This window comes from Camelus bactrianus, chromosome 23 (assembly GCF_048773025.1).
Source record: "Camelus bactrianus isolate YW-2024 breed Bactrian camel chromosome 23, ASM4877302v1, whole genome shotgun sequence".
Classification (NCBI taxonomy): Eukaryota; Metazoa; Chordata; class Mammalia; order Artiodactyla; family Camelidae; genus Camelus; species Camelus bactrianus.
The window spans coordinates 41069143-41213321 of NC_133561.1; the positions used below are offsets into that span (position 1 = coordinate 41069143).

At 39.0% G+C, this 144179-nt stretch overlaps 1 protein-coding gene and 2 long non-coding RNA genes across 3 annotated transcripts; all 3 read right to left on the minus strand.

The window, feature by feature from the left end:
- Nucleotides 1-4587: 4587 nt before the first annotated feature.
- Nucleotides 4588-16201, minus strand: LOC141574877 (uncharacterized). The gene is made up of 3 exons (XR_012502006.1): nt 15102-16201; nt 9831-10397; nt 4588-5133 (listed from the first exon to the last, which is right to left on the minus strand). It is a non-coding gene; the product is annotated as an uncharacterized LOC141574877 (long non-coding RNA).
- Nucleotides 16202-30725: 14524 nt separating this feature from the next.
- LOC141574796 (uncharacterized) lies at nt 30726-54708 on the minus strand. Its single transcript, XR_012501943.1, has 4 exons — nt 53990-54708; nt 36175-36743; nt 32846-32918; nt 30726-31477 (listed from the first exon to the last, which is right to left on the minus strand). It is a non-coding gene; the product is annotated as an uncharacterized LOC141574796 (long non-coding RNA).
- A 12372-nt stretch (nt 54709-67080) lies between these two features.
- On the minus strand, nt 67081-92605 carry LOC141574829 (uncharacterized). Its single transcript, XM_074352101.1, has 12 exons — nt 92578-92605; nt 87533-89124; nt 85958-86033; nt 85557-85672; nt 85370-85451; nt 84009-84074; nt 83142-83205; nt 81732-81799; nt 79645-79776; nt 78195-78302; nt 75767-75829; nt 67081-73549 (listed from the first exon to the last, which is right to left on the minus strand). The coding sequence occupies exons 1-3, from the start codon at nt 92603-92605 to the stop codon at nt 86025-86027; spliced, it is 1629 nt and encodes a 542-aa protein (XP_074208202.1). The 3' UTR covers nt 67081-73549; nt 75767-75829; nt 78195-78302; nt 79645-79776; nt 81732-81799; nt 83142-83205; nt 84009-84074; nt 85370-85451; nt 85557-85672; nt 85958-86024.
- Between the last annotated feature and the right edge of the window lie 51574 nt (nt 92606-144179).

Below are 144179 nucleotides of genomic sequence, written 5' to 3' on the forward strand. Positions count from 1 at the left end.
CGTTTGTGCCCAGCTATCAATCACATGCTCTTCCCTCCACTCCACTCAGGCATCCATTTCAAAGGATCAGAACCTGAGCTGCAATGAATCCAGTAGGTGGAGAGCAAGCCCCTACTAGAATCAGAGTTCCTCCTCCTTCACACTTGGTGAACAAATTGAACACCATAAATGTCAAATAATCTCGACTGAAATAGTTAGGAATTTAATACTTAGCTCACACAAAGAAATGATGACCTTCCCCTAGATTCAGGAAAAGCTGGGGTTATGTAAACTTTGGGCTGAACATGTTGTGGGAAGTGAGGGGAATCTTTGAATGAACTTGAAAATGTATTAGGCCTCAGTTTCTCAAGACAGTACAGGAAAATATTCGAACTCAGATAGTGAACTGAACTGTAAAATTCGCCAAAAACATTAAAGACACAGGTTATGTGGACAGTCATTCACTTCCGTCAAGCCCCGGGATCACTATTTCTTGGAGGTGCAGACTTGGTTGTATTAAATTGCATTACCCATCATGATCTGATGATTAAGCCTTCTCAGCACTGATAGAAGAGCACCTGGTTCTCAATAGACTAGCATAGCTGCAGCAGGATTCTCATAGTTAAATGCCTCTAGGTGCTTTTGGGATCAAGCCTAAATGTGTATATTCTGCTTAGATTTTCTCGTATATTCCTAGAGAGGAATGATACCCCTTGAAATGCCAACATTGCCTATTATGTGTCATTGGGAATAAAGGGCACCAGGTGCACAAGGGAAACCCAGGATGGGGGTTATTTCATGGTTCCAATAGGTATTTCATTGTTCCTTTAGTTGTTGGAGGCTTCAAGAGAAAAGAGATGGCATGTCCCCTTCAAACTTTTGGACTGCTATTTTACATTGAGTCTGTCTGTTTTTTCCTTAGAGCTGACAAAATCTTACAGAAATTGTCAAGTCTGGCTTCTAGGTTGATTTGGTAATTTTCAAATACTAACTTCACTTTCATATAAATCCTAAAACATGTAAATCTATACTGTTAACTTTCTTAAAGACTGCAACTGCCTTGTCAACTTATGGTCAATCCTGGAGTCTTTAGAAAAACCTTCCGATGATGGCTGTAAAAAACGGAGCGAAAGAAATATCCAATTTCTGTGAATTATTTGTGAAAAGTGTTGATTTGTCGATGCCCAGTAGGAGGAGGAGCAGTGCAAACGGCTCTCACTAGCTACCATACACAAAATATTCTAAACAACCACTCACCCAGCCCTTGGCAAGGATAATTTCCTAAGAGTGGTCTGTTACTTCCAAAGACAGGATGAGGCCTAAGATAAACTGGAAGCAGGAAAAGGCAAAGTAGAAAATGTAACCAGTGCAGGATCTGACTTCTGGTAATGCAGCATTAAAGGTGAAACTCTGTTTTACTTGGAAGCACACTCTCAAGCCAGCAGCAGGCATGGGATTGAAGGTGATGCACTGAGTATTAGCAGAGTGCACAGCAGATTCTTTGCTGACAGAACTCAAAGAAATCAGCTCAAAATATCCCCACAATTGAATCTGAGACCAAGATACGAGCTGCCAAATCTGAGCTAGCAGAGTTAGCGGAAAAAGAGTGGTAGGACGGCGGATGATGGCTCTCGCACAACTCAGGGATCTAGAGTGCCTTGTGGGTTTTGGTGGGTACTTTCAAGAGAGCAAAGAGAGCTGTGAACTCAGTGAGAGAGCAAACGCACTGGCTCTTGAAGTTGAGTTTATCGATATGTAATAAGGCCACATCAACTTCATCTTCAGGTCTAGGGTCCAATTTGACATTTTGCCAATACAGCACGTGTGGGGCTCAATCAGATGTATCATGCATCTGAACTGAGTGTTCCTGTGTGCATTGGGTTTGAAATAATTATTAAAAGATTTAGGATCTGCTACATTCATAACCTGGATTGGGATTACAATCTGGTTTGAGGCAGAGGATGGGGAACAGCTCAGTGGTTGCATTCGTGATCCCATAACTCAAGAATGAGAGAACTAGGAACAGTGGTCAAAGTCCACAGCATGAGAGGATGAAGCATTCCTTACAGCATTATCACCAAAATGCAGATGCTACATTTTGGACGGCACTGACCGGGTACTGCACCGAGGACACATAGGTCGGCCAGCGGGATCACCCCAGCAGGCCCTGAATTATGACATCCATACATATGTTTCCACTGGTGTTTCTGTAGACAGAGAAGCTCTGGGAAGGACTGGTAACATTAGGACATTCCCATGGCAGTAGAAAGTACAAGCGCACTCTCTTTTGGCTGTTTAGGAGACAATTCAAAATGACATACAGAAGAATGCAGAGCTGAAACCCTATAGAAGCTTCATTTCCACTAGAGGAAGTGCCCTGTGCCCTGACAGAATTGTGAGATTAGTGTAATAAAAGTGAGGTTCTACTAACTGAAACATTATGGTGTGTTCATCACATCAAAGACAACACCAGGATTTAGAAATATACAAGACAACACACACAGGAACAGATCATGGCTACAAGGTCTAGGGAAAATTGACCTCAAAGAAATACCTTGGAATTCTGTACACAAAAAAGACTAAAGTATGCACTTAACCAAGCCCTATTAGTCTATATTAGATACATGATAGTACATGACCTGTAGAGTAAAGAAGTATAGTAAAAGAAACAGGAAGTACCATTTCCAGTTCCAAAGAGATTGAAGGCCCAAAAAATAAGCTTTCAAACAACTAGATGGCAAAACGATACCAGAGCAAGCTCTGAAAGTGGAGGTGAGGAAATCACTGATGAACCATAGTGCCTCAGAATCACAAAAGGCAGAATACCAGAAAAGGGGAAGGGAAACTCTAAAGAAGAACACAATAGTATCAGAAAACTCAATGGATGAGATAAAAACTTGGCTAAAGTGAATCCTAAGCTGACTACTTAATGAAGATGGACTCATGAATAGCTGAGAAGACAGGGGAACAGAAATCCCTCCATCAGAAGAAGACACAGAAAAGCAAGTGCAAACCAACGCTAACAACAATGTTGAATCCTGGGTTAAGAAAAAGCAGGTATGTATAGGACTCATAGGATTCCCAAATGGAAAAGCAAGTGATAAAATAGTATATTCTGAAAAGAAATTTGTAGAAAAATCAGAATGAAACTTGCTTAAAGACAAGAAAGTATCATCTATATGAATTCAGGAAGTACACAGCGTCCAAAAATGTCTAATACCAATAGACCAACAAGAAGCAGTAGAATTCAAATAAACAAATTTCATGATCATCCCAGTGATGTAAAATGCACCTCGAGGAAAGCAACTTAGTCACAAAAGTACCTCCAGAGGGGGTTCATCTGATATCTCGGCAGAAATTTTGCAGCACGGGGAGGAGTGCCAGGACATAGACCATATCCTGAATGAGAAAAAGCTGCAATCTAGAGTAGCCTATGCCAAATGACCGCCGTTTATAGCAAAGGCAGAGCTAGGGAAATTCACTGACCGGCAAACCTTAAAAGAATTCAGCAGTTTGAGGCTGATCCTAAAACAAAAATTGAGAATCCTTCCCTGAGTAGAAAAGTAGCAAGATGAAATGGAAATAACAAAACCATTACTTGAAATGCAAGAAGAGCCTGAGTTGCAAAGAAGTAAGAAGAATAAGGCAAGGAGGACATCAAAATCCTAAAGATGGGAGAGGGTAGCAGGAAATCATAGGTGATTTTAAGCACTATGTTAAGTGAATAAGCTTACATGACTGTCTGTCTGAAGCAAAGGGAGAGATGAATGGCCTAATGTGTTTGCAAAATAAACAATCAGACAAACAAACAAACACCAAAAGGTTACAGTTGGCTGACATATACCAAACCAACATGATTATTCAATACAAAATACTCAAAGTGATGTCGTTTCATTCAGCACGCATTGAAATATTATCGCTGTTAGCATGTACTCAACAAACTTGTATTCAGAAATCAGACGCGTGCATTAATATTCATAGATACTGATCCAGAAGTGCATATCGTGAGCCAACCCAAATGACGGTTTTGAATAAGAGTGGGTCATAGAACGGGATATAGACTTACAAGGCATCCAACAGGATGAACGAATGCCTAATTCTACCCTACGTAGAGAAGAAATGGCATAAGCCTATAACAAAGACAAGTAGCTCTGCAAAACTGAACTAAGTGCAAAAGAGACAGACTGGAAAGTGCACATTGGGATTGGTTTCATTTCTAGGAATTTCAGCCCCCATGAAACAAATGGATACATGTTCTGAGACTGTGGGTATTTCAGCAGAAAGCAACACACGGATATGTAATCTGGGTGAATGGATATTACACAAACATGAGATTCCTTGAGTGGGTGTCTGTGTAATGTGAACTGTTAGAAAGTTTAAATAGGTGTGAATCCATAAACTGAACATGGACACACTTCCCTCTGTTTGTACTGTGTATACAGATTTGAACAAAAGGAAACAGGGAAGAGAAAAGGAAATGAGACCCTTGTGGATAGAATCACAATTCCCTTAGGAAACTCTCGTCTATTGCAGCATCACACCCAACACTGACTTGATGCATCAACCAATGGGGATGGCAGTTACCGGTAGGTTTCCTTTGTGGAATGTTGGTGTGTATCACGAGGCTTGTTGAGGCTGGTGGATCCAAAGTATCTGGGCAGAATTCTGTGGGTGGATCAGTTTGATGGTGGGTGTGTTGCCCTATGTGGGATTGGCTTAGGTCTTTTGTTCGGGAATCTGAGTAAGTTCGAGATATTGCTGCTGCCCAAAGACCTGAGTTCACGGGTCAGTTTCCAGAATCTGAAAGGGCAGACAGTGGAAGATCTGCCTGTCAACAGCTTACTGGTGTGGCTCTGTAGAATATTCAGACATATCCATTCTTGTTGACGTGGACTTTATGGGAGACACGAAGAGAAGCTGGCAGAAACACTGGCTGAATGGATTGAGGAGATGTGCGGACACATTGATGAAAGTTGTTCTGCTACAGTGGAGAATATCGGCATGGAGACATCTCTAGAGAATACCAGGCTCGAAAGACTTTCATGAGACCTACTGAACCTCGCTGATACTGGCACAAACATACGGAGTGTCAACGTGCCCTTGAGAAAGTTACTCGATTCTCTGCTCCAAGAACGGGTCCAAAATTTCTGACGTCTAAAAGAGAAGAGATGGCAGAGATGATAAAAGCGCTCATGGTCTTGGAAGGGGTCGTGAGAATCCACACATCCCAAGGGGCATTTATGAATCATTCAGACCGAAATGCACCAAGCCCAGGTAAGCCTATTCCCACGTTTGTGCCTAGCTATCAATCACATTCTCTTCCCTCCACTCCACTCAGGCATCCATTTCAAAGGATCAGAAACTGAGCTGCAATGAATCCAGTAGGAGTAGAGCAAGCCCCTTCTTGATTCAGAGTTCCTCCTCCTTCACACACGGTGAACAACTGTGAAATCCTTAATGTTCAAATACTCTCGACTGAAATAGATAGGAATTGAATACTTAGCTCACAGAAAGAAATGATGACCTTCCCCTAGATTAAGGAAATGCTGGTGTTATGTATTATTTGGGCTGAAAGGAGTGTGGGAAGTGAGGGGAATCTTTGAATGAACTTGAATATGTATTAGGCCTCAGTTTTCAAAACACTACAGGAAAATATTAGAAGTCAGATAGTGAACTGAAATGTAAAATTTGAAAACACATTATAGACACAGTTTATGTGGACAGTCATTCAGTTCCGTTAAGCCGCAGGTGCATTATATCTTGGAGGTGCAGACTTGGTTGTGTTAAATTGCTTTACCCAACATGATCGGCTGATTAAGCCTTCTCAGCACTGATAGAAAAGCACTTGGTTTTCTATAGCCTAGCATATCTGCAGCAGGTTTCTCATAGTTAAGTGCCTCTAATTGCTCTTTGAATCAAGCCTAAATGTGTATATTCTGTTTAGATTTTCTTGCATATTCCTAGAGATGAATGTTATACCTTTAAATGACAACAGTGCCTAGTATGTGTCATTGGGATTAAAGGGCACCTGGTGCACAATGGAAACAAATTTGCGGGTTATTTCATGGCTCCAATAGGTATTTCATTGTTCCTTTTGTTGTTGGAGGCTTCAAGAGAAAAGAGTTGGCATGTCCCCTTCAAACATTTGGACTGTTATTTTACATTGAGACTGTCTGTTTTTTCCTTAGAGCTGACAAAATCTTACAAAAATTGTCAAGTCTGGCTTCTAGGTTGTTTTGGTTATTTTCAAAAACTAACTTCACTTTCATATAAATCCGAAAACACGTAAATCGATACTGTTAACTTTCTTAAAGACTGCAACTGACTTGTCAATATAAGGTCAAAGCTGGACTCTTCGGGAAAACCCTCAGACGATGGCTATAAAAAAACGGAGCTAAAGAAATATCCAATTTCTTTGAATTATTTGTGAAAAGTGTTGATTTGTCGATGCCCAGTAGGAGGAGGAGCAGTGCAAACGGCTCCCACTAGCTACCATACACAAAATATTGTAAACAACCACTCACCCAGCCCTTGGCAAGGATAATTTCCTAAGAGTGGTCTGTTAGTTCCAAAGACAGGATGAGGCCTAAGATAAACTGGAAGCAGGAAAAGGCAAAGTAGAAAATGTAAGCAGTGCAGGATCTGACCTCTGGTAATGCAGCATTAAAGGTGAAACTCTGTTTTACTTGGAAGCACACTCTCAAGCGGGCAGCAGGCATGGGATTGAAGGTGATGTGCTGAGTATTAGCAGAGTGCACAGCAGATTCTTGGTTGACAGAACTCAAAGAAATCAGCTCAAAATATCCCCACAATTGAATCTGAGACCAAGATACGAGCTGCCAAATCTGAGCTAGCAGAGTTAGCGGAAAAAGAGTGGTAGGACGGCGGATGATGGCTCTCGCACAACTCAGGGATCTAGAGTGCCTTGTGGGTTTTGGTGGGTACTTTCAAGAGAGCAAAGAGAGCTGTGAACTCAGTGAGACAGCAAACGCACTGGCTCTTGAAGTTGAGTTTATCTATATGTCCTAAGCCACATCAACTTCATCTGCAGGTCCAGGGTCCAATTTGACATTTTGCCAATACAGCACGTGTGGGGCTCAATCAGAGGTATCATGCATCTGGACTGAGTGTTCCTGTGTGTGTTGGGATTGAAATAAGTATTAAAAGATTTAGGATCTGCTACATTCATAACCTGGATTCGAAATACACTCTGGTTTGAGGCAGAGGATGGGGAACAGCCCTGTGGTTGCTTTCGTGATCCCATAACTCAAGAATGAGTGAACTAGGAAGAGTGGTCAAAGTCCACAGCATGAGAAGATGAAGCATTTCTTACAGCATTATCACCCAAATGCAGATGGTATATTTTGGATGCACTGACAGGGTACTGCACCGAGGACACATAGGTCGGCCTGCGGGATCACCCCAGCAGGCCCTGAAGTATGACATCCATACATATGCTTCCACTGGTGTTTCTGTAGACACCGAAACTCTGGGAAGAACTGGTAACATTGGGACATTCCCATGGCAGTAGAAAGTACAAGCTCACAATCTGTTGGCTGATTTGGAGACACTTCAAAATGACACACAGAAGAATTCAGAGATGAAAACCAATAGAAGATTCATTTCCACTCGAGGAAGTGCCCTGCGCCCTGTCAGAATTTTGAGATTAGTGTAATAAAAATGAGTTTCTACTAACTGAAACCGTATGGTGTGTTCATCACAAAAAAGACAACACCAGGATTTAGAGATATACCAGACAACACACACAGGAACAGGGCATGGCATCAAGGTCTTGGGAAAATTGTCCTCACAGAAATACCTTGGAATTGTGTACACCAAAAATACTAAAGTTTGCATTTAACCTAGCCCTATTAGTCTATATTAGATACATGATAGTACCTGAACTGTAGAGTAAAAGAAGTATAGTAAAAGAAACAGGAAGTACCATTTCCAGTTCCAAAGAGATTGAAGGCCCAAAAAATAAGCTTTCAAACAACTAGACGGCAAAACGATTCCAGAGAAAGCTCTGAAAATGGAGGTGAGGAAAACACTGATGAACCACAGTGCCTCAGAATCACAAAAGGCAGAATACCAGAAAAGGGGAAGAGAAACTCTAAAGAAGAACCCAATGTTATCAGAAAACTCAATGGATGAGATAAAAACTTGGCTAAAGTCGATCCTAAGCAGACTACTTAATGCAGATGGACTCGTGAATGGCTGAGAAGGCAGGGAAACAGAAATCCCTCCATCAGAAGAAGACACAGAAAAGCAAGTGCAAACCAACGCTAACATCACTGTTGAATCCTGGGTTAAGACAAAGCAGGTAAGTATAAGATTCATAGGAATCCCTAATGGAAAAGCAAGTGATAAAATAGTATATTCTGAAAAGGAATTTGTAGAAAAATCAGAATGAAACTTGCTGAAAGCCAAGAAACTATCATCTATACGAATTCAAGAAGTACACAGCGTCCAAAAGAGGTGGAATACCAATAGACCAACAAGAAGCAGTAGAATTCAAATAAACAAATTTCATGATCATCCCAGTGATGTAACATGCACCTCGAGGAAAGCAACTTAGTCACAAAAGTACCTCCAGAGTGGGTTCAGCTGATATCTCGGCAGAAAATTTGCAGCACGGGGAGGAGTGCCAGGACATAGACCATATCCTGAATGAGAAAAAGCTGCAATCTAGGGTAGCCTATGCCAAATGACCGCCATTTATAACAACGGCAGAGCTAGGGAAATTCACTGACCGTCAAACATTAAAAGAATTCAGCAGTTTCAGACTGATCCTAAAACAAAAATTGAGAATCCTACCCTGAGTAGAAAAGTAGCAAGATGAAATGGAAATAACAAAATCATTATTGCAAATGCAAGAAGAGCCTGAGATGCAAAGAAGTAAGAAGAAGAAGGCAAGGAGGACATCAAAATCCTAAAGATGGGAGAGGGTAGCAGGAAATCATAGGTGATTTTAAGCACTATCTTAAGTGAATCAGCTTACATGACTGTCTGAAGCAAAAGGAGGGATGCATGGCCTAATGTGTTTGCAAAATAAACAATCAGACAAACAAACAAACACCAAAAGGTTACAGTTGGCTGACATATACCAAATAACCATGATTATTCAAGACAAAATACTCAAAGTGATGTCAAGTTTCATTCAGCACGCATCGACCTATTATCGCTGTTAGCATGTACTCAACACACTTGTATTCAGAAAACAGACGTGTGCATTAATATTCATAGATACTTATCCAGAAGTGCACATCGTGAGCCAACCCAAATGACGGTTTTGAATAAGAGTGGGTCATAGAACGGGATATAGACTTACAAGTCTTCAAACAGGAAGAACGAATGCCTTATCATACCCTACGTAGAGAAGAAATGGCATAAGCCTATAACAAAGACAAGTAGCTCTGCAAAACTGAACTAAGTGCAAAAGAGACAGACTGGAAATTGCACGTTGGGATTGGTTTAATTTCTAGGAATTTCAGCCCCCATGAAAAAAATGGATACATTTTATGAGAGTGTGGGTGTTTCAGCAGAAAGCAACAGAAGTATTATGTAATCTGGGTGAATGAATATTACACAAACATGAGTTTCCTTGAATGGGTGTCTGTGTAATGTGAACTGTTAGAAAATTTAAATTGGTGTGAATCCATAAACTGATCATGGACACACTTCCCTCCGTTTGTACTGTGTATACAGATTTGAACAAAAGGAAACAGGGAAGAGAAAAGGAAAATGGGACCCTTGTGGATAGAATCACATTTCCCTTAGGAAACTCTCGTCTAATGCAGCATCACCCCCAACACTGACTTGGTGCATCTACCACTGTGGATGGCAGTTACCGGTTGGATTCCAGGTGGAATGTTGGTGTGTATCACGAGGCTTGTTGTGGCTGGTGGATCCAAGGTAACTGGGCAGAATTCTGTGGGTGGATCTGTTTGATGGTGGGTCTGCTGCCCTATGTGGAGATTGGCTTAGGTCTTTTGTTCGGGAAGCTGAGTAAGTTCGAGATATTGCTGCTGCCCAAAGACCTGAGTTCACGGGTCAGTTTCCAGAATCTGAAAGGGCAGACAGTGGAAGATCTGCCTGTCATCAGCTTACTGGTGAGGCTCCGAAGTATCTTCAGACTTGCCCATTCCTGTTGACGTCGACTTTATGGGAGACACGAAGAGAAGCTGGCAGAAACACTGGCTGCATGGATTGAGATGTGCGGATACATTGATGAATGTTGTTCTGCCACAGTGGAGAATATCGGCATGGAGACAGCTCTAGAGCATACAAGGCTCGAAAGACTTTCATGAGACCTACTGATCCTCGCTGATACTGGCAGAAACATACGGAGAGTCAACGTGCCCTTGAGAAAGTTACTCGATTCTCTGCTCCAAGAACGGGTCCAAGATTCCTGACGTCTAAAAGAGAAGAGATGGCAGAGATGATAAAGCGCTCATATTCTTGGAAGAGGTCGTGATAATCCACATATCCAAAGAGGCATTTATGAATCATTCAGACCGAAATGCACCAAGCCCAGGTAAGCCTATTCCCACGTTTGTGCCTAGCTATCAATCACATGCTCTTCCCTCCACTCCACTCAGGAATCCATTTCAAAGGATCAGAACCTGAGCTGCAATGAATCCAGGAGGAGGGGAGCAAGCCCCTGCTAGATTCATAGTTCCTCCTCATTCACAAGCGGTGAACAACTGTGAACTCCTTAAAGTTCAAATACTATCAACTGAAATAGATATGAATTGAATACTTAGCTCACACAAAGAAATGATGACCTTCCCCTAGATTAATGAAATGCTGGTGTTATGTATTCTTTGGGCTGAAAGGAGTGTGGGAAGTGAGGGGAATCTTTGAATGAACTTGAATATGTATTAGGCCTCAGTTTTTCATGACACTGCAGGATAATATTAGAAGTCAGATAGTGAACTGTACTGTAAAAGTCGAAAACACATTATAGACACAGGTTATGTGGACAGTCATTCACTTCCGTCAAGCCCCGGGTGCACTATATCTTGGAGGTGCAGACTTGGTTGTGTTAAATTGCTTTACCCAACATGATCGGCTGATTAAGCCTTCTCAGCACTGATAGAAAAGCACCTGGTTTTCTATAGCCTAGCATATCTGCAGCAGGTTTCTCATAGTTAAATGCCTCTAATTGCTTTTTGAATCAAGCCTAAATGTGTATATTCTGTTTAAATTTTCTTGTATATTCCTAGAGAGGAATGTTATACCTTTAAATGACAACAGTGCCTAGTATGTGTCATTGGGAGTAAAGGGCACCTGGTGCACAAGGGAAACAAAGTTGTGGGTTATTTCATGTTTCCAATAGGTATTTCATTGTTCCTTTTGTTGTTGGAGGCTTCAAGAGAAAAGTGTTGGCATGTCCCCTTCAAACATTTGGACTGCTATTTTACATTGAGACTCTCTGTTTTTTCCTTAGAGCTGACAAAATGTTACCAAATTTTCAAGTCTGGCTTCTAGGTTCATTTGGTTATTTTCAAAAACTAACTTCACTTTCATATAAATCCCAAAACACGTAAATCGATACTATTAACCTTCTTAAAGACTGCAACTGTCTTATCAATATAATGTCAATGCTGTAGTCTTAGGACAAACCATCAGACCACGGCTGTAAAGAAAAAGGAGCGAAACTAAAATCCAATTTCTGTGAATTATTTGTGAAATGTGTTGATTTGTCGATGCCCAGTAGGAAGAGAACAAGTGCAAACTGCTCTCACTAGACACCATACACAAAATATTGTAAACACACACTCACCCAGCCCTTGGCACAGGACACTTGACTAAGAGTGGTCTGTTACTTCCAAAGACAGAATGAGGCCTCAGAAAAACTGTAAGCAGAAAAAGGCAAAGTAGAGAATGGAAACCAGTGCAGGATCTGACCTCTGGTAAAGGAGCATCAAAGGTGAAACTCTGTTTTCCGTGGAAGCACACTCTCAAGCGGGCAGCAGGCATGGGATTGAAGGTGATGTGCTGAGTGTTAGAAGAGTGCACAGCAGAAGCTTGGCTGACAGAACTCAAAGAAATCAGTTAAAAATATCCCCACAATTGAATCTGAGACCAAGATCCAAGCTGCCAAATATGAGCTAGCAGAAGCAGCGGAAAAAGAGGGATAGGGCTACGGATGATGGCTCTCGCAGAACTCAGGGATCTCGAATGCATTGTGGGTTTTGGTGGGTTCTTTCAAGAGAGCAAAGGAAACTGTGAACTCAGTGAGACAGGAACAGCACTGGCACGTGAGGTTGAGTTTATGATATGTCCTATGGCCACATCCACTGCATATGCAGGACCAGGTTCCAATTTGACATTTTGCCAATAGAGCACAAGTGGGGCTCAATCAGAGGTATCATAAATCTGGACTGAGGGTTCCAAGGGGCGTTGGGTTGGAAATCAGTATTAAAAGATTTAGGATCTGCTACATTCATAACCTGGATTGGGATTACACTCTGGTTTGAGGCAGAGGATGAGGAACAGGTCTGTGGTTGCCTTCCTGAACCCATTACTCAAGAATGAGAGAAATAGGAAGAGTGGTCAATGTCCACAGCATGAGAAGATGAAGCATTTCTTACAGCATTATCACCCAAATGCCGATGCTACATTTTGGACGGCACTGACAGGGTACTGCACCGAGGACACATAGGTCGGCCTGAGGGATCATCCCAGCAGTCCCTGAAGTACGACATCCATACATATGCTTCCACTGGTGTTTCTGTAGACAGAGAAGCTCTGGGAAGTACTGGTAACATTGGGACATTCCCATGGCAGTAGAAAGTAAAAGCGCACTCTAATTTGGCTGTTTTGGTGACACTTCAAAATGAAATACAGAAGAATGCAGAGCTGAAAACATATGGAAGCTTCATTTCCACTAGAGGAAGTGCCCTGCGCCTTTTCAGAATTGTGAGATTAGTGTAATAAAAAAGAGGATCTACTAACTGAAACAGTACGGTGTGTTCATCACAACAAAGGCAACACCAGGATTTAGAGATATAACAGACAACACACACAGGAACAGGGCATGTCTTCAAGGACTAGGGAAAATTGTCCTCATAGAAATACCATGTAATTACGTACACCAAATTGTCTAAAGTTTGCATTTAACCAAGCCCTATAATTCTATATATGATACATGATATTACCTGACCTGTGGAATAAAAGAAGTATAGTAAAAGTAACAGGAAGTACCATTTTCAGTTCCAAAGAGATTGAAGGCACAAAAAATAAGCTTTCAAACAACTAGATGGCAAAACGGTACCAGAGTAAGCTCTGAAAATAGAGGTGAGGAAAACAGTGATGAACCACAGTGCCTCAGAATCACATAAGGGAGAATACCAGAAAAGGGGAAGAGAAACTCTAAAGAAGAACCCAATAGTATCAGAAAACTCAATGGATGAGATAAAAACTGGGCTAAAGTCAATCCTAAGCAGACTATATAATGCAAAGGGACTCGTGAATGACTGTGAAAACAGGGGAACATAAATCCCTCCATCACAAGAAGACGACACAGAAAAGCAAGAGCAAACCAACGCTAACATCACTGTTGAATCCTGGGTTAAGAAAAAGCAGGTAAGAGTAGGACTAATAGGATTCCGAAATGGAAAAGCAAGAGATAAAATAATAAATTCTGAAAAGGAATTTGTAGAAAAATCAGAATGAAACATGCTGAAAGCCAAGAAAGTATCATCTATACGAATTCAGGAAGTACACAGCGTCCAAAATTCTTGGAATACCAATAGACCAACAAGCAGCTGTAGAATTCAAATAAAAAAATTCATGATCTTCCCAGTGATGTAAAATGCACGTTGAGGAAAGAAATTTAGTCACAACATTACCTCCAGAGGTGTTTCAGCAGATATCTTGGCAGATATTTTGCAGCACGGGGAGGTGTGCCAGGACATAGATCATATCCTGAATGAGAAAATGTTGCAATCTAGGGTAGCCTATGCCAAATGACCTCTGTTTATAACAACGGTAGAACTAGGGAATTTCACTGACCGGCAAACCTTAAAAGACTTCAGCAGTTTGTAACTAATCCTAAAACAAAAATTGAGAATACTACCCTGAGTAGTAAAGTAGCAAGATGAAATGGAAATAACAAAACAATTATTGCAAATGCAAGAAGAGCCTGAGTTGCAAAGAAGTAAGAAGAAGAAGGCAAGGAGGACATCAAAATCTTAAAAATGGTCGAGGGTAGCTGGAAATCATAGATGATTTTAAGCACTATCTTAAGTGAATCCGCTTACATGACTATCTGTCTGAAGCAAAAGGAGAGATGCATGGCCTAATGTGTTTGCAAAACATACAAACAATCAGACAAACAAACACCAAAAGGTTACAGTTGGCTGACATATTCCAAACAACCATGAATATTCAAAACAATATACTCAAAGTCTTTTCAAGGATCATTCAGCACGCTTCGACCCATTATCAAGGCTAGCATGTACTCAACACACTTGAATTCAGAAAACAGACGCGTGCATTACTATTCATAGATACTGATCCAGAAGTGCATATCGTGAGCCAAACCAAATGATGGTTTTGAATAAGTTTTTGTCATAGAACGGTATACAGTCTTAGAAGGCTTCCAAAAGAATGAATGAATGCCTTATACTACCCTACGTGGAGAAGAAATGGCATAAGCCTGTAACAAAGAAAAGTAGCTCTGCAAAACTGTACTAAGTGCAAAAGAGACAGACAGGAAAGTGCACGTTGGGATTAGTTTCATTTCTAGGAATTTCAGACCCCATGAAACAAATGGATCCATTTTCTGAGAGTGTGGGTGTTTCAGCAGAAAGCAACAGAAGGATATGTAATCTGGGTGAATGAATATTACACAAACATGAGTTTCCTTGAGTGGGTCTCTTTGTACTTTGAACTGTTAGAAAGTTAAATAGGTGTGAATCCATAAACTTAACATGGACACTATTCCCTCCGTTTGTACTGTGTATACAGAACTTAACAAAAGGAAAGAGGTAAGAGAAAATGACCTTGGGACCCTTGTGGTTAAAATCACATTTCCCTTAAATAACTCTCGTCTAATGCAGCATCACCACCAAAAAGGTCCTGATGCATCAACCAGAGGGGATGGCAGTTACCGGTTGGATTCCAGGTGGAATGTTGGTGTGTACCACGAGGCTTGTTGCGGCTGGTGGATCCAAGGTAACTGGGCAGAATTCTGTGGGTGGATCAGTTTGATGGTGGGTCTGCTGCCCTATGTGGAGATTGGATTACGTCTTTGATTGGAACCTAAGTTCGAGATAATGCTGCTGCCCAAAGTCCTGAGTTCACGTGTCAGTTTCCAGAATCTGAAAGGGCATATAGTGGAAGATCTGCCTGTCATCAGCTTACTGGTGAGGCTCCGAAGTATTTTCAGACTTGCCCAGTCCTGTTGACGTCGACTTTATGGGAGACACGAAGAGAAGCTGGCAGAAAAAATGGCTGCATGGATTGAGGAGATGTGCGAACACATTGATGAAAGTTGTTCTGCTACAGTGGAGAATATCGGCATGGAGAAATCTCTAGATCATACCAGGCTCAAAAGACTTTCATGAGACCTACTGAACCTCGCTGATACTGGCAGAAACATACGGAGTGTCAACGTGCCCTTGAGAAAGTTACTCGATTCTCTGCTCCAAGAAAGGGTCCAAGATTCCTGACGTCTAAAAGAGAAGAGATGGCAGAGATGATAAAGCGCTCATGTTCTTGGAAGAGTTCGTGAGAATCCACAAATCCCAAGGGGCATTTACGAATCATTCAGACCGAAATGCATCAAGCCCAGGTAAGCTTATTCCCAGGTTTGTGCATAGATATCAATCACATGCACTTCCCTCCACTCCACTCAGTCATCCATTTAAAAGGATCAGAACCTGAGCTGCAATGAATCCAGTAGGAGGAGAACAAGACCCTTCTAAAAACAGAGTTCCTCCTCCTTTACAATCGGTGAACATCAGTGAAATGCTTAAAGGTCAATTAGTCTCGACTAAAATAGATAGGAATTGAATACTTAGCTCACACAATGAAGTGATGACCTTCCCCTAGATTCAGGAAATGCTGGGGTTATGTATTCTTTGGGCTGAAAGGAGTGTGGTAAGTGAGGGGGAATCTTTAAATGAACTTGAATATGTATTAGGCCTCAGTTTTTCAAGAGAGTACTTGAAAATATTAGAAGTCAGATAGTGAACTGAACAGTAAAATTCGCCAAACATATTAAAGACACAGGTTATGTGGACATTCATTCACGTCTGTCAAGCCCCGGGAGCACTATATCTTGGAGGTGCAGACTTGGTTGTGTTAAATTGCTTTACCCAACATAATCGGATGATTAAGACTTCTCAGCAATGATAGAAGAGCACCTGGTTCTCAATAGACTAGCATATCTGCAGCAGGTTTCTCATAGATAAATGCCTCTAGGTGCTTTTGGAATCAAGCCTAAATTTATATATTCTGTTTAGATTTTCTTGTATATTCCTAGAGAGTAATGATACCCCTTGAAATGCCAACATTGCCTAGTATGTGTCATTGGGAGTAAAGTGAACCACGTGCACAAGGGAAACACAGGTTCTGGGTTAATTCATGGTTCCAATAGTTATTTGATTGTTCCTTATTTTTGTTGGAGGCTTCAAGAGAAAAGAGTTGCCATGTCCCCTTCAAATTTTTGGACTGCAATTTTACATTGAGACTGTCTGTTTTTTCCTTAGAGCTGACAAAATCTGGCAGAAATTGTCAAGTCTGGCTTCTAGGTTGATTTGGTTATTTTCAAAAACTAACTTCACTTTCATATAAATCCCAAAACACGTAAATCGATATCGTTAACTTTCTTAAAGTCTGCAACTGCCTTATAAACCTAAGGTCAAAGATGGAGTCTTTGGACAAACCATACGACGAAGGCTGTAAAAAAACGGAGTGAAACTAATATCCAATTTCTGTGAATTATTTGTGAAAAGTGTTGATTTGTCGATGCCCAGTAGGAAGAGAACCAGTGCAATATGCTCTCACTAGCTACCATACACAAAATAATGTAAACACACTCTCACCCAGTACTTGGCACAGGACACTTGACTAAGAGTGGTCTGTTACTTCCAAAGACAGGATGAGGCCTCAGAATAATCGGAAGCAAGAAAAGGCAAAGTAGAGAATGGAAACCAATGCAGGATCTGACCTCTGCTAATGGAGCATCAAAGGTGAAACTCTGTTTTCCGTGGAATTACACTCTCAAGTGGGCAGCAGGTACGGGATTGAAGGTGATGTGCTGAGTGTTAGAAGAGTGCACAGCAGAAGCTTGGCTGACAGAACTCAAAGAAATCAGCTCAAAATATCCCCACAATTGGATCTGATACCAAGATCCGAGCTGTCATATCTGAGCTAGCAGAAGCAGCGGAAAAAGAGGGATAGGGCTACGGATGATGGCTCTCGCAGAACTCAGGGATCTCGAATGCATTGTGGGTTTTGGTGGGTTCTTTCAAGAGAGCAAAGGAAACTGTGAACTCAGTGAGACAGGAAAAGCACTGGCACGTGCGGTTAAGTTTATCGATATGTCCTATGGCCACATTCACTGCATCTGCAGGACCAGTTTCCAATTAACATTCGGCCAGTAGAGCACGTGTTGGGCTCAATCAGAGCATCATGCATCTGGACTGAGGGTTCCAGATGGTGTTGTGTTTGAAATCATATTACAAGATTTAGGATCTGCTACATTCATAACCTGGATTGGGATTACAGTCTGAATTGAGGCAGAGGATGCGGAACAGCTCTGTGGTTGCCTTCGTGAACCCATTACTCAAGAATGAGGGAACTAGGAAGAGTGGTCAAAGTCCACAGCATGAGAAGATGAAGCATTTCTTACAGCATTATCACCCAAAAGCAGATGCTATATTTTGGACGGCACTGACAGGGTACTGCACCGAGGACACATAGGTCCGTCTACGGGATCATCCCAGCAGGCCCAGAAGTATGAAATCCATACATATGCTTCCAGTGGTGTTTCTGTAGACAGAGAATTTCTGGGAAGAACTGGTAAAATTGGGACATTCCCTTGGCAGTATAAACTACAAGCGCACTCTATGTTGGCTGTTTCGGAGACACTTCAATATGACATACAGAAGAATGCAGAGCTGAAAACATATAGAAGCTTCATTTCCACTAGAGGAAGTGCCCTGCGCCCTTTAAGAATTGTGAGATTAGTGTAATAAAAATGAGGTTCTACTAACTGAAAGAGTATGGTGTGTTCATCACAACAAGGGCATCACCAGGATTTAGAGATATACCAGACAACACACACAGGAACAGGGCATGGCATCAAGGTCTAGGGAAAATTGTCCTCACAGAAATACCATGGAATTGCGTACACCAAAAAGTCTAAAGTTTGCAATTATCCAAGCCCTTTAAGTCTATATTACATACATGATAGTACCTGAAATGTACAGTTAAAGAAGTATAGTAAAAGAAACAGGAAGTACCATTTTCAGTTCCAAAGAGATTGAAGGCCCAAAAAATAAGCTTTCAAACAACTAGACGGCAAAACGATACCAGAGCAAGCTCTGAAAATGGAGGTGAGGAAAACACTGATGAACCACTGTGCCTCAAAATCACAAAAGGCAGAATAACAGAAAAGGGGAAGAGAAATTTTAAAGAAGAAACCAATAGTATCAGAAAACTCAATATATTTGATAAAAACTGGGCTAAAGTCAATCCTAAGCAGACTACATAATGCAGAGTGACTCGTGAATGACTGTGAGTTTAGGGGAACAGAAATCCCTCGATCAGAAGAAGACACAGAAAAGCAAGTGCAAACCAAAGCTAACATCACTCTTGAATCCTGGGTTAAGAAAAAGAAGGTAGGAATAGGAAACATAGGATTCCCAAATGGAAAAGCAAGAGATAAAATAATAAATTCTGAAAAGGAATTTGTAGAAAATCAGAATGAATCTTGCTGAAAGCCAAGAAAGTATCATCTATACGAATTCAGGATGTACACAGCGTCCAAAAGAGGTCGAATACCAATAGACCAACAAGCAGCTGTAGAATTCAAATAAACAAATTTCATGATCATCCCAGTGATGAAAAATGCACCTCGAGGAAAGCAACTTAGTCACAACAGAACCTCCAGAGGGGTTTCAGCTGATATCTCGGCAGAAATTTTGAAGCACGGGGAGGAGTGCCAGGACATAGACCATATCTTGAATGAGAAAAAGCTGCAATCTAGGGTAGCCTATGCCAAATGACCGCCGTTTATAACAACGGCCGAGCTAGGGAATTTCACTGACAAGCAAACCTGAAAAGAATTCAACAGTTTGAGACTGATTCTTAAACAAAAATTGAGAATCCTACCCTGAGTAGAAAAGTAGCAAGATGAAATGGAAATAACAAAATCATTATTGCAAATGCAAGAAGAGCCTGAGTTGCAAAGAAGTAAGAAGAAGAAGGCAAGGAGGACATCAAAATCCTAAAGATGGGAGAGGGTAGAAAGAAATCATAGGTGATGTTAAGCACTGTCTTAAGTGAATCAGCTTACATGACTGTCTCTCTTAAGCAAAAGGAGAGATGCATGGCATAATGTGTTTGCAAAACAGACAATCAGACATACAAACAATCACCATAATGATACAGTTTGCTGACATATACAAAACAAACATGATTATTCAAGACAAAATACTCAAAGTGATGTCAAGGATCATTCAGCACGCATCGACCTAATATCGCTGTTAGTATGTACTCAACACACTTGTATTCAGAAAACAGACGCGTGCATTACTATTCATAGATACTGATCCAGAAGTGCATATCGTGACCCAACCCAAATGACGGTTTTGAATAAGAGTGGGTCATAGAATGGGATATAGACTTACAAGTCTTCCAACAGTACGAACGAATGCCTTATCATACCCTACGTAGAGAAGAAATGGCATAGCCTATAACAAAGACAAGTAGCTCTGCAAAACTGTACTAAGTGCAAAAGAGACAGACAGGAAAGTGTACGTTGGGATTGGTTTCATTTCTAGGAATTTCAGCCCCCATGAATCAAATGGATCCATGTTCTGAGAGTGTGGGTGTTTCAGCAGAAAGCAACAGACGGATATGTAATCTGGGTGAATGGATATTACACGAACATGAGTTTCCTTGAGTGGGTCTCTGTGTACTGTGAACTGTTAGAAAGTTTAAAGAGGTGTGAATCCATAAACTGATCATGGACACTCTTCCCTCTGTTTGTACTGTGTACACAGATCTGAACAAAAGGAAAGAGGGAAGAGAAAATGAACATGGGATCCTTCTGGATAGAATCACATTTCCCTTAGGAAACTCTCGTCTAATGCAGCATCACCCCCAACACATTCTTGATGCATCAACCACTGGGGATGGCAGTTACCGGTTGGATTCCAGGTGGAATGTTGGTGTGTACCACGAGGCTTGTTGCGGCTGGTGGATCCAAGGTAACTGGGCAGAATTCTGTGGGTGGATCAGTTTGAATGTGGGTTTGCTGCCCTATGTGGAGATTGGCTTAGGTCTTTTGTTCGAGAAGCTGAGTAAGTTCGAGTTACTGCTGCTGCCCAAAGACCTGAGATCACGGGTCAGTTTCCAGAATCTGAAAGGGCAGAGAGTGGAAGATCTGCCTGTTATCAGCTTACTGGTGAGACTCCGAGGTATTTTCAGACTTGCCCAGTCCTGTTGACGTCGACTTTATGGGAGACACGAAGATAAGCGGGCAGAAAATCTGGTTGCATGGATTGAGGAGATGTGCGAACACATTGATGAGAGTCATTCTGCTACAGTGGAGAATATCGGCATGGGGATATCCCTAGAGGATACCAGGCTCAAAAGACATTCATGAGACCTACTGATCCTCGCTGATACTGACAGAAACATACAGAGAGTCAACATGCCCTTGAGAAAGTTACTCGATTCTCTGCTCCAAGAACGGGTCCAAGATTCCTGACGTCTAAAAGAGAAGAGATGGCAGAGATGATAAAAGCGCTCATGTTCTTGGAAGATGTCGTGAGAATCCACACATCCCAAGGGGCATTTATGAATCATTCAGACCGAAATGGACCAAGCCCAGGTAAGCCTATTCCCAGGTTTGTGCCTAGCTATCAATCACATGCTCTTCCCTCCACTCCACTCAGGAATCCATTTCAAAGGATCAGAACCTGAGCTACAATGAATCCAGTAGGAGGAGAGCAAGCCCCTACTAGAATCAGAGTTCCTCCTACTTCACACTCGGTGAACAACAGTGAACTCCTTAAAGGTCAAATACTCTTGACTAAAATGGATAAGAATTGAATACTTAGCTCACACAATGAAATGATGACCTTCCCCTAGATTCAGGAAATGCTGGGCTTATGTATTCTTTTGGCTGAAAGGAGTGTGGTAAGTGAGGGCAATTTTGAATGAAATTGAATATGTATTAGGCCTCAGATTTTCAAGACACTACAGGAAAATATTAGAAGTCAGATAGTGAACTGAACTGTACAAGTCACCAAACACATTAAAGACACAGGTTATGTGGACAGTCATTCACTTCCTTCAAGCCCGGGGTGCACTATACCTAGGAGGTGCAGACTTGGTTGTGTTAAATTGCTTTAACCAACATGATCGAATGATTAAGCATTCTCAGCACTGATAGAAGTGCACCTGGTTCTCAATAGCCTAGCATAGCTGCAGCAGTTTTCTCATAGTTAAAAGCTTCTAGGTGTTTTTGGAATCAAGCCTAAATGTATAAATTCTGTTTAGATTTTCTTGTATATTCCTAGAGAGGAATGTTACCCCTTGAAATGCCAACAATGTGTAGTATGTGTCATTGGGAGTAAAGGGCACCAGATGCACAAGGGAAACACAGGTTGGGGGTTATATCATGGTTCAATTAGGTATTTCATTGTTCCTTTTGTTGTTGGAGGCTTCAAGAGAAAAGAGTTGGCATGTCCCCTTCAAACATTTGGACTGCAATTTTAAATTGAGACTGTCTGTTTTTTCCTTAGAGCTGACAAAATCTACAGAAATTGTCAAGGCTGGCTTCTAGGTTGATTTGGTAATTTTCAAAAACTAACTTCACTTTCATATAAATCCCAAAACACGTAAATCGATACTTTTAACATTCTTAAAGACTGCAACTGCCTTATCAACATAATGTCAAAGCTGGATTCTTCGGACAAACCCTCCGACCATGGCTGTAAAGAAATCGGAGCGAAACTAATATCAAATTTCTGTGAATTATTTGTGAAAAGTGTTGATTTGTCGATGCCCAGTAGGAAGAGAACAAGTGCAAACTGCTCTCACTAGCTACCATACACAAAATATTGTAAACACACACTCACCCAGCCCTTGGCACAGGACACTTGCCTAAGAGTGGTCTGTTACTTCCAAAGACAGGTTGAGGCCTCAGAAAAACCGGAAGCAGGAAAAGGTAAAGTAGAGAATGGAAACCAGTGCAGGATCTGACCTCTGGTAATGGAGCATCAAAGGTGAAACTCTGTTTTCCTTGGAAGCACACTCTCAAGCGGGTAGCAGGCACAGGATTGAAGGTGATGCGCTGAGTGTTAGAAGAGTGCACAGCAGATGCTTGGCTGACAGAACTCAAGGAAATCAGCTCAAAATATCCCCACAATTGAATCTGAGACCAAGATCCGAGCTGCCAAATCTGAGCTAGCAGAGGCAGCGGAAAATGAGGGATAAAGCTACAGATGATGGATCTCGCACAACACAGGGATATAGAGTGCGTTGTGGGTTCTGGTGTGTACTTTCAAGAGAGCAAAGAGAAATGTGACCTCAGTGAGACAGCAACCGCATTGGCGCGTGAGGTTGAGTTTATCGATATGTCCAATGGCCATCTCCACTGCATGTGAAGGACCAGGGTTCAATTTGACATTTTGCCAATAGAGCATGTGTTGGGCTCAATCAAAGTTATCATGCATCTGGACTGAGGGTTCCAGGGGGTGTTGTGAATGAAATCAGTTTTAAAAGATTTAGGATCTGCTACATTCAATACCTGGATTGGGATTAAATTCTGGTTTGAGGCAGAGGATGCGGAACAGCTCTGTGGTTGCCTTCGTGAACCCATTACTCAAGAATGAGAGAAATAGGAAGAGTGGTCAAAGTTCACAGCATGAGAAGATGAAGCATTTCTTACAGCATTATCACCCAAATACAGATGCTACATTTTGGACAGCACTGACAGAGTACTGCACCGAGGACACATAAGTCAGTTTGCGGGATCATCCCAGCAGGCCCTGAAGTATGACATCCATACATATGCTTCCACTGGTGTTTCTGTAGACAGAGAAGCTCTCTGAAGAACTGGTAACATTGGGACATTCCCATGGCAGTAGAAAGTACAAGCGCACTCTATGTTGGCTGTTTTGGAGACACTTAAAAATGACATACAGAAGAATGCAGAGCTGAAAACCTATAGAAGCTTCATTTCCACTAGAGGAAGTGCCCTGTGCCCTTTCAGAATTGTGAGATTAGTGTAATAAAAATAAGGTTCTACTAACTGAAACAGTATGGTGTGTTCATCACAACAAAGGCAACACCAGGATTTAGAGATATACCAGACAACACACACAGGAACAGGGCATGGCATCAAGGTTTAGGGAAAATTGTCCTCACAGAAATACCATGGAATTGCGTACACCAAAGTGTCCAAAGTTTGCAATTAACCAAGCCCTATAAGTCTATATTAGGTACATGATAGTACCTGACCTGTAGAATAAAAGAAGCATAGTAAAAGAAACAGGAAGAACCATTTTCAGTTCCAAAGAGATTGAAGGCCCAAAAAGTAAGCTTTCAAACAACTAGATGGCAAAACGATACCAGAGCAAGCTCTGAAAATGGAGGTGAGGAAAACACTGATGAACCACCATGCCTCAGAATCACAAAAGGCAGAATACCAGAAAAGGGGAAGAGAAACTCTAAGGAAGAAAACAACAGTATCAGAAAACTCAATGGATGAGATAAAAAACTGGGCTAAAGTCAATCCTAAGCAGACTACATAATGCAGAGGGACTCGTGAATGATTGTGAAGACAGGGGAACTGAAATACCTCCATCAGAAGAAGACACAGAAAAGCAAGTGCAAACCAATGCTAACATCAATGTTGAATCCTGGGTTAAGAAAAAGCAGATAAGAATAGTACTCATAGGATTTCCAAATGGAAAAGCAAGAGATAAAATAATAAATTCTGAAAAGGAATTTGTAGAAAAATCAGAATGAAACTTGGTGAAAGCCAAGAAAGTATCATCTATATGAATTCAACAAGTATACAGCGTCCAAAAGAGGTGGAATACCAACAGAACAACAAGCAGCTGTAGAATTCAAATAAACAAATTTCAAGATCATCCCAGTGATGTAAAATGCACCACGAGGAAAGCAACTTAGTCACAACAGAACCTCCAGAGGGGTTTCAACTGATATCTCGGCAGAAATTTTGAGCACGGGGAGGAGTGCCAGGACATAGACCATATCCTGAATGAGAAAAAGCTGCAATCTAGGGTAGCCTATGCCAAATGACCGCCGTTTATAACAACGGCCGAGCTAGGGAATTTCACTGACCGGCAAACCTTAAAAGAATTCAGCAGTTTGTGACTGATCCTAAAACAAAAATTGAGAATCCTACCCTGAGTAGAAAAGTAGCAAGATGAAATGGAAATAACGAAACCATTATTTCAAATGCAAGTAGAGCCTGAGTTGCAAAGAAGTAAGAAGAAGAAGGCAAGGAGGACATCAAAATCCTAAAGATGGGAGAGGGTAGCAGGAAATCATAGGTGATTTTAAGCACTATCTTAAGTGAATCAGCTTACATGACTGTCTGTCTGAAGCAAAAGGAGAGATGCATGGCCTAATGTGTTTGCAAAACAAACAATCAGAGAAACAAACAAACACAAAAAGGTTACACTTGGCTGACATATACCAGACAAACATGATTATTCAAGACAAAGTACTCAAAGTGATGTCAAGGATCATTCAGCACGCATCGAACTATTATCGCTGTTAGCATGTACTCAACACACTTGTATTCAGAAAACAGACGCGTGCATTACTATTCATAGATACTGATCCAGAAGTGCATATTGTGAGCCAACCCAAATGACGGTTTTGAATAAGAGTGGGTCATAGAACGGGATATAGTCTTACAAGGCCTCCAACAGGATGAACGAATGCCTAATTCTACCCTAAGTAGAGAAAAAATGGCATAAGCCTATAACAAAGACAAGTAGCTCTGCAAAACTGTACTAAGAACAAAAGAGACAGACAGGAAAGTGCACGTTGGGATTGGTTTCATTTCTAGGAATTTCAGCCCCCATGAAACAAATGGATCCATGTTCTGAGAGTGTGAGTGTTTCAGCAGATAGCAACAGACGGATATGTAAACTGGGTGAATGGATATTACACAAACATGAGTTTCCTTGATTTGGTCTCTTTGTAATGTGAACTGTTAGAAAGTTTAAAGAGGTGTGAATCCATAAACTGATCATGGACACTCTTCCCTCTGTTTGTACTGTGTATACATATCTGAACAAAAGGAAAGAGGGAAGAGAAAAGGACCATGAGATCTTTCTGGATAGAATAACATTTCCCTTAGGAAACTCTCGTCTAATGCAGCATCACCCCCAACACAGTCTTCATGCATCAACCACTGGGGATGGCAGTTACTGGTTGGATTCCAGGTGGAATGTTGGTGTGTACCACGAGGCTTGTTGCGGCTGATGGATCCAAGGTAACTGGGCAGAATTCTGTGGGTGGATCAGTTTGATTGTGGGTCTGCTGCCCTATGTGGATATTGGCTTAGGTCTTTTGTTCGAGAAGCTGAGTAAGTTCGAGTTACTGCTGCTGCCCAAATACCTGAGATCACGGGTCAGTTTCCAGAATCTGAAAGGGCAGACAGTGGAAGATCTGCCTGTCATCAGCTTACTGGAGAGACTCCAAGGTATTTTCAGACTTGCCCAGTCCTGTTGACGTCGACTTTATGGGAGACACGAAGAGAAGCTGGCAGAAAAACTGGCTGCATGGATTGAGGAGATGTGCGAACACATTGATGAGAGTCGTTCTGCTACAGTGGAGAATATCGGCATGGAGACATCTCTATAGTATACCAGGCTCGAAAGACATTCATGAGACCTACTGATCCTCGCTGATACTGACAGAAACATACAGAGAGTCAACGTGCCCTTGAGAAAGTTACTCGATTCTCTGCTCCAAGAACGGGTCCAAGATTCCTGACGTCTAAAAGAGAAGAGATGGCAGAGATGATAAAAGCGCTCATGTTCTTGGAAGATGTCGTGAGAATCCACACATCCCAAGGGGCATTTATGAATCATTCAGACCGAAATGGACCAAGCCCAGGTAAGCCTATTCCCAGGTTTGTGCCTAGCTATCAATCACATGCTCTTCCCTCCATTCCACTCAGGAATCCATTTCAAAGGATCAGAACCTGAGCTGCAATGAATCCAGTTGGAGGAGAGCAAGCCCCTACTAGAATCAGAGTTCCTCCTACTTCACACTCGGTGAACAACAGTGAACTCCTTAAAGGTCAAATACTCTTGACTAAAATGGATAAGAATTGAATACTTAGCTCACACAATGAAATGATGACCTTCCCCTAGATTCAGGAAATGCTGGGCTTATGTATTCTTTTGGCCGAAAGGAGTGTGGGAAGTGAGGGGAACCTTTGAATGAAATTGAATATGTATAAGGCCTCAGATTTTCAGGACACTACAGGAAAATATTAGAAGTCAGATAGTGAACTGAAATGTACAAGTCACCAAACACATTAAAGACACAGGTTATGTGGACAGTCATTCACTTCCTTCAAGCCCCGGGTGCACTATACAAAGGAGGTGGAAACTTGGTTGTGTTAAATTGCTTTAACCAACATGATCGGATGATTAAGCATTCTCAGCACTGATAGAAGTGCACCTGGTTCTCAATAGCCTAGCATAGCTGCAGCAGGTTTCTCATAGTTAAATGCCTCTAGGTGTTTTTGGATTCAAGCCTAAATCTATAAATTCTGTTTAGATTTTCTTGTATATTCCTAGAGAGGAATGTTACCCCTTGAAATGCCAAAATTGTGTAGTATGTGTCATTGGGAGTAAAGGGCACCAGATGCACAAGGGAAACACAGGTTGGGGGTTATATCATGGTTCCAATAGTTATTTCATTGTTCCTTTTGTTGTTGGAGGCTTCAAGAGAAAAGAGTTGGCATGTCCCCTTGAAACATTTGGACAGCTATTTTACATTGAGACTGTCTTTTTTTTCCTTAGAGCTGACAAAATCTTACAAAAATTGTCAATTTTGGCTTCTAGGTTGATTTGGTAATTTTCAAAAACTAACTTCACTTTCATATAAATCCGAAAACACGTAAATCGATACTATTAACTTTCTTAAAGACTGCAACTGCCTTATCAACATAATGTCAAAGCTGGATTCTTCGGACAAACCCTCCGACCATGGCTGTAAAGAAATCGGAGCGAAACTAATATCCAATTTCTGTGAATTATTTGTGAAAAGTGTTGATTTGTCGATGGCAGTAGGAAGAGAACAAGTACAAACTGCTCTCAGTAGCTACCATACACAAAATATTGTAAACACACACTCACCCAGCCCTTGGCACAGGACACTTGCCTAAGAGTGGTCTGTTACTTCCAAAGACAGGTTGAGGCCTCAGAAAAACCGGAAGCAGGAAAAGGTAAAGTAGAGAATGGAAACCAGTGCAGGATCGGACCTCTGGTAATGGAGCATCAAAGGTGAAACTCTGTTTTCCTTGGAAGCACACTCTCAAGCGGGCAGCAGGCATGGGATTGAAGGTGATGCGCTGAGTGTTAGAAGAGTGCACAGCAGATGCTTGGCTGACAGAACTCAAAGAAATCAGCTCAAAATATCCCCACAATTGAATCTGAGACCAAGATCCGAGCTGCCATATCTGAGCTAGCAGAGGCAGCGGAAAAAGAGGGATAGGGCTACGGATGATGAATCTCGCACAACTCAGGGTTCTAGAGGGCGTTGTGGGTTTTGGTGGGTACTTTCAAGAGAGCAAAGAGAACTGTGACCTCAGTGAGACAGCAACCGCACTGGCGCGTGTGGTTGAGTTTATCGATATGTCCAATGGCCACATCCACTGCATGTGCAGGACCAGGGTCCAATTTGATATTTTGCCAATAGAGCATGTGTTGGGCTCAATCAAAGGTATCATGCATCTGGACTTAGGGTTCCAGGCGCCGTTGGGTTTCAAAACAGTATTAAAAGATTTAGGATCTGCTACATTCAAAACCTGGATTGGGATTAAATTCTGGTTTGAGGCAGAGGATGCGGAACAGCTCTGTGGTTGCCTTCGTGAACACATTACTCAAGAATGAGAGAACTAGGAAGAGTGGTCAAAGTCCACAGCATGAGAACATGAAGCATTACTTACAGCATTATCACCCAAATGCAGATGCTATATTTTGGACGGCACTGACAGGGTACTGCACCGAGGGCACATAGGTCAGTCTGCAGGATCATCCCAGCAGGCACTGAATAATGACATCCATACATATGCTTCCACTGGTGTTTCTGTAGACAGAGAAGCTCTGGGAAGAAATGGTAACATTGGGACATTCCCATGGCAGTAGAAAGTACAAGCGCACTCTATGTTGGCTGTTTTGGAGACACTTCAAAATGACATACAGAAGAATGCAGAGCTGAAAACGTATAGAAGCTTCATTTCCACTAGAGGAATTGCCCTGCGCCCTTTCAGAATTGTGAGATTAGTGTAATAAAAATGAGGTTCTACTAACTGAAACAGTATGGTGTGTTCATCACAACAAGGCAACACCAGGATTTAGAGATATACCAGACAACACACACAGGAACAGGGCATGGCATCAAGGTCTAGGGAAAATTGTCCTCACAGAAATACCATGGAATTGCGTACACCAAAGAGTCTAAAATTTGCACTTAAACAAGGCCTATAAGTCTATATTATATACATGATATTACCTGACCTGTAGAATAAAAGAAGCATAGTAAAAGAAACAGGAAGAACCATTTTCAGTTCCAAAGAGATTAAAGGCCCAAAAAATAGGCTTTCAAACAACTAAACGGCAAAACGATACCAGAGCAAGCTCTGAAAATGGAGGTGAGGAAAACACTGATGAACCACCATGCCTCACAATCACAAAAGGCAGAATACCAGAAAAGGGGAAGAGAAACTCTAAAGAAGAACCCAATAATATCAGAAAACTCAATGGATGAGATAAAAACTGCGCTAAAGTCAATCCTAAGCAGACTACATAATGCAGAGGGACTTGTGAATGACTGAAGATAGCTGAACTGAAATACCTCCATCAGAAGAAGACACAGAAAAGCAAGTGCAAACCAACGCTAACATCAATGTTGAATCCTGGGTTAAGACAAAGCAGGTAAGTATAGGACTCATAGGATTCCCAAATGGAAAAGCAAGAGATAAAATAATAAATTCTGAAAAGGAATTTGTAGAAAAATCAGAATGAAACTTGCTGAAAGCCAAGAAAGTATCATCTATACGAATTCAGGAAGTACACAGCGTCCAAAAGAGGTGGAATACCTATAGACCAACAAGCAGCTGTAGAATTCAAATAAACAAATTTCATGATCATCCCAGTGATGTAAAATGCACCTCGAGGAAAGCAACTTAGTCACAACAGTACCTCCAGAGGGGTTTCAGCTGATAGCTATTCAGACATTTTGCAGCACGGGGAGGAGTGCCAGGACATAGACCATATCCTGAATGAGAAAAAGCTGCAATCTAGGGTAGCGTATGCCAAATGACCACCTTTTATAACAACGGCAGAGCTAGGGAATTTCACTGACCTGCAAACCTTAAAAGAATTCAGCAGTTTGAGAGTGATCCTAAAACAAAAATTGAGAATCCTACCCTGAGTAGAAAAGTAGCAAGATGAATTAGAAATAACAAAACCATTATTGCAAATGCAAGAAGAGCCTGAGTTGCAAAGAATTAAGAAGAAGAAGGCAAGGAGGACATCAAAATCCTAAAGATGGGAGAAAGTACCAGGAAATCATAGTTGATTTTATGCACTATCTTAAGTGACTCAACTTACATGACTTTCTGAAGCAAATGGAGGGTTGCATGGCCTAATGTGTTATCAAAACTATCAGACAAACCAACAAACACCAAATGGTTACAGTTGGCTTACATATACCAAACAACAATGATTATTCAAGACAAAATACTCAAAGTGATGTCAAGGATCATTCAGCACCCATCGACCTATTATCGCTGTTAGCATGTACACAACACACTTGAATTCCAAAAACAGACTCGTGCATTACTATTCATAGATACTTATCCAGAAGTTCATATCGTGAGCCAACCCAAATGACGGTTTTGAATATGATTGGTTCATAGAACGTGATATAGACTTACAAGTCTTCCAACAGGATGAACGAATGTCATATTCTACCCTACGTAGAGAAGAAATGGCATAAGCCTATAACAAAGACAAGTAGCTCTGCAAAACTGTACTAAGAACAAAAGAGACAGACTTGAAAGGGCACATTGGGATTGGTTTCACTTCGAGGAATTTCAGCCCCCATGAAACAAATGGATCCATGTTCTAAGAGTGTGGATGTTTCAGCAGAAAGCAACAGACGGATATGTATTCTGGGTGAATGGATATTACACAAACATGACTTTACTTTAGTGGGTCTCCGTGTACTGTGAACTGTTAGAAAATATGAAGACGTTTGAAAACATAAACTAAAAATGGACACACTTCCCTCCGTTTGTACTGTGTATACAGTGTGGACAAAAGGAAAGCGGGAAGAAAAAAGGACGATTGGACGCCAGTGGATTGAATCACATTTCCGTTAGGAACCTCTAGTCTAATTCAGCCCCTCCCCAACACTGAAAAAATGCAGCAACCATTGGGGATGGCAGTTACCAGATGCAATTCCAGATGGAATGTTGCTGTGTACCGCGAGGCTTGTTGTGGCTGGTGGATCCACGGTAACTGGGCAGAATTCTGCGGGTGGATCAGTGTGATGGAGGGTCTGCCGCCCTCTGTGGAGCTTGGCTTTGGTGTTTTGCTCGGGAAGCTGTGCAACTTTGAGTTCCTGCTGCTGCCCAAAGACCTGAGTTCACGGGTCAGTTTCCAGAATCTGAAAAGGCAGACAGTGGAATATCTGCCTGTCATCAGCTTACTGGTGAGGCTGAGTTACTTCCAGACTTGCCAAGTCCTGTTGAAGTTGACTTTATGGGAGACACGAAGAGAACCTGGCAGAAAAGCTGGCTGGACGGATTGAGCTGAGATGCGAACATATTGATGAGAGTTGTTCTGCTACAATGGAGAATACCGGCATGGAGGCTTCTCTAGAGAATTCCAGACTCGAAATTCTTTCATGAGACCTACTGAACCTCGGTGATACTGGTAGAAATATACGGAGTGTCAACGTGCTCTTGAGAAAGTTACTCAAATCCCTGCTTCAAGAACGGGTCCAAGATTCCTGATGTCTATAAGAAAAGAGATGGTGGAGATGATAAAAGCGCTCATGTTCTTAGAAGAGGTCATGAGAATCCACAGGTCCCAAGGGGCATTTACAAACCATTCAGACCAAAATGCACCAAGCCCAGGTAAGCCTTTTCCCAGGTTTGGGCATAGCTATCAGGCACTTGCACTTCCCACCCCTCCACTCAGTCATCCATTTTAAAGAATCAGATCCTGAGCTGCAATGAAGCCAGTAGGAGGAGAGCAAGCCCCTCCTAGAATCAGAGTTCCTCCAACTTCACACTCTGTGAAGAATGGTGAATTACTTAAAGGTCAAATACTCTCGACTAAAATAGATAGGAATTTAATACTCAGCTCACACAAAGAAATGATGATCTTCCCGTAGATTCAGCAAATACTGTGGTTAAGTCTTTTTCGGGTGAAGGAAGTGTGGTATGTGAGGGGAATCTTTGACTGAACTTGAATATGTATTAGGCATCAGTATTTCAAGACAGTATAGTCAAATATTATAAGTCAGATATTGAACTGAACTGTAAAAGTCTTGAAAGACATTAAAGACACAGGTTATGTGGGGCGTCTTTCCCTTCAGACAAGCTCTGGGTACAAGATATCATGGGGGTGCACACTTGGTTGTGTGAAATTGATTTACCCAATATGATCGGATGATTAAGCGTTCTCATCAATGATAGAAGAACACATGGTTCTCAATTGCCTAGCATAGTTGCAGCAGGGTTCTCATAGCTAAAATGCCTCTAGGTGCTTTGGAATCAAGCCTAAATGTATAATTTTGTTTGGTTTTTCTTGTATTTTCCTAAAGAGGAATGTTACCCCTTGAAATGCCAACATTGGTCAGTATGTGTCATTGGGAGTAAAGGGAACCACATGCACAAGGGAAACCCAGGTTCTCGGTTATTTCGTGGTTCCAATAGGTACTTCATGATTCCTGTTGGTATTGTTTTCAACAGTAAAGAGTTGACATATCCCCATCAACATATTGGATAGCGATTTTATTTTATAACTGTCTATATTTTTCTTATAGTTGACATAATGTTACAAAATTGATAGGTCTGGCATCTAGGTGGATTTAGTATGTCTCAAAATCTACCTTCATTTTCTTATAAATCCCAAAACATGTAAATCAATTCTATTAACCTTCTTAAAAATTGCAACTGAGTTATCAAAACAATGTGAAAATTGGAGGCTAAGAACAAACCCTCCCAGCATGGCTGCATATTAAACAGAGATAAACAAACATCACAATTCTGTGAATTATATCTGTAAAGTGTTGATTTATCGATGCCCAGTTGGCAGAGAACCAGTGCAACCTGCACTTACTCCCACCCATGTACACAGCAATGTAAACATCCACTCACCCAGCCCTTGGCACAGGACACTTTCCAAAGTGTGGTCTGTTACGTCCAAAGACAGGATGAGGCCTTAGAAAACCTGGAAGCAGGAGAAGGCAAAGTAGAGAATGGAAATCTGTGCAGGATCTGACCCCTGCTGATGGAGCAGCAAAGGTTAAACTCTGTTTTACTTGGACGCACACTCTCAAGCGGACAGCACAGATGGGATTGTAGGTAATGCACTGAGTGTTAGAAGAGTGCACAGCAGATGCTTGGATGACGTAACTCATAGAAATCAGCACAAAATATTCTCACAATTGATTCTGAGACAAAGATCCGATCTGCCAAATTTGAGCCAGCAGAGGCAGCAGAAAATGAGTTATAGAGCTACAGATAATGGCACACGCTGAGTCTCAGGGATCTGGAGTGCATTGTGGGTTGTGGTGGGTTCTATCAAGAGAGCAAACCGACCTGTTACCCCATTAAGAAAGCAACCACATTGGCGTGTGAGGTTGAGTTTTTCAATATGTGCCATGGCCACATCCACTGCATCTTGCAGGCCCAGGATCAATTTGGCATTTTGCCAATAGAGCACATGTGGGGCTCAATCAGAGATGTCGTGCATCTGGTCTGAGGGATTCAGTGGCCCTTGGGTTTGAAATCAGTATTAAAAGCTTTAGGATCTGCTACAGTCATAACCTGGACAGGGATTACAGATTGGTTTGAGGAAGAGAATTCGGTACAGCTCTGTGGTTGCATTCGTGCACCCATGACCCAAGGATGAGTGATCAAGGAATAGTGGTCAAAGTCCACAACGTGAGAAGTTGAAGCATTTCCTTCAGCATTATCTCCCAAATGCAGATGCTACATTTTGGATGGCACTGACATGGTACTGCATAGAGGACACAAAGATTGGTCTGCGGGATCATTCCAGCAGGCCCTGATGTATGACATCCATACATATGCTTCCACTGGTGTTTCTTTAGACAGAGGAGCTCTGGGAAGAACTGGTAACGTTGGGACATTCCCATGGCAATAGAAAGCACAAGCGCACTCTCAATTTGCTGTTTTGGAAAGACTCCAATATGACATACAGCAGAATGCCGAGCTGAAAAACTTTAAGCTTCATTTCCAGAACAGGAAGTGTACTCTGCACTTTCAGAATTGTGAGGTAAGTGCAATAAAACGAAGTTTTACTAATTGAAATTATATTGTGTGTTCATCACAACAAAGGCAACACCAGCAATTAGAGATATACCAGACAACACACACAGGAACAGGACATGGCATCAATGCCTAGGGAAAATTGTCCTCACAGAAATATCATGGAACTTTGTACACCCAATGGTCTAAAATTTTCACTTAACAAAGCCCTATAAATCTATATTAGATATCTGATATTACTTGACCAGTAGAGATAAAGAAGTAGAGTAAAAGAAACAGGAAGTACCATTTTCAGTTCCAAAGAGTTTGAAGGCCCAAAAAATAAGCTTTCAAACATCTAGACTGCAAAACGCTACCAGAGCATGTATTGAAAACGGAGGTGAGGAAAACATGAAGTACAACAGTGTCTCAGAATCACAAAAGGCAGTTATCCAGGAAAGGGGAAGAGAAACTCTAAAAACGAGCCAAATAATACCAGAAAAATCAAGGATGAGATAATATCAGTGCTAAAGTCAGTCCAAAGCAGACTTGATAATGCAGACGGACTCGTGAAAGACTGTGAAGACAGGGGAACAGAAATCCCTCGATCAGAAGAAGACATAGAAAAAGAAGTGCAACCCAATGCAAACTTTGCTGTTGAAGCCTGGGTTAAGACAAAGCATGAAAGAGTAAGATTCGTAAGAGTCCCAGATGGAAAAGCAAGATTAACAAAAAAGTCTGAAAAGATATTTGTAGAAAAATCAGACTGTAATTTGCTGAAAGACAAGAAAGAATGAGGTATACGAAATCAGAAAGTACACATACCAAAGGAGTTGGAAACCCAATACACCTACATTCAGCAGTATTATTCAAATCAACAAAGTTCATGATCTACCGAGTGATTTTAAATGCATCTAGAGGAAAACAACTTAGTCACAACACTACCTCCAGAGGGGTTTCAGCTTATATTTCGAAAGGAATATTGCAGGATAGAAGGAGTGACAGGACATAGACCAAATCTTGAATAAGAAAAAGCTGCAATCTATGGTAGCCTATGCTACAAGACTGCCATTCCTATTAAAGGCAGAGCTAGATAATTTCACAGACCGGCAAAACTTAGAAGAATTCAGCAGTTAGGAACTTAGCCTTAAAGGAAGATTGAGAATTCCACCCTGAATCGAAAAGTAGCAAGTAGAAATGTAAATAAGAAAACCATTATTGGAAATGCAAGAAGAGCAAAGAGTTGCAAAGAATAAACAAGAAGGCAATGAGGAAATCAAAATCCTGAAGATGGAAGTGGGGAGCAGGAAATCATAGGTGATTTTCTGCACTATACTAAGTAAATCAGCTTACATAACTCTCTGAAGCAAACGGAGAGATTCATGGCGTAATGTGTTTGCAAAACAAAGAACAAGCAAACAGTCAAACAAATAAACACAAAAAGTGTACGGTTGGCTGACATCTATCCAAAGGAAACATGATAATTCAAAATAAATTACTCAAAGTGATGTCAAGGATCATTCAGCCTGCATTGACCCAGTATCGAGGCTTGCATGTAATCAACACACATGTATTCAGAACACAGACGTGTGCATTAATATTCATAAATATTGATTCCAAAGAGCATATCGTGACCTAACCCAAATGCCGATTTTGAATAAGATGGAGTCATAGTCCGTGATATAGGATTACAAGTCTTCCAACAGGATCAATGAATGGCATATTCAACCCTACGTAGAGAATAAATGGCATACACCTATAACAAAGACAAGTAGCTCTGCAAAACTGTACTAAGAGCAAAAGAGACAGACAGGAAAGTGCACACTGGGATTGGTTTCACTTCTAGGAATTTCAGCCCCCATGAAACAAATGGATCCATGTTCTGAGAGAGTGTGTATTTCAGCAGAAATGCAACAGACGGATATGCATTGTGGGTGAATGGATATTACACAAACAAAAGATTCTTATAGTGGGTCTTTGTGTAATGTTAAATGTTAGAAAGTTTAAAGACGTGTGAAACCATAAACTTAACATGGACAGAATTCCCTCCGTTTGTACTGTGTATACAGTTCTGTACAAAAGGATAGAGGGAAGAAAAAACTGATCATGGGACGCTAATGGAGAGAATCACATTTACCTTTGGAACCTCTCGTCTGATGCAGCCCCTCCCCCAAAACTGACAAGATGCAGCAACCATTGGGGATGGCAGTTACCGGTTGGATTCCAGGTGGAATCTTGGTGTGTTCCGCCAGGATTGTTGTGGCTGGTGGATCCAAGGTAACTGGGCAGAATTCTGTGGGTGGATCAGTGTCATGGAGGCGGTACCGCCCTCTATGGAGCTTGGCTTAAGTCTCTTTTTCTGGAATCTGTTTAAGTTCGAGATACTCGTGCTGCGCAATGGCCTGAGTTCACGGGTCAGTTTCCAGAATCTGAAAGGGCAGATAGTGGAAGATCTGCCTGTCATCATCTTACAGGTGAGGCTCCGAGGTTCTTTCAGACTTGCCCTGTCCTTTAGAATTTGACTTTATAGGAGACATGAAGGAAGTTGGCAGAAAAGCTGGCTGCACGAATTGAGGTGAGATGCGAACACATTGATGAGAGTTGTTCTGCTACAATGGAGAATACTGGCATGGAGACTTCTGTTGAGAATACCAGGCTCAAAAGACATTCATGAGACATATTGAACCTCGCTGATACTGGCAGAAACATATGGAGTGTCAACGTGCACATTAGGAAGGTAATCAATTCTCTGCTCCAAGAACGGGTCCAAGATTACTGACGTCTAAAAGAGAAGAGATGGCAGAGATGATAAAAGCGCTCATGTTCTTGGAAGAGGTCGTGAGAATCCACATGTCCCAAGGGGCATTTATAAACCACTCAGACGACCAAGCACGAAGCACAGGTAAGCCTTTTCCCAGGGTTGGCCCTTGGTACCAAGCACTTGCTCTTCCCTCCCCTCCCCTCATGTATCCATTTCAAAGAATCAGCACTTGAGTTGCAATGAAGCCAGTAGGAGCTGAGCAAGCCCCTCCTTGTATCAGAGTTCCTCCTCCTTCACATTCTGTGCACAACAGTGAACTCCTCCATTGTCAACTACTCTCGACTAAAATAGATTGGTATTGAATTCTTCGCTCACACTTTGAAATGATGATCTTCCCCTAGATTCAGCAAATGCTGGGCTTATGTCTACTTTGGTGTGAAGGGAGTTTTGTAAGTGAGTGAATTTTTTGCCTGAATTTGGATATTTATTTATCCTCATTTTGTCAAAATAGTATTTGTAACTATTATAATTCAGTTATTGAAATGAAGTGTAATTGTTGGGATAGATATGTAGTGACACTTCTTTTGTGGACCGTCTTTTCCCTTTTGTCAAGTCCCAGGAGCAGGATATAATGTGATTGCTGTATTTTTTGGGTTAAATTGCTTTTCTCAACATAATTAGTCAATTAAACATTCTCATCTTTGATAGAAGAGCACATGATTCTCAATAGCCTAGCAAAGCTGCGGCAGTGTTCTCATATCTATAATATCTCTAAGTGCTATTGAAACCAAGCCTATGTAAAAATACATTGTTTGGGTTTCTTTGTGGTTTCCTAAATAATAATTTTTCCCCTTGAATCGCCAACATTGACCAGTATGTGGCATTATTAGGAAAGGGCACCACATGCACAATGGAAACCTAGGGTTGTGGTTGTTAATGGTTCTAAGAATAATTTCATTGTTTCTGTTAGTGCTGGAGGCACCAAGAGAAAACTGTTGACCTGCCTCCTTCTTGACTTTTGGCTGCTAATTTATAGTTTCTGTGCATTTTTCTTATTTGGATATTTCAAGCTGGTACCTAAATTTGGCAACTCTGTCTTATAGTTAGATTTAGTATGTTTCTAAAACTGTATTTATTTTGATACATTTCCCATGTATGTAATTTAATTCTGTTTATTATTTGAAAGTCTGCAATGAGGTATGAACACATTGTCAGACCTGGAGTTTTCGGACACATCCTCCCACAATTGATATACAGAAAATTAGCTAAACAAGAATCAAGTGTCTGTGAGTTATGACTAAATTGTGTTAATTTATCCATGCCAAACTGGCAGAGTACCAGTGCAAACTTTGCTCACTCTCTCCCATGTATACAGCAAGATAAACATACACTCTCCCAGCCCTTGGCCCAGGAACCCTGCAGAATAATGCCCAAACATCTCTTACTTCAAAAGTCAGAAAGAATTCTCACATAACCTGGAAAGAGTAGAAGGCAAATTAGAGAATGGAAATCAGTGCAGGACCTGACCTTTGGTGAGGGAGCAGTAAAGGGGAAACTGTGTTTTACTGGAATGCACACTCTAAAGTGGACAGGTCATTTGAGATGGAAGACAATGTGCTGAGGGTTAAAAGAGTGCATAGTGGACGTTTGGTTGACATATCTGAAAGCAATAATCACAAAATTTCTCTGCAATTCATTCCCAGACCAATACTCCACCTGTTAATTTTGAGCTAGCAGTGCCTGTGGAATCTGTGTGTTAGGGCTGTGGCTGATGTCACAAATTTATTCCCAGGGGTTTGGAGATTGTTTTGGGCTGTGGTTGGTACTATCTAGAGAACAGATCTGCCTGGGTCCTCCCTTAATATTAAATCTGCTGGCATATGTGTTGTGGATTAGCTTAGTAACCCAGGGCCTTAATCACAGTCTTTCCACATCCACGGTATAATTGCTCATTTTCTCCATAAAGGAGAAATGGTTCTCATTCAGAGCCATCTTCATCTAGTTTCTAGAATCCAGGGCAATTTATTGTTGAAATCAGATTCTATAGCCCAAGGATCTGCAACTTTCATAGGCAGGATTGAAATTTCTTATTGTCCAAAGCAGAGGTTTTTCAAATGCCCCATGCTTGCCTTTGAGTTCCAATGCCTTATTGCAAGAGTTCTTGGAGCAGAGATCTGCTGAACAATATGTGAATTTGAAGCCTTTCCATCAGACTTGACTACCACATGCTAATGCAACAATAGTTGTGGTGCTGACCCAGTACTACACTAAGGACCCAACTGTGGCACTGCACGCTTCAACAGGTTCTAATGTGTGACATCATTAGATTTGTTTCCACTTTTGTTTTTGTTTGCAGAGAACCTGAGGGAACCCATTATAAAATTTTGACTTTTCCGTGGCAATAGTAAGGATGAATGCACTTTCATGAGAGTGTATTGGAACCATTCCCTATCCACATATCCAGCTGGCAGCCCAGAAACCATTTGGAAGCCTGTATTCCAGCAAAAATTACTAGTCCCAGCACTGTCAGAGCTATGATAAGCATTTAAGCAAAATGACACTCTGCTAACTTTACTAGAATAGGTTGTATTCACCACAACAAAAACCACACTAGCAATCATAGATATAACAGGCAACAGACACAGAAGGAATGCATGGCATCATTACATACCAAAAACAATCCTCACAGCATTAATACTAAATGTGCACAGAAATGATTTCACTTACAAAAGCTGTTCAAGTCTATAATAGATAACTGATAATCCTTAACCCATAGCGATAGAGAGATATAATAAAATTAAAAGAACCATTCCAAATTTTCAAAAGACAGGAGTCTCCTGAAAGAACATCCAATGTATTAGACCACCAAAATTTACTAGAACATGACTTGAAAAGGGAGGACATAAAAACACTGAAGGAAATCTTGAGTCTATGAATACAAATGCAGGCTAGTATAAATGGAAAGAGAAACACTTTAGATGAGCCAAATATAATCAGAAAACTCAATGGTGAGAATAGCTAAGCTAAAGACAGTCCAAATCGGACTAGATAATGCAGAGGAACAAATAAGTGACTTCGAAAGCAGGATAACTGCAATCAGTCAGTCAGAACACGACATAGAAAAGCAATTGAAAACCAATGCAAGCAATGCAACTGAAACCTGGGATAAGAGAAAACATACCAGTCTATGACTCATAGGGATCCCACATGGAAAAGAAGAAAGACAAATGGTTTGAAAAGATATTTGAAGAAATCAGACTGAAATTTTCTTAAACCAAAGATAGAACCAGCTATCTTAACACAGGAAGCACAGAGGGTCCAAACATAATGAACCCCAGTAGGCCTACAACAATATATATTCTAACTAAAATGGCCAAAGTTGATAATAAAGAAATGATTCTAAATGCACCAAAATAGAAACAAGTGCATTGCAAGAGAATTTTCTAATGTCTTCAGCTGATTTCTTAATAGATAGATTGGTAATTTTTTCTTCCCTCTTTCATTTTGTGTTGATCCCTATTCCAAGAACTGATGAAAGGCAGATTCCTTCAGTCTAAACAAGGTGAGTTGGCAGAGATTCTATAAGTGTTCAAGTTCTTGGAAGAGGTCATCATAATCAACACATCTCAAGGGGCTTTTTCAGACAATACAAGAGACCATGCACCAAGCCCTGTTTATAGTTTTACCAGGAGTGGGCCAATGTATTAAGACTTGCTGTTCCTTCACACTAAACCAGCCATGCAGGTATACCTTCAGTCTGCTACTGCAGTTGAATTGGAGCCAGGTCCAATTTTACCAACACTGTAGGGAGAACCTGAGCCTGCTACTGCAGGAGACACAGCACTGTGTCCCATTTCACCAATCTTTCAAGGAGGCCCTGAGCCTACTCCTGCAGGAGACTCAGAGCAAAATCACATTCCACCAGCTGTGTAGGAAGACCCCAAAGCCTTCACTTGCAATGGATCCAGGAATGTGTCCAATTCAACTAGCCTTGTAGGGAGACCTTGAGCCTATTCCTGCAGGAGAACCAGATCTCTGTCATATTCCACCATCCCTCCAGGAAGATGCAGGGCCTCCTCCTGCAGGAGACTCAGGAATGGGTCTAATTTCACCAGTTCTGCAGGGAGACACTGAGCCAATTCCTGCAGGAGACCCAGGACTGGGTCCCATTCCATCAACCCTGCACTAAGACCTTGAAGTGGGTCCAATTCCACTAGCCTTGCTGGGTGACCCACAAGCCTGATCCTGCAGGAAAATTAGAGATATGTCATATTCCAGAAGCCCTGCAGGAAGACTGAAAACCTGCTCCTGCAGGAGACCCAGGAATAGGTCCAAATCCACCAGCCTTGCTGGGAGAGCACAAACCTGATCCTGCAGGTGATACAGAGCGAGGTACAATTCCAAAAGCCCTGCAGGGATATCCTGAGGCCACTTCAGCAGGAAACACATGACTGGGCCACATTCCAATATCCCAGAAGGGAGACTGTAAGCCTGCTACTCCAGGAAACCCAGGACTTCGTCCCATTCCACCAAACCTGCAGTCAAACACTGAGACTGCATCTGCAGAAAACAGAGTGGGTCACATAACACCAGCCCTGTAGTGAGACTACAAACCTGCTCCTGGGGGAGACCAAGCCCTTCACAGAGAACATGAGCCAGCTCCCGCAGAAGAACAAGAGTTGTGTGACATTCTACCAGCTCTGCAGGTAATCCCTAGGCTTGCTCCTGCAGGAGACAGACATCCCAGTCCAATTCCATCAGCCTTTCCAGGGAGAACCCCGCTTCCTCTTCTAGGAGAGCCAGAACTAGATCTCATTCCACCAACCCTGCACGGAAACACTGAGCTTGCTCCTGCAGGATACCCACAGCCAAGTCATATTCCACAAACCCTGCAGGGAGACACTGAGTCTGCAATTGCAAGAGACCGAGGACTGGGACGAATTCCACCAGCTCAGCATGGAATCCCTCACCTGCTCCCATAGGAGACTAAGAGCCATCAGTTCTGGTGGGGTCCCTAAGCCTGCATCTGCAAAAAATACTACAGAGTGGAGTCACATTCCACCAGCCCTGCAAAGAGAACAGAACCTGCTGCTGCAGGAGACACAGGACTAGGTCCCATTCCACCAACCTTGCAGGGATACCCTGAGCCTTGGACCAAGGAATGGGACAAATTCTGCTAACCTTCCAGGGAGACCATGAGCCTCTCCTGCAAGAGAACCAGAGATGGGTCATATTACAGTATTCTTCCAGGAAGACCCAAGGCCTGTTCCTGCAGGAAATGCAAGAACAGGCCCAATTCCTCCAGCCTGAAGGTAGTGTCCAAATCTGTTCTGGCAGGTGACCCAGAGATGGGTCCCATTCCACCAGCCCTGCAGGGAGACTCTGAACCTACTTCTACAGGAGACCCAGGAATGGGTCCCATTAAACCAACCCTGAAGGGAGACACAGAACCTACACTTGCAGGAACCACAGAGCCAGGTCACATTCCATCAGCCCTGTAGTGACCCCTGAGCTGGGTCCAATTACACTATCCTTGCAAGGAGACTCTGTGCCTACTCCTGAAGCAGAACCAGTGATGGGGTCATGTTCCAACAGCCCTGCAGGAAGACCTGGAGCCTGCTTCTGCAGAAGACCCAGGACAGGGTCTGATTCCACCATCCCAGCAGGGAGAAATCTAGCCTGCTCCTGCAAGTGACCAAGGTCTGAGTCATATTCCACTAGCCCTGTAGGAAGAACATAAGACTGCTGTTACAGGAAACTCAGAGCCATGTGCCATTCCAGCAACACTGCAAGGAGAGTCTGAGCCTGCCCCTGAAGGAAACAGAAACCCAGTCACATTCCACAAGCCCTGCAGGGATACCTGAGCCTGCACATGCAGGAGACCCAGGCCTGGGGCCAATTCTACCAGCCCTGTGGAAAGACCCTGAATCAGCTCTGGCAGGAGACTAAGAGCCATGTCACATTCCACCAGCCCTACAGGTAATTTATCAGCCTGCTCCTGCAGAAGACCCAGAGCCAGGTCACATTCCATGAGCAATGCAGGGAGACTTAGAACCTACACCTTCAAAAGACCCAAGAATTGGACCAATTCCAATGGCACTGCAGGGAGACCATGAGCCGTGTCCAATTCCACTAGCCCTGCAGGAAGGCCCCGAGCCTACTCCTGCAGGAGAACCTGAGATTGGTCATATTGCAACAGCTCTAAAATGACACAGAGCCTGCTCCTCCAGGAGACCGAGGACTATGTCCCATCCACCAGCCTTGCAGGGAAACCCTGAGACTGTTCCTTCAGGAGAACCACAACTGGCTCACATTTCACCAGCAATGCAGGGAGACTTAGAGCCTGCAACTTCAAGACACCCAAGAATTGGACCAATTCCAACAGGACTGCAGGGAGACCATTAGCCAGGTCCAATTCCACTAGCCCTGCATAGAGACCCCAAGCATGCTCCTGTAGGAGACCCAGCACTGGGTCTCATTCCACAAGGCTTGCAGGGAGAAACTCTGCCTGTTTCTGCAGGAGACCAACAGCTGAGTCACATTTCACCAGCCCTGAAAGAAGACCCCAATCCTGCACCTGCAAGGGACCTAGGACTGGAACAAAATTGACTAGCCCTGTAGAGGGACCCTGAGCCTGCTTCTGCCAGAGAATCAGAGATGGGTCATATGCCATCAACCCAGCAGGGACAGTCTGAGCCTGCTCCTGCAGGTGATACACAGTAGGGTGAAATTGCAAAACCTTGCAGGGACACCATGAATCTGCTGCTGCAGGAGAAAAAGGATGGGGTCTCATTCCACAAGCCTTACAAGGAGACCCTGAGCCTGGTCTTGCATGAGATCCTGAGCTGGATCCTGCATGAGACACAGGACTGGGTCCCATTCTACCAACCCTGCAGGGGAACCCGAACCTGCACCTGCAAAAAACACAGAACCGTGTCACATCCCACCAGCTCTGCAGGGAGACTTTAAGACTAGCCCTACAGGAGACCTAGAGACAGGTTACTTTACCAGTCCTGCAGGGAGACCCTGAGCCTGATCTTGTAGCTCCTCCTGCACCTACACACACACTTCTATGAGACCCAGAGCCAATTCAGGCATCACCACCCCTATGGGCTGAGATGCCTCTGCAAACACCAACACTGTCATCTAATTCTCAGAATCAACCCACTCGCAGACCCAAACTTTACTTCCCTTCTCCTGGCATCATTTTTGTTTGTTTTTTCTGTAATTTCCTTGTTTTCTTTCATGTCATTTAGAGTATCTTTTTTTTATGTTTTAAGTTTACAATAATAAAATTTAGATGTTTTTCCATTTTAAATTGTGCAATTCAGGAGCATTAAGTGCATTCACAATGCTGTGTAACCATCATCACTGTCTAGTTTCAGACTGTTTCTTTCCTCATAATAAAACCCTGTATCCAAAGCACATATTCTCTTTTCTCCCTCCCCCAGCCCCTGACAAGCCCTAATCCTATTTCTTTCTGTGTGTCTTTCCCTACCCTGGATGTTCCCTATCAATGAAATCATACAAAAGATGGCTGTTTGTGTCTGCTCTCATATTTTAACAAGGGAATGTTTTTTTTTTTTTTTTTTACTTGAAGTAGCATTTTGGTTATCTGAAAGGGAAACCCAGGTGGATTAAACATGAGATGTACAAAATGAAAAATTTAGTAACTATGTGCATAATCTCGAGATAGGCACTGCTATTCTATGTGTGAAACCAGAGCCAGAAGGGAGATGCTTAGCTCTTCCTGTGGCAAAACATAACCTACAAAATAAAAAATACTAATATTCAAAAGCCATGAAAGACAAACCACAACCTGGAAAAATCATTTTTCATAACCTAATGTCAGAGAAAGGTTTCACATCCCTGTGGTCCAAAAACTTCTTGAAACACTGTGTTCTAAACAGAAACAGAACAAACACATGCAATTCCAACAAGAGGCAATGCAGGTGGCCAGTGTATATTAGAGGTGCTTGACCTCTCAAGTGAGGATGCACACAGATGTACACACTTTGGAGACAGCATTGGTCACCATCACACTGGCAGGACTTTAGCCTGGTGACAACCAGCTCTAGTGACAACATGAGGAGGCAGAGGCCACAGTAGATCCCCTGGAGGGAAGAGTGAGCAGACACTCCTCTCTGGGAGAACAGTATGCAGGATGAATTACAGTTCCACAAGTTCACCCCTTTCCGAGTAGTGCTGATGCTTAGTGTTGATCATACTAAAATTCTTGCACAATTTTTCAAAGATGTCTTTTCAAGGATGTTCATCACAGTTCTCGTTTAACTAGTAGGAGATTGGAAGCAACACTAATGTTCATGGAGAGGGGGTGGGATTCATCAGTTCTGGTTCACATGGAGGAATGATTGTTGTGCAGCTGGAAAAATGACTGCTGGTCTTTACCTGATGTCAAGGAAGCCCTCAGTTTGGATGCTTGTTAATCCATCATCTACATCCCAGATTCCATCTATGACCACATATGTGTCAAATCATCATAGATGTAAATGAATCTTGTGGTGTGTGAGAGACAGAGGCAGAGAGAATAAGAGAGATAGAGACTGAGAGATGTTCATCAAGCCATTCATGATGGTCACTTCTGGGGGTGGGATTTGCAAATCTCTGCACTTTTCCTTTAGGCAACATTTCAAGTGTTCATAATGTATCTATATTGCTTTACTAATTCTAAGGTATTTAAAGCATATGTTACTTGAGATTCATTCATATTGCATCCACAGCATAAAGTTTATTATTTTTATTTTAAAGTATTTGTTACAAGTACAATCAGCATTTATGAGAGTAAAATGATAAATTCTAAAGAATTAAGAATCAGATAAAGAACAAAACTTTTTGGTGACTCAGACACAGGCCAGCTAGTTGGCAGCAAATGGCAGGGTGGGACATGTTTTTCCAGAAGGTTGTGTATGTTCTGAATCAGCATCCAATAGAGGCAAGGAAAAATTACAAGACATGTACGCTGGAAACTACAATAGCTTGTTGAGAGTAATTAAGAAAGACCTAGCCCTATTTTAAAATTTGAAGGAGCCAAAATGACAGAGTAGACAGACTCACAGCTTGACCTCTCCCACAAATACACAAAGAATTACATCTACAAAAACATTGAATTGCACAGAAGCCACCTGAACTCTGGCAGACTGTCTCTCATTTTGAAATACAGGAAGATTCTCACAAAATATGGTAAGGAATAAAAAGAAAAAAGAAAAATTCAGTGCAGGACTGATCCTGCAGGGAAAGAGTAGCATAGGAAGAAAGGCACCCTCACACTGGGACACAACCTCTCTAGCTGGGAGATCAACTAGGAAAGAAGCAGAGCTTCCAAGGTTTGGAGGAGACAGTGGCAACTGCATGGCAGGCAGAACTGGGGAACTGACATAGAGGGTCCCTGTGATGACCAGCACTAGACATGAGCTAGCAGGGATGAGCCAGGACTGGCTACTGGAGTCAGTGAAGAGCCCAGGCAGAGGGCTGGGTCACACTGCAGAGAGGCAGCATCAGGAAACTAGAGGGCAGTGTGAGCTCTGGCTGTGTGTGTGTGTGTGTGTGTGGAACAGAACAGACTGAAACCCTCATAAAAAAGCACCAATTTTGGTATAATGGGAGAGGAATGACGCATGGCTGTGCCAAAGTCACATTCTCCACTTGGCTCCATTGTTGGTGTGTTCTCATGAGAAGAGAAATGGGGCTTGGTCATAGCCAACACTGCTGCACAAAGGCAGAGCTGAATGTTGAATCCATATCCTGTGCCATTGCAACTTCACAGGCGGGACTGAGATTTGTTTACAGCTTCAGGCAGAGAGGGTAGATTTGCTCTCTCTGGTCACTTTGTGGATCCACACCTCTGGGACTTACAGACAGTGAGTGGAGTTCTGACTCAAGAAGGGTGGCCAGTGAGGGTATTTACAACACGGTGGTGTATGGTTCCATATGTGGATGCGGGATTGGGGTTTGAGCTGAACCTGTAGTGGACCACAAATTCATGTGTGTGAATACACACTTGCTAAGGCAGGTCCAAGGGACTGACACTGCTGGATCTGCACTGATGTTTCCTGGGGCTCAGAACCTGAGGGGCAACAGAGTAGGTGGCTGACATTCCCATAGCTAAGGCAGGGATAAAGTCAACATCAACAAATAGTACTTTGTAAGTCTGCATAACAGGTGACAGACAAAACCACAGAGGGAACTCCCCAGTGGACATCTGCCTATTTTTCTTCACAACTGAAGTGCTCCCACACTGCCTACTACACACCACAGCTCAGAAACGGGTCTAGAAGAAATACATAGAGCCAGAGAAATATAAGTAAATAAAGAAGCTGAGGAACCACTTTCAATTAAAAGAACAAGAGAAATCCCCTGAAAGAACAATCAGTAAAATAGACTGATAGTCTACTAGACTTCAAAAAGGGAATGAACAACACACTGAAAGAACTAAAAGAGACTATCAATAAAGACAGAAAACTTTGAAAAGAAAATTTAAACTATAAAGAAGAGCTAGTTAAAAATAGAAAATTCAACTACAGGCAATCAAAAGCAGACTAGATAACGCAGAGGAATGAATAAATGACTTAGGAGACAAGATAAAAGAAATAACCCAATACAGCAGACATAAAAGCCAATAAATACCAATTAAAGCAAGATAATATACAGTGTGCCAGCCTATGCATAATAGTGGGTCCCAGAAGGAGAAGAAAGAGAAAAGGGGATTGAAAAAATAGTTAAAGAAATCATGACTGAAAACTTTCCAAACCTTAAGAAGGAAAGAATTATCCAAGTACAGGAGGCACAGAGGGTCTCAAACAAGAAGAAACCAAACAGACCTACACCAAGACATATCATAATTAAAATGGTTAAAATTAAAGATAAAGAAAATATTCTAAAGGCAGTGAGAGAAAAACAAAATGTTAGTTACAAGGGAGCCCCATAAGCATTCAGCAGATTTCTCTACATAAAAACTTCTGGCCAGAAGGGAGTGGCAAGATATATTCAAAGTCCTGAATGAGAAAAGGCTACAAACTAGGATATTCTATTTAGAAAGACTCTCCTTTAGAACAGAAAGAGAGAGAAAGAATTTCATAGACAAGCAAAACTAAAAGAATTCAGCAGTACTAAATCTATGCTAAAAAAAAAAAATTGAAAGTTCTAATCTAAATAAAATATAAACAGGAAACTATAGAAATTAGGAAACCATAATTGGAAATGCAATAAATACAGTGAATTGCAAGGGAAAACATGAAGATATAAATAAGTCAGCAAGTCAATAAAGAAAGCAAGAAAGAAAGAGAGAAAGAGAGAATAGCAAAATCATAAAAGGTGAAAGAGGAGAGCAAGAGAATATAGATTTTGTTCCCTTTCTTTTTTTTTTTTTTTCTTCTTTCTTTTTGTCTTCTTTCTTTTTAGGATGCACTTGGGCCTACATGACTATCAACTAAAACCAAACAGATGAAGTAAGGGGTTACCATACTTGAAAGACAAGATAACCACAAATCAGAAGTATATAAAGAGTCATAAAACCCAAAAAGAAACCAAACTTATAGAAAAGATATTTATCAAATGACAAAAATAAAAAAAAAATAAAAGAAAGAAACAAATAAGAAATACCAAATCAACTGGAAAACAAATTTCAAAATGGCAATAAAACCACATCTATAAAATAACTACTATAAATGTCAATGGACTAAGTGTTCCAATCAAAAGAAAAAGTGAAGGAGGAGGAAAGATGGTTGAGTAAAAAAGATGCTCAGAGCTCACCCTCTCCCACAAATTCACCAAGAGTGACATCCACAGACACACCCACCACCCAGAACACCTGCTGAACTTTGACAGAATATTGCCTTCTTCAAAAGATAAAATTTTCCACAAATCTGTTAGGAGAAAAGAAGAAAAAGGAAAATAGTTCAGGACCATTCCAATGAGGAGGGAGCTGCAAAGGAGTAATAGCATTAATACACTGGGTCTACCCAACTCCAATGGCGAGTTCAGCAAGATGGAGAGGGAACATCTGCAGCTCGGATCTGTACAGAATAGCCTTTGACAGAACTAAGTTAATTGGGCACAAAGAGTCCCAATGATCCCCAGCCCTAGACGTGAACCAGCAGAGGTGGGATGGGACAGGCTGTCTGAGTCGAGCAGAGGATTCGGGCTGACTGTACAGAGGAAACCTTGGGGGACTGCAATGTTCTGTGTGCCATGGCTGGGAGAGTATACAGATTAGAACAGCCTGGGTCCCCCATAAAATCCAAAAAAAAAAAAAAAAAGCACAGCAACACTGCTGGTCTGCCCTGGGGGGAAGGGGATCCGTAGCCTTTGTGTCCACAGACCCACAGTGCCATTATTGGAGACTTCTTGGGAGAAGAGAGTCAAGGCTCAGCCATAGCCACCATATTTTCTGGTTCAAGGTTCCCAGGTGAAGGAGGGGTCAAAACCCGAATCCCTACCTAGGGGCTCCACAACCTCATAGGTGGCACTGAGATTTGTTTACAGTCCCAAGCAGAGGGGACCATTACACACCGATGCCTCTCTGAATTGGCTCTTCTAAGACAAATGGACAAGAAGCAGTGTTCTGGAACAGAGCAGGGGTGAGGGCTAGTGCAGCTGTTTTCTCTGAGTCCACCTATGAAGCATGGACCTAATGCGGCAGGGGAGCTACCTGCCAACTACCTTGCACAAGTGTGGTACTGGGACCAGGCATCTGGTGGGGGTGCAGACCACACACTTACTGATGCTGGGACACAGACCAGGAGCACGACTGGAGGGCCTCTGGAACCAGCAAGTGGAGTTTTCACAGCAGGATATGGGCAGGAGTGTGACAACCACAGGAAAAAAGGAGCTCCTGCTCAATATCCAGGGCAGACTCAGGCCACCAGAACACTAGCCACACCACCAACAAAGGGGATAACAGGCAAAAGGCATGGAAGGAAGACTTGGCAACCACCCATAATTAAAAACAACCTTATGACAAAATTATTGAGTGCATATTCTTGGAGAAAGGCCAAGTTAGTGGAGTAGAAGGATACTTGTATCTTATCCTCTCCAATAAATACACCAAGACTGACATTCACAGACACACCCACCCACTCAGAACATCTGCTGAACTTTGATAAAACATTGCCATCTTCAAAAGACAAAATGTGCCACCAATCTGGTAGGAGAAACGGAAAAAAGAAGGACGAAAATGCAAAATGGCTTGGGTTTGGTCCTTTGAAGAGGGAGCAGCAAAGGAGGGATAGTGCTGGTTGACTGGGTCTCCCCCTTCCCAACGGAGAGGTCAGCAGGATGGACAGGGAACCTCTGAGGCTCAGAAGTGTACAGAACCGCCTTGACTGACAGAATTAAGTTACATGGGCACAAAGTGTGTCAACAACCCCCAAACCTAGAAGTGAATCAGGGATGGGAAGGGACAGGCTGCTGGATCCAGGCAGACTCTGGTTGAATGTACAGTGGTAACCCTGGGGGACTACAGTGTGCTGTGGACAACTGCTTGGATTGTATACAGAGCAGAACAGCCTGGGACCCCGATAAAATAAGAAAAAAATAAAGCAAAGCAACATTGCTGGCTTGCCTGGGGGAAGGGGAGTTTTGCCTTTGTCTCTGCTGACCCACGGCAACATAACTGGTGATTTCTCAGAAGAAGAGAGATGAGGCTCAGCCACAGCCATCATACCCACCCAGGCAGAGGCAGGGTTGAAACCTGAATATGTACCTCGCAGTTCTGCAGCCTCATAGGTGGGACTCAGACTTGCTTACATCCCCAGACATATAGGAAGGTTCTGTCCTGGTGCCTCTACGAACTCGCACCTCTAAGACAAATGAACAAGGAGCAGAGTTCTGGCAAAGAGCAGGGACTAGGGCTGGTGTGGCCATTTGCCTCAAGCCCACCTACAGAGTGTGGAACAGATGTGGAGTGGGGAATAGCACTGAACAGGGGAGCAACCAACCCAACTACTGTGCAGGACTGCTGCACCTGGACACGGCATTGGGAAGGGGCACACCCTGCCCACCTACCATGCAGGAGAGCAGCACCAAGATGCAGCATTGGGAGGAGATGTGACATGTCTACCTACAGGCACTGGGAGCAGCACAGACCAAGGGTGTGACCAGAGGGTCTCTGGAACCAATGAGCTGAGTTCATGAAACAAGGCAGGGGCAGGAGCTGTGACAACCACAAAACAAATAGGAGTCCCAATTCAATAGCCAGGGTAGGCTCTGGTTAACAGGTTAACGGCCACATCCGTAACCAAAGGGATAACAGACAAAAGGCACAGAAGTAAGACTTGGCAACCACACTTATTTAAGAAAGACATCTTGATAAAATTATTAAGGGCACACAATCTCCACGGGAACATCCTCTCTTCTTTTTCTGTTCCATTTTCTTTTACTTTTTAAATGTTACTTCTTAAATAATTTTTATATTTCTATTTTTAATCCCTTTTAAAAGTTTCTTTTAAAATACTAATATTATTATCTTTCAATTTGTCCAATTTCATTTTTATCTTTGTTTTGTTCTTCTGTTATAATTATACTCTGTTCTCAAATATTTTTCTTCCTTTAATGTTTTAAAAATTCATCGCAACTCAATTGTTAACTTGTTTCAATATGTTCTTCTGTTATTGATTATACTGCTTTTAAAACTAATTTCTTTGTGCTTAGTTTTATTTCTGCATTTACTTTATATAAATAAATAAACTCCTAAAGGACGACAGTAGATAACTGATACTCCATAAGCCAAAGTGCCAGAGAGATATAAGCAAGATGAAGCAGAGCCACCTCTCTCAATTAAAAGAACAAGATAAATCCCCTGAAAGAACAATCAATGAAATAGACATTGATAGTCTACTAGTTGATTTCAAGAAAGGAGTGATCAAAGTACTGAAGAAACTAAAAGAGATTGTCTATAGAGACAGAGAATATGTCAGAAAACGAAATTGAAACTCTAAAGAGGAGCCAGTGAAAATTGGAAAACTTATTTGCTGAGATGAGAGTTGAGCTAAAGGCTGTAAAATGTAGGCTAGATAATTGAGAGGAATGAATATGTGACTTAGAAGACAGGACAACAGAACAGCTGAGAGAAAACAAATAAAAACCAATGAAAGCAATATAAGGGACCTATGGAATAACATAAAGCATGCCAACCTACTCATAATGGGGGTCCCAGAAGGAGAAGAAAGAACAAAGGGGATTGAAAAGGTATTTGAAGAAATCATGACTGAAAACTTCCCAAACCTAAAGAAGGAATCAGATATCCAAGTACAGGAAGCACAGAGCGTCCCAAACAAGGAGGTCCCAAACAGACCCACACCAAGACATATTACAATTAGGATGACCAGGGTTGAGAATAGGAAATGATTCTAAAGGCAGCAAGAGAAAAACAAAGAATGAGATACAAGGGAACCCCCATAAGATTTTCAGCTGATTTCTCTACACAAACAGTACAGGCCAGAAGGGAGGGGCAAGGAATATTCAAAGTCCTCAATGAAAAAATGATGCAGCCTACGATACTTTATCCAGCAAGGCTATCCTTTAGAATAGAAGGAGAGATAAAGAACTTCACAGACAAGCAAAAACTAAAAGAATTTAGCAACACTAAACCTATGCTAAAGGAAATATTGAAAGACTTACTCTAAACAGAAAAGAAGCAGGATGCTACAAAAAGGAGAAAACCATGATTGGAAAGGTGATTCCTAAAATGAATTACAATAGAATAAACATGAAATCATAAAAGAGGACATCTAAATCATTAAGGGTGGGGGAGGCGAACAAGAAAATGTACAGGTTTCTCTCTCTCTCTCTCTCTCTCGTTCTTGGTAGGATGAGTTTGAGCTTATATTACTATCTGTTTAAAACAAACAGATATAGTAATGGGTTAATATATGTACAAAGTAGGGTAACCACAAGCCAAAAAGTTACAATAGAGTCACAAAACTAAGAAGACACCAAGATAATAAAAAGGAAAATTATCAAACCACAAAAAGAAAATGAAAGGAACAAAGAGGAAATACAAAATCAACTGCAAAACAAAGTTCAAAATATAATAAACACATATCTATCAATAATTATTATAAATGTCAATGGACTAAATGCTTTAATCAAAGGATATAGAGTGCAGAGTGGATAATAAAGCAAGTATCTACAATACAATGTATACAAGAGACCCACGTTAGGGAGAAGGACACACATAGATTGAAAGTGAGAGGATTGAAAAAGATATTCCACAAAAATGGAAATGACAAGAAAGCAGGAATATCAACAGTGATTTCAAATAAAATAGACTTTAAAACAAAGATTATAAAGAAAGATTAAGAAGGATATTTTATAATGATTAAAGGAGTCATAGATGAAGATATTACACTCATTAACATATATGAACCCAACATAGGAGCACCTAAATACATAACAGATAAAAAGGGAAAATTTGATCGGAATACAGTCATGGTAGAAGACTTTAACTATCCATTAACATCACTGGACAGATCTCCCATACATAAATTTAATAAGACAACATAGAAATTAAATGATAAAATAGAACAATTTGTCTTAGTTAATATTTTCAGAACATTATATTTCCCTAAAATAGAATATACATTCTTCCCAAGCGCACGTACCACATTTTCTAGGATAGATCATATACTTTGGCACAAAAGAAGCATTAACAATTTGAAGAAGATAGAAAATATTTGAAGCAACTTTTTCTGAACACAATACCATAAAAGTAGAAATTAACTACAGAAAAATAAAGGAGAAATAAATGACAGCATGGAGGTTAAACAACATACTGCTTTAAAAAAAAAATGGGTGGATGATGAAATCAAAGAAGAAATAAAAAAACACAGTGAGACAAATGATGATGAAAACACAACCACACAGAACCTATGGGATCCAGAAAAGGCAGTGCTTAGAGGGAAGTTTATAGCGAGAGTATCAGGTCTACCTCAAAAAAGAGGAAAAACTGCAATAAACAATCAAACTTACCACCTAAAAGAATTAGAAAAAGAAGAGCAAAAAATAACAAAAGTAAGCAGAAGGAAGGAAATAATAAAGATCAGGGAGGAAATAAATAAAATAGAGATATTAGAAACATTTGAAAAAATCAAGCCAAGAGATGGTTTCTTGAAAGAGTAAACACAATTGACAAATTTATGCTCTATACTGGAAATTGACACAACAATGCAAACTGACTATAACTCAATAAAATAAAAATTAAAAAATAAATATATTAACAAAAGAAAAAAGAAAAGGTAGTTTCTACTCACCAGACTTGTGGAGGGGACTGCACCCCATGCGGGGTCACACACCATGGGAAAGCCTGGGGTCAGGATTGGAGGAGCAGGGTGCTGTGGACAGGATCTGTCACAGGGTTTCTGCAGGAGGGGAGGGTGAGGCATGTGAGCAGGCTGAGGACTGGCCATTTGAGTAAGTTCATGGGCTCTAGGGTGGAGGGGCTCCCCCAAGTGTCTGGACTTGACTCTGGGTGAGTTGGGCAGGTGGACAGTGGCTCAGTGTGAGTCCAAGTCCAGTGGAGGAGGTAGTGCGTTAGATCTAGAAGGACTCCTTCTGGGGTGGGAGGGCCCACAAGGGAGGCAGGAGGCCAAGTCCAGGTGACTGAGAACAGGGTGTGTCCTGCATAGGCCTGCAGGGCAGACGAAAGCATCCAGTCTACAGAAGGTGGAAACACGGTCCATACAAGGGCTCAGCTCAGATGTCAGCCCCTCAGAGGAGCCTTCCCTGCCTGCACAGTCTACAGGGACAGCCTCCTCCACGCACATCTCCCCAGCAGACAACTTCTCCATTTCCTGCATAGCATTCAGGACCCGGGCCCCTGCTCCACGCCCAGCCATGGTTTCGCTGCCCTGAGGAAAAGCCCTCACAGGAGCCATCAAGCCCTGCAAGACCTGGGCCCCACCTCTCTGTCTCTTCTGCCACCACTGTCTCCACCTCGCCCTCTTCTCCTCCACTCCTGCACTCCTGACTTCCCCCAGCCCTGTGTGCTCTACAGAACACGTGTCCCTCCTAACATGCTGTGTGTGCTCACTGTGTCTCATCCACTGCATGCCTTCCACCCAGGTCAGTATCCAGTGCACAGTAGGGCTCAGTAAGTAGAGAATGAATGACTCTTACCATCACTGCTGGGAAGACTTTTGTCTGTGGCCTACAGTGATCACACACCCGTCACACATTCGCTGACGTCCTACTGTGTGTTGGGCGGGTTCCAGACACCGGGCACAGCAGGTAGTGAAGCAGGCAGGTCTCCATTCTCATGCAGCAGACAGCCTGGTGGGGGACACAGAGAAAATTAAGTAAAATATGCACAGTGTCCGGAGGTGATATGTTCCATGGAGAAAAATAAGGTCAGGGAGGAAAATTGAGCAGATTCCTGGAGGTGTTTAAGAAGCAGGCAGAGAGAGATCCTGGCTGAAAAGCAGCCAGCGCAAAGGCCCTGAGGCCACAGTGGGATGCACGTGGAGGGTCTTAGTTATCCGTGTGAGTTCTTAGTCCTGCCGTGAGTATGTATGTTGCTTTTATTTGTAAACAATTGATTTCACCTTTATAGCAAATTAACCTGCATCATCAATCGGCATAATTTAGCCAATTCTGTTTCAGGTGTTGTGGGCACAATGGCGGGCTAGTTACTTGGGTTGGTAAAGAATTACCAGCATCTGAGAAGGGTTTAGGAAAGTTTAATAGGGACACTGCTATAGGCAACATCAGGCCACACAGGCAAGAGGTGCCTACACGAGGGCCAAGGTTGAGTTTGTGGGGTCTGTTATTGGGGGGGTGCTGTGCACACAAGGAGGAGGGGGATGCATGATCAATTCTTGCACAGGTACCTGGTTGGTTGTGAGATCTGACAGGGGCTTCTCTGAACAACAGTCTTTACCACTTTAATAAGGGCAGGATGTGAGGCCTCTCTTCCTAGGGCAATGAGTTTTCATAGGGTAAACACACAGCAAGAGAAGATGTTTTATAGCTTGTGGAAATGCAGGTGTGCAAAGGGTCCTGCAGTGGGGAGTGGGAGGTAAGGTGTCACTGGGCTCTAGGCACACAGAGAGCCCAGGTGTGAGGGTGTATGACTCTAAAGAGTGCCAGCTGGTTTCACACCAGGGACTTTATGTGGAAACAGGAGACTCTAGGTTGTCAGCACATGTCTACTCAGTGAGCTCCCTAAGTCTAGCTCTGTCAGGCACCATGTGAAATGAACATGAAGGTCCCCACCCTGAGGACCCCAATGAATTAACATCTTGACATCCTCAAGCCCCTTACCCTGCACCACCGCCCCACCTCATCTGGGTCTCAGTCTCTGACACTGACATCAGTGGCACCTTGGTTCCCTATATCCAGCTCCTCTGGACGTCTCTGTGATGAGCTGTTCCATGTCAGCGAGCCCCAAACTGAGCTCTGCCTTTACCCCATGAATGCTTCCTCCCTGTGAAGCCCCTTGTGAAGGAGCCACCACTAGCAGGATCCTTCAGCCCTGAGTCTCTGACTTCCCCACCCCTCCGATTTCCCCCAGCCCATGATCCCCTCTGGAGGTCCCTATTATCCTCTCCCTCCCACTTCAGTCTTGGGCTGCACACCAAATCCCTCTTCACAATCTCCCACAAGACAGGTCCAGGTCCACTTGGGGACACTGAGGTGACACAGGTGGGTGTTGCTGGGAATGAAGAGCAGGATACTGTAGCAGAGGAGAGGCAAGGGCTCCCAATCCACCAGAACACAGGCTAAAGTGGGGGCAAGACACCCATAAAGGGTGAGGCAGGCATCACACTGCAGCCCCGCCCTCTGCTCCCCCAGGGTGCCCTGTGTTTCCTGCTTTGGCCTGGGGGACTTCCCCCCTCACTCTCTGTTAGAGGGGTGCCCATTCATTCATTCACACCCTCATTCACCATGTACATGGGTACTGCTCAGTGCCAGGTCTCAGCTGGATGACAGCTCATCCTTGGGGACACAGCTCAGATCTCACCTCCTCCATGAAGCACTTCTGGATTCCCACCCCTCCTGAAGTTCCTCTGCCTCAGTTGGGACCACTAGGGCTGAGACCACACTCTGATTACCTCCCAAGTCTGTGATCTCTGTGAAAGCCCTGGGCTCAATGTGGAAAGAGACTCAGAAAAATGGGGCCAAAAGGGGCTAAGAAAAATGTTACTAGTTCTCTATTACAGAGAAGGGCACTGAGCAGAGAGAGGGCAGTGTCCAACCAAAGCTACAGAGGAGGGTCTCAGTGAGCCCTCCCTTGGCCCTGTTACTAGTTCTCTGTTACAGATGAGGACACTGAGCCACAGAGAGGGAGCAGAGCCCTGCTATAGCCTTGGCCTCACGGCCTGTGTCCTTTATGACTAGCTCAATGCTGCCAGCAGGGGTGTGGGCCTGGAATGGAGGTTGAAAGCAGCCTGACCCCCAGGACCCCTTCATACACAAAGTCAGTCTCAGGAAACACCCCTCAAAACCTACTCTACACCCCTGGGATTGGGACCTGATTGCTGTTCCTGGAAGCTGGCTGGGCTTCCCTGTGAATTGGCCCAGGAGATGCTTGGGACAGACACAGGGCTCCTGAGGCTCCCTGTCCCCAGATGAGCAGCTCTGGTCCCCTTGACTGTCCCTGGCAGAGGCCAGATGACACGAGGTGTTGGTCAGGTAGCCAGCTGTGGAGATGAGGAAATGGGAGCAACATGCAGGTATATGCAGAGGTTCAGGTATTCACTCAACAATCATTGATTCAGGCCTTGCAGTGTGGCTGGCCTGGGCCCAGGCCTGGGTGTCCAGTAGTGAATACAGTCAACCCCTTGAGCCTTCTGGGAAAGCAGTGCTCAGAGAAACAGGCCCTCAGAGCCCCCATCCTGTTTCCCATGAACAATCACACTGAGATGAGGCTGCATCCATGGGTCCCAGTGGAGGGTGAAGGGAGGAAGGAAACCCAGAGTGGGCACTGACCATGAGCCTGGACACTGGAACCAGATGGCCTGGGCTCTGTAATCTGGGGTGGTCATCTCCCCTGTTCTCTCTGTGCCTCAGTTACTTCTGCAGAAATGGGTGATAACGCCTGTCCCTGCCCCACAGGTTTTCATGAGGAGTCAGTGATCTCTTATGCGTGTAGGACAGTGCCTGGCTATGGGTCAGGATCCTGCTCACCTCACAATAGTCTGTCCCACTTTAAAGATGAGAAAGCCAAGGCTAAGGGGGTTATGAGACCAGCCTGGGCTAGCCCCCTTCTCATGCTCTGCTGTCCAGGTCTCCTGCTTTTACATCATCCCTCTGCCCCCATATCCACCCAGCAAAGTAAGTGCTGAGAATCTGAGCAAATCAGAGTATGAATGGAGGCACACCCTCTCCCCAACTTGAGCTCTTGGGGCGGTGGGCAGGATGGGGATATCGGGCTCCCCCAGACTGTCTAGGAGGCCCAGCATGTCCGTCACCTCATTTCCACTCAACACGGAGGTGTGTGTCCAAGGGCCAGAGGGCGATGGACTAACCCATGGTGGGTGGATGCTAGGTAGGTGTGGGAGGCACAGAGTGGCCCCTGGAAGACAGTGTCCAGGCAGCCAAGGTGTGGGGAATGAGGGTGCCCAGAAGGGGCAGAGGACAGAGTCCAGCCTGGACACCACCCCATGCTGGACCCTGATCTGGGGTGAGAATTGGGACAAGCCAGGGCCCCGCTAGGGCTCCTTATCCAGCAAAGAGGTGAGGAAAAGTTAAGGAGACAATGGAGGCTGACCCCACCGTGCTCCCTGTGTGAGGGCGCTGCTTCCAGGATCCTGGAGGTTCCTTAGACCCTTGTGAAGTGGCTGCTGTTTCCAGCCCCATGTGGGCAGAAGAACTGAGGCAGGGAGGACAGAGTAACTCAGTACAAAGATAGGATTCATCCAAGAGTGTGTGCTGGGCCTCTCGCTGAGAGCAGCCTCTGGGCATCATGGACTTAGGAAGTGTCTTGTCCTCCCTCTTAAGGCTCCTGGCATGTTAGGCAGGAAAGGTCCCAGTGCCCATACCTGGGCCTCTCTGGGTGATGCTGACATGTGGGATCATGATGGTCCTGGGAAAGGAGAGAGAATGTAGGCTGGGCGTCAGGTCTGCATCAGACCCTAATGATGCCCCTAATGTTGTGTGACCTGGAAACTCCCTGACCTCTCTGTGCTTGGCTTTCCAGCTCTGACTCAGAGGACTGCTGTGCTTGGCACACAGTAGGACCTCAATCAGAGGAAAAAGCCAGCCCTTCCCCAGGAACCTCTCCTCTTACATGCCCAAAGCTAAGCCCATGTGCCACACATCACCAGAGCTAATACTTGACAAACAGGGCAAGTGAAATCCAGCAACACCTCCCTCCTGCCTGAGGCCCTTCCCTCCTCAGTGAGTGGCTCAGAGCAGGTCTCTGCATCCCAGAAGCCTGAACTGAGCCTTGTGACCTGGAGGAGTCCCTGTTCCACACAACTTTTTTTCCAGGTGCTTCCAACAAGACACAAGAGCACCTGGTCAGTCTCTTAGCTGCAAGGTCCTCCCTTTGCAAATTCCCCCATCACATCCAGGCTAGAAGATGTGAGTTCCAGGGCACATGACCATCCAAATGATGACTACAGGGAAACATCCCTGCCCACACTGCACTCTTCAGAGCCCACCTTCTAAAAGAAGGGGTAGTGACCCACGGTTGTGCACAGTTTTATCAGAACACAGCCCTCACCCACCCACCATTGGAAACATGTGAGAAGCAGAGATTCCCAAGTGCCTGGACCCCTGTCATCCAGAAAGCAGAGGTTAGGGTAACAGACAGAAGGGGAGAAAGTACTTTCATACTATGTATCTGATAAGGGGTTAACACCCAAAACATATAAATAACTCTTACAATTCAACAGCAAAAAAACAAGCAATCTGATTTAAAAAGTGGGCAGAGGAACTGAATAGACATTTTTCCAAAGAAGGCACACAGATGTCTAACAGGTACATGAAAAGGTGCTCAACATCACTCACCATCAGGGAAATGCAAATCAAAACCACAATGAGATATCCCCTCACACCTGTCAGGGTGGGTGTCATCAAAATACAAGAGATAACAAGTGATGGTGGTGGTGTGAAGAAAAGGGAAACTTCTGCAATGTTGGTGGGAATGTAAATTGGTGCCATCACTCTGGAAAAGAGTAAGAAGACTCCCCCAAAATTTAAAATTAGAACTTCCATATGATCCAGCAAGTCCACTGCTGGGAATATATCCAAAGGAAATGAAATCACTATGTCAATGAGACAACTGCACCCTCACTTTCACTGTATCATTATTTACAATAACCAAGATATGTAAACAACCTAAGTGTCCATCAACAGATGAATGGATACAGAAAACATGATGCATATATATGTATATATAATGGAATCTTATTCAGACATTAAAAAAATGAAATCCTGCCATTTGTGACAACTTGGATGGACCTTCAGGGTATTATGCTAAGTGAAATAAATAAGACAGAGAAAGACAAATACCTATGATCTCATTTATATGTGGAATCTATAAAATAAACCGAAACCCATAGAAACAGAGATCAGGTTGGTGGTTGCCAGAGGTGAGTCAGGGGGTGATTGAAATACGGGAAGATAATCAAAATGTACAAACTTCCAGTTAGAAGATAAAAAAGTCCTGGGGACATAATGTACTGCAAGGTGACTGTAGTTAACAACACTGCACTGTGCATTTGACAGTTGTTAAGAGAGTACCTCTTAAAATTTCTGATCACAAGGAAAATAGTGTGTGACTATGGGTGATGACAGACGTCAAGTAAACTTAATGCAGTGATCATTTCACAATATGCACATGTAACAAGCCATTATGCTGCACACCTAAAGCCAACAAAGTTATGTGACAATTGTATCTCAGGAATACTTATCCCAGGAAGCGGGGGTGCGAGCCTGGATTACCTACTGCAGGAGCTGCCTTTGTCCTCCAACAGCAGAGGGTGGTAGTTGTGACAGGGACTGTAGGTCCCTCAAAGCCTAGAATGTTTACTGTCTGGACCTTCACAGGGAGAGTGTGCAGACCCTGCCCTGGAAGACGGTGGTCATGGCAGCAACAACGGCCTGCCTGTGTTCAGGCTCAGCCCAGACAGCTCCTGTGCTCTGCTGTCACCGCATTTACTTCCCTCCACACCCTCAGAGGGAGAGGCTTCAATGTTCCGATTTTACACATGAGAAAACTGAGGCTCATTTGCTTTGAATTATTGACCGAGTGGTGGGGGAAGCTTTGAACTCCAGTGTTCTGATTTCAAAGCCACATCTCAGTCCTGATTTTTAGAAGGTGGAGGTCCAGGCACTGGCGACCCTCCACCTTCCCCACTTGAAGTCTTACTCCAGGGCTGCCATCCCCGAGGCGTCTGGGTGAACACATTTAATCCGCTTACTCTGCACCAGCTGAGCCCTTGCCTGCCAGTCTGTTGTCGCTGCCTGACACCAGCTGAGTTTTACAAGTGAACCATCACCCCCTGCCAGCCCACCTGCCCTGCCATGTGGGGCAGACCCCTCCTAGCCTGGTCATTCTAAACCCTTAGCTCACACATTTGCACAACTGCATCGAAAGGGCCCTACTCCCTGTGTGGAGGTATCGACAAGGGGAAGGGAGGGGAGTTTCGGGTGGCCCCTTACTCTGAAAGTGACACATGACAGGGACATGTTCATGTCCATAATGGCACTCAATTTGAAGCTAAGAACATGGTCACAGCGAGGGGTAAAAGCTGAGAGGCTACAAGGCTGCTGAGAAAGGGGCTTGACTATTGAATTGTAAATGTGTAATTTAATTTAAAAATTAGCCTCCTGGGTGATAAGAATTTGCCCCTAAGGCCAGAATTGGCCACCTGACCCCTGGGAACCCCTCAATTCCAGGATGTAATCATCTGAGCATGGAGGGGGCTTAAATTGGGGTGCTGTCCTCTCAGTCATGGTGCACCTGCCCACATGTGCACCCATGAACTGCAGTTCTCACACATCAAGGCACCTCTCATGCCCTGCCAAGGAGGTCCAGGTCATAAAGAAGGGATGACAGACTGTGAGGTCACACGTGTGCCCCTGCAGGGGTGAATGTTGTATAGGGCAGAGCCCCCCCACTCTCACCTCCAGGAGGGGTGCTGGAGGGAGCAGGACTCCTGAGCCCCTAGGCTTAGCAAGCATCCTGGCTGAGGGTGGGGAGGCTGTCCACTCTGAAGTCATAGGTCAGATGGTAGATTGGGGTCCCACCCCCACAGCTCACCAGTGAGACCGTCTAGTCTGTTTTCTCTGTAAACTGGAACCCAGTCACCCTCACCCTCAGAAGTGGGGGCAGCCTGTGTAAATTACAACACAAAGCCCTGGGCTGTTTCAGGTGCCTGGGGGTGTCCAGGCCCCTAGGCCGGGCAGGTGGGAGAGGAGATGTATGGGTTAGCAGGTGTGAGAACAGGGCTGAGACTTGGCTGAGTGCATGCACTCTAATATCCAGGAACTGCGAGCTACCACTAGCAAATCTGTTCACTGAGGCCATGTGTACTCTCCCTTGTCATTTACAATCCCCTGTTTGAACAGAGGCCTCTGGAGTCTATTAGCCACATTGTTGCCTGTCAACACACTGTTGCAGTTCCAGGGTCTCCATTTAGCCAGCTTGAAGGAATAGTCAAACTTTTTCTTAAAACCAGTGACAGAAAACCAAAGTGGCTTAAAGAAGCAAACAGGGCAGGAGAGAATGACTTACCTAACTGAGACATCCACAGGGAGATAGCTTCAGGCAGGGCTGTACCTGGTGCTCAGTGACATCAGCAGAAGTCATCCTTCCCCACCTCTGGGCTCTGCCACTGGTGTCATCTTCACATGGCTCTGCCTTTACGAGAGCAAGATAGTCACCAACTGCCAGAGGCTGACATCACCACCCCTCAAATCCCAACTGAAATAGAACTTCTCTGCTCCGAGGATTCCAGCAACTAGGCCTGACCTCCGTGGAGCCTGATTGGGCTGGTGCCCAGCCCTGAGCCAATCACAGTGGCCAGGGAGGATGGAAAATGCTGATTGGCCAGATCAAGGCCATGTGACCATCCTCTCCAGGAAACCTGTGAGCTGTTCACCTGTTTTCAGGTTGGGAGAGTGTGATGTCTCCTAGAGGATCCTGCTACTAGCACAAACTGCAGGTGGCACAATGAGCTGAAATGAGCCTGTCTGCTTGGTGACAAGTGACAGGTCACTTAGTGGTTCCCTGCTCCAGGGAGGGAGGCATGTCCAAACAATATTGGGGCTTCAGAGCCAGAATGTAGTAGAAAAGCCTCCCAGTATCACAAAAGGTGGGAAAGTGAGCAGTGACACTGGAAAGGCACTCCTCTCTGTGGCCCTTGGCTTTCTCCTTGTTACAGTGGAGAGTGCAGTGTTGCCCCTGACAGCCCACTTCCCTGCTGGGAGGCCTTTGCAACAGGTGGAGAGTGCTTGGAAAAGCCCACTTATTCTGAGGAACTGTTATTGCTCCTGGTGGCATTATTATTTTCATGTCACTTGTGAGGTGGGCCCTGAGGGGTCCCTGATCTGGGGGCACAGACACCCACAGAAACTTGACCCAGTATTGCTGTTCATTCAACAATGACTTACCGAGAACCTACTGTGTGTCAGATTCCCAGGGTAGAGCAGTGGTGTTGACAGCACAAGCCCCTGCCTCACCTCATCACTGCATCCCAGGTGGGGTCACCAGAATGGGAGTTCAGGAAGCAAGGATGTGGCCGAAGCCTTGTGGGAACCCCTGGGTTTTTCTCTGTGCTGAGGGCACTAGCAGCACACCGATTGTGGGACTCAGTACCCGCAGGACCCAGCATTGATGGGTAAAGGAGAGGGGCATTTCTACAAGCCCATTCTCACTAACCCCAGGCTCCAGAGGGCAGCTACACTCTGCTCAACCCAAGGGGGTATCTTCCACCATCCTGATCACCCTCTGGTATTACTCCCCGCTCAGATGTACTTTTTCCTGTGGCAGCTACACTCAGAATATGTGTTTGTTTCTCTCCCATGTGGTTAAGTGGACTTCAGACACATGATAGTGATGGAGTGGCTAAGCCTCTGGGCAGATTGCTGGGTGACCCGCGGAAATTGCTGCACATGGTGAGCTCCCTTCTGCCAACCAATGGGCCAGGCCCCACCACTTTTCTGTCTGTTCTACCTCACTTAATCTGCACAGACACTCTGTGCAGGACATCCTGTTATTCCCCATCTCTGCTGACCTTGGGTGGACAAAGCTTGGGTTTGAGAAAGTTGCCCAGGTCACATTGTTGACAAGTGAGGAGCTGGGGATTTGCACCCTGGTCCCAGGAGTCTGGATCATGGAAAGGCCTGGGTGGGGCAGCTTATTGCCAAGGGAAGTCCTGCCCAAGCCTCTCCCATGAGAGCCCACACAACAGCACATCTAGCAGAGTCAGCATTTCCTGGACCAGATGGACAGAACCTCAAAACTTCTTTGCAGATTGTTTCCATGTTCTTTTGCAAACACAGAAAGGCCACAGGCCAGGGAAGGATAAGGCCAAGAGTGTTTTCATTGGGGAGAGTGAAGGACAAGTGTGAAGACACACAGTACTCCCAGCAGCCCTCTCGGCAGAGCCTGCCACTGGGTGAGCAGCTACCATGACTACCTACCATAATCCTTTGAGGTTCATGCCTGTACAAGCCTGCCTGTGAGAAGAGCAAAGTGAAGCTCAGAGAGGTGTGGGGACACTCCAAAGACAAACAGATAAGGTGGGATCATCACCACCATGCTGTGCTGGGACAGGCAGTCACCTGTCACACTGCTCATGCATGGCCTGCTGGGAGTAGTGAAGGCCTGATAGGAGCACAGGAACACTGTGGTGAAGGTGATGTTTCTACCTGGGACAGCTGGTACCGGGAACTCTAGCTGATTCTTCATTGTGCCTGCTTTGAGTATCAGCATGTTGCAGCCTCATTTAGGGGAAGGGCTGCCTCCTTTCCTCACCAGTGCACAAGGAAGAGCATGTACACACTGGCATCACCATAGACCACCGGCAGGATCAAGATCTGGAGCTCAGAGCAGAAACTGCCAACACCAGGAACTGGTGCAAGAGGAGGACCTGAGTGCCCCCTGAAACATTTCTAGTTTTAAAAACATAATTAGGGGGAAGTGATAAACAGTTGATCCCTTCAAAATATTCGGTTATCCAAGGAACAACAGCACCTCAGCATTGTAAGAGGATTAACTCAGTCATCAATAACCATCACTATAGGTATGAGAAAACAGTGTTAGGAGTTACAAAAGGGTCTCAAGGTCATGCAGGTCACAACTGAGAACCGTCCAAAGCATGTGCTGCATGATAGTCTCTCTAAGCTACCTGAGGCTTGGTCTGCTCCTGACACAGGGCAGATGGTCTGAGAAAACCACACTCCTCAGGGGACCCCAGGGAGTTGACAGAGTTGAGTTTGGGTTCCTGATCATCTTCTAAGTTTGGAATTTTGAGATTCTTCTGCACCTGTCCTTCCTCCAGAACAGAATCTGATTCAGGCGGGATTCCAAGGACTGAGGCATGTGTCAGGCAAGAGAGCAGGCATGGCTGGATGAGAGCATCGCCAGTGCCATCAACAAAGAGCCCAGGGCACTGAGATTTCCAGTGATTTAGCATCCTGGCTGGGAGGGGTCATGTGTTCTACAGTGAGTTCTGAGTATCCTGCACCGCCCTCGAGGACCTGCAGGGGGCGCGCGAAGCCAGCGTGTCTTAGGTGGCGGTGCGCATGCGCAGTTCGCGAAAGCAGCCAGCGTCTTCCCTGGGGGCGGAGCTTGTTTTCCTCAGGACTGAGCGGGCGGCGCCATGGAAACTCAGGGACAGCGCTGCCTGCGTGTCCGCGGGAGGAGGATGCTCCCCGCCCGCTGTCTGAAGTTACGCCGGTTTCTCACGGCCTGAGCCCGCTTCCTGCCGGGGTGTGTGTGGACCTGACCGAGCTGGGGCCCCGGCCGGCTGTGCCGGAGGGGACGGGTGCGCTGGCGGGCCCGCTTCGACTATTCTCCTTGCCCGCAGGTAGCGGGTGAGTGTCCGCGTCCATCCGGGCCGCTGGAGTGTCCGTGCCCCTGGTCCTCACCGCCCGGGTCCCCGCTCCTCCGTGTGATCGGGGGTGTGTACACTAAGGGTCAGGAGCGGGGATGCAGGTGTGAGTGTCCCCGCTCCCCCGTGTGATCGGGGGTGTGTACACCGCGGATTAGGAGCGGGGACACAGGTGTAATGGGAAAGGGGCTGAGAAAGTACTGAAAGAGTTAAAGAGAAGTGTGTAAATCACATTATGTTAATTTTTATATTTTAAGTGTGTCAAAGTCAGAGTTTATCGTGCTTTTATTTTCTTGTCTTTAAAGGCATGCAATCATTTATTTTATACTTAAAATATGCTTCTCATCTTATCTCGTTTTCAAGTCAAAATACTGCCATGGTTGACATTTTCTCATAATATAGTGACAATCTTCAACATGTGTGAATATAAACTCATTGAAAAAATCTTGCAGCATTCCATGGTGAGTAGTCTTGTTAAAAATAATATCCGGGCCATTACTAAATTATTACAAAAATATAAATTTTTTTGAATCACTTTTAGAAGTTCCACACACACTGGTATTTTTAAAACACCAACCACTGCATAGTGCTTAAGACCATTTAAGATGAAATATATTCAAACCTAAAACTTTAGAATACTCAAAAGGCAGAATAATGGCTGCTTTTTCATTGCAAATACATTTTTTCTTCATAAGTGCAAAATACGAAAGTATTCAGCTAAATTTTGTATATCTTTATTCAAAAAGTGAAATTAGAATATAATCTCCTTATTTTTTATATTAAGGCTATTTCCCATAAAAATTGGTATTTTTATCTGTAGGATCTTAATTGTCCATTCATTTGTTTTTTCTTTTGGTTTCTTTAACAGAGAGTGCATTCTTGTGTCTTTTTAGAGTTTTTAATTGTGCTAACTTATTCCCAGAGACATTCTGACACTGATAGTAAATAAGGGGAGAGCCCTTATAGTAACTGTGCATCTTTACATGTAGTAAGGATTTTTTTTTTTTTTTGGATAACATTTTTTTACAATTTCCACTTGGTTCACAATATTATCCCATTATGACAACTCAATGAAAAATTATAATCTGTTTACACCAAGACAGCACAGTGTGCTTGCTGATATGATTTTACATTAGATTATAATATAATTATTTTATTTGATTTACATATATACTAATACACATTTTATATATGTACACACATATATGAATATCTACTAAATGCCATTAATTTGCATGGGGTGGTAGCTGATAACATGTGATCTTTCTGACCATTGGCTATTCTTATGTGTGTCTAACGTACTTCTTAGAACAGATACTAGAACATCACACCTCTCATTATACAGTATTTTAAAGGTTATATTTTATTTTACTTATTTTTAAACATTTTTTATTGAGTAATAGTCATTTTACAATGTTATGACAAATTCCAGTGTAGAGCACAATTTTTCAGTTATACATGAACGTACATATATTCATTGTCACTTTTTTTTTTGCTGTGAGTTACCACAAGATCTTGCATATATTTAAGATTCCACACATGAGTGATCTCATATGGTATTCCTCTTTCTCTTTCTGTTCTGCTCCACCTAGAATAACATTCTCCAGGAGCATCCATGTCTCTGCAAATGGCGTTATGTTGTCAGTTTTTGTGGCTGAATAGTATCCCATCATATAAATATCCCACATCTTTATCCAGTCATCTGTTGATGGACATTTTAGGCTGTTTCCATGTCTTAGCTGTTGTAAACAGTGTAGAGAAATCAGCTGAAAACCTTATGGGGGTTCCCTTGTAACTCACTCTGTTTTCCTCTTGCTTCCTTTAGGATCATTTCTTTATCCTTAACTCTGGCTATCTTGATTAGGATGTGCCTTGGTGAGGGTCTGTTTGGGTTCTTCCTGTTTGGGACCCTCTGAGCCTCCTGTGCTTGGATATGATTCCTTCTTTAGGTTTGGGAAGTTTTCAGTCATGAGTCCTTCCCATACCTTTTCAATCCCCTTTGTTCTTTTTCCCCTTCTGGAACTCCTATTATGCATAGATTGGCACACTTTATATTACCCCATAGGTCCCATATATTGTTTTCATTGTTTTTTATTTGTTTTTCTCTCAGCTGTTCTGATTGGGTGCTTCCTGTTGTCCTGTCTTCTAGATCACATATTTGTTCTTCTGTATTTTCTAGTCTGCTTTGCACAGCCTTTAGGTCAGCTCTCATCTCAGCCAATGAGTTTACTAATTCTACTTGGTTCTTCTCTATAGTTTCTATTTCATTTTTGACATATTTTATATCCCTAAACCCTATTTCTTTTAGTTCCTTCAGTACTTTGATCACTCTTTTCTTGAAATCTTGATCTAGTAGGCCATCAATGTCTATTTCCTTGATCATGCTTTCAGGGGATTTCTCTTGATCTTTTAATTGGGAGTGGTTTCTCTGCTTCTTCACATTGCTCATATCTCTCTGGCACCGTGGCTTAAGGAGTATCAGTTACCTACTTAACCTGGAGATGGTGTGCCCTTAATGATTTGATCGAGAGGTCTTTGTGTCTTCGCCCTGCTTCGCGAACTCAGCTTGCTGTTTCATAGGCCTTCTGTTGGCGCCCTCATCTGTGCTGCTCTCAGTGGCTGCTGGCTAGCAGATTGTGCCCCCTCCTAACACTAGGTCAGGAGCTGAGCTCTTACCCAGTGGGCGGGCAGGTCACTCCCCCTCCTGATTCCACAGTCAGATGCTGTGCTCAGTGGGAGGCAGGTGGGCAGATCACACCCCATCCCAGCACAGTGGTCAGGTGCTGTGCCCTCTCCTGGTGCTGGTCACTCCGCTGCTCTGTGCAGCTGCCTGCTCTGCCTCGGGTAGGCGGTCTGTAGGTGGGCTCGGGGAAGACCGCGGAACAGCCCCGCCTACGCTCTGTGCCAAATCTGAGCTCCTTGTTTCTCTTGGCAGCACAAGTTCTCTGAGGTGTCAGGGTAGAAAGATCCTCCCTGCCTCAGGCTATAAACAAGTCTCAGTCCTGCCTAGGAGGTTGTGGAGCCCCCATGTGCAGATTCAGGCCTCAGCCCCGCCCCCGCCCGGGCACTATGCACAGGAGATGGTAGCTGTGGCTGAGCCCTGCCTCTCTTCTTGCGAGATGTGCCAGTAATGGCACAGGTCTGAGGAGACAAAGGCTAAAGCACCCCTCCCCCCAGGGCACATTCCTGTTTACAGTTTTGTTTACCTTCTGAGTTAAAATTTACCTGACAATGAGATGTATAAATTAGGCTTTTGAGGTTCATCCTTGTATCAGTAGTTGATTCTTTTTTATTGTTGAATAGTATTCCATTATTTGAATATACTATCATTTGTTTTATCCATCCTCCTACTAATAAATATTTAGGCTTTGGATATCTTTTTTTGCAAGCAAACATTTTTTTAAAAAATGCAAATATAATATACATGCTTAAATGTGAACACATCTTAAGTATGCAGCTCACTGATTTTTCACAAAGTAAACACATCTATGTAACCTTCATCCAGTCAAGAAACAGAACATTGCTGTTCCACTTTGGGTTTCTTCCCAGATACTACGGCACCCCTTTGATGGACTCACCATCCTAAATTCTGCCACCATGGATTGGCTTTTTTGCTTTTGAAATTTTTGGTCCCATACTTTCCACTCAAAATTATGTAAGATTCATCCACTAGTGTTTTCTGTAAACTAGTATATTTATTTTTATTGCTTTAAAGTATACAACTTGTATGCATGTGCCACCACTTATGGTCATGTATTGTTGAAAAGTGTTTGGGTCATTTTCTATTTGGGGGTATAACAAATAGTGATTATGAGAATTTTCTGGATGTCCTTTGGTGCTCAGATGTAGAAGTTTCTGAAGGGTACACACATGGCTTACCCTTGGTAATAGGGTGTGTGTGTGTGTGTACACATATACACACACACATATACATATATAACTTTCATTCAAAAAGCCTATTTCCAAAGTATTTGTAAGAATTTATATTCCCACTGTCCATGTGTAAGAGTCCTCATTGCTTGTTGCCCTCACCAATGCTTCGTATCACTTAACAACTAACTATACTAGTGGATGTCTAATGGTGTTCCAAGTGTGGGTTTAGTACGTATTTCCATTATTACTAAAGAGGTCAGCCCCTTTTCATAGCTTATGTGGATTTTTTTTTGTGTGTGAGAAGCACCTGTTCAATTTTTTTGCACATTTTAATATTAAGGTTCTGCCTTTTTCTCCACTGGTTTTTGTTCTTTATATGCCCTAGATACAAGTCTTTTGTTGGATATAGGTATAGCAAATATATTTTCCCACCGTGTGGCTTAGCTTTTCACTTTCTTAATGGTATCTCTTGATAAAAATAATTCTTAATTTTACTGAAGTCCAACTTAAAACTCATCTTTTATGTTTAGTGCTGTGTCCTGTTTAAGAACTCTTTGCCACTTCAAAGTCATTAAAATATCTCCTACACTATTTTCTAGATGCTTTATTTTGGTGGGGGATTAGGTTATTTTAATGGAGGTACTGGGAGTTGAACCCAAGACCTTATGCATGCTAAGCACACATTCCACCTGAGCTTTACCCTCCCCCAGATGCTTTGCTTTATGTTTCAAATTTATTAGATTTATAATCTATCTAAAATTACTGTTCATGTATGGTACAGGGTTTAATTCAATACTGTTCCATTGGTCTATATGTCTAACTTTAGGTAGTTATCACATAGACTTAATATTGTTTTATAATAAGTCCTTTAACATTGTTCTTTAATATCATCTTGGCTATTGGCCCTTCACGCTTCTCTATGTATTTAGAATCAGTTTGTCAATTTCTACAAAAAAACAGTAACAACAATTAACTTTTGGGGATTTTGATGTGCACATATAAATCTTTGAATCAGTTGAAGGGGAACTGACATCTTTAAAATGTTGAGCCCTCCAATCCATAAATTTGGATTATCTCCCCTATACTTATTTTTATCACTGCTGTAACAAATTATCACAAATTTTGCAGCTTAAAGCAACACAAACTTATTGTTTTATGGTTCTGTAGGTCGTCAGGAACAGGTATCACTTGGCTAAAAATCAAGATGTCAGCAGCACTATGCCCTTCTGTAGGTCAAAGGAAGAATGAATTTCCTTGTCTTTTTCAGCTTCTAGAGTTCACTCACACTTCTTTACCCATGGCCCTTCCTCTATCTTCAAAGCTAACAGCTTTACAGCTTTCTAATCCCTCTTCCAAAGTCATATCTTTCTGACCACAGCTGGGAAAGATTTTCAATTTTTAAGGACTCCTGTTGTTAGACTAGGCCCATGTAGATAATCCAGGCTAATCTCCCTGTCTCAGAGTCCTTAACCTGATACATCTGCAAAATCCCCTTTGCCATGTAAAATAACATATTCACAGATTTCAGGATTAGAGCATGGATATAGGTAGGGGTCAGTGTGGTGCACTATTCTGTTTATCAAACTGTTTAACATTTGACACTTTATGACTAACGTACAAGACAGAAGACCCTGATCATGTTTAGAATGCTTCCTCTGCAAAATATTGGGCACTGAGTTTATTTGAAAGGACTGAAAATAATATTACCACAGGAATGGTTTCCTAATTCTACTGACATTTACTTACTTTATACTTAAATACCCAAAATGGTCAGCCAGGAGTGGGATCTTGGCAAATAAAATAAAAGTATAATTCAAGCTATTATCACTGAATTTACTAGCTAATTCTATTTTAGAAACAGACAGAAAATAAAACAATTTAGAGTAAGTCTGCTTACTTATATATTAAGTGAACATAAAGTTTTAAAAGCATGTCTGAATATGGGATAAAGTGAGCATCATAAAATGTAATGTTAATATTTAGTACCTGCAAATCAAACTCCCAATTTATAAACAAGTTCATACTGTATAGCACAGGGAACTATATCCAATACTGTTTTGTAGTAACTTATGGTGAAAAAGAGTATGAAAATGAATATATGTATGTTCATGTATGAATGAAGCATTGTGCTGTACACCAGAAATTGACACAACAGTGTAAACTGACTACATATATATATATATATTTGAAAGGACTATATATACCAAGAAAAAAATTAGATTGATAACCAACAAAAAATCTGTCAGTAATATAATGCTAGAGACACTGAGATACAAAAGAAAATCTCAGGCATACATCTGTTTATAGAGTCATAGAAAAAATAGTGCCTATGCAAGTCCCTAATAAGCATGAGAAAATAGGAAAGGCAATATAAAAGTTCAAAATGCTTTGCTATGTAAGAGCTGCAAGATGAATCAGACATAAACTTAAGTGGTCAAAATGTTTATATAATTAATGATAACTTAAAATAATTGAGGACATCATTTTAAATGAGATTAAAATAGCTGCACCATTTTCATATTACTAAGCAAGTCATTTCTGTTTACAATAGGTTTATATTATTTTTATATGTATTTATGTTTTATAAAGACATCAACTTAGATCCTGGCTGATAACTGACAGTAGAGCAACTGATTGACTTAAATGGGTATCATAGGCTTATCAGATTTCATATGCTTTAAATATAGATTAGTTATTAGCTGTCAGGAAGAGTTCAATTTTCATTTATTCTAACATAGCTGTGTCACAGGCAGGTTACTCTGTATTTACAATGGAGGATCTTGATAGATATAAAGATATCAAGTCTTATTGATCTTCATAGGGGTGCTTTTATAAGAAAAGGAGAATAAAATAAGAAAAATCTAAAATACTACTTTTTTTATAGTGTTCTAACAGTTTTATCTTTATTTTTATTTTTTTACTGAGTTATAGTCCGTTTACAATGTTGTGTCAATTTCCGGTGTACAGCACAATTTTTCAGTCCTTTATGAATATACGTATATTTGTTTTCATATTTTTTCACCATGAGCTACTACAAAATCTTGAATATATTTCCCTGTGCTATACAGTATAAACTTGTTTCTATTCTATATATACTGTCAGTATTTACAAATCTTGAACTTCCAGTCTGTCCCTACTCACACCCTGTAAAATACTATTAAATCAACATATATTTATGAAGAACTATGAAAAATGGGAAGCTATAAGTTGTTTCTTTAAATTGGAGCAAAGAGAACTACTTTAACTGGGAAAATAGTTAAAATCTGGCAAGTTTTATGATTTCATGTTCACCCCTGACAGCTTTTCTTTCCTCCTTTCTCCTTCAATCTTTTTTGGGCCTTCTAAAGAATTAAATTAAAAAATAGAAAAAAAAGAAAGAAAGAAAGAAAAAAAAGAAAATTAAGAAACAGCTTTGCATCTAAAATAACCTCCTAACTGGAAAGATTGTATACTTTGTGAAAAATTTACAGCTGCCAATTTATGATCTATGTCTCTGTCCACACTGTGTTACTTGTTAGGAAGGGTCTTAAAAAAAAAAAAAGTAAAGAAAAATAGCAAATTATAATGGCTTTTACATTTTAAATTCTTTTCTATGTGTTTATAATCTGCTCTATCATGAGTTATTAAGATAAACATTATCAGCTATACTCTACTTTCCTATCATGCACATTGTGACTCTGAGAAGCACTCACGCTCTAACTTACCATCTGCAGGTGGTGTACAGGTTAATGCAGTTCTTTTGACAATATATGGTTTTGTAGTCTAGTTGTCTAACTACTACATAATGGAAAAGATGTAGAACTACTGGTACCACTGCCCTCGGTCTCTGTCATTTACCTTAAACATACCTGGAAAAGTAGATTCAAAAACTCATTGGCAAGAACATTTTTCACACTCCAGATCTGATATTCTTCTAGAGTTAAGATGGCCATTCTGAAAGAGAAACAATATTTAAGAACATCTTAAATCTTCATTTTCTTATATTATTTGAATAAAATGTTTTATTAAACTTGCAATGGTCATTTGCCTGAAAGAAAACTAATGATTTAGTGTAGATGCTATGTGTTCATCTAAAAGTAGGCCAGCAAAAATAAGTTCAAAAATAACCAAACTCTGAAGTAATGAGTCATAACGTGGGCAATTTATCACCAAAAATCTTCCTCCAGTAAGACCTGGGAAATAACTCACAGTATCTTCTGGTTCAAGGTGAAGTTTACTAACAGAACCCACAAAAGGTTCTGGGTAGAGAAAAAGGATTATTTACTAACTTTGAAAGCATTTTTCCAAACTCTCTGGATTATGCCCTTTGACCCTATCAATTTTCTAAGATCTTCTTTAAAACATCTGGCATTATTAGACTTCTTAAGAGATTTAAAAGAACTACATATATATAATAAATGAGTATCTATATTAACATTTCCTCAAAATAAAATTTAACATTACTTTCACAAGTTGAGTAAAGCAGTATTTTTTTTTCGTGTCAAAGTGTACCAAAAATTACATTTATATACAGTAGACAATATTTCTTGGGAGGCAAAAATATAACCAAATGCCTCTTACTTCATCTTTTGAACAATCACCTTAACAGTCCTAGATGAATAATAATGTTCTTAGCTTTTATTACTTAATTATATTTTTATTATTTAATGATTTATTATTTAATGATACTTAATATTATTTATTAATGATATTCATATATTCATTCAATATATAATACCATTTATTATAAGAAAAGATTTTAAAGCACTGTGATGGTACTTATTGGCTTTCATGATGCAACTTCCATTAAAGTATATTAATACCAATGTAATGGTACAAAATAATGGGTAATATTGTCACAGTCTAGTCACCAGTGAATATGGGAAATAGGTTTGGTTGAAAGGTCCAAATTCTATTCTAAATTTTTACCATTTCATTATTATGGTTACACGGAGATGGAGCAGCTAAATGATCTTTTTTTTTAATGTTCAAAAGTACAGTCATAAGAAGAAACTCGGTCTTGCACAAAAATAGACAGCAATGATAACCTCCATACTTATCAAACACCCAGAAAAAAGGCGATGGAAATTGTATCTCTACATAAGGTATTTCCTAAAAGAAACTTTCCTATGTTTCTGTTTTCATATATACCAAATAGAAATGGCTACCTTAGTTTTGGGCAGAAAAGTAAATGAAGATGGTTATCTGAATTGCCAAAGATCAAGCCCTGAAAAATTCATTTCTATTATTTATTTCTATTGAGTGTCAGTTAATAAGACTATGATGATTTCTTCTGGATTTGTGATTAAAAAAAATGTTACTTATTTTTCTAAGCCTGTATAAGACCACTATGGTCTACATCCTACCATCTGCTACTTGGTACATGTCAACATTTGAATAGAAAGGGTCAAATTAGCTCATATGTGTCTCACATATATGGATTATCTTCAGTTTCACAGGGATACATAGACATTAAGGCAAACCTATTATAATATCTTTAATAAATGTTGTGAAACTAAAAAAATTCAAGGCTTTATTCTTTGTAAAGTACATGCTCGTTTCTGCTATTATACAATTATTCTGGCTGCTATTAAAGAACTTAGGACAGACCCTCACCAATATTATTGAAAAAAAAATTTTTTTTAAACAATATACACCACCCAGATTGAGATAAAAAATAATTTCCATCATCCCAGATATCCTATGGTCCTTCCCAGTTAAATCACCCATCTCCAAAATCACTATTGTAACACTTATTAACATTAGTTCTGTCTCTGTTCTAGAACTTCATATAAATTGAATTGTACAATGTGTTCTTTTATTCTGTGGCTTCTTTTGCTCAATATAAGTTTTGTCTTACCATAATGTATTAAAATGGGAGAAGTAAAGATTATAAACTACAGATGGCAAGAGCTGTCTCTACTTAATTTTTATAAAATGCCTAGCTTATAAAATATAATTTTTTTATGTAAATAACACTTAATGGAGTTGTTTAAAGGTGGAATGGGCTTTCCTTAGGGACAACTTGGAGGTATTGTAACGACAGGTCCAAATAAGCATTTAGCAGGGATGATGTAGAAGAGATTCAAGTATGTATACGTAAGGTATGTATAGCAATTCAGAATATAATGTATTTTTAGAAAAGAATAAATTAGTCTCTGCTAGACTCACCTTTGTGGTATCATGCGCATTCTATGTGTCTTCTACAATGTTGGATACACCCACGTGTAATTCCTTTAAAACCAGAAACCCAAATCAGTAGTTAGGAAGGAGAAGGTATCATTTTTATTAGCCAGTAGCTGAAGTATAAAGTATTTTCGGTCAAGGTTTTTCTTTCTTTTTTTTTTTTTTATTACAGAAATAGATTGCTTGTTTACCTTAAAAATTTATGACAATTTTCCAGTGGTTTCATTTTTTTTTACATAATACATTCAGTTTATTAAATTTTCTAAGGCAAATTCTCTTCCCAATTTTGCATCTTTGGCTATGAATATTTTGAGTAGCATAATATAGAACCTAGAAGTAGTAAGAAATCTTTTTCTCAACCTCTTTTAAAAAATTCTTCACTCTATGTTCCTGTTGGAAGTTTACATGCAAGAAGATGTATGCAATCAGACTTTAAGAGGATATCATCGGTGCAGTTGTCCTTCCAGACCTCTAAATGTGCAACCACGTGTCTCTCAGTTCAACCCTAGAAAGAACTCCGTCACCGTCAACATCAAATACCTTGAAGCAAACTAAAGAAAAGAAACTCTTATGGAGAGAAATTACTTTCATATTCTGAAGTATAATACATTTTATTACAAGCTGCCCTAGTAAAATTACTTAGTTCCTCAAACAACTACATTCTGAACTAAGTTCTTATTTGGAGGACACTGTGTCCTTAAAGTCCTTTGAACTTGTAGGAATTCCTGTACACTTCACAAGTCTCTCTCCTTATATCATTAGCCAGCTTAGAGAACTCTATCCTTCACCTAAATCTGAAGTTAAATTTCTTGCAAACTGAAAAAGGGCCAAGTTACTATACAATATCTCACAGATTTTGAGAAGGTAATTCAACCTTTTAAATTAATTTCTAATATTTAAAACTGATCACTTCAGAGTTGATTCTTACAATGCTGAAAATATTCCATCTACATTAAGAATCAACAAAAAGCTGGTACAGTCAGCCCCCTGTATCCATTGGTTCTGCATTCACAGGTATAAACAATAGATCAAAAAAATGTATATATATATATAAAATATATATATATAACTTTCCCAGAAAGTTCTCAAAAGCAAAACTTGAATTTGCTATGCACTGACAACTATTTACATATCATTTACATTGTATTTACAAATAATTACATTATATTAGGTATTACAAGTAACCTAGAGATGATTTAAAGTATACAGGATGATGTTCATAGGTTATATGCAAATACTATGCCATTTTACATAAGGACTTGAGCGTCCATGGATTTGGTATCTGAGGGGGTCTCAGAACCAATCCTCAGCAGATAATGAGAGATGACTGTATAAAGATTTTGCCTCTCCAATGTAATTAATGTGCACCCAATATTTTTGCCTAAGAACAATTTCAAATCTTCAATGAAGTTTATATACAACAAGCTAAAAATCCGAAATATCAGCACTTTGCTAATTAACATCAATATCAGCAAAATTGCTAGTTAGTCTAGTTGGTTAACTTCCACTAGTCCACTGGCAAAAAATAAATTAAAAAAAATTTAAGACAATAATTAAACTCAATTGAGAAAAAAAGACTTCAGCCTCTTTAATACCAGAACTTTAATGTGAACAAATAATCTATCACAAAGCCAGGTTAGAGTAATGGTATACTATCAGGGAAGATAAAAGAAATCTAAAGTTTTAAGATTAAATAATTATCTACTTCACACACCCGTGTAACAATTATGCTATTAAATTAACTGAGTGCATCACAGTACAACATTACTAAAGAATATTGAACTATTAAGTATCATACCCAAAATATGCATTATTTGTGAAGCTGTATTTTACAAAGATGCAGAGATAATGACCCTAATGAATATATAAGAATTAGGTTCCAATTAAATGTAAACTGCTGCATTTTCCTAACCAAATATGTTTAAGATTTATTACTGTAATATGCTTATAAATTACGCTATAATATTTTAGCTAGGTTTAAAAGATAAATTTAGCATTTAATAAAATTGTTTTATCATAAATTTAATTTTGCTAATAAAATATCAATATACACAGTGCTAGAAAATAAGTTGGAATTCAAGTTAAGCAAGACAAATTTTCTATATAGACTACCAGAAAATATTTTCTATATGCTTAACATTTTCAAACACATCATGAATGATGTAGTTCATTTATCATGAATTGTACATTCATCTGGAAAGTCAACCATTATTAATAACAAAGATCTTAAATTACTCCACAGTAAAAAAGAACAGATGATTGAACCTTTACACTGACCTCAGTAAAACCTCAGCAAGAGATTGCTATTTGCCAAAGGGATGAAAATTCAAGCTTTAATCAGATGATTTTTTACATGAATGGATGCTTTTTTCTCTGTATAGCTTCCAAATTTTGTGATGTTTAACACACTTACATTTCTGTCTTTCAGCCAGAGGTCCTCTGCAACAAGTTGATAACCCACAGGATATCTCCTTAAAATCTATGTGGCTGTCATGATTTTCACCAAAAGCGTTAAATAAACCTGTAAAATAGGAACACAGAATAAATCACAGCCAACAAACTTCCTGTTAATAATGACATGCTTATGAAAGGAGACATGACTCGCATAAACTGACTTAGTTTTTAAAAGTTATCAGTAGTTTCCACTGTCTTAGGAAGTTTTTTTTTCCCCCCTGGCATAATTATAACCAAAATTTAACTTCCTAGAAGAAAATACTATCATTTAGTGTTTGGTTTTGTCTGCCTACCTGTCTCTATCTTATATTAATTCCAAAAGTCTAAAGTGATTGTAGAATGTAAAAAATAAAAGTATATTTTAAAAATGTAACTGGAAAAAAGTCAGAGACCACAATTATCCTAATTTGGAAAGACTAAGAAGAAAAAGGAAAAAAGAAGAAGAAAAGTTGAACTCTATCAAAGATATACTGTGTTGTTATTAACAAGCTTCATACGGCTCCTTCATGAAGCAAAGAAAACTAACACACTATATTATAAGAGAAAGAAATTCTGTACTGCAGTCTTCATTGTACCACTTAATCTGTATACATAAATATATTAAATTTCAGAAATAAAGGGCAATTTATAATCTAATCCTGTGGATTTTAAACTTTTCATAAAAAATAAATGGAATCATTTTGTTTTCAAATGAAATGATTTCTCAATCTCTAATTCTAAAAAGGTAAAAACATAACTGCACTGCTGAAGTGGAAGCCCTGTCTGTTCTAGCTCCCCTAACAAATATTTCTAAAACACACTGGAAACCTGAAGAATACAGACTATTTCAAGAATCTAATTCTGTGCCCTCAAAGAGCAGAAAATTGAAGCTAAGAAGTAGTTAAATGACTTGCTAGAAGTAAGAAATTTTTTTTTAAAAAGGTCTGAATCAGAAGCAGAACCCAAGCTTTCAGATTTCAAATACAGTTTTTGTGATTATCACCCACAACTACTCCTTGTAAACCTCATTTAATTATATATATATATACTAGTGAAAAGTTTAGAGCTAAGTGGGGACCTTAGAGATGGTCTACTCCAGTGGTTTCTTAATTTTTTAAGGGTGGGGGAAGGATACAGCAGTGGAACCTTCTATATAAAAGAAATACAATAGACACTACTCAGCTGAGGAAGAGGTGGGGTCATGTGTGGAAGCTAGAGCTTTGCCTATTCAGTGTCCACCACCCTGACCTTGCACCAGATGCTCAGGCACCACACTGGAGCACAGTTTCATAATGATTTTCTTGGTCAAACCAATTTTATATATGAGAATATTCAGGTGCAGAAAGGTAAACCAACTTACACAAGGCTCCAAAGGTGGAACAAGGCTCACGTGTTTAGCAAAGAACATTTGTAGAAAATAGGATTCCCACCTTCACTCAGAGATGGACAAATTGGTGGTGAAGCCAATGGGCCAAATGTCTCTAAATCAAATCATCCAGTTCAGGATTGAGCCCTCAGCAACCAACAGCATTTCTCCAGATGAATGATGTCTGATTCCTCCACTGACAATCAAATCAAACAAGATTATAAAATCTCACTCTTCTCTTCTGGACAATTAATTAGTTCATCCTGATAATGTAACTTCTAAAGATACATTTTAATTTCCCAGTTAAACTGTTAAAAAACTACCTAAACAAAAACTCTGAAAGACAAATATATTGTATATAAAGTGGCATGAAAATTAAATTCAAATTAACATAAAAGAGGCTTTAAAATGGGAAAAAAACTAGCAATTTCCCATTAAGCAGGCTGTTTAATTCCAACATGTAAAATAATAAACTAAGATATTTATTTTTTGCTTCCCACACTTTTATCTGTATTCACTTTGGTGATTTTAATCTCTATCTTGGATTTGAAAATTCCTGATCATAGTCTCTCCTGGCTACACAGGTAACACACTAATAGCAGAATCTATGTTTGAGTTATCCTGTCACTATGGTAACCATTTACACATTTAATACTTATTAAATAAATGTACAAAGGGGATAGACCTAAGCTTCTCCTTCTTGGCCCTAAAATTCTTACTACCCCTCCTATAAAGGCAGGAGCCTCCTCTGTAGGACAGAGTGTAAATGTATCTCCTGAGAAGGATTCCCCAACAAGGGCTGTCTTTACAGCATGCTTTTAAATAAGATGTTTTTATGGGACATTTCAATAAAAGCATCAAGGACCTAAGCTTCCCAGTATGGTGGGAGTTGTGATGGGCATGGGAGGATGCTCACTTGGGAGGATGAGATGTTAAAGACACTAACAGTGAAAAGGACAGGGCAAGATGAAGGGCGACTGGGAAACAGGACCACAGAGATGTGACATCTACTTCCCACTGTCATCTAAGTGATACCTACTTGAAAGAAATTTTTACAGTTAAATTCTATAATGGGGGGTTATTTAAATGAAGCACACATATACTCAATGAGTAGATCACATAATTTTTAGAGATTCAGAGTGCATTAGCATTTTCAGAGTACTTTTTACATCAATAACTAGTATTTATAAGTTCCTGTGCGCTAAATAATTATGTGGAATTATTTCCATTTTGCTTTTAGACTTACTACAGCTTAACCTATTCAATGCACTGATACAGAGTAATTTTTCTAATGAATAAAAATGATAATATACAACCTTGTTAAAGATTCTTTAATTTCTCCATCACCAGATTTATCAACACTTAGGCCTATGTGTCAGTCCCCATTTCTTGCCAGCTTTTTCACCAACACCTTACATTTAGGTTATATTGCATTACCCAGAGGTCGGGAAATGTTCTTTCACACATCCATGTCTTTATTAGGTCCTGTGTCCTCTGAGGAGAAACCTTCTCCCCACTTTCACATCCTTCCATTTTACAGCCTAACCACTAATCCTTCTGTGAACACCTTCTAATGCTTTCCAACCTCACCAGCTACCCCAGGGTTTTAACTTCTCTCTTCCACAACTGTCCTCCACTGTATATAGTATCCAATATTCAAGTGAAGTATGAGTCCTCATTTACAGGTCTGTGGCCTCTCTAGATTATAAAGTATTTGGATTCAGAAACCTTGTGCTTTTATCACTGTAGCTGCTAGAATTCATTTCATAGGACCTGATACATAGTAACCACACAATAAATACTTGCTGAATGAATGAATGAATGAATAGCCAAGGCAATCTTCACAGCCAAGGCTTCCCCATCCCAGCTCAGTATTCTTTCTGTTATATCAAAGAGAATCTGCCCCATGAAACAATAGACCCTGCACATTTTAACTAATGTATACAATTATTAGGAACTATTATTAGAACAGAGACTAGCACTACTGTTCTCATAGTTATGTCACATAAGTAGTGTATTAAAGCTCATTCTGATTTGTTATTTATACAAATCAGCTATGTCTGTCAGCAGTTTAAATATTAGTAATTTAGAAAACAAAAGTTATTGTTTATCCACTCATCAAAAAACATTATGACAGATCTACTTACATACCTCTTTTGTCAGTTTATATACCAACTGGAAAAGAAGGGGTGTACAGTCAACTCTGAGAGTATAATTGCCTGCAAAATAAAATAGAGAGTATTTTAATACCTCCAAATGGACTTCAAACCTGTATTTAATTCTAACTTTATTTTCTAATTATAAACAAGATATAACAGATTTCAAATTGAAGGCATCATTCCTGGAGAATTAAAAATAGGGTGGACCCTACAGATTATCATATTCAGTGAAGTATGTCAGACAGAGAAAGACAAATATCAAATTATATCACTTATATGTGGAATGTAAACAAACAAAAAATGATACAAATGAACTTATTTACAAACCAGAAATACATTCACGACATAGAAAAGAAACTATGGTTACCCAAGGGGAAAGGGGGAAGGGAAGAGAGATGTTAGGAGTTCAGGACTAACAGATATACACTATTATATATGAAACAGATAAACAACAAGGACCTACTGTATAGCACAGGGAATTATATTCAGTATCTTATAATAACCTATAATGGAAAAGAATCTAAAAACAATGTATATGTATATGTATATGTATATGTATATGTATATGTAAACTGTGTAACTTCGCTGTACACCTGAAACTAATATTACAAATCAAATGTACTTCAGTAAAAACAAATAAATAAAATTTTAGAATAGATAGATAGGTAGGTAGATAAATAGACAGACAGACAGTCTGGCTAATACTAAAACACAAGGTGGAAATAACTCTTCAGGAGCCAGAGAGGCTGCAGCACACACTCAGGATAGGAGACTGCAGAGGCAGACTCTGCTGCTAAGGCCGCAGCTCCTGCAGTAACAGTAAGGGCCATTGCTCATTATGGCAGCAGTACCTAGGGGTCTTTGGCAAAGGAAGTGGTAAGGCCATAATGTTCACGTTTTTATTCATTCATTCAATTCAATATCAAGACGTTAGACTAGAGCGTGTCAGTAACTAACATGTGTCCTGTGACACTTGCCTAGAAATAACCATAACACGATGAAAGCCTACAGATGCACATGCCACATGTCAGGGTCAAAAGGAAGTCTGTAGTGGGTGCTTATTTCAGAGTTGTTCCAATACATACAGGAACTATTTCTGTATGAAATACTTTAGCCCAACTTTTAAAAATAGCTCCACAGGAAGAATGTCAAAAGTACTAAAGTTTTAAGTAGTAATCCAACATAGGCCAATGGTAAATATACTAAAGAAATTAGGATCAATTACTTAGTTATGAATCATATTGATTCATTTGAATCATAATAATGTTCTCTCTGGTAAAATGGAGAAATGGAGGTATTATTGAGGCATCTCATAGAAAGAGGATAATCCTAGTTTATGAGTTGGAGTTGACAGACTTAAATACTGGTATACTATTTAATGACAATCTGAAATAAAATTTACCTTCTGTGTATGAGTCTGCATTGATATATGCAACCGCTCTCTCCTGGAGTGTTTTCACATTCTCCTGTAGTTGAAGCAAAGCAGTCACTTAACTCACAGCATTTACAATTGTGGAAATACAAGCAAAACAAACAAATTAATTCAGTAAAAGAGTGGTTTGCAGATACCATTATAAATCAAATGCCTATGCCTTTGACCATAATTTTAAGAAAATGCCATTAACTGGTTGATAATATTAATGCAATTAAAACAAGAAAGAAAAATATTAGTGATGCTGTAGCCACTGTTCATAGCAACAGCAGGGAGACCCAGAGGAAAACTGTCCCTGATCCCCTGCACCATAATATGAAGGGGTAAGGCTCGGAGATGCTCAGCCACACCCTGGATCTACTGGAAGAGAACTGCTCAAAGTAAGGCCTGGAAATCTGTATTTTTAAAAGGTGTCCCTGGCAATCCTTACAGTCATTAAAGTATGAGACCCCTTGACGTTGGGGATCCAAGTAACTTTACCATATTAAAAGTGAGGAAGTTGGAAATTTGATTTATCAAGAATTTTTTGAAAGAGAAGATATTGATGAAAAAGAAGAAGGAGGGGAGGATAGAGAAAAAACTAGAGGGAGAGAAGAGTGGCTATTAGGACAAAGACAAGACATTTCTCTCTCACACATACATGCACACACGCACACACATTCTAGAAAAATACAGCAGAAGAAGACTAATGCCATCATACACATGGGAATATGCGGAGAGAGCTCTTTTCTTCTCTCTGTTTCTCTCCCTCTCTCTCTAGCTTGCTACCTTGTAAGAGCAGTTACAGTAAAAACATTTAAAGCTTTGACTGGTCATCCCACAAATGAGAATTCTCACCTCTGCACTTGGCCACACAGGATAGATGACAGCTGATTCTGCTGCAGAGTTTCCATTATGACAGAGCTACAGTAGAAATAAAAAAGATTCCTTAACTATATGTAAAGGTAAATGTGCTGCTGAATATGATCAAGAAACTAGTAGAAAATGGGAAACAATATTCAAATTGTCTTTTAACTCAAATGAATTTAAATTAATGCAAGGCATATTATCTTGTATCTTGGATTTATTTTATCTGTATTCTAAGCTGCTTAAATTATAGAAAGACACATGTATTTCTATATACATGTATTCACAAGAAATTACATATTTCTAAAAGTAAATGACCTTAATGAATAAGATCTGATTCATGTAAATAAGTGTATTATGAAATGCATGTTCATAACACCAACATAATAATAAGACTTTGCAATATACATGGAATCAAATATGATACAAGTAACTGTGATTTTATTCCCATACTTATTTGATTCATATTATTATTTTAAAGTATGCGGAAATGAGTCAGAAGGAAAGCATTTTAAAAACCAGACACAATGATAAGAAAGATATGATATTCTTTAAACAAATTCTATAAAATTTGGACTCATAAACGATGAACAAAACAGAGGATAGTCACAGGAAAGTGCTTTTTGGTGCACCTGCCTTTAAAAAAATACACAAGCCTACCTTGAACATGTAAGAACTTAGAGTTACTGGACAGAGAGCCTAAGGGAAGAAGATGAAAGAAGGGGGCCTATGAGAGACACTTTAAAATAAAGCTTTAAGAGCCAGTGACAAATGAAAATTAATCATAATTGAATTAAAAATAAATCCTTGAAATTTTAGAGTAATTCAATTTACAAAATCAATGTATTATACTTCCCAATCAGGCACTTTTGTAAATGGTAAAATATACGTATGGTTACAATTTAGTATGGAATCCATAAAGGAGAGACTATAATCAGAGTATAGTCATCTTAAAAGAGCATGTTGTTTTCCTAGATAGAAGAAATCCAAGGAAACTGTAAAAACTTGAAAATTAATGCCAAGGATCTATATCAGATTTTCAATAAGCTAATTCACTTGTCAGAAGCAGCTTCCTAGGTTTGACTATTTTCTGAGCTTACAGATTTTACTTATCACAAAACAAATATAAACAGAAACTAAAATACTTTAAAAATAATGAAAAAATTGGTTTGTACTTAGTAATTAAGAGGTTGTTCTGTTTTGCCAAACTGATGTAAAAGCAAAAACAAACTCTATTTCTTAAATTTTCTTGAGTATTTATCCAAATTAAAACAATATCAGGTAATGGAACACATCTGTGATTACCCTGAGTTACATGTTGACCAAGAAGATACGTTTTCTGTCTTAGTTACCTCAGCCCATTTGTGGAACCCAGAAGTCCAATTTTTTCTTCATCCCAGCCGGCAAAAATGGTAGTTCTTCTTGGTCTCCAGCCTGTAATCATTGTTAACATACATGGTTAGGTACATCTGCCTAAAAACAAAGGAAAATTCACTCAAGTCACTTTCTGTCATCACTTGCCAAGGAAACATTATTTACCTCTACTAATCAGTTTTCCAAAATTCTGGACAACTTCTTATAAATCAGCAGTTCCACTGGTTAGGTCAATACCTCCAAATACCCAGAAGTCCTGATGATCTCCCAGAATAACACACCTGTTTGGAAAGGAAGGCATTCAAAAGAATGACAACTTAGAATGTACTATAAAGAGCAGTAATTTATGTTTTTAAATTAAACTTCCTCCTGCTTGAATTTCCTCCATAGAAAACCATCAAGGTAGTGTCTCCTTTTAGAATTTACCTTTTTTCCCCACATTTAATTATATCACATCAACCAGGAAAAAAAATATTAAGAGTTTATTAAAATTTATCTTCTCTTACTCCTGTAATCTTTGTAAAAACAAAATGTTTTAAGACATTTTAAAAAATTCACCAACTCACCAAGTTTCACAGATCCTCAGGTAGTTCTGATTACATCGTAAATGCTTGTGATTTTCTTGATGTTATTTTAACCTTCCTAGAATTTCACAAAGGGAACAAATTACTTCACATACAGCATTATGTCTAACAGGTTCCTTTCAATGTTTTGTTATAAGTCTCAGAAGTACAGAAAACTGTTTAATAGGATGATAAATTCCCATATGCCCACCACCTAAATTCAATCATCGTTAATACTGTTGAACTATTTGCAAGCGAGTTGCGCAAATCATGACAGTTCTCTCCTATGTATTTAAGAATGCACCTTATGGTGAAGTTAAAAAAAAAAAATCAGTATTTTATATTTTTCCTCCCTCATAACTCTATTGTTGGTATTTATTTAAACTTCAAAATTATTATTCAACGTGAAAAAGAATCTTGTTCTTAGCATTTTTTTTTTTTAAAAAATGTGTATTTGTCCATTTAGAGCTCAAATCAATTAAGGGATATAAGCCCCAGGTGCTTTTTTTGATATTTTGACCAGGGAAAATTTCTGTTTCTGACTTTTCTCTTAAACTGTTACTGAAGCTACATGCTCTGTTTTCCTTGTGTCTGTATGTGTCTGTTTATAAATCACATTTGTCATTGTGTACCTCTAGCAGGTATTAATACATGAGATAATAAAGTCTCCTATGTTAAAGGAACTCCATTCTAGTTGAGTTAAATAAAGACTTTTTAAAAAAAACTTTTATAAAATAAAACTGAACTTCTAATACGTTAAGAGTTCTGAAATTTTAAAACAAGCTTCTTACAGAACTTATAAAATACTTGCAGAATCCAAATTCACATTGCTAAGGCAAATCATTAACCAACAAGACTCATTTAACCATTTTAGTTTAATAAAAACAGCTATCTCCTCTCTGATTCATCAGTGTGAAGTTTCCCTTTCCCTCTACATTTCAAGCCAGTCAAACTAAAGTTCTGATCATGTCATGCTGTTCCCCAACCCTGCACAAGCTGTCCTCTGCAGCTGGCGTTTACTGCCTGTCTTGATTCCTTGGAAATCTTACTGTTTGTGTAAAATTAAGCTCAATGAGCACCTGTTCCGTGGTCATGCCTCCTTAACACCAGTGCTGTCCGGGGTTAGTAACAGTAACGACTATGATGGTAAGCGCAGGGGGCCATGTAGCAGTTAAGCGTTCACCACTGTGACCATCTAACCCACCCCCACAGAAGTGACCGGTGAACTTCGCTCCTTTCCCCCTTCTCTCCTACTCCTTCCCTTAAGTTAACCTAGGGTTTTGCATGCATAGTGTTTTGACAGTTATCTGAAACACTGTTTTAAACCGTCAGTTGAAAAGGGAAGACAAAATGTTACACCTGGCCCGGAGGAGGAGAGGGGTGGGAGTGGCCCAGAAGAAGACGAACGGGACGCGCGGCCTCGGATCACAACACAGCACCGTTCCTTCCAGAGTTTCGCAGCTGGGAAAGCAGAGGCCTGGGGCCCGGACCACCTCGGGGCCTTCAGGGGCCTTTAGGGGAGGCCAAGGGAGGGACGGAGACCCGCGCAGGGCTGGGGAGGGGCCAGCAGGGACTCACCGTCTGTGCAGCGGCTCCTGACCCACGGCTGGGCAGTCGGCGGTGGCGGTTGAGGCTGCGGTGCCGGCTGAGGCGGCGGTACCGGCTGAGAGGGCTGAGGCGGCGGCGGTACCGGCTGAGGCTGCGGCGGCTGCGGTACAGGCTGAGGGGGCTGAGGCGGCGGCGGTACTGGCTGAAGGGGCTGAGGCGGCGGCGGTACCGGCTGAGGCGGCGATACCGGCTGAGGGGGCTGAGGCGGCGGCGGTACTGGCTGAAGGGGCTGATGCGGCGATACCGGCTGAGGGGGCTGAGGCGGCGGCGGTACCGGCTGAAGGGGCTGAGGCGGCGGCGGCGGCCGTGCCGGCTGAAGGGGCTGAGGCGGCGGCGGCGGCCGTGCCGGCTGAGAGGGCTGAGGCGGCGGTACTGGTTGAGGCGGCGGCGGCGGCGGCCGTGCCGGCTGAGGGGGCTGCGGCGTCTGCGGTACCTGCTGAGGCGGCGGTACCGGCTGAGGCGGCGGCGGTACCGGCTGAGGCGGCGGCGGCTGCGGTACCGGCTGAGAGGGCTGAGGCGGCGGCGGTACCGGCTGAGGCAGCGGCGGCTGCGGTACCGGCTGAGGCGGCGGTACCGGCTGAGACGGCTGAGGCGGCGGCGGTACCGGCTGAAGGGGCTGAGGCGGCTGCGGTACCGGCTGAGGCGGCGGTACCGGCTGAGAGGGCTGAGGCGGCGGCGGCTGCGGTACCGGCTGAGGCGGCGGTACCGGCTGAGAGGGCTGAGGCTGCGGCGGTACCGGCTGAGGCGGCTGAGGCGGCGGCGGTACCGGCTGAAGGGCCTGAGGCGGCGGCGGCGGCCGTGCCGGCTGAGGGGGCTGCGGCGGCTGCGGTACCGGCTGAGGCGGCGGTACCGGCTGAGAGGGCTGAGGCGGCGGCGGTAACGGCAGAGTCGGCGGCGGTACCGGCTGAGGGGGCTGCAACGGCTGCGGTACGGGTTGAGGCGGCGGCGGCTGAGACGGCTGATGCGGCGGCTGCGGCGGTACCGGCTGAAAGGGCTGAGGCGGCGGCGGTACCGGCTGAGAGGGCTGAGGCGGCGGCGGTACCGGCTGAAAGGGCTGAGGCGGCGGCGGTACCGGCTGAGGGGGCTGGGCGGAAGGCGGTGGCGGTTGAGGCCGCGGGTCCGGCTGAGGGGGCTGAGGCGGCGGCGGTTGCGGTGCCGGCTGAGGCAGCGGCAGCGGCGGTGGCGGCCGCTGGAAGGACTTGAGGGACTTGAAGGCCTTCGCCAGCTTTTCCAGGGTCGCCATGGCGGCCTCCCGCCCCGCGGGGTCAGCCCCCGGAGTCGCCGGGCCGACCGGCGTCTCTGGTCAGCAGCGGTGGCAGTGAACGGGGCTCGGGGCCGCCAGCAGGTGCGGACCCCAAGCGCGCGGCCATCTTGGTGCCGTCCCGACAGCCCCCGCGGCCCTGCGTCCTGCCACGCTCCGCCGGTGGGGCGGGGCCGGGCCGCGGGATTGACAGCCGGAGGCAGCGGCCTCCGCCAATGGCTGCCGCGCCCGCCCCTTGGGCCCAAAGAGCCGCCAGGGCTGCTGGAGTCACTGCGTTCTTCCCGGCGAGGGGCGAGGGGTACTGCAGGGAGATCGGGAGGGCGGTTCGGGGGCGGGGTTGCGTGGCACGGCGAGGAGGGTGGGGAGGGCGGGGTGACTTGTGATTGAGGGTCTCTCTCGGCGAGGGGCGTCCCCGGACGACGCCTAGCGGGTGGCGTTGAGGCGGGGCAGTGGGCTGGGAGCCCGAGACCCCCGCGGGGCGCTAGCCCACCCCGCGGCGCGGGCGGAGGGCCGGCTCGCCGGACAGCCTGCTGTAATATGCTGACTGTTATATATTTGGCCTTACCCTTGTTAGTTGCCTCAAATCACTCCTTGTTCACCTTCATGATCATTACCATAGATATACGCCTTACAATCCTCGTACTTACTATGTTCCCTCATGCTACAGGGCCATACACATGCTATTCTCACTCTCAGAAATAATCTTTTACACATCAATGCCCTACTCCCCTCAAGAGATTTGCCTATCTAATTCCAATCACTCTCAGTGCTCAGCTAATTTGTGAATTCATAAAGCCCATTACATTAACATAATTTCTTAACACCATGTCATTCTCCTTTATCACATTATTAAAGTATACGTTATAATAACATAAAAACTCTTCCATGCATGAAGGTAGATATTAAACAATTAAGTTCACAGTATAAAGTTGTAAGTACATATACTGTATATTATGAAAAATGTTAAGGAATAACATACTATCGTTAAATTCATTCACAATTTTTCATAGAAATATGGAAATATTTATTCCAAGTTGGATCATCACTATATGTGTGTGTGTATATATGTATATATTTTTCATCCTTCATTCACATTATAAGTTCTGATAAAATATTGCCAACAATTAACTTTTATACCCCAAATTACCAATAAAGGAATAGGAAAGAAGGGAGAAAAGAAGAAAGAAAGAAGGAAATTGAGGGGTTTTAGAACTCTTGAGATTGAGACATATTAGATAAAGACTCAGATCTGTACATTTATGTATGATAATTATTTTCCTAAAATTATATAAAAACATAAAGAAAACTGAAAGCTAAATATAAAATTATTTACAACCCAAATTTGAGGTTAATTTATATCTTCAATTGATATGCATTTTTTAAATTTAATATTACACTGTTCCATTGCTATAATATAATCAAATTCATAAACAGAAAACTATATATGATATATACATCCTCTCACCATTGATAACATCTCTGAAAGCATTTTTGAAGTAGAATACTTTATATTTAAAGTTTTTATCATTAGAAAGGCTTTGAATATTTTAACACTATTAGATTTAATTTGCTTCATCGTATTATTTTTTCCATTACATGAGAAATAATATCTTATATGGTTTTGATTCATTCTTTAAGTAATTTGTTAATATTGTATAATAAGTGAATTCATGGAATTAAGGAAAGAATTTATTTTAGGGCCTGATATGTAACAGTTTGACTACAAATCCTTCCTTCCTTCCTTCCCTCCTTTTTCTCTTTCACTCCCTCTCATCTTCCTCTCTCCCTCTCTTCCCTACTTTCTTCTTATTCCTTCCTGATTTTAATAATCTGATTTACTAGCTAGCAGGACCATTTTACTACCTCTGTAGATCTAGTCTTCCACAATTATAGCCATCTTATTCTACATTATATTAGTGTGATAAGCACACATATATATTACTTTTATCAAATATGTAACTTATAGTTTTGATTTTAAGTTAGTTAGCTATTTAATTCAGATTGTCCATCATTTCTTACAAGTCATGGAGTATTCTTTCCAACACTTAAATGAGATATGTAACCAATGGAATTTTTTCAACAGAATAGTGAAACTGAATTTTAGCAGTGACATGCAATAGTTTTGTGGATATTTATTGATAGAATTTTGTAAGATCTCTTCTGTAATGTATACAGTATGTACATTTTTTCCACCTGTCAAAGAACTCCAGGCTTTGAAAAGAGAGGTTCTAATGGATCATGTGTTAAACTGCATTGGTTGATTGATCCTTATAAAAGCATGTTTAGTCATTGCTGTTTTTGGTAGTGGTTTTACCAAAAAAAAAACTGACAAATTTAATTGTGATAGTTAACAAATAATTCATAGATTATGTGTTATCACATAAAATAGAATGAATAATTGAATGCAAAAAATTCAACATGACTACTTCTACTCTATTGAAGTGTCCATATTGACAACTACCGTCTCCTTACACAATAGTTGCATTTAGTTAAATATCTTGAAAAACATAATTTGGAAAACTCAAGGTCCTCGGGTGCCAGAACCTTTAATGTGCAATTCATTTTCACAATTTATGATTCTAAGAGAGTTGCTCCAAGTCAAGAAGAGGGAATCTGTTAATCAAAATTGGCAGAGAGGTACAGAGACGATTTCTTCCAGGTAGTTTTCTTTTTTCAAAGACACACAGGCATTGTGTGAACAAGACACTTCTGTTGTATTTGTTTTTGAGTTAAGATTTTATTGCTGAATTCTGATCAAAATAATTTATACATTTTAAATTTGCACTGAATGAAGGGAAAATCTGCACTATATGGATCAGTTACATTGAACTTTGTATTTTCTTTTGACAAGTGTGTGTCCCTATACTTTTGCATATAGATCAAAAACAATACTTCAAGGCATTCTCACCAACAGCAAGCAGATCTCCAATTTAGAGTGTCTTGTCTTGCTTTTAATTTGCATTTAGAGTGTACCTTATTCTAGTTGGGAAGTTGTAGTCTCACTTCTGTAAGTGGAATAGTGAAGCTGTTTATATGTGAACTTGTTACATGTTGGTATTATTGTGTCTGTTGGGGGCTGGGAAATAAGTAAGCTTAATAAATTGATTCAATTTTGAGTGTGTTTGAATTTAATGAAACTTAAATTGTACTGATTGATTCTCAACACTTTAATTACAGGTTAATTTCAGATCACTGAATTGTTTTACTTACATCAGGGCATCACAGATAGGATAGAATGATATATTGTAATATTCTGGATACAGTTATTTTGGTTTTCACACTAATTAAAAGTTTTACCTCCATCTCCACCAAGGACAAAGGGACAAGAATACAGTTGTTTAGAAAATGATACATTTGTAGGCCATCTGCTCTTTGCATAGAACTGCATGAGCATTTGCTTATAAAAAGTAATTACGCTCCTCTTTTTAGTGTGCAGATTAAAGACAAGCCAGGAGAGAAAATATTAATGCAGACAATGAGAGGGCAAAAGCAATATGATTTGTTAATTACTACAGGAATGTAAAATGCAGGTGGAAAGGTACATCAGTGAAGGTTAACCTAAATCTTGAATTGTGAAACAAGCTATAACCGTGTAATTAAGCTGAACTATTTACAATTGTTCAAATGCTTTGAATTTTTTAATCTCAAATCCTTTGCTCAGAATGTTCTTCCCTGTGTCCTATTAGCTTGTTATTTATTTTGAAGATTTTTCAGAATTGCTCCATATTATCCTTCTGTAACTCCTCTGAATTACCCTCAGTAGAATTAAATGTTTCCTCCATTGTGCTCCATTAGTAGCTAGTACATACCTTTATCATATAACTATTCAGATACTTGTATATCTCTTCAGCTTGACCTTAATCGCCTAGAAGTCAAAGATTTGTTCTATTTTTTCTGTATCTCCATTTCCTAGTGCATGCTCCCAGATTTTATTCCTCTACTCAAACCTTACTATTGAATCTATACTGGAAGTATCTTCTCTAGACACTCTTTGGGGAACCTGTTTTTATGACTTATAATTGCAGCCCAAGATATCTCTCATTATACCTCTAACTTCAATCTGATCACCTCCTCTGAAGTTTGACCTATACTCAGCTTTCCACCTGACATCTCTGCTTTAGTGCCAGAAAGGGTGTCTCTAACACATTTTGCAAACTCATCTCACTCCTTCCATAAACTATGTCCCCTATTTTGCTGCTTAAGCTCAGATTTTAGGGGCCATCCTTGATACTTCTGTATTCCTTAGTCCTCACATACAAAAAATCACCAATTCCTGATAATTATATTTCCAAAAAACACCTTCTTGATCTTCAGCATCAGGGCCACCACCCAGCATCTTCTAATATCTTTCTCTCCTTTTATTCACTGAATTTCAGTTGCACTGGACTCTGGTGTACTGAAGACTGTGACTTTTACCCATCTCAGTACTTAAATGTGATGATAGTCTATCAGAAAAACATGAATTTGAATTCTTGGGCATGGCTATTTCCTTCTCTTCACTCAGCTCTCAGGTTGATTTACTTCTTTAAGGACAATATTGGGCTGCATATTCTATACAAGAATCTGCTACCCAGATTGTTTTCTTACAAAGCACTTGTCTCTTTCTTAGTACGTAAAATGTCATTATTTTGTATTCATGTCTGCCTTTATTATATAATATTCATTTCCCCATTCTAATTTAAAAACCACGAAGATAGTAATCATCTCACCATTATGTACCAAACATGTAGAACAAAGCCAAGCACATAAGAACACCATAAATATTTGTTAAAAAGATGAATGCATAGATTGAGAAAGAGAAACACCATAATCAGAAGGATAGAGGATGCTATAATGCAAGTTTCGTGGAGGCAGGCATATTTTGTTTTAATCATTATATCCCTTTGTCTAAGGACATTCTGATGTGTTATATGTATTCAATATTTGTTGAATAAATGTAAGAATTTAGAAAGCAATGCTTAAAGCAGTTTTGAATGACAACATCAATGTCAGGATATAGATTCAAGAAAAATAAAATTAAATTCTTCCACATGCATGACACACTTCAGTTTTTACAAAATTTCTGCTAACTATATTCACTGCCTTATCAATCAGTAAATAAAAGGGGTAACAGCAGTTTTTTGGGTCACTGTATAAGATAATGTAATCAAGGTAATGAAGAAGCAGAAATAACTTAAAATCAAGGAACACAGTAATAAACTGACTAATTATCAAAATGACTTTCATAGAGAAGAAAAAATAACAAAAAGCACTCATTATAAATTTTGATCTGTAAGTAACAAAGGGAAAAACAAGAATTTCAAAATAAAATTAAATATACATTTAATGGTATAAAACTTCTATAAAAATTGGTTTTCTGTCACTTTATACAATAGTTATCCAACTGCAAAACTGTACAATAACAGCTTTCACATTTATTTCTTCTAAAGTCAATGCATTAGGCTAATTTCTTCTATCCCATTTCTGTTTCTTGTCACTCTCCCCAGGAGACAATGGAAAAGACTTCTAAATAACTACAGCATTTGGCCAGTTCCCAATGGAGGGAAAAATCATCTATAGTTTGAGTGTTAACTTTCAGATGATAAACAACCCTCAATCTATTTTAGATTCTATTTTAGAAAGAATGAGAGGAGTAAATATGATATAACTAAATATCCATCCAAATAAATTTCAGAAATACACATAAATAGATTTTTTAAAAAGTTAACATAAAAGCATAATTTAAATTACAACTTAAACAAGGCTTAAATTTAATCCTAATTAAGCTGCACATTTCTTTGTATAATGTTCAGTGTGAGGATCTGATTAAATAAGTGTTTTCTTCTAAGTCTTCTCAAAAAGCAAGGGCATTATATTGCTTTTCATATGCTTAATGATATCTGTTTTGTAGTGTACTCTGATAGACACTAAAAAAATTCCTTTTATGGGCCCCAAGATCCCTGATATCACAAGGAAATGATTCATTTACAACTTCGGTAACAGATGAGTTTTTTAAGCAGTGATTTGGGGCTATTGTTAATAACAAGGTACATGAAAGCTTCTTTATAAAACTAAAATTGTATAATAATAATAAATAATACCATTTAGTAAATGGTAAATGTATTATGTAAATTGTTTCATGGAATCCCACACTGGGGACCTGGGCCTATTGTTTCCCTTTGAATAACAGATTCTTCCCTAAATCATTTGAAATCTGTTCCCTGTAAATTTTAAATAGGATAACATTATTTCGTTATAATAGAGTAGTTTAAATTTAAGCACAACCATTCTGTTTCAATTATAGAAGTGTCATTGGGATTTAATTACACAATTTGAAAGACTGAGAGCAAAAACTACCTGTGTGCTCCTGATCTGGGAAGGAAGGCCTGGCTCCTCTAGACCAGGGTTTCTGGACTTTGGCATTATTGCCATTTTGGACGGGATTGTGCTTGTGTGTGTGTCTGTGGTAGGGGGGAGTGAGGAGGGATGCTGACTTGTACATTTTATGACATTTAGCAGCATCTTAGATGAGATCGCAATAGCATTGCACTCCTAGTATGACAATCAAAAATCTTTGCAGATCTTACCAAATGTCCCAGGGAAGAATTACTCCAGGTGGAGACCTACTGCTTAAAAAAATAAATAAATAAATAAAAAACTCTGAGCAACCCACCTGGCCACTTAAAAGCATAATCCTTCAGCCTTTCTTCCTTGGATACCTGGTGGAATCAGTGCCGCAGCTGTCACCCATTCCCTACGAAAATCACTGCCTTTGTCTGAAGTAGTAAAGCTGAGATACTGCACTCAAGAACTCACTACCAAGCAGTGAGCAATCTCCTCTCTACAAACATCATGGACTCAAGTCAGGAGCCCTTTATCTTTACCCTCTTCCTCCACCCTCTAAGGTAGATGGAGGTAGTAACCAGATGTGCTTTATTCAATCTATGGTTTCTGCCAATAGCCACATTAGAGAAATGAAGCTGCTTTTGTTGGTTTAAAAACTGACCCCATGCATGGAGGGCAAAGAGAGCCTGAAGAAAGAGGTAAACCACTCCAGACTGGTAGGTGGCAGGTTTAATAAGCATGGGAAGTTACATATGAGGTTTGTCTTGGGTGGCTGTGGGACAAATAGACTTCTGAACCTGCCCACCAGAATCTTAAAAGTTTATTTGGAGGCCTTTACTGGATTCAGTCACATGTACTTTCCAGATGGTCTGCATCATACATTGCTCTCTCAAGGCTGTGTCCTTGAAAACAGCTCCAGCTGTGGGAAAGGTGGTCAGAAGGTACATGGAAAGGGCAGGGGAGGGGTTGAGGAGCTCTGATTGGTGGGTCCAGCTCATGAGTCAGCTGAAGTCATATCCTCTCATTGATGACCTCCAATAGCTCTTTGTTTCATTTTTGAAGCTCAAAGATCAATCTTTACCTAAGCCTTTATTAAGGACCTGTATGTGTTAATAAGCCAGGACTGTTGACATTTTATATCTATTTAAAAGACCATGGTGATGTGTCCTTCCATGGGTTGTGATCACATGTAACCATAGGTCCACAGTTTCTGCTCTGGAGAAAATAATAAATAGGAACAGTGCAGAATCCCACCTTTAGATGAGCAGCTACCTTCAGATGTGGCTGACAGACAAGGCGAATAAGCAGGCTAGTCCACTCTCATCCATCCTTTCTAAGAAAGAAGCAACCACAGCTCAGGGTCTCTAGAATTTCTAGACAGGTGAAGAAAGCCACATTCTGACAGGGGGCATGAATAGTGAACTTAATATCTAGAGATCACTTGATATTTAATTTGTCAGGGAAAATTTATTGAAATAATTTTGTCCAATTCATGTTGGTCAGTGTTGTATCAGTTATTTTGTGTTGAATGAAAGAAACACCTGGAAACTTAGCAACTTAAAAAGATAACCATTACTTCTGTCAGGTTCTCTGGGTCAAAGCAAGTCATAGACAAGCCCAGATTCACAGAACTGAGATGCAGATTCCATCTCTTGAATAGGAGGTGCTATAAAATATGTTAGTCATTTGTTTTGTAATTTTTCTTAGATGTTCTGAATTTCATTAATTTTGCAGTTAAAACAATTAAATGAGGTGTTTTTCAAAGTAAGAAAATATCCTTAATTTTGGCAGGAGCTATGAAATTTATAATATAGATTTGCACAATATTTATAAATGATTCTATTTGAAGAGCAGGCATAGACAATTGTATTTTATAAAGTGCCAAGCCCAGGAAAAATGTACTGCTTCTAGGAAAATTGACTGCAAGCCTTTTTTCTACTTATTTCTTTTTCTTCCTTTGTTCTTTCCACTCAAATTCTTGATACTTGGATGTCTTCAAGTGGTAGAACAGAAGTAGTATTTTTTTAAATAACATTGAATAAATATTTTACTATATCCTCTTACACAGTTTCCTGTAATATTAATCTATAGGTTTATTTACTTTTAGGGGAAATCATGATTCCATTAATGTGCCCAGGATCTTTTAAAGAGTGTTTTTGGTTCATATTCAGATAACAGATGCTCTGAGGCTATGTAAACTACATAACTTTCTCTCTGCCATGACAACAATTATAAGCACTTTGCTTCTGGCTTATTTCCATAGCTTTTAATATATAAAAATTCCAAATTATATCATTTTATATTTGGTGTCTGTGTATTTGCAAACATACTATTCACATGGAGATTTTGCTTATAAGCTTAAAAATGACAAAAATATTTGTATAAAATTATAGATTTAGGAGTCGTATAAAGTTTGCTATTCTATGATCATATATATATTACATATTTTTCTCTTAAAAAGATAAGATATATTCACAAATGTACTATAAGACTGTAGATCTAAGAATAAAGGCTTATGCCACAAAGAAAGCACAGTACAAAAAAGGACATGAAGAAGGGACATAAGAAAGTTTGAAGCCATTAAGTAAGAAAGGACAATAGAAAAGAGGATGAGGAGGAGAATGATATAGAGTAGTTTAAAAAAATTACAAAAAAGCAATGTATATGTTTTCTTTCCTCTTTTTCATAATTTTATGTGCTTTTACTGTTTTCAGAGTAAGCCACACAGTAAAAGAAACCCACATTCTACTGCTGAATACTCAAGCATGCTTTGAAAGAAGCCATGGTTTAAACTGTGTGGGACAGCAGAATAATTCGGTGGACCTGAGCTCAGATCTAGTCCTACCCTGACATTTGCCATCTGAAATGAGCTGGGGAAGCCTCCCTGAAACTCATTTTCTTCAACAGGAAATTGAACATGATAATAGTTCCCTGTTAGTGTCAATGTAAATTTTGAATTTTTTTTTAACACAATCTTTTTTTGAGGTGAGTGGGGGCCAAGGTAATTTGGTCTGTTTGTTTGTTTGTATAATGGAGGTCCGGGATTGAACGTAGGACCTTGTGCATGCTAGGCATGCACTCTACCACTGAACTCTAACCTCCTCCTCAAATCTGAATTTTTGAAAAATTAAAATATGTGCAGAACAGTGTAATAGTCCAATAAATGGTAGATATTTTACAAATATACACCAACATATTTTTGAGGAAACACTTTCTATTCTGTTTCTGTTATACAATTTTTATATTTGTAGAAAATAAAATATATGCAGATACTTGAGAAGTCAACCTCTCAACCTTTGCTCAACCTTTAAGCAAACAAGTCTAGACTGTTTAAAATTTTAGGGATGTCAAAAAATTTCAGTTGCATCTTGCTGATATTTATGTTTTTTGACAAAATCAAGGGTTTAAAAAATGTTAGTGTAAAGTTGATTCACCAATACTTAAATACTTAAAAAGTGCTTTTTTCCTCTTGTTCAACTGGACTGGAACTCAAAGCTTTCACAATTCAGTTCTCACATTGATTCCTTTGGACATCTTTCAGTACATGGTGTCCTATCTCTGTGTCTAGACAACTTTTTCATAAGACAAAAGATGTTGGAGTAGTGTGTGTGTGTGTGTGTGTGTGTGTGTGTGTGTGTGTGTGTAAATTTTTTAAGAAATTTCTAATAGATAATATCACTGCCTTAGAGAAAATGCTCCACTGAAGATCAATTGAAATTAGAAGAATACCTAAGACTTTTTCATGGCCAAATTGAGCCCATATTATTCCTTCACATCCACCCCATAAAACTTGTCATGGTTTTCTTCAATCCCACTAACATTTTCTCATCTTTTTTTCTCTTTCTCTCTCTCTCTCCCTCTTCCTTCCTTCCCTTTCTTCTTCAATTCTTTGGAAACCTCAAGTCAGTATCCTCCTTGGAAATTAAGCCTGACATTCTCTTCTCCCAATATCCTGTTGTGGCTGAGTGTCCATTTGTCACACCCCAGCTTGAAATGTAACTCCCTAAGAGAAGACATTCAGAACACTAGCTCTAAAATAGCCATGAATACATCCTCACTCTATACCTCTGCCCCCTTATTTCTTCTTTACTTTTTTATTTTTTGCATTCTGAAATTACTTTACTTATTTTTTTCATTTACAGTGTCTCTCTCCCAGTTACAATGTAAGTTCTTGGAATGCAAAAATTCCACAGGCCTTTAGTATAGAGAAAATGTGTGATGAATACATAGTATATATATTTGAATGACTAACCTTTTGAATCAATAGATGTATGAATATATTAATAAGGGCTGGAGAGGGGACAGGGAGACACACTTTGACTTACTCCATTCATAATTATTTCCTAAAGAATGGGTGAGTGGTTTATCTCCTGGAACACATGTAAGTCAGTGTTACACTCCTATGTGTGTGTGGGGAGAAAGTTTATTATGACATCACTGAGTGGCTCACTTGAATCTCCTTTTATCCTGAAAATGTTTAGATATATCTGCTGTGCTACACACAGAAAAAGTGATAGAGAAAGCTGGCCACCACTTGGTTTATTCCCTTCCAAGTCCATTATATTTTTCAATTTAAATATGAGAGATGATCAATACACTGGGTGCATTCCAGATGTGTTTTTAAGACAGTAAACTGTAAATGTGATATGACCTGAGGTTGAAAAAAGAAAACTGTGTGCAGAGGCATCAATGAATTTCAGTGCCATCACTGAGCAGAAGTAGCAAGAAGGATTTTGAAAGCAGGGAATGCAGCTTGTTCCTAGGGGCATTCTAAATTTTAGGCAGTTTCTGCTTTTTTTCTCTTCCAAAAATATTAAATGATCTTACCAATGTTATTCATCTTTCTTACAGTAATTTTATTTTACATATTTACCATGGCTGGTTCTACTAGAACCTGAGTTAACCTATCACAAGAAAATCATTCTGAACAGAGACACAGTAAATTATCACAAGGTATGGGTTAAAGCAGTTTATGAAAAAAACTATCTTACTCAGGAAACAACTTAAAGGAAAATTGGATTAATTCTCTTCAGGAAGCAAAAAGTGTTTGTTTATTTAGTTATCTGCTTAGACATCAGGCATTTAATGAAATTATAGATAGATATGCACGTATATGTATATAAAGTCCTGCTCTTCTTTTCTTCAAAATTCCTAGACTTTCTATGAAGTCTTTTCTATTAGCTTCATTACATTCACCCTTTTATTCATTTATCTATAAGTAAAGTTGTATTATAAAATTACCAAATGCCAGGCACTAATCTATAGTAGTGAATTCACAGGTCCCTAGCCTCACAGAGATTACACTGTATTGGAAATTATTAGCTGGCATTTAAGAGCACTCCTGATACTCCAGCAGTCTTAGTTCTTTGGTGGGCATTATGTTAATATCATTTCTCATTCAAAGGACAAGGAGATGAAGTCTCAGGGCATGCAAATCACTTCTTCAAGATCATCAAGCTAGTAAGCATTAAATATGAGATTTAACCCCATCCAGTTTGCCCATGCCCACGAGTCCAGCTGCCATGCTATTTCACCTTTTTAACACATATTCTTCTAATACGTATTATCTATGCTACTCACATGTTTCCTTGTGTTTTTAAGTAAATTTAATATTTTAATGGTGAAAATAGAAAACAACACAGAAATTTGGAAAATGGAGAAAATATTCATATTGACACCATGTTATAACTATTATTCTCTAAATATTCTCATGTTTCAATCTGTTAACACTTGGAATCATAGTTCATGAGCAATTTCACCTCCTGTCTTTTCCATTTTATTATAATGTTTCTATTATGTTACATGCAATTCACATACATTTTATTATAATGTTTCCACAATGCTACACAGAGTTCATAATCATTATTTTTAGAGGCCACTTAAACGTATATTGAGTTGATATAGCATAATATAATTAATACTATCATTGGTAGCTATTTTACTTCACTGGAGGGAAGAACCCCATGATTTTATCACATGAAAAATGTCTTTAGAATTTCAATTCAAGTTAAATTGAACATGTGCAATTGTTTGACAACTTTATGATAGCTAGCCTTCCAGGTACTGATATGTCTCCAAAAACGCACTTCAACAAATATTTCTTGTAGCCTAACATTCACCACTCCCTGTGATAGGTCTTAAGGATGTTTAATTGTTGGGAAACAGTCTCTAAACTGAAGAAGCTTCTAAATCAGTCACAGGTAACAGAAATCCAAAACAGTATTAGCTAGAACATATAAAAATGCAGCAAGTCTAGTAATGTGGTGTTGATGAAAATGGATGTGATAGAAAGGGCTTTGGAAAAGGTAATATTTACACAGAAATCTGAAAGGGTGGTAGAAATTGGTTGCTTAGGTTGAGACTGCTCAGGCTGCTATGACAAGATACCACAGACTGGGTGGATTAAACAACAGGCACACTTATTTCCATACCATTCTGGAGGCTGGCAGTCTGATATATAGTTGTCAACAGGTTGGTCTCTGGGAGACCTCTCTTTCTGCCTTGTAGATGATGATCTGCTCTCTGTGTCTTCATATGTCCCCTTTTTTGTATGTACATGGAGAGAGAACCTGTATCTTTTCCTCTTTTGATAAAGACAGAAGTCCTGTGGGATTAGGGTCCTACCCTAATGACTTAATTTAACTAATTACCTCATAAGTGTCCTATGTATGGCCACAATCACATTGGGGGTTAGGACATCATATGACATCATATGAATTTTAGAAAGACACAATTTAGTCCACAACAGATAAGCAGAAGGGTGGAGCTGAGAAATGAGTTAAATCCTGAGGAAGGGAAGGGATAGATGGATAGATAGGTAGGTAAAGTTCATCAATAATACATTTAGAAAATTGTTTTAAAAACATGATGGGGAGAGAAGAAACTAGTAAAATAACTTCATGCTATCTTAGAGGAGATTAAATTGAAATTTCCAGCAAAATTAACAATCACAGTTTGAACAGGTCGCTTAAAACAAGACAGGAAATCAATTATTTAATAGCATTTTTAGTTTATAGATTTGCTTCTAGTTAGGGTCAAGTATGAATAATTAACTTACTTGATTACAAAATCATTCTGAATAATCTGCTTATAATTTTAAAGATAATATGAAAACTATAATCATAAAATGTGAGAGAAGAAAATATATAGATGAAAGAAGGTTGTTAACAAGAAATATGTACCTCCAACAGAGGTCTCTAAAGAAACTAAACTAAAACTATGTCAGGGCAGGAGACAGGAATAAGATTATAGACTCAGATTCTTCTTTTGACCAATATTTGGACAAACTTGATCAGATTGATAAAGATGAAAAGATGACACCTGCCTTAAACTTATTATCTAATAATGATGTACAAATGTTTTCAAAGGCTGTCTGTATTTCAATATATGAAATCTCTTTCTGTATTATGAGAGTTAGAGTTCAAATAATCTTCATTTGTGGACTCACAATATATGTTAATATGACAGCTAAATTTTTTACATATTTTTAGAAAATGAAAATGATTTATTAAATACAATTTTAATAATTTGATTTATAAATGAGCTGGAGGTGGCAACCCACAATAAATTAATCTATTGTGAATTATGAAAATATTAATCAGCTTGATGTAAACATCTGTGGTTCACAGAAATGGCCTGGAATTATTTATCAGTGTCATTTCTCCTTTCTGCCTCACCTAACTCCACTTAATGACTGGGACTCGCATGTCTTTGTCATTACATAGGGAATAGAATATGTGCCAAAACATTCAGCTCAGGGTTTAAAAGTTAAATTGCATGAATATTTATGAATACACTGTCTAGTATACAAAAATTCTAAAATACCTCAATGATTGAGATTTAGCATTCAACTTGACAGAGTAAGAAAATGTTCGCTTTAAATTTAAAACAAAATAACTATCATTTCTTAATCTGTTAGACTGTACTAACAGCTTTACCTCCCCTATTTAATTTAACTGTTCAAAACAATTTTATTTAAAAAAAACTGAAGAATGCATGGGAATGCAAATTGATGGTAAGTTATAAAGCCAGAATTTGAAATCAAGTATATCTGATTCAAGATGCCATGCTCATTTTTCTCATCTGCAAAATTGAAAAAATATATACCATGTCCTCCTTAACTCACATTATATTGAAGTTCAAATGTAAGAGTGAGAATATTGTAAATTGTGACATGAAAATAGTTGTACAATTATTTATTCAGCTATGGGTGATGGTTGCTAGTACAAGCTAATAACAACATAAAACTCATATATATGTGGATAGTTGAGTTAGAATGAAGTTCTTCAGTGGGTTAACAGGAATTACTGAAAACTTGTTTTGTTGTTGTTAAGTTCATCAAATCATTGAAGAAGAAATGTTTGAAAAGTCCTTTAAATCACATAAAGAAGGTAGATGTTTGATCCAATTCCAAATCAATATCCCTTCCTCCTTTAAAAACATATGTCTAGTTTCCAGCTCACTTTACAAATTTTTTCCAAATCTTTCAAACCTCTATGGCATTCTTCTCTGGTGTTTCTATATGAAAAGCTTCCTGGATGTCTGTTTTATATTGTTCTAGTACTTATCCAAATATTCATTTTTAATTAACATTTCCTATCTCTATTTCCTAAGGCTGTTATGTAACTGTGTCTATGATACCAGAGAGATCACGGGCTTTGTTTCTGTAAGTCACAAAACCCTTCAATTAATTATCCTGCAATTAGCAATGCACAATGAAGAAGTAAGTTCTTAATATTTGCTTGTGGTTGACAAGTATTATGACAATGCAATTTTCTGAAAAGGTTACCAGCTCACTGGGAGTGTTTAACAACCTGGGGCCTGACATAATAGACCATATTGTATTCATATCTAACATCATGAGGCTCACTATAATATAAATGATGAAACTAAACAAATAGCTAAACTGGTAGAGACTTTATGCATGGATTAATGTCTTTGAAAAATGTTTATTAGTGTATTTGTACCTCCAGTATGTCTGAAAAATGTAGGTAATAATCTACCTTCTGGAACAGCACTGAATATATATATATGTATATGTGTGTATATAGATATATATATGTATATGTGTATATATATGTATGTGTATATATATATATGTGTATATGAATACATTTACTTAGTTTCACATCCACACACCCACAAGCAAACATACAAAATATCCATTATATATATTTGTAAACTTATATAGAGGACTTCCTTTTTTATGTGTGAACTATGCACTTGGTATCTTATTTTTAAAACACATTATGCGTATAAGAAAGACTGCATTACAAATATCCATATGTAGGAGCCTAAGAGATTGTTGATCTTTTTTTTAAATAGGACTATTACTCCATGATCTCTTATTTCTAAATCCAGAACTCTCTTCCCTACTGTCCTATGAAGGGGAAAGTGGCATGTGTGTTGAAGAGCAGAAGTAGATGAGAGGCCTTTGTAAATCAAAGAATGAAAACTCATCATTTTGTCCTTAGATATGTGACATACAATTTAACCACATTCATCAAAGGAAAAACATTCAGGAAAAACTTTAAGTCCCCTAGTTCCATTTGTTAAAGGTGATATAAGTTGATCTTTTTTATTGCTTTATGCTTTTTTTTTTTTGAAACATGAATTTTCCTCATTGAAGAAGTTTGCCCTGCCTTGGAAAACAACTTGCCATCAAACAAGTTCACAAGATATTTACAAGCTTGATGCATTAAAGGGAAGAATTTTTGTATACAAGTCTTTGCAAATTTTCTTGGATGAAATGCAAGAAGGGTTTGATTTGTATGAGATTCTACTTGATGGCAAACAGGGCAGAGATATCTCATGGTTCCCAGGAGGCTTACACCCAACAGCATGAAAACTTGGAAGTCTGCCTTTATTACCTTATGTGATGACTGCAGAGCTCAATCGCATTTAAGATTTAATATCATTGGCAATATGCCTCCAGCAGCCACTGAATAATATGGAGTAAAAATGTCTTAATCTCCAAAAGATTGCTGCCTTGTGAAGTAAATTACTCTAGTTACATTAACAAGTTAACTAGGTACAAGGTGAGAATATAAAATCTTAGAACTAAACTCTGGTTCATATATATTCAAAAGGTAGCAGGATAAAAGCAATGTATAGACTAAGAAGAAGCAGGGAGAAATTTGTGATGTTTGGACACCAAAGATATCTGAAATTTATGAGAAAGAAGTATCAACCTAGTGTAAAAAGCTGGGTCTCCTTTGGCTCTAATACTAAGTTTGTCATTTCTAAGTAGTGTGATCTTGGACAAGTAACTTAAATTCTTAATATCTGTTTTCTTGATTGTAAAATTGGATTAATAATGAAACCTAGCTCATGGAATTATCAGGGAGGCTTTAAAGGATAAAATACATTAAATTATTAGAACATCTAGACTTTTATACTATAGTTTTATGTTATTATCATTATCAAAGTCATTAAAATTAGGAATTAAAAGTGATCATTTACTTTACTTTTCTATATTTAACTTCTATTGTTACCACAATTTCTTTATTTCTTAATGCCTACATTCAGTTCAAGCTCTAAAGAGAAAAGACTGAAATTTTTCTATTATTTTAAAGGGTTAGTAACACATTCTTTAGAATGGAACAAAGTCTCTAATTCTTTATCCTAAAATGACCCACTAAAATAGTAACCTGTAAGTTACAGAGAATTTGGTAAATCTAAAAACTCACCTTGCTATTTATTTTAACATTAAATTAAGATGAATGCAAAGATTCTTTTATCTGGAAATAAAGATGAGAGATGCATCAGTACATATTTGGTGATTGAAGCCAAAATATTAGTAATTTTGGACATTAGGAAATTTAAATCCTAGGACAATATTTAAGAATGTACAACTGCTAGACTGGCACCAAAACACAAACACTGGAGTGGAGGCTACCAATTGTAAAGCTAGTATTCATAAACACTAAGGACTTCTCTCACAATGCCTTGATATTTTTTCCCCAAAGTGTGACCAAGGATAGAGCATTTATCGAGACTTAATTGTGATAAGTATCAGGATTATGTGTTTGTCTGAAATCCATCAATGAAACATAATGAAATAGTCTATAACCACGGATTTAATATTTCCCCTGTTATTTGATTGTGAATATGGGGGGTGGAGAATAAACTTTAATAAAATTTCAATCACATAGATGCAATAGCATTCAATCTCAATATCCCAAACAAGTGGTTCAAAACAGAATGTCATATATCAAATCACTGATATGCTCATCCAGGACAATGACATTAGCATTTGTCATCTTGTCACTCATAAAAACCCTGAAGACCTCAAGTGGCTGAAATATCCATTTTCCTGCCCCCAAAGGCCAGTCTCAGATAGGTTGATGTAAATTCTCATGTATTTAGAATCAATTGAAGACTTTTCAATAAAACTAAAATTATATAGCAGTTTTAAAAAGAATTTTACTCTCAGAGGAAACACAGCAGTAATGAGAGAGAGAAAAAAAATTAAAAAAACCCTTGCATGTACTTGGCATTAGTTTTGGCTATTTAGATTCTGCTTTCAAAGGATGTCCGTGATAATTATTTTTCTTTATTTTCCTTCGGATTGGCCCTTCATTTGACAATGACTGTGTAAGCTCTATGTTTTGAATATGCGGCTGATTGACAACAGCAAAAGAGGAAGAAATGGTCACTTAACTTGAAACTCCACAGGAAAACAGGACACTCATATAAAGATGATTTTAAGAGCTGAATATATGTTATTCTGTTTGAAAATCATTGTACTGAGAGAATTTTAATAATAATATTGTAATTAATGTGTGATGAGAAGGAAGTCTGCATTTATGGTACTTGTACAATATTCACTTTGATTTCATGTCTTTTAAAAATATATTTTCTACAGTAACATATCTGGTTCATTGACAGTCATTTATACTACTCATTAGATGATAATACATGAATGAAATTGTAGTTAAATGCATAAACTATCACTACAGGAGGCAAAGATTCTAAAATAAATGCATTAAAGCTGTCTGCCATTCTGCCTGATGCTCCAGTTGATCGCTGATATTTCGGTTGCCATGACATCATGAAATGTGTGTACTACTTAGCATTTAAGAATTTATTTTAATTTTTATCCTTATTTGATTTTTTAATATATTAAACAATAATTTCTCACATATTTCTGTTATATATCAAAATAATAAAATATTTGAGCACCTTAAACTGTTCTAATGTTATTATAAATATTATTGTAATAAATTATATAGTTACTGTTTATGAAGTTACAATAAATTATATAATTAATAAAAATATATAGGTATATAGTTTTCTGACAAATTATTAAAATACTATAACAAAGGACACAAAAAATTATGGCAAATGCTTTGCCCTTATGGAATACTTCTTTATTCCTAGTAATACAAATAATTCTAAGAATTAACAGCAGCCCTGATATTTAATAATTTAGTCCATACACACACATGCAGACACACATACACTGACAATAACACAAAAATCATATACTGGCCAATGTTAAGGGCACCTTCTTAAGAAGGAAGTGTCATATCTAACACTTGTTTTGTTGTTTTGGTGGTTGAAACTCTCCCAGTAGGGACTTTGCTTTATTGGTAACCCTCTCTTCCCAAAATGCCATCACAAGGAAATGACTGATTCAACTGTGGCTAAAGAGTTTATGAGTGATTTGTTCACGACTTATTTCTATTTTTCATTTTGTGAAGATCAATGGAAGTCAGCAGTTATGATACTTACAAATCTAAAAAGCATTAAGTGCACCACCACATAGTAGGTCCAGGAATGTTCCCATGTGTGTTTATCAGCTTTACTTATACAAAAGCCTACAGCAAAACTCCAAAGAAGGACTCCATCTTTTCACCTCCTGCTCCTGGGAAGGCGGTGGGGATATTCAGCCTGAGGGGCCAATCATATTAAAATAAAAGGTAAAGAAATGGAGCACAACCTTATACAAGGCCAAAAATAATATAGACCTTGTTTAGAACTATTAGCTATTAAAGGACGTGTGAAAAGCAAGAACAACTACAGATAAACAAACACCCTTTGATCCCAAAAGCCTGTCTTTCCTTCCCACTTCTCTGTTAAAAACCACAAATAAACTTAATAAGGTTATCAGTGTTTTCAGATGACACCTTAAACTCAGGAAATGACCAATATTCAGCCCAATTGGCTTAGTTTGTCAGGGATTGTCTTCAAAGGGAACATAAGAGAAAATACTTGGTGTTTCAGGGAACATTATTTCTTCCTGATGAAAAGGGAGAGTAGTAAGAAAGATCTCCTCCACACACTTCTTCCTTGCTGCTTTCAGATGTTGTTAACTGAGGATGTGATACTGAAACCCCAGCACCATCTGATGAATGGGGGAGTAGCCCGAATACTCAGCAGAATGCTTGAAAAGGATTCCATCATTCCATCACTGGAACACCGTTTTTGATATTCTCTTTTTCTAGAATTTCTATTAAAGGAAAGCACACAAGTGCCTACAGTAGAAGCCAAAATTATTCAGATTTTCTGCAACTTGAAGACAACACATCCTCACTGAATCAGATGCCCACTTGGAAATCAGATTCAGGATTACACATATTTGTTGATTTTCTCCATTCTCTTATTCCACTTGGAAGCAGTTTTGGTTAATTTGTGAAACCAGAAAGAATTTGAAGCCATAGGAAATATATAAATTATGATGGCTATAGAATCTGCTTGCCCTCATTTTGTCCACTTGTAATTTTATCTGGTACCCTTCTTTTCTCTATTTCACTTACTTTTACTGCTTCATTTTCATGTGCTTTATCCTATCAATTGACATCAATTCATATTACCATATTTGGTTGGGCAAGATAAGAAATTATTACCCATGCTAATCCAAATAGCATAACATTCAACTATCAGTGAGTACACATGTATAGCATATAATTTTGTGCCTTATGTTTATCTTTGCAATTATGCTCTGTTTACCATGATATCCAATTGAGGACAGAGAGAGGGCAAAGATAGAAAACATTCAGGAAAAAGTCAGAGCATACCACAAAAATGCAACAAATTAGAAAGCTAGAAGGTTAATAGTAACTACTTAATCCAGTTCCATTCATGATAAAACTAAGATGAGAGACACAAAGCAGTATCAATCCCTTGTGGTGGTATAGTCAAGAAATGAATCCAGGTTCCTATTTACTGACATGGTCCTCTCTTAATTGCATTACATGGCATGCTTTCAAATGGAGCATCTTGGATGTCACATGATTTGCCCTGTTGATAAGCCAAGGCAAGTTAGCCTTACCTATGTAAAATATTAAATGAAGGATGGATGCAGAAATGAGCTAACAAGAGTGAAGCTAAAAGAACAATTTAATTTAATCCAAATAGTACAGATAGATTTCCTTTTTAATCCTCTCTTCTCCCAATTCCCCTGTTTGAATATTTCTTCTGGGCATTATCTTATTTAATTATAATTATTTGTTGATATCTTCTTGAATCTGTATGTATATTTTTTAACTCTGGTCTTTCTATTCATGTATAGGCCAGGCATTTTTTCTAGGATCTAGGAAGATTGTGTAAATAAACTGACAAATTGCCCCTTCTCATGTATCTTTCACTCTAATGTGAGAAATAAATAATAACAAATAAATATATAACCTAACATTGGGTGTTTTCCATGTGCCAGGCACTGTTTTTAGCCCCTTAGATAAAGTAACATTATCACTATCAAGGTACTATTATTAGCCTCATTTTTAGGGTTATGGAAACCAGAGCACAGAGTGGTAGGTAAAATTGCTCAAGGTCACATAACTACTAAGAAGTAAAACTGAGGAAATATGGCTTCAAAATCTGTACTCTTAATCACTATGCTATGACAGTTCTCCATGTAAGAAGAGTTCTGAAAACAAATTAGAGTGTAACTTGTTAAGAGAAAATAGCATGAATGTGTGAAAGATGAGAGAGTTTTTAGTTAAGGAAATAGATACATGCACCCCAATGTACATAGCAGCAATATATACAACAGCCAAGTCATGGAAGCAACCTAAATGTCCATTGATAGATGACTAGATAAAGAAGTTGTGGTATATTTACACAATGGAATGCTACTCAGTGATTAAAAAAAAAGAATAAAATAATACCATTTGCAGCAACATGGATGGATCTGGAGGTTGTCATTCTAAGTGAAGTAAGCCAGAAAGAGAAAGAAAAATACCATATGATATTACTCATATGAGGAATCTAAAAAAAAAAAAAAAAAAGAAAAGAAAAGAAAAAGAGGGCACTAATGGACTCATCTACAAAACAGAAACAGATTCTCAGACATAGTAAACAATCTTATGATTACTGAGGGAAATGGGTTAGGAAGGGATATATTTGGAAGTTTGAGACTTGCAAATGTTAACAATTATATATAAAGATAGATTAAAAACAAATTTCTTCTATATAGCACAAGGAACTATAGTCAATATTTTGCAATAACCTTTAATGGAAAAGAATATGAAAATGAATATAGGTATGTATATATGCATGACTGGGACATGATGCTGTACACCAGAAACTGATACATTGTAACTGACTATACTTCAATTAAAAAAATGAAATAAAATAAAAAAATAATAGGAGAGCCTCAATGAGAAGATAAGGGAGTTAGCCAAGTAACTAGATGAGAAGGAACTTCAAAGGGGTCTGCAAAGGTAAAGCCTACTGTGGGATGTGCTTCCTGTGGTCAGGGCATAATCAAGAAAACACCTTGGATGATCTGCAGATGGCGGATGAGTCAACAGAGCGAGAAATGACCAGATCATGTCAGACTTTTGATTGCAGTATGTTTTTTATGAGTAATGAAAACATTTTGAGGAACTCTGAGCAACTAAGTAGCACATTCAGATGAAAAGGATTAGTTAGCCTGGGAAATACCATATAGGCACTAAAAGTGAAAGAAGAAGAATCAATAAATATTTGAGCTTTAACAGCAGAGGTGGTGAATAGTGGTCAGTTTTTTTTTTTTTTTTTTACATTTGTATCAGAATTTCCTGGACACTGGATATGAGGGGTGGAAATAGCCTAGAGTTAAGTCTGACTTCAAGTTTTTTGACCTTAGCCCACAGGCAAATGACAGTGCCAGGTACTGTAGTCGGGAAGCCTAGGAGGGAAGCAGATTTGAGGGTAGGGTAAACATGCAATTTGTGAATCTGTAACTTTGAGACACCTGTTTTTCCTACATTGTTTTATATGGTAGCCTCTGGTACTTAGCAGAGACCAAATTTTACATTTTATTTAATCTACTGAAGTTAAACTTAAATTTAAAGCTGCTACTCAACTCACTGAAAAATTTTCCTTGTATTTGGATCAACTTAGCTTGTGACTCTACTTTCTGAATTGCAAATTTTATAAAATCCAAATACAGATCAAGTAATTGATGAAAATCTAGTATCTGAATTGGGATATCTTTTAAGTGTAAAATACATGCTAGTTTTCAAAGATTTGAGGTGAGTACCCCATTAAATATATTGTCTTCCATTCATTAGAGATATTGAGATTGGAGATATGCATTTTGAAAGCATCAGTATAAACACAGTGTTGAAGCTTTGGAACTTAATCATTTGATTAGAGTGTGGTTAGCAAGGAGTAACATCTTCCTATGGGTTGACAATGTGACCATGGTGAGCACCTGGCTTCTTCAGAGGAGGTCTGGTTTGCTTATTTGTGTTCAGGAGTTGGAGGATGGGTGGGGAAGGAAGGGAGAGGAAGGAGAGCTTTTATCCTCTTTGTTTTCATACAATCTTAGAAAAATAGCTAGATGCTTAGATTTCAGTCCTTTTCACCCACAATTTTCAGTACATCTAGAACAATTTTGGCAAGATAAAACTAACCATCAAATCATGTAGCTAATTTTCAAAAATTTTCCCAGAAAAGTAGTGATTAATTAAGATTAGGATTTAAATACATTTCAATGTATAATTCAGCAATGATTCCATTATCCTCAGGGTGACCAGATGCCCAGGTTTTCACAGCCTGCTTTAGTTAGAAGTTTCTTGTTTGATTTAATTATCAATAGTGCTCCTTTTCACCCTAAACTCTTTCCTGATTCAGATGATAAATTATGTATTCACCCAAATTATTCTACTGTTTTTCTTTAGTCTGATGAATCAAGGGTTTTTTTTTTTTTATTAGTTTATTTCATCTGGTTTTCTGTTTTTGCTTTTATTTTGTTTTTTGGTTTTGTGCTTTACTTTGTTTAATTTCATATTTTTATTTTATATTTCCTAATACCTGTCTTATTGTTTTCCATTCATCTCCACCACATTATTTTATATCAGATCAGCATCAATTCTTACTTGGATTATGCAATCAGATTTTTAACTAGTGTTCCTGAATCCTCATCTCATTACTCTAATCCTATCAACACTGCAGGACTGATCTTTCTAAACTACTATAAAGGAAGTAAATGTGAAGGATTCAGAATGGCAGAAAAGGAAGAGATTGATAAAAGAAAGACAGAACTGGAGGTGAGACCAGCCTCACAATGTGCTGACATTTAAATTTGACCTTGATAAAGAGACAGACATTTCCCCATGGGGGTAAAAAATGAAAAGAAAAGGCAGAGACTTTGATAAAGAAGAAAAGAAGGTAAAACCAGGAGAAGGTTGTAGACCTCCCTGACATAGGACTGTTCAGTTTATGCTTTCCTGCTACAAAGCTCTTAAACATTTTTTTATCTCTTCTCAGAAAACATTTTTTGCAGAATAATGTTTATTTTTTACATAAATGCATACTGAATGCACTATAAAATGTGATAACTCAACAATATGATTCCAAACAAAGACACACCCAAAAATGAAAAGAGGTTTCTAGTGACAAATTGTCTAGCTTGTACAATGTCACATGGGGCATTTTGAGTCACCTGCCATGTTTTGATGGACCCCAAGCAATTTACATTCCCCTACCTATGCCAATCAAGACAGGTAAAAATGTAGAATTTTCTGCAACTCCTCTATCTGTTTTGCACATGCAATATTTCCAAGTATTTTTAAATCCTCTCTAATATAGCCTTTATCTTTTCCTAAGCATGTTTTCTGTGTTGTAACAATATTTAAGGGCTGCTTGTTTGTTTGCCAGAATAACTGGCACACTAAAAGCCTGGAAACATAAACAAAGAATAAAGTAACTTTCTAAGAATGATCCCTTTCCTGTTTTTATCTACCAACCACAAGTCATTTATTCTTTTTTTAGTGAGGCCAGCACACATTCAGTAGAATACATGTTATGGAAATAATTTTCTAAATAATAATTTGGTGTTTTAAATAATTACATTTAGGACCAGAGATTCTTAGCATGTTAAAATGCTAAATGTAGCCACTTCTTCCAAAAATGCACGCCAGTATCATGGCATCAGTGATGTCACTTTCATTAGGGCATGGGTGAAATGAGGTAGGCAGAGTAATTAGGAATTGGGAAATCAGAACAAGAACCTTAATTCTGCTAAGAAAATCCCCAGACTTTCTTTTATTTACTCCGGTGTTCTAGCATCTAGACCAAAGCCTGACATTCATTAGCACTAAATAAACACTGATGAATGAACTCAAGGATACCAAGCACAGCAGTTCTTCAGTTTTCTCATCTGATGTTAAAGGGTCATATCAAAGAATTCTGATGTTTCTGTTGCATCCTATATTCTATAGTTTAGCTAACAAAACAATGTTAAATGTTATTTTTGTTGCCTATCATTTTCCATATATCATTCTTCCTTCCTTCCTTTCCTTTCCTTTCCTTCCTTTTCTTCTCTTTGCTTATTTCTCTTTTGTCCTCTCCATCTTTGTCTTTTTTCTTTTTTTTTCTCTCTTATTAACATCTTAAAGATAGTAGAACTGAATCTTTTCAAGTTTAAATAGCATGAGTTATCTTTGCTTAGAAGCAGATGATAAGTAGTGGTCCAGAAAAAAGGAAACAAGAAGCCCTTCTCTGCCTTTCAGAGAATGCACAGAACATAGGAAACACTTCTTTTCACATAGAAAAGGAAAAGCTGTCAGCCCTGAGACACAGGGAGGTGCTGAGGTACAGGTAGAAATCACTGATTATTAACTCAATTTTTGGCCTATCTCTCCTCCCTGGAGAACAGGGGATGAGGATGAAAGTTCCAAACTTCTGATAATGGCTTGGTCTGGTGACCAGCTCTGATGCTGAAGCTATCCAAAAGCCCACCAAGAATTTACTCATTAGAACAAAAGATATTCTCATCATCCAGGAAGTTACAAGAGATTTAGAAGCTCTGTGTCAGAAATTGGTGGCAGAGACCAAATATATATCCTACGTTTCACATATATTCATATATTCAAGATAAGAAAATATATTTAATAATTAAAATAATATGCCTTCAATGAGCATTTTACTTATATTGTAGTATCAATTGCCATAATCACTCATTTGGAAAGTACTATTTTAATCCTTAGTTTTACAGATAAGGAAACTAAAGCATAAAGGATTTAAGTTACTTGATTATATCTAGAACATGCCTGAGCCAGAATTCCAATCCACGCAGTTTACTCTAGAGTTTACTATTTTAAACATTTGTACATTTATGTAGTGATAGCTGCAATTGTTTGGATAAAATAATTTAGAAATATTTTAAATAAGATTCTTTAGATAAGTGGCTGTTCATGGTTCTACTGCACATAATCATATAGTGATGTCTGAGTTTACCATATTGAATGGAAAATGATATTGTTTTTTAAAATCATAAGTAGAAGTTTTACCAGAAGTGTTAATAATTTCCTGGAAGTGCTATAACACTTGAGTAAAGAAATTGTTTTGATCTATGTTCTATGTTTATTACTTTACAAGAAAGAACAATTCTGAGAATATCAGAGAGTGACAATTTAATTTGGATATACCACAAAACCATAAATGAGTTTGTAGATTGAAACAAATTTATGTCTGGGAGACTCATTAAACTAATTTGTTATCTTTTCCTTTTAATGAATTATATGAATAGCAATAATTACCTATCCTATAGTACTGCCATCAATGACAGTTCATTTTTTTCTATAAAGTAATTTAAGATAAAACAGCTGATCAAAATGTTCATAATGATGCAAAATATTTTTAATGTATTAATGTCCATATGCATAAAATAGAAACGCTCACATGGTATCATGTAAAGATTAAAACATATTGAAATCGGATGTGTTTCCCCCCCCACAAGATTAGTCTCCAACATTTCTAATGAAATCATCAAGACATATAATATAAGTAAAATTTTCTATCAGCAAAGTAGATTAAAATTTACTCACAGATTTGACATTTGAAAAATTACTCCCAGACAAAAACAAGTAAAGCCAGCTTCAAAAATTTGCCAACCAAAAAATCTGTAAAGCAGAATTGAACACATAAGAATCAAAGAATGACCACATTCATGGCCTCCAGTATCACACTAGATGAGAAATCTTATTATTCTTATTCAGATTTGTTAAGAAAATTCTCAATTCTGTAGGAATCCCTGCTGGGGAAAAAAAAAATTCATCCATTCAGGACACAAATCTCATTGAAATTCTTAGTCTAGCCCAGTCTTTCATATGCTTATTTGGCTGTGAAATGCACTATGGGATCACTTTCATGAGTTTTTGATAATGCAGGCCACTGGGCTATTAATCCCAGCTTGTGGACTTTGTTCTAGATAAATTCATTGACTTTGTCTTCAGAAAAAGAAATTCTTACTGCAGGATGAATTTACCCACCTTGGCTACATCAGTATGCAGCAACTTCCTTCCTGTTCATTAGCCATTAGCCTCATCTGAGGGCTGGACAAATCAAACACTCTGAGAATGGCAGAGAAGAAAGATGAGAAGAACTGGGTCTTTGTTGATGTCACTGCATGTCAACAAATACAGTTTCATAATGTCCTGTCTCTAAATGTCTTGTATACAAATAATATACATACAGTTAAGTGCAAGTTGTTTTGGAGTCTTCTGTTATTTGAAATCTAACAATATGTACCATCCTGTTGTGCTTGATTCTCTAGAAAATTTCCTGATGGACTTTATTGCCTTACAATGTTGTTTCTGGGATGTAGAAGGTTTGTATCAAACACTTGAATTTTATAAACTATGGCCTAAGGCTTAAAAACTGTACCTTAATATATTCTAACTTTTATTTTCAAACAGCAAAAATTTTCAGTACTGAGAAATGCTCCTCTAATTTTTGTACCTTCTTTATTTATTAAATACTTAGTGAAAGGAGCAAAACAAGCTGAGTTAGTGATTTTCATACCACACGTTGCAACATCAAGTAAAATATTCACTTGCAGCTTAGACTAATCATGAAAAAAAATCCAAGTTTCCTTAGATAAAATATAATCCTTGCCATTCAGTGGTCAGAGATAAATTTATTATGGTTATTTATGTTGTTATGTTTTATTTTATCTAAACAATCTTTCAATCCCCCAAATGTGAGGTTTTTTGCTTGTGTTTTTTCTGCAATCTGACACCTATAGGTGAGAGAGAAAAGCCCTACACTCATTTCTTTCTTTATACACATTCTCTGAAAGCATTCTCAAATATATATCATGTCTCTAAAGAAAAGCATAGTACATCCTCTGAAATTTTCCTGGCTCCCTCACTAGGCACATCTCCAGCATCATGTTGATGGGCCTTTTCAGATTGTCAGCATCTGTGATTTTATGCTTGCACTGTAGGGAAAACTGAATATGTAGTTAGATGATGCAACCAACCTATATCCTTTAGCTTGACCATGATAATTTCAGTTAGACTTCATCAAACTATACGCACTAGGTTTTGTTCATCTAAAGCTAAAGAATAAGAAAGAAATACAACATAGAATATCTTTGTAGGACAATTTCTTTTTCAGGAAAATATATGTGCTGTTTCTTCTTTTTTTGCCTTTTACAGCAGAGCCTTTAAATACTCCACAAACAATATGAACAAATGAAACCAATGGATTTGTCAATATCTGAAATGTTGTCATAAGGAGAAGCCAAGAACTTAGATATATTGGGAAAGTCTTTAAAAACATGAGGAAAACAGATTAAATGGAGACACACATCTTGAATAATCCTTTATAATAAGAAAAAAAAAAGAAAAAAATACACTAGAGGGAATGCATGGAACTACTGTGTATTCATTTTAAAGGTTCTATTTGTTGGCTCTTTACTTAAGACTCACTCCCTAGAATTCTAACTAGAGCACTCAATTTTTCTTTTGTGAAAGGGCATTCCGATTCCACTCTCTCCTTGAGTTCGATGGGAATGATTAATCTTAAGCTCCGTGAAGGACTCCTATTCTCCTAGCCACAGAATTCAGTTCTGAGATGACCACAAGACCTAATCCATGTCATGTGACATTGAGAACACTTAGCTAAGGCAGTAAGGAAAGAAGCTTTTTCTAACTCCTTGAGAACAACAGAATATTGGACTGGTTGGAGTAGCATAGGGATTTTAGGAACTCCTATATATATTTTACTCATCAGATGAGCTGTCCTAATGGTGAAAGTGACTCACAGAGGAAAAAAATGCCCAAAACATCACAGAATACACAGAAATAAAGCAAAATTTCTGAGGATGTGTGAATCTGGAAATTAACATTCAAAAGAATCCAGGGCTCTTTTTAAGTTTTCTGCTCTGTGATCTAAACACTTACCTTTTTATTTAAATGAGTATATATACATTTATTTACAAATATTTCATATATTAAATATATTATGTATATAGTTATATTTAACTATAAAACTCTTAAATTTTTCAAAGACCAAGTTCAAAATTGAGACTACCAATAAGCCTTAGAAGTAAGTGAAACAATGCTGAATTCAGATTTCTAATCACTTAATAATGAAGAAATAACATTGCAATATCATTTATTCTAAAAATTGTACATATTATAGCATACATATATTTTTATTTATTTTAAAATTTTTTTATATATATATAAACAATCAAATATTTCAAGAAGGCAATTTTGCTGAGCATTTAATATGTCTCAAACATTGTTCTAAATATTTTCACCTATTAAATCATGTAATCTTTAAAACAACACCATGATTTAGGTTTCTGTATTATCTTGATATTATAGGAAAACACATCCAAGATATTGAGCATCAGCATCCAGGAACTTAACATTTATTTATTATATAAATAATAGGTTGATTGTGAAAAGAGATTGTAGGAGGTAAAGTATAAAACCAGTGTATCACAGGTTAAGATTTAAGTTTCACCCATTAGGTTAGAATAGCTCTATTTTTGTTTTTCCTCTCACTATTGCAGACTTGTAGTACAAGAATTAAGTACATATTTCCCCATTCTACTTTCTACATGCTTTCAATATCCCCAGTTCCCCCAACAGAGATATTCTAATGCTTTGGGCATGAATAATTGAATATATGTGTCTACACACATATGTTGAATATATATGTATCCTTTTAAATATAATGTATTTTTCTTGCATATCTTCATTGTTTACATGCATAAATGTGATTGAGAAATGATAATACAATGACATTTTATTTTTCTTCTTGTTTGTGCTCAACATCATGTTTTAAGATCCATCAAAATGCTCTGAGGGCCTCTAGTTTATACATATTTGTTTTGCTACCTATTATGGCATCATATGTATTACACATATCCTACATTTGCTACCTATTATGGCATCGTATGTATTACACATATCCTACATTTGCTACCTATTATGGCATCGTATGTATTACACATATCCTACATTTACATTGTTATTTTTAGTAATCAGTAACAAGGATGGTTCCAATTGTTTGCTTCCACATAGAATGCTGTAATAAACATCTTGAAAATATACACTAAAGGACATATCATGTACAGAGGCCCCTCTTTCCTTTGCTTATTAGTGAGCTTTGTCCTCTTCGCATTTGGTCTCTACTGTTTTTTATTATGTTGATATAAACTTGTATAGTGTAGATATGAAATATTTTTCAGATACTAATTTTGCAAATACCTTCATATCTCTATTATCTCAGCTTATTTTTCAGTTGAGCCTTTGATTGAAAAACAATATTAAATTTGCCAATACTGGACCAGAATTTTTAATTTTTGGCCTTGTATATGTGCTTTCAAATGCTTTATTAAAATCCCTTACTGAACACAATGGTGAATATAGTTTCCTTGGTTTTATTCTATTACCTTTACAATTTTACTATTCCCATATAGTTCTTTGTGTATATTGATATGTAGAGAGCCAAAGTTATAATCTTCTCCATGATTCAGTTTTTCCAATACCTTCCTTTAAACAAGCTGCACTTTGTCCAATTTTTGCGATACTTTTAACACAGAATAGATTCATTCATAGGTGTTTTATTTCTATTTTAAAAATTTCCAATTTATTCCAAGAAGCTGATTTGTTTACTGTGATGTTTATACTACATTGTTTTGTTTCTTTAAAATATGACATCTTCTCAGGTAGGAAAAGTCTTCCAGGTTCTTTTTTTTTTTTTTGAAATGATTGAACTATTATTAAATAGATGCTCTTGTGTATGTATGTTGAGTATTTACTAAAAATAATTTGTCAGGAATTATAATTTAAACTTCACTGAAGTTATGATGGTTTGGGTAGTGATAGTGGGTGACCTGGTCTTATTGTCAATCTTAAGAAAATATGGAATGAGCAAATGCAAATTACAATATATAAAATAGATGAGCAATAAGGATTTACTGTATAACATGGAGAATTACACCTAATATCTTATAATAACACATACTGGAATAAAACCTGCAAAAATACTGAATCACTATGCTGCATACCTGAAACTAATACCAAAAAAACCCATATAAATTTTTCTAGTACATTTAACTTTTACAGAAAGTTATATATCATTTACAATCTTAAAATAGCTACCCTCTGTTCATTGCATTAATAGGATAATATTCTTTAAGTACTTTTATGTATCTATTTAAATATAAACAAATATAAAGCACTTCCTGAAGTTGGTGTCCCAATAGGGTAGAATAGATTTGGACTACCCCATAGAGCCTTATTCCTACAGATATCTTTTATTATTATTTGGCATGGAAGCCCCCTGTAAACCCAAATTCAACAGCTGCTTTTTATTTGATACGAGTCAGCATGTAGAGTGGAAATTTTTACCCCAGGACACGTGTTAAAAACCATCAGCCATAATTGTTTAGTACCACAACTGCTTGAGCCAATAACAACACCTGGAGCAAATGGGAAGATGACCAAAAGACTTAAAAGGAAAAATTGGAAAATAGGACATCCATAGGGGTTTTTAAATAGCTCTGATATATTCCTGAGAATGTGGAAGGTCATGTATAGGGCAGTTTTTAAGCCCAGGAGGAACTAAGAAGGTCTTAATATCTCACTTCTGGCTGATATTGAAACTTCAAAGTGAGAGATGAAGCATAGTGTAAACTGAAGGAGCATTAAAGATGTGTCTAACATGCACATAAAACCCCTCAGCAATATCCAGGAGACTTATTTGAACATCGCATTTAAGTAAAATATGTGCACTTATTAGGTGACCGCTAAGCTAATAAAAGAGGTAGTTCTGGTGACAAGTGATATAGAACACAGACTTTACAGGTTTGTTCAGGAAATGTACCAAAAAAAAAAAAAAAAAAGCAGTAAGAACAAAAATCTTATTTCCACAATTGCCACATTATATTACTTTAAATGTTCAGTTTTCAACAACAAAAAAAAAAACAAACAAATTTATGAGACATGCAAAGAATCACGAAACTATGCTACACAATAGGGAAAAAAGAGTAAAGAAACTGTCCCTGAGAAAACTTAGATGTGGGATACACTTTACAAAGACTTTATATCAACTTCTACAAATATCTCCCAAGAATCAAATTAAATCATGTTTAATGAACTAAAGGAAAACATAAGAGTTATGCCTTGCTAAATATAAAAATGTTTCCATATACTTACAGATGACATGTGAGTGGATACAGAAATTACAAAGTATTTCACACACACTCAAACACAATTACAAGTAACAAATGAGTTTAGCAAGATTGTTGGATATCAAATCAGTATAAAATATTAGTTGTAATTCTATACAATAGCAGTGGACAAATTTCACACATTTATGATCTTGCATATAAAAGAATAAAATGTTTAAAATCTATTTATCAAAAGAACTATAAGACTTGTACACTGAAAACTGTAAAACCTCTTTTAAAGAAATTAAGATAAACTTACATAAGTGGAAAGGAATCTTGTATTCATACATTGGCAAACAATATTTTGGGGGGATCAGTAGTTCCCAGACTGATTTAGATTCAGTGAATTCCCTATTGAAATTCTACCTAACTTTTTCACAGAAATTGATAAGCTGACTGTAAAATTTATATGGAAATTCAAGGGTCCAGGATACCACAAAGATGGAAAAGAAAAACAAAGGTAGAAGACTCACATTTCCCAATTTCAAAACTTTCTATAAATTACATTATTCAAGATGGTGTGGCACTGTCACAAGGATAGAGATCAAGTTAACATAACCCACCTCTTGATAAACAATGTTGGAGGGATTACAATTCAAATGATATTAAAAGAAAAACATAGTTACTAACAACTTGTGAGCCATGAAAGTATAGTGCAGAATCAAATATATTGAACAAAATACAAAACACTTAAAGGAGGGTATTAATTCTGTAAATGATCTGTTCCATAATTTGGAAAATGTTTGGGAAATTGTTTTGAATTCTCAGAAGAATGTTATTGATTAAGTGACATGGGGAACAATTTGAAAAGTTTTCCCTGAATTCACAGGACAAGATGAAAATTAACAGAAAAAATATGCAAGTATCTATAGAACCTGTAAACTGTTGATTCTAAAATGCAGATTACTGGTGATTACTGATAGAACAGAACAAAAAGGGAAGAAGTGGTAGCCAAAATTGTAGTGTGGATATGTTTTCTAGACAAATAAAAATGTTTAAAAATCATTGCATGTGCAATGAAATGCTCCCTATGTTACATGTAATATAATTCTAAAGACACCTACATGTAAACACAGAGGAGAGAGGAAGGAAATTCATCCCATAAAATATATAACAGAAAAGTCAAAGATAAAGGTTAGCTTCATACTAAAAATAGCAAATAAACAAACTCATATTCCTCACATTTTCTTTTGAAACACAAAATGATAGAAGAAAAAATAAACTCACAGCATCATCCATAGTTTAATATTGAAAATAAAAGCTCATGATCAGATATTCCTTTTCAAGATAAAATCCACTTAAATTAAACAGGACTCAAGAATAATTTAAACCTGTTTACTTTGCCTAAAAATAAATAAATAAATAAAGATCTATTTTAACCAATTGATAGAAAAAGGAAAATTAATACTCTTAAATAGAAAGATTGATTAAAATGTCTAACAATGAACAAGGCTTAATGATAATTCAGAGATGATATAAATAATTGTTAACTTTATTACAACTGTAACAGCAAATTATAATTAATAAGATAATATCTACAGCATATTGGACCATTAAAACTAAAATTGATTGTGATTATTATGTATTTATTTCTTACATGGTTGTAACAAACACATACACCCCCTTTTTTTGGTTATCTATTCTTCTACTTTGTGGAAATTTCTACCAAAATGTGTCATTTACCATTCCCAAAATTAGGCACATTGAGGTTGTTTCAAACATGTTCTCAAATTCTCACAAAGTATATGAGTCTTTGGAATATGGACTGGTTTATTGACTCATTTCTGATGAATATAATGTGTCAGAAGTTACACTGTATAACTTGTGACTCAAAGAAAAAGGAAACACAACTTCCTTCCACCTGGATCTCTTGTTCTGGAACTTTTGAGCTGACACATTAAAAGCCTGATTACCCTAAGCTTCATAGTGAGGTCAGGTGATGAGACCACATGGAGTAAGGAAGAGATGCCATAGGATTCCTGTCTATTCTGTCCCTAAGCTGTCCAACTCCCTCTAACTTCAACCTGCAGACATATGAGTGAGAGAGACTTCAGATTACTTCAGACCCCTGCCTCTGAGATGCCCTGGCAGATGTCAAGTGAAGCAGACAAGGCTTCCCCTCCATTCCCTGTCTGAAACACTGACCCACAGAACCAACCAGTAAAATGAATTTTCACAACAAAAGTTTTGATAATTTGTCAAGAAACAGTCACTGCAAAACACAGAGACCAACATTTCAGTTCGAATGTATCTTCCACAGATTGCAATTGGTTTAAGGATGATTATGTGGTTTAAGCTAAGCAAGACAGAATTGGGATTGCTTGTTTGCCTGATTGCTTGATTAATTTGATTTATCTTGATTGATTCTTTTTTCTGGGTGGTAGAAGTAGACATATGTGGAGTTTTCAAAGTGGAATTTTGAAAGGAGGATATCTCTGCATGTGAGGTCCTGAAAAATAAGTTCTTTGTTAAACTGGAACTCTGAGCAGCATTCATAATGATGAAGAGAGGGTGTCTCAGAAAGAAGTCAGAAATGAGGTGCAGAAATTGATACAGGTTGCTAGTTACATATTTGAAGCCTGGAATCCATTCTCGCCTGAAATAAGCATTTTTCCCCTCGGTTGGCCTGCTCCCGATTCTCAGGAGTGTGCTCTCTTTTAGTACCTTTTTACTTTACTAATAAAAACCTTGCTTATATCACACTTTCTATCTCTCATTAATTTTTTTTCAGTTCACTAAGAACCATGATAATTCTTATTTCCCTTATCACAGTATCTATCCTTCTCAAAGTATGGACTGATAAGTAATTTTTTATGGCTTAAACTAGTTTGAATCAATGTCACTTTTAACCAAACGGTTACTGAATAATGCAATAGTAAAACATGTTTTATTGTCCTCATACAAATCTGATTCTCACAGATTTCTTCCAAACAGTATTCACTTTCTATCAGTGTTGTTACTCAGTAATTCTCCAAAGGGGCATAATACCCTCTGAGAGCTGCCCTACATCAAAGAAAATAAAAAAAAAGTCAGTTTATTTGGTTATAATACAAATTTGGGAACACTTTTTTCTAAGGAAGTTGCTTTTTAAAAAATTTGGATCTGTGACAATTGTGATTTATTACAAGTCAAAAAAACCCCAGACAATGTCAAAACTTTGAGCAATTGACAATGGATATTTGAAAATAGATAATTGAAAAGAGATATTTGACAGTATCTCATTTCCATACTCATAAAGGAAGACAAGAAGTGTTGCAGATGATCTTTCTCATCTATTGATATTATGCTGTCTATCAGATCCTAATAACATATCTGATGTATATAGTTTCAGATGCATTTAAAGCTATTTTTAGGACATTCAAAAATTAATTGTTGTAAGATTATTAAAGGAATAAACTCAAAATATTTTCTTCTTTAAAATATTAAATTACTATTTGAGAATTAATATTTTAAGAGACTAGTTATATTCTCCATTTCAAACTTGGGGATTGTAAATAAATAGAAACAAGTATGAAACTGAGTTTTAGAAAAAAAATATGGATAACCATACATTTTGTTCTACTATTTTCTTTTCTTTCTTGTTTTAAACCTGAAGCTGCCAATCATGTTTTTCCATAGGACATATATTCTTCTGATTTTATTCCTTTCAAAATCTAGTTTTTCCCTTAGGGAAAAATGTTTATATTTTAAAAAAGGATCTGGAATTTCTCAACAGAGTCAAGGAAACATGTTGTATGAGTCAAGGTTACAAATGGTGTCTTTTTCCCTGCACCGCTCCCACCCAATCAATCTGCATGAAACACTGATGCATGGCAAATTCCAGAATAAAAAAATATAGTGTCAAGAGGAATAAAGCATGACAACAAGAGTGATACAAGATTCACTTTTCTGATTGTGTGCACATTCTCCATTTCCCCATTGTATTGTCATTAAGTTCTCACACTATGTAACAGTGCAGAGTGGCCAGAAGTTGGTGAACTATCCTTTCCATCAGAAAGCATACATGCATAAACAAACAAACAAACAAAGTACAATTGTAAAACACAAACCCCAAAAAATAAGGAAAGAGAAGAGGAGTTGAGGGGAGGGGAAGATCATAAGAGAGAATGCTGTCAAAAACCCACTAGCATAAATATTTAACACACAGGAAACAGAAGCAATGTAGCAGGTGTGACCCAGAAAGAGAGCAATTGACTTAAGATACAGGAGAAATTAAGCCTTGGAAGGATAACACAGAAAGAAGATTTTCCTGTCACAGATTTGACAGGATTGTTTAATACATGTTAATTCCTGTTTTATTCTTACAACTGTATCCTACACAGCAAAGAGTGAGAGACCAAGGTAACCCTCCTCCTCAAAGTCAGAGAAGCATTGTGTCCTGGGAATTGTGGCTATTCTGGACTTAAACGGACAATGGTGAGAAACTAATTTGAATATTCAAATTTTAGAATTAGAGTATTCCAAAATGTGTAAACGCAAAAAGAGTATAACTGAAAGACAGCTGCATGGCCCCAAATGATGATTTTCATAGAGTATTTTCCTAAGCTCTGGCTCTATTACTACATGCTGCATTTGTTGCTGTGCACCATCTCTGGGTCTTGCCCAGAGCCTGCTGAGCTAAAGAGAGATAAGCTGTCAGATGTTGAAGTAGTTGATCAAGACAAAAGACCAGATGAATGTAACAGTCAAGCCTTCTATCACTTGTTGAGATGACACAGTTAGAGGTTAAACAGGAGAAAGTGCCAGCACCCATGGTGGTTCACTTTCCCCCAGGATATTGCCCAAGACAATGGTCAGGTGGATCAATGAATATATTTGTCTTACTTTCCAGGGAGCCCCCAAACCAAATTCTCCTGTCATGTTGGATCTGAGGTCTGTGGGGAGCCAAAGGGTAAGGGCTAGGATAGCACAGAGAAAAATATTTTCAAGGGTCCCTGATAAGGTTATCAGGGCAGAGGTGCCTGAGAGCCTCCTCTGCAGTGAGACACTGATGATGAAGCCTCCAAGAGGAGGGCCTGGGCCAGGAAATGAGGTAAGCATAAAGACATGCATGACTAGGTTCCCTGGGTTCTGAGACTGCAATTCATTGGCTGGGCACTGAGTCTGGGTGGGCTGAGCAGCTTTCCCCTGTGAATTTCCTCAAGTAAATCCTTTGCAATTGCCTATAGTTGGACTTAAATTAGACATAGGCTTTTGTCCTGGAGCCTGGCAAACTCAATTCTGTCTATGTGAATGATAGTAGTGATAGGACATTAGCCAACTAGTTTGGATGCTTTCAAAAAGAGCAGAGACCTAAGATTGATGTGCTGAATAGATCATGTCAGGGAGGGAGTCTGTGTGTAGGGGAGAGCATTGTCTAACTTACCAGCCAGTGAAAGTCCCCAAGGGTCAAATGTAAAAATGCCAGTGAGGAGGAAACAGCTCCCTATTGAGTAACTTGGCTGAATAGAATAAATATTTCTCACCACATAAGGAAGAGGTGTTAATATGCAAGTGGTTTGATTTAAGGAAATTAAAGCAACATAATATTTCTTAACCTGAAAGATATTCAGCAAAAATATACCCATTATACAACTATAAAAATATACCAGTGAGGATTGTATTCAGCAGAATATTACAATCTCATGTTCACCACAAACACAGGACTTTTTTTTTTTTAATTATTTAACAACATGCCAAGTGATAGATTTTACAAAGGGGACCTAATTTATGTTATCCCAGAAGAGACTTAATGTCTCAAGGATATGTAGGAGATATTCTGAAAAGTGTATCCCAGGTGACAAATATGTGGACCACAAGATACCAAGGATCCTGGGCTGCTGGAGGGTCTGAATGAAGCCTCCCTGGGCCAAGTCTGATGGCAGGAGATAAAATTGGAGAGGCAATAAGATATTCTTTTCTGATATAAAATTTAAAACTCTCAAAAAAAAAACACTCATGACATTTTCTTTTATTGTACCATATGTCTCCCCCCTTATAACTGTTACCCTAAGATATGAAATATTTTTTAGTGATATGTACTAATGATTTCCTAGAAAGGCATTATAATATATTCAGTCTAGAAACCCATTAGAATTGCTCTTTTAAGATTTATGGTCATGACTTTTTACTGTATGATTTTTCATGATTTTAGAAATGTGCATAAATTTTCCAAATTGTGAAAATAGCTTGATTTCCAGTTATTCTTTTCCTTCCTATTTTTCTCTGAATGTGAAACTATCATCTGAACAATGAAGCTGTCTGATCCCTCACAGCCAAAATGAAAGAGACACTTAGAAATGTAGTCCTTCCCTGAGAAAGAAAGAATATGCAGCTTCACTTATAAGGGAACCCAGAACATCTTAAATTTACCAACCTCACAAAGAATACAGGGATGTGATATTGGAATGAATGGCTAGAAGTAATTATAAAACTTTCATCCTTACAACCCTAACAGGTTTACTCCCATTTAGAAATCTCCAGTGCATGAGAAATCAAATATGTCAATTTATGAACTTTTAATTCCTTATCATTAAGAGAATATGCTTCACGTTTCATTGTAATTTACTAAGTTCTTTCTGAAACTGCATTTCATGTTCCCCTTACACCTATCTGTGAGATAAAGTGAGCAAATGTTTTAATTCCAATTTTGTACATATGGAAATCAAAACAGAGAGAAAGGAAATAATTTTCTCCAATTTCTTGAAACCAGTCAGTGACCAAATTGGGTTTCAAATCTAAGTCTTCATTTTTCAAACACTTAATGGCCTAAATAAATAATTGGATCTGAAGGGCTGTAAAGTTAACCCAAGCAACAATAGATTTTCTCTAAGAAGCTTAATTTTCTTGGGAAAATTATTGCACACATGTGGGTAGATAATATCATCCAATGTAGCTCAAAGAAGCAGAAAGGAGAGGTCAAAATAAAAAACATTTAGAGATGATAAATAATCATCATCCAAGAATACTGTAAGTATCTTCTTAGCTATATAAGCAAACATAAAATTGGAGAGATGAAATTATTTAAGATTAGAAGTAGAATAAGAATCAGATGGCTTTTTTCAGGTCCTCAACATCAATTATATCTTTTCCTTTGTGATTAGTTAAAAGGAAGTTATTTCTTCCCATTCAACTTCTGAAAGGAGAGTTAGGCAGTCTTTGCCTGTGACTCAAATTAGCTGGTAAAGATGAGGTGCTCAATAAACATTTCTCAAAAATATAGTCTTACAGAATGTTTTTAGTGCTCTTCATTTTTAAAATTCTTGTTTATTCTTGTCTCCAAAACAGACAGACATTTTAAAAGTAATAAAAAAAAAGAGTCATTGTTTTGGAATATGATGTATGTTTTAGCTGTGGTGTGTGCAATTAGCAGAGCAACGCTCCCCATTCTCTCTTGACTCATGAATCACAGCTGAGCCCAACACATGGCATCACCAAGTGACACACATACAAATCTTCATAAAATATAGTAATACATTTCTCACATAAATTATATTTATTGGCTATTCGTCAAGTCATAGGTTCTTTCCCTGAGTTTTCACAATGATTCAGGACTTGGGACAGTTTGGTTTTGGCAGCTGTTCTCATAATTGTCTGATAGTCAGTCATTAAATTTGCCCTGTTTTTTTAATAACCTATGGGTTCACACACACTTGGTGTAACAATGATTAAGCCTACACTTATTCAATTATCACTTTTTTATTGTAAAATATTTCTAAATAATTTTGAAAAGAAATTCACTTAACTCTTGCAACATCTGTTAATGAGGGAATCAGATCACCAGTATTGTCTTTTTTGTTTTATTTTTGTTTGCTTGTTTTTGTTTTCACAATGACCATCACCAAGAGGTTGCTGGCTTTATTTTATTTTTTTAAATTAAAGTATAGTTGATTTACAATTTTGTGTTAATTTCAGCTGTACAGCATAGTGATTTAGTATATATATATTATTTTTCAGACTCCTTCCCATTATTGGTTATTACAAGAGATTGAATATAGTTCCCTGTGCTATACCTTGTGCGTCTGTTGATCCCAGACTCCTAATTTATCCCTCCACTGCCTTTTCCCCTTTTGTAACCATAGTTTGTTTTCTATGTCTGTAAGTCTGGTTTAGTTTTGTAAATATGTCCATTTGTATCATTTTTAGATTCGGCATGTAAGTAATACGATATTTGATTTTCTCTGACTTCAGATACTATGATAATCTCTAGATCCAAAAATAATTAATAAAAACCATTCTTAGTTTCTAATCAATTCTCTCATTTGGTGGACTCAACACTTGTAGATTTTAACTTTAAACTTTTAACTCTTCCCAAGGAACCCTACAAGTTCATAGTATGTAATATTTTGTATCTTAGTTATAGTGAAATTTAGATTCACAATTTCTCTTGCTGGGATGAAGAAAAATGTTTTTGAACTATAATAAATTCACATGACCATCTCATATAAGAATATCAGTGCTTTTTCTGGTTCTTAATTCCCTGTCAATGCATAAAACTCGAGAGGAGTGCTATGAATAATATTTCCTAAGGAACAAAAAACATTGTTTTTAAATTTTAAAACATTGAGTGAGAGAGAAAACTTCTGCCAGAAGTGAAAAGTTTTGCTATGTAGATATTTTCCCATGACATATCAAAATATAGTGACTTAAAATCACATCTACCTGTTTTTTTTTTTTTTTTGCAAGGTTTTGACTCAGTTTGGAGGTCTTGCTAATCTGAATTGAGTTGGAATGACATTGCTGAAGGTTCTTTCTCCTGTATAATAAACTTATGAGTCAGTAGTGAACTGACCAGACTTGGCTGGCTTCAGCTGGGGTGACTTAACCCAGCTTGATGGGGTCTCTTAGCTGCCAGGAAGCTAGTCTCAGCTCATTCTCAGGTTGATGGTGAGGATTCAAGAGAGAGTAGGTCATGTCATGAACAGGACAATCAAAAGTACACTCTTCTATCTTCAATTAATTTTCAGCTTATATCACAATTGTTAACATTGTTTTGACCAGAGCTTGCAATGTAGAAAAGTCCATTGTCAAAGGGAAAAGCAGAAAATTACAAAGTAAATGACAGGATTTAGAAAAGAATTAAAGAGACCATGAATGAAATTAGCCTACCACAAAAGGTGATTCGCTTGTTAATAACACTGTAGAAGACCTGTCTTCTAAGACAGGGACTGATTCTCCAATGAAGGGTGAAGACAGTAGTAATAATAATTAATAATAATAATAATAATAATAATAATAATAATAATAATAATAATAATAATAATTAATAATAATAATAATTAATAATAATTAGAACAGATATAGCAAAGCAGAAACAGACTCACATATACAGAGAATGGACTGCTGGTTGTCAGGAGAGAGGGGTGTGGGGTGGGGCAAAGCTATTATAGAGGATTATGGAATACAAGCTACTATGCATAAAACAAGATACAAAAAGACCTAATGGATAGCACAAGGAAAATAGTCAATATTTTATAATAGCTTTGTATGCAGTATAATCTATAAAAATATAAAATTTCCATGCTGTACACCAGAACAAATATATTGTAAGTCAAAAATACTTCAGTTTAAAATAAAAGAACTTAGTGAATGAAATGAGGGTCATTTGGTTTTTTACTATAAAATCATTACCATACAATAATTACTAGCTTCCTGATGGCATTTATAATGACTATAACTTTCAGTTAGAGGCAAACTAGGAACCTCTAAGAAGTCAAAGAAAACACATATTTTGCATGATTGACAAGTCTTTCCTTCCAAAATACACTCATACTTCAATTTAAAAAAAAAAATCTTTATTGAGAGCCTGGAAATACAGTTATGTTCAATTCAGAGTACTTGCAGTTGAATTGACAATTGAAATATAAAGAAATCCATGTGCCAATAGAGCTAAATACATGAATTCTATGGAGTGCTACATAATCAAAAACTAAACTTTGCCACATATATGGTTTACTCTAAAAGTCTTTATTGAAATATATAAATGATAAGACAAGTGCATAAAACTTAACTTTAAAGCTTGATGAGATTTCACAAATTGAAAACACTGACATAACCAGCTCTGGGATGCTTTTGAATGTTTTCTCTGTGTTGTCTCTTTCTTTCCCCTTATTATTGGCAAATACTTAGAATAGCAAGTGCGTGTAGTGAAAAATTTGTGGCTCAAACTAGACCAGATAGCTGACCATGTTTTTTTTTCCAGATGCATTTTTCTTGAGAGACATTAAAATGTAATATACTTGTTATCAGTGCATTGCCTCTCTGCTGCAAACCACCCTTAAATGACTGCTCTGAAATAATATATTTGGACCCTGTAGATGTTTCTCCTGTGGCAGATGGCATGCTTTGTTAGTAGAGAGTACCAGAGAGACACTAGAGTAAGAAAGGGGTTTCTCTTCCAAGTCTGCTGTGTTTTCCTAGGCAGGCTCCTGCACCATGTCAACTTCCAAGCTCAGCAGAGGGCAAAGCTCCTCCAGTCCCTTGACTCCAGAAGTACCTGACTTATAAGCAGCTCAGGATATTCCTGAGGGGTTGATTTCTCCACCAACTCCACAGTGGCTTCTTAGTGGGGATTTTCCAGCAGGGTACCTCCTATTTAAAATTTCTTCCTGTACTCCCTGGGAGGCTTGTGGCCTCGGTGAACTTCTCCACTCTCTCATGAGCCATAGATATACCCACCCTCTAAAAAGAGGTCTGGGTGTTCTCCACACTTCAGGAAATGAGTCTCTCCCTGTGGTTCATGATCTCATCTCTAGGAGATCTGGTTGTTATTTTATCTGTTATTTCTAGATTTTCTATAGGACCCTTTACATTCTAGTAGATGTTTCCCTGTTATAGTTAATACTTTTAATTAAAATGTCCACATTCAAGGTACCACATGGTTCCTGCCTCTGGATTAGTGCTTGACTGATGTGCTTGCTTTCTTCAGGGTCCCAGAGCTCTTCTGATTCAAGACATGATTCACAGTAGTAAAGTTGGGTGCATTTTGCATAGTATTATTTGTCAGTTGAATCTATTAAATTTGAAATATCTGTCAATGAATATTAAGCTCAATTGAGTAGAATATTAAAGTCAACCTGAGATATTGGAAAGGTAATTATTGAAATTACATTGAAAGAAAGAAGCAAATGTTATTGAAAAGCAAATCAAAAGGGAGTGGGAAGGAATAAATTGGGAGTTTGAGATTTGCTGACACTACTGTGTATAAGATAGATAAACAACAAGCTTATACTGTTTAGCACAGGGAACTATGTTCAGTATTTTTCAGTGACCTGTAATAAAGAATATGAAAAGGGATATATGTATGTATATGTCTGATTGAAATATTATGCTGTACACCAGAAATTGATACATTGTAAACTGACTATACTTACATTAAAAAAAACATCAGAAATGTATATTATTTGAGTACAAATACCGAGACATATTTTGTTTTATCATTTGAATATATAATAGCATCAGAATATAATTTTAAATTGTCTTTATTAGTTATTTATATATGTTCATACAGTTAATTAATTGATTCATTGATTTGTACACTATATATGACTGGATGATCCAAATTCTAGCCAGGAAAAGCATACTTTACACGGGATAACTGACCTTGTTACCTCCCTTCTCTGATTTCTCTTAACCCCTTTGGCGGATCATTCAATCCTCTAAATTATACATCATTTTTTTAGGCACGTTGATAACTTTATTCGTGTTCCACCTGGTCTCAAACACCTGGGAGACACCCCATTTCCTAAAGATGATCATGTAATTTTCTCTGACAGAGTTTAATGCTTCCCTTCATCTTTGGCCTTTAGCAGTATGAATTTATTTCTAGATTGTTTTTTAATTCATTATTTGTTGAAAATTCTTGACCATTCATTTTGCAATTTTTTTCCCTCATTCTTTTAGTTTCTTTTTCCTTCTGGGACTTCAATTAAATATATTTCAGACTGATTGGCTTACATCTCTTGGATACTCTGTTCTTTTAAATTTAAATTATTAAAATTTTCCAAGAATTTCCTCTTTTGTTTTCATTTGAGTAATGTCTGTTGACCTATATTCAAGTCCACCAAGGCTTTCCTTGAATGTGTCAGGCCTACTAATGAGCCTGTCAAAGACATTCTTCATTCCCTTTGCTGGGCATGTGTTTAAATTTATTCCTAGCCTGCTCTTTGACATTTTCTTATTGTTTCCATTTCTCTGCTGAAATGACCCATCTATTCATGAATGTCTTCAAGTCTTTTCACTGGAGCGTGTGATGTATTAATCATAGTGATTTTATATTCCCTGTCTGATTTTCACTTCTATTATTTGTTTTATCTTTCAACAGTGGATTCTTTTTTCTTTCCATTTCATAGGTCTCATAACTTTTAGTTGAAATCTACATATTCCATGTAGGGGGTCAGAAGCCTAAGTAAATAATGTTTAAGGCTGGAAATAGGCACACCTCTTTTCCTGCTAGGCTTTCATTGAGGAACTGAGCTGTGTTTCTGTTTTGCTGGTAGTTTCAATTACCTGCCATGCATGGCCAACCTCAGGTTCCTTCAGTGTCACCTTGTGGTTAGGGCAGGAGCTAGACTGATAGACTATCTGAATTTTATTCTGGAATGTGCTTGGTCCACCTTCAGTTGTAGATGTTCCCTGTGACCCTGCATCTTGGTCCCTGTGTGCTCTTATCCCTCTGCTCGGGGTTGGTCTGCTGTTGCTTGTTTCTTAGTCCTGGTTACTTCAGGTGATGAGGAACAAAGAGGCTTTCCACATTTTCCTCATTTAGCATCAGTCTTAGGTAGCTCACGTGTCTCTGAGTCATTGGAGCCAAGTTTCCTTGGTGATCCTGCCCTGCTTTCCATGGTAAAAAGAAATCTTTAATTTTCTGAAACTAGGAGGATTTCTGCCTGTCTCCATTAACCAAACTCTGAGTTTTCAACCCCCTGAAAGTGACAGGATTTACTGCCCTTTATTTTCAGCTTCTTAAGACATTATTCCACTGGGGAAAGCATCCAGGTAAGAATTGTTTTCTCCCTCAGCAGTGCCATCCCAGGGCAACAGGAACACACCAACTGTGGGAGGCTTTCTCCACTCTTTCCTGCCCCCAGGCTTTTTCACAAGCAAACAGTGAGGTCCATGGAGAAGGGGCTGCGACCATCTGTGCTCCCAGGACTCTATACTCTCCCAACTGGGAGTGCTCAGCTTTGAGCAGTTCATTAAGGAGTTAGTTGATACTTTTGTATCTGTTTGCATCCCCACCTTGTCTCCTTCTGTTACCCTAAAAGGGGGAAAGAAAAGTCCCCAGTTCTTGACTTACTCAAAAGATAAGAATTCACATGCGAGATGAAAGCATTGTGCAGTGAAAGATTTTATTAGGAAAGGTGAAGTACCCCTCCAAGAACAGGAGGCAGGCTGATCCAAGTGCAGACAGCAATGGTCTTTGCTCCTTCCTCTTGTACCCTCACTTAGAGGTGGTCTTTTGATTGATTGATGGCTCTTGCCCCTGGAGTGCTTAGTCATGTTTGTCCCCTTTTGTGAATGCCCTTATCCATGAAGAACACAGAAAAACCCATGGAGGGGCCAGAACCTCAATGCTAATTATATTACAATGAGCACTGTGTCATTTCCGGTTAGGTCCTTGTCACTACCATGAAGTTCCAGCCTTTTAGTTCTAACTGGTTTCTTGCTGGCACTCACTTACAAGAAGTAAAGCCCCTTTATGCTGGAGGCAGGCATGCCACCATCATCCAGACCATCCTCTCTCTCCTCCACCTGTCTGCCTGGTGCCCCCACTTATCTAACTACCTAACACTTTCAGTGCTCTGGGACAGGTGAGGGATTGCCAGTGTCTTGTCTGTCTGGAGGCTCATGCCAGCGTTCCTCAAATTTTACCCTGATGGTAACCATTCAAAGTCAGCACTCTGATGGGTTCAGCAGCAGTGTGATTTTGCAGATTTCCCAGCTTCTTCTTATGGTTTGATAAGTATGACACTCTTTCCATGTGTCTATCCTTAGATGGAACCAGGTCTCTGTAATACATGTGATTAAATCACTAATTATTCATGGTTACCAAGATTCCAGGTATTTTTGGTTATTATGTTATTAATATTTCATGATGAAACCAAAATAAAGATGTGTTCTCTTTGAAATATGCCAAAATATAGCTTAAAATCTAAATGTTTTATTTTTATTCCATTAAATTAAAAAATACAGTTCCTGTCTATTTAAAGCAATAAGAAAGAGATGTGGGATTTTCTATGTATACTTAGGGGAACCTATGTACTTTGAAATATGTGACAATTTTTATTGAATTTTTTATACGTATTGCACACATGAGGGTATCTATAAGTTACATACGACTTAAAGTAAAATAATACTCTGATAACTGTAGAATTAATAATCATTTAAAAATATACAATGGCAAAGACACTTGAAGCCCTTGGAGGCTCCTCCCCACTAAATTCTCCTTTTTCTCTAGAGGTAACTCCTACCATGAGTCCTATGTTAACCAGTTCTTTGCTAGTCTTTGTATTTTTACTGTAAATATATGTATCTGTAAAACATGCCATTTATTTTTGCCTGTTTGGAATTTTACATAAATTGAGCCATACCTCATACATGTATGACTGAGTCTGGAGTTCCATCTGTGTTAATATCTATGTCTATAAGTGTGGACTTTCAGAACAGGGACTCAAGAGCCGGAAGGCCTTGTTTTGAATATTATATCATTAACTTAACAGCCTTCATATAGAAGTTCCTTAATTTTCCTGTCCTGTTTCTTTGTGTGTAAAGCATATTGTCATATTAATTAAACAAATTAATGCAGTCGATTCATATAGCTAACTAATACAGCTCAAGGCTATATGACCCTTTAACTTTTAGAGCCCCTCCATTTTGAAGCGGCTCTATTTAAGAAATAGAAGACAAATTATAAATAACTATCAGTCACAAAATAAAATATTAATTACAATAAGAAAAAAATCACAATTATAAATATATTTCTAATTTTAACAAAAATAACTGACCTTATAAACACATTCTAGGACTGTTTTCAGGTCCCTGGAAAGGTTTGTACAAATGAGGTGCTCGGAAACAAATTCCATCAGCTTCATGGCAAGTCTGACTCCGCATATGTAAAACACTGAATAATAGTTCTGTAAAAGTGACTGATATTTTTATGTATTTTTATTATGCAAGTTAATAGAAATTTTTTACAGTATTGTTTCCTTAAGTGAAATAAAATTAATCTAACTAATTACATGTACCATCAAATAATATTGTCACATAGAATTTTCATACTTTTGGTTTTAGTTTTCTTTTGTTGTTGTTCTCAAAGTTTATTGTTGCAGGGATTAAAAAGAAATTGAAACTAATGCTGTTATTCACTCGTGCAGTTAAATACCTTCAGGCACATATGAGACACGGAGTGAAAATTTGAAGCTTATTTTTCTGAAGTCAGGGGTTGGGGACGAGGGAGGGAAGCACGCTCCAGCTTCGGGGGAGGGGGCTGTTTGCGAGTGTATGCGGTGAGCGGTCCAAATCCGGGGATGCCCGCGGGCAGCGGGGTTCCCGAGGGGCGATCACGTCTCCCAGGTGCCCCCCTGGGGCTCTAGATCCCGCACGCTTGGCACGACCACCAGCGCGCCAGCCCCTCCCGCTCCAATTCGGACTCGCGTGTGGGCGGCAGAGGACGCACATTTGTCCCGCTGGAGACCTTTTCTCTCTCTGACTTGGACACCAAGCTGGGCCCAGTCAGCCCAAAGCCCCAGCTCCGGGAGCCCGGCTTTGACACCGGATACTCGCCAGCCCTGCACTGAGGCCAGTGTGCCAGGACCTGAGCCCCCAACCTGTCTGGAGAGGTTCTACCCGGGGCCAGGGCCGGCCACGTGGGCAGTCCCCTCTTCCACACCAGGCATTGACGCTGGATGTCCCCGCTCCGCGTGTCCCGCCGCCCCTTCCCAGGTCCGAATCCCGGCTGGGCGACTTTCTGGGCGTCGCAGCCACGTTAGGGACAGGGGTGCGCATCGATGAACCGTGGCGCCCGCGCCGGGCTTACGTTGGAGCGGGAGCGGCGGAGCGGTCTCGGGCGCAGCCACGCCGCCTGTGCCCGCGGCCCGAGACGCTGCGGTCTCGTCCTGCAGTTACTTTCTCTCTCGGTCCCAACCCTCCCCGCACCCCTCCCGGCATGGCCCCAGCTTCGCGCGGCCCCTCCCTTCCCCTTACCGCCTCCTCGCCCTGCTCTCCGGCTGCCCTCCCGCCGCTCCCACCCCCTGTCCTCCCTCCCCTCTCTCCAGCGGCCTTCCCCGATGGCCTGCGAGAAAACCAGCCCCCACCCCAGCCGGTAGCTGGCGCCCCACGGCGGCCAGCCCAGGCGCAAAGGGCAGTGGTCCGGCTCCCAGTCACCCAGCGTGGCGCTCGCGAGCCGGAGCGCGCCGCCACTCCTGGCTGGGGGCTCAGCTGCGCCGCCTGGTGGTAGCTTTTCTACCAGATAACGCAGTTGCTTCACTTTTTGTTTACTACCAATTTGAAATAAGAATTTTTATTCCTGTACATTTCGTTTTCTGCTGTGTTTCTTTGAATTGATACATGAAATTTTTTACTTTAGGAAAGAAAGTTGTTAAGAGTAATGTATCTATCAAATTCAATTTATATATTTAATTTATATTTCACTGTGCTATTTATTGATGAAAGATTAAATATCTAAGTAAATAGGCCAGTAAGAAATTGCCATAATTTTTAGAAAATCACATAAATTTTTAGATAATAGTATTTCTGTGACCTTCAATAATTAGAAGCTTGCCTAAATTACTTTTATTGCTATTTTATAAACATATATTGTGTGCACATTAAAAGCTAGGAAAATAGTTTTCAGAATATTACAAAGTAAAAAGCATACTGACATAAACAAACTTAGAAAGGAAACGACTTTAATGTCACTGTATATGAAAGCAATGTATGTTACATAGAAAACTGCATTTAAAGTGTACTAATATGTGGAGACCATGTAATTTAGAACCGTGAGTACAAACCTAATATGAAATGGGAAAATAAACTTAAATTTACAATTGACCACATTGTAACAGACAGAATTTATCTTTTACATCTTAACAAATGCCTATGGTTAAATACAGGTCTGAAATTCAGCTGCTGGAGTCCGGTGTAATCACACCTGATGTTCACTGCCTTGTACATTCTGACTGAAAAGTGCTCATCACCTACAGGTTGTCAAACCTTGTGATTATTATTCTCACACAATATATTACAGTCAATTAGCACTAGCCATACAATTTTCAAAATTTTAGAAATGTACTACAAATTTTCTTTCCCCCCCACCAGTTCCCTTCTGTGCTGTCTTGAAAATAAAATTAGCAATCAACTCAGTATAATACATTATTTTAGGTATTTCCTATTGACTTTCCAGATATTAGCACCCTGAGGCAACTGTTTAATAGTGTTGAGGCCTATAAAGATTTAATCACTGAGAAAATATTTATGGAGTGTCTATTAGCAGCAAGACTATAGAGACGTAATAAGGGTTCTGAATAAGTCAAGATTTTGTCCCTGAATATAAGAAGTGTCGATTCTAAGGCTGTAGCTCTTCCTGGTGACTAAACATCACAATCACACATTTGACTTCATCTGTTTAAGATTGGGAGAATGCTAAGAAAATCAAAGAGTAAAAGATCAGAAATGCTGAATCAGGATGGAGGTAAAGAGTAGAACTGATGTATCTGTGTTAAAGAAAAACTCAACAGATGATTTTGATGTTTCGCTAAAGTAGTGGAGAATTGGGAAAGAGGAAGATGGGTTAGTAATTGTAATATCACAAGAGCAGGTCAGTTCTAGAGTCTGACTGGTTGGATGCCAATCTTAGACCATTGCTTTGACGTATGTCTTATACTGCTGGGCTGCTGTGACAAAATCCTACCACATTAGTGACATAAACAACAAAAATGTCTTTCTCACAGATCTGAGGCTAAGTCCAAGATCAAGGTATGAGCACGTTAATGTCCTGGGTGAGGGCCTCACCTTATGGCTCATAGCCAGTCTTCTCCTGTGTTCTCAAATGATGGAATGGGTGAGAGATCTCTGTGGGGTCTCTTTTCTAAGGGCACTGACCCATTCCTGGGGGCTTCACCCTCACAACCTAATCACCTCCCACAGGCATCAGGATTTCAACGGATGAACTGTGGGGTGGGGCACACATTTAGCCCATAGCGGTCGATGACCCCCAAACTTAATTTAACATCAGTATATTTCAGTTTTCTTGTATATAACATGGGGCTAATAGTAGTGCATTTTAAAAAGATAGTTTAAAGGATGAAGTTTATTTATTTAAATTCTTAATCACAGTGCCTGACATATTTAAGTGATCAATAAATATTTATCGAGTTTTACTTTAAGTGTAGTGAAAAGATCCATGCTTTATTCAAAGTGGGGAGGCAATATTAAAATATGATTTATTCAGAAATGCTGTCTGGAATGGTGATTGTAAAGTTGAGTCTGGAAGATTCTGCTTCCACTTAGAAGAAAGAGGAAAAAACATGGAAAGATATATAAGTTAGAAGTGATCACACAATATTCTGATTGAGACAATATCTAAATTAAAGGGATTTCCTGTTGCAGAATGACACAGATAGCAAATTAAGATAATTTAATAAACATTCTCAAGGTTATATTCTTGGATAATTTTCACTTCAATGGGTGAAGGGATCTTGATTATAGCAGATAGCGAAAGGCTGTGCTTTCTAGATAGCCATATAGGAAAACGGTGGAAAACTTGTTTATTTCAGGTTTTAAGGGTTATTTTTAAAAGATTATTAGAAAATAGACTTTAAAAACATGTATGCAGTTTGGGATAAAATAATATATAAATGTAATTACAAATATCAGATATACTTTGTGTTTGGATGATCGTTTCCAGTTATTCCCATCCAGCAAAGGGGCTCATCTTTGTTCTGATGTGGTCCCCTGAGCTGTTCTGCTTATGAAAAAGCTTTCTCATACTTGCATCCCTGTGTGCTTGTCTATCTTACACACACTGGTTATCTTACTGTTACACTTCAGGTCATCGAGAATTCTTTTTGGCTTGTGAGATTTTTCAAAATATTTTTAACTTGAATCATCCTGAATTGGTATCTGCAGAAGTTTGACCTCTTCCTTATGATACCCAGCCATGTGTGCACTAGCTGCCTTGGTGTTAACTGGAGGGATGGCTCTGGCCTTTCTGTTTGGAATCTCTGTTCTACTGCCTAAGTGCTCGCCCAGGAACCCTGTTTTTCATGATAGCCTACGGTGGTGTTGGGGGTGTTATCACACAGTAGTGTTACACGGCGATGTCTTTGTTAGGGTCTAAGCCCCAGATCTTCTCCCATTGTCCAGGTCATGAGGCTTTTCCTGTAAGTCCACAAAAGCTCCCCCTGGGAGCTGCAGAAACATGATATGCATAATCTTCTATAATATGACATTGAGAAATTTTATTTTGTTTGATAGTTATTAAGAATGTATTCTTCTTGAGCTAAATACGGAAGCCAGAACACACAGGATGTTTCCCTTTCTCTTCAGCCCCTCCTCCTCTTCACCCTCTCTTTGACTTTCTTGATGGAGAGAATATTTTGATCATTCGAGACCTAGATTCAACAGCCCCATAATAATTTTTTTCCTTGATTGCCATCAATCTGTGTCTATCAGTTGGAGGGAAGCCATTTTTAACAGAAATGCACATGTTGTGAATACAGGTAAATTCAGAAACACAATAGAGAAGATTTTTGGAGCCATGCTTTGTGGATATTGCTAAGTCCCTGAATACTACAATATTTTAAAGATACAGGGATAAAAAATAACAGATGAGGGAAAGTTTTCTTAAACAAATGATGCTGACACAATTAGTTACAGTTTAGAAAAAGAAGTAAAGATGGATACTTACTTCCTTAAAAAAAATTTGAAAGGAAATGTTAAAGGGTTTGATGGAATTGTTACAACAATAAGGGAATGAGTGAAATGTATTGGGAAATGTATTAAATTAGAATGAAAAAGGGTTTTCTAATCATAAAGTTGACATAAAGAATGAAAAAAATCCCAATCAAAAATGTTCTACACAAAAATTAAAAGATGAGTAATACATTAAAAGTAAAATTGAAGAACAAACATGAAAAATAGTAAACTCAATACTTAAAAACTGGAAAAGATAATAAAGAATTCTTAGAGGGTACATCCTAATCATTAACAAATATATGAACAAAAACCTTTAACACCTATAGTAAGAGATTCTGAAAATGTGCAAATCACAGCTTAAGAAGACAGGTGCATCATCCCCTCCTGGTCATCCTCATTCTCTGCTGCTGAGACAGTGAAGACACCACTTTTGACTCTAGTTTGCAGGTTGTTGTTTCCTGACCTCAGGAGATCTGTCAACTTTTCTTCCCTTTACCCATGCATTTCCACTGTATTTCTAGCCTCTCGTCTTCAGCCCTATCAGGATATTTGACCTCCTTTGATTTGGGCATTTTTCTCTCTGCTTGCTTCTTTGTTCTCCTTTCCTGTCTTTATTCCTATTTCAGTTCATGATTGACAAGGTCAGCAGTGTGTGTAGGGGCTTAAAAGCCCGGCCTCTGGAAGAAACTTACTGGTGTCTGAGCCTGGCTCTGCTAACTAGGGGCCAAGTGAAACTAAGATGACTTGACTTCTCAGTATCCCCTGCTCTAAAATGGGAGGATTGTAGTAGTCTCTTGTCATTGGTTTGTTATAAGATCAAATATGTCAATATGTATGGATTACTTAGATTATCTGGCATATAATAGCTGCTATGTAAGTAGGATTCAAATGCACTGATGATCTGTTTTTTCATTTTGCATACATAGTTTGGGTTATTATATTTCAAGCTTACAGTGTTTTGTAATTCAGTGTTTCTTCTTTAGAGAAACATATTGATCATTCTTTCTAGATTTCTAATTTTTTAAAATTCATAAAGATTCCATTAGCCAAAGTGATATATGGCTTTATTTTAATAAACTTAATTTTTCATTTTTATGTACTCCATACATAACTTATTTTTAATAACAACTTTATTGAAATATAATTCTCATATGATAAAATTAACCCCCATAAATGTGCAATTTAGTGATTCCTCGTATATTCCCAACATTATTCAGTCATGAAAGCTATTAAACTTTAGAATAATAGGATTCCATAGCTATTAGTGGTTATTTCTAGCACCCCACCCCCTCAGCTCCTGGTAAGACTAACATATTTTCTGTCTCAATAGATTAGGCCATTCTGGACATTTTCATATAAACTGACCCCTACAATTGGAGGCTGTTTTCATTATAATGTTTTCAAGATTCATTTATATTGTAGTATATATCAGTACTCTATTCCTTTTAATTGGTAAAAAAAAATTCTATTGTATATAGGTATTCAATTTTGCTTTTGCCCATTCATCAACTGATAGCTTTTTGAGTTGTTTTCACTTTTGGTTACTATAAACATTCGTGTATAGTGTGTGTGTAGACATATGTTTTTATTCTTTTGGATATATGCCTAGGAATGCAATTGTTACACACAGAATAACACTTTGTTTAAATTTTGAGGAAGTGTCAAACTGTTATTTAGAGTGGGTACACAATTTAATATTCACACCAGCAAAGCTGAAGGTTCCAACTTTTCCACATCCTTCCAAAAGTTGTTATTGTCCTTTTTTTTTCATTTTAGCCATCTTAGCAGGTGTGAAGTTGTATCTCATAGTGATTTTTATTTTCATTTCCCTAATGACTAATGAGGCTGGACATTTTTTACTGTACTTATTTTTTATGTGCTCTCTGTAAATATTTTTTTGAACAATATCTATTAAAATCATCCAAGATGTACTGCAGATAATGGTTATCGTGTCTCTTTTCATGCCAATACTTTTTTTTTTTTTTTTTGCCTGGCGGCACATGCTAGAACTTGGGAGTAGCAGGCCCTTTTGTATTTCTGACTTAAAAAATAACGATTTTAGTGTTTCACTGGTGATTACTATAGGTTTTTGTAGAAATGCTTTTTCAGGTTAATACAGTGCCTTTGCATTCCTAGTTTACCAAGAGGTTTTTTTAAAAAAAATTTATTATGAATAGATGTTGACATTTAAGGCTTTTTGTATATCTGCAAAGATGATTATATAGCTTTTATAATTAAGCTCCTAACATGGTGAATTACATTGATACATTTTCAAATATTGAACAGTCTTTTATTTCATTCTTGAGGTAAACCCTAATTGGTTATGAAATATCAAGTACATGCTAAATTGTATTTGCATATATTTGGCATTTTTGTATCAATATTCAAAAGTGAGATAATTTTCCTTTCTTGTACTAGTTTAATCCAGTTTGTATATCAGAATTTTACTGGCTTTGTAAAATTAATTTTTTAGCTTTCTTTTTCTATTCTTTGAAACAGTTTATATAAGATAGGAATTATTTATTCTGTAAAGGTTTAGTAAAACATATGACATTCTTTTGGGAAACATATTGGATATTTTTATTTTAAAAATTACTATTGTCAACTGCTGTAGCAGGTGTTCTTAAGATCCAGAATTTATATCTAAATCTTTAGATGAAATCTTCCTTAGATATATGGTCCCTAATAAGCTTCTTTAGATTGCCCTCAGATGACTTTTTAGCACTTGGAGAATAGCATGTCTTTTCTGGTTACACACATTCTATTTTTTAAAAAAAAATCTTCAAAATGTTTACATTGTTCTTTATTGAGTTTAATCTCATTAGTTTTGATTCATCATTACAGCTAACTGAGGTGTTTTAATTTTTAATTTGTTTAAATCATTTAAAACTATTTTTTGTCTTTAAAATATTTTATTTTGAAACAATTTTAGAGCCACAGGGAGTTGTAAAGAGAGTTTAGAAAGTTCTATTTACTCTTCTTTCTGTTTCCTCCAAAGGTTACATCTTACACAACTATAGTACAACATCATAACCAGAGGTTTGACATTGGTACAATGTAAGTGCAGTTCTCCGTTATTTCATCCCGTGTGTGGATTTCTGTAATCACCACTACAGTCAAGATACAGAACTGTCTCATAATCGCAAAGATCTTTCCTACGCTATTTCTTTATAATTACACACTCCCCCTCCCCTCCACCATTCCTGACCTCTGACAACCACTCATCT

Excerpts from the sequence above, each read along its gene's own strand:
- LOC141574829 (XM_074352101.1), bottom strand. The coding sequence starts at position 92,605 with ATGGAGGAAACATTTAATTCTACTGAGG. Across the intron at positions 89,125-92,577 it reads AACATTTAATTCTACTGAGG|TACCCCTCGCCCCTCGCCGG; the intron begins GTAATTCAGAGG and ends ATCTCCCTGCAG.